Genomic DNA, 113,875 nt, shown 5'->3' with positions numbered 1-113,875 from the left:
AACAGCACTATATACTGTACAGTACATTACAGAGCAGCACTACATACTGTACAGGACATTACAGAGCAGCACTATATACTGTACAGTACATTACAGAACAGCACTATATACTGTACAGTACATTACAGAGCAGCACTATACTGTACAGTACATTACAAAACAGCACTATATACTGTACAGTACATTACAGAACAGCACTATATACTGTACAGGACATTACAGAACAGCACTATATACTGTACAGTACATTACAGAGCAGCACTATATACTGTACAGTACATTACAGAACAGCACTATATACTGTACAGGACATTACAGAGCAGCACTATATACTGTACAGGACATTACAGAGCAGCACTATATACTGTACAGTACATTACAGAACAGCACTATATACTGTACAGGACATTACAGAACAGCACTATATACTGTACAGGACATTACAGAGCAGCACTATACTGTACAGTACATTACAGAGCAGCACTATATACTGTACAGTACATTACAGAGCAGCACTATATACTGTACAGTACATTACAGGGCAGCACTATATACATACCTCCCAACTTTTGCTGAGAGGAAAGAGGGACAGTCGCGGCAATGCAAAACGCCCCTAAAGCCACGCCCTCCTCATAGCCACGCCCTCCCCATAACCACGCCCCCATAGCCACATCACCTATTACCATTATGTAAAAAACAAATATCACCACATCTTCACTTATACACCCCATACCATTACTACACAACATCCACTATACACAGATCAGTATCTCCACTACACTGAGAGCAGGGGAAGGAGGAGGGGGGGACAAGCACAGGGGGCACTGAGAGCAGGGGAAGGAGGAGGGGGGGACAAGCACAGGGGGCACTGAGAGCAGGGGAAGGAGGAGGGGGGGATAAGCACAGGGGGCACTGAGAGCAGGGGAAGGAGGGGGGACAAGCACAGGGGGCACTGAGAGCAGGGGAAGGAGGGGGGACAAGCACAGGGGGCACTGAGAGCAGGGGAAGGAGGGGGGGACAAGCACAGGGGGCACTGAGAGCAGGGGAAGGAGGAGGGACAAGCACAGGGGGCACTGAGAGCAGGGGAAGGAGGAGGGGGGGACAAGCACAGGGGGCACTGAGAGCAGGGGAAGGAGGAGGGGGGGACAAGCACAGGGGGCACTGAGAGCAGGGGAAGGAGGGGGGACAAGAACAGGGGGCACTGAGAGCAGGGGAAGGAGGGGGGGACAAGCACAGGGGGCACTGAGAGCAGGGGAAGGAGGGGGGGACAAGCACAGGGGGCACTGAGAGCAGGGGAAGGAGGGGGGGGGACAAGAACAGGGGGCACTGAGAGCAGGGGAAGGAGGGGGGACAAGAACAGGGGGCACTGAGAGCAGGGGAAGGAGGAGGGGGGGGACAAGCACAGGGGGCACTGAGAGCAGGGGAAGGAGGGGGGGGGACAAGAACAGGGGTCACTGAGAGCAGGGGAAGGAGGAGGGGGGGATAAGCACCATGTACAGCTGAGGGACACCTGACAGAACCCCCAGACACCCCTTCCCCGGAGCACTCACCACTGCTCTTCTCTCCCTGGTGATGCAGGTCATGTGTTCTGCCCCCTTCCTGGACCCCGGCAGCCTCCTCCTCCGGCACCAGCTCTCACTGCCAGGTATTGATACTGTATAGGGGGCGCACCACAGAGCTGTGATAATCCGGCCCTGGCAGGAGCTATGGGGGAGAGAGCGGCCTCTTGTGGCCGGAGGCAGAATGACGCCTTCGGCCACAAGAGTCTTTGCAGAGCAGGAAGCTTATATCTCCTGCTCTGCCAGTGTAAGTGAGGTGCGGGGGGGCGGCGGGACACATGGGGGCTGTACCGGGACGGAGGGACATGACCCCAAAATCGGGACTGTCCCTCCGAATCCGGGACAGTTGGGAGGTATGCTATATACTGTACAGGACATTATAGAGCAGCACTATATACTGTACAGGACATTACAGAACAGCACTATATACTGTACAGGCAGTAGTGGAGTATAATAGGGGCGTTTCGGGCGGCAGCCCGGGGCCCTGAGCTCCGGGGGGGCCCATGACCACCCAAAAAGACTTATACTTTCTGTGGTGTACTGTCTCCTGGCTACACTTCCGCCATGATTTGCAAAAATCAGTTTTTTTATGGCAATTTTGCACAAATCAGGACATCATGACATTATATGTCCTGTACTATGAACGTCAGGCTAGTGTTGCCATAGTTACAGTGGGGTTGGGGGGCCAAGGCTTGGTGAACAGCCCGGGGCCTATGGTAAAGTTAATCCGCCCCTGCTTACCAGTATACCAAAGTGTCCCACTCCAGTTCAAGCTACTGAGATATCTTCCTCTAATTTCTGCACTTCAGAAAACTTCAGTCATTAGGTCCACCCTGCTACAGAGACCTTCTGCAAAGGCACGAGTGTATGTGAGACCCTCAGCTCTGCCTAACCTATTCCTCAGTAAGCTGCTCATAAAGATAGAAGGACTGAGAGGATCAGAGTTATTAGCTGCCTCAGAACCCCATTTCATCACTAAACTGAAAGCTCCCACAGATCTCACCATTAACTCCTGGTGTTGGATCATCCTGACTGCATATTGCCACCTTATGCCACTGTATGAACTGTACCAAAGTTTTACCTCAAGTAAAGTGCCTTATTGCTTCCATCCTACAAGTGTGTGGACATTGCTTACTTCAAGGTACATATTATTTTGCATCTCCTGTGAGTGTGCTGAGAAGCCGGGCCACCATAACACCCTCGGACCCCACCGTGACAAGTAGGTTCCAGTTAGGCCCCAGTTGCACCATAACACCCAGCAACCCCTCACAGTTACACCGGGATACCGCATACTTATCTTTGTCCTACTGTGAAGCTACAGCTATTTCTTTCACCGTCAGTAGATGCAATAAAACAATATACTTTACTGCAGAGTATAAGGTTTGCTAACTCTCTATAAATTCCTGGACAGTCCATAGAAGTTTTCTCTTGATTTTATTTAAAAGAGAATCTGCAGAAGGTTCTTCCTATAAAATATTTTCTTTCAGTGTTCTCCATGTAAAATATGCCATGCATGCAATGAAATGTTCACTAGATGCATAATATCTGAGATGGCTAAAAATACATTTTATTGGAAACACCTTCCCTCAGTCTGGTGAAATGGTATTCTTTATTTATATAGCACGAACATATTACAAACAGATAATGTCAGCATTCCCACCAGTCTGTGGTAACGTATCAGACCCAAAGACAAGACAAACAAACCCTATGTAGAGGAACCCAGTGCTGCAAGTTGACAATTTTACCATTGGGCTTTGTTGGACAGTAAGTTGCATTAGGTCACAGACATTCATACGGATTATCCTTAGAATAAATATTTATATAATTTATATAAAGATACCGTAATGTTGCCAGGTGTACAGGCAGTTAAAGCGTAACTGTCATTTCAGGGTCATTTTTCTGAAAACATTAAATATCAATAGTACAAGCGATTTTAAGAAACTCTGTAATAGGTTTTATGTACTAAAAGAGTTTCCTTCTGGACTGAAAAAGCAATCTCCCAGCCTCCCCCCTCACTGCAGAAGAAGCAGGATTTCTGTCTCCATTATGTGGCTATGGAGAGGGGAGGGGCTGTTAGGAGTGACTGAGCACGGAGCAGTCTTGCACAGCACAACACCCTGCAATCTTCTCTCAGTAAGTTCATAGATAAGCACTGACCTCTCTGACACCTGAATTTAGCGTTTTAGCTACCCAGAGAGTCTACAAACAGCTGACCTTCATGTCACCTCTTCCTGCTCCCTCATCTCCCTCAGCCCCTCCCCCCTTCATAGGCTTACAATGGAGAGAGCAGAGCCCGTCTTTACTGGCTTCTCTGTAATGAAGACGGATTTGCCTGATAATGCACAGATAAGAAGTCAGGGGGGAGATTGCTTCTTGAGTACAGAAGGAGGCTTTTTTGGCTGATAAAACCTATTACAGAGTTTCTTAAAATCGCTTATACTACTGATTTCTGCAATAAAAAAAAAACATGACAGTTACACTTTAACCTCTTAAGGACATAGGACGTACCGGTACGTCCTATGTCCTCACTTGCACTTCAAAGCGGGGCCGCGCGGCGGCCCCGCTTTGAAGTGCCGCGATCCCGGGTGCCGCGTGTAGCCCGGGACCGCCGCTATTAGCGGGCACGGTCTGATCGCCGTGCCCGCTAATTAGCTAATCGGAGGCAGCTGTCAAAGTTGACAGCTGCCTCCGATTACCGGAGGCAACGTTTCCCTGGTGTCTAGTGGGGGAGATCGCTCCTCCGGGACCTTGTCCCGGAGGAGCGATCTCCGTTACTGATGCCGGCCGGGGACGCGTCCAAGATGGCGCCGTCCTCGGCTCGGCACTCGTTTACTTCCGGCTGCAGCAGCCGAAAGCAAACGAGTGCCGATCTCATGGATCTCTGCAGCATATCTATGCTGCAGAGATCTCTATGAGAGATCCAAGTGTATATACTAGAAGTCCCCTAGGGGGGCTTCTAGTATATGTGTAAAAAAAAAAAAAAAGTGTTGTTAATAGTAAAAAGCCCCCTCCCCTAATAAAAGTCTGAATCACCCCCCTTTTCCCAGGTTTTAAATAAAAGTAAACAAATAAATAAATAAATAAACATGTTTGGTATCGCCGCGTGCGTAATCGCCCGAACTATTAATTAATCACATTCTTGATCTCGTACGGTAAACGGCGTCAGCGCAAAAAAATCCCAAAGTGCAAAATTGCGCATTTTTGGTCGCATCAAATCCAGAAAAAATGTAATAAAAAGCGATCAAAAAGTCGTATATGGGCAATCAAGGTACCGATAGAAAGATCACATCATGGCGCAAAAAATTACACCTCGCACAGCCCCATAGACCAAAGGATAAAAGCGCTATAAGCCTGGGAATGGAGCGATTTTAAGGAACGTATATTGGTTAACAACGGTTTGAATTTTTTACAGGCCATCAGATACAATATAAGTTATACATGTTATATATCGTTTTAATCGTAACGACTTGAGGAACATGCATAACAAGTCAGTTTTACCCCAGGGTGAATGGCGTAAAAACACATTTCCCCCAAATAAAAGAAATGCGTTTTTTTTTTCAATTTCACCACACTTCGAATTTTTTTCTGGTTTCGCAGTGTACTTTATGCAAAAATTCAGCCTGTAATTGCAAAGTACAATTAGTGACGCAAAAAATAAGGGGTCATGGGGGTTTCTAGGTGGAAAAATGCAAGTGCTATGACCTTTTAAACACAAGGAGGAAAAACCGAAAACGTAAAAACGAAAATGGGCCATGTCCTTAAAGGGTTAAGTATAGTACAAGCCAAATAGGTTCAGATAACTGACCATAGAAGCAAGAAAGATGCCTTCCCTGATCCCCCAATTAACTAAAGTTGCCCCTACTACTTATATTAAAGTCAGCTAAAGCTGGCGCCAATATGCATGCTGTCTAAGCGTATTTTAGAGTATCATGTGACCTAACTGTGAGCATCTCAGGGGGAGGCAGAGCCAATAGCCAATCAGCTGTACGCTCACTTATCACAAGAGTACGGCACACAAGCCCTATGTCTGAAGAGGAGAGTGGCACATCCAGATACGCCCACTGCAGCTGACGTGACGGCACAAAATGGTGGTGCTGGAACGCAGCCGGGTCGTAATAGAAACATTCTTACAAGAAGTACAAGACTTCCGGCGGGAGAACTGCAAAGAAAGTAAGCTTTGGCTGGAGTACCCCTTTAACTTAACCTGAATAGATACCGGTATTTTAGGGTAAGTATATAGGCCTGGCTAGAAGGAAAGCTGTGAGGCCATTTGACTCTGTAGTAATCTAATCTAAGCAATCTTACTATAAACAAACGTTCAGACAAGTACTTTTCAGACAGACAATCAGTTTTACCTGATGTCATAGGAAAGGTGCAATATCCACATAACAAGGGCTGCCCCATAAAAAGGGCTGCCACATCAGGGCAACACCTTATCGTCTACCCTGTTATAGTATAAAGATGTCATAGACAGTGATACTCTTCCTAGGACCCCTCTCCCCCAACTGGAAACATTCTAACATACATACTTCCTGTCTGGTAAACTTGTTTTTTATTCACTTAAATAGCTTTATATAACACTGCAGGGGAAATTATCATAGTGTGTACATGCAGTACTGCACTAAACTATAGTGAGGCACTACTATGCAACCAATCAGTGCATGAACTTCAGTAATACAGGGATTTTACCAATTATTCAATAAAATAATTCTGGCAAAAATTTTTATTAAAGTATTTTATTGCCCCCCAAACGTTATACAAATCACCAATGTAAAGTGCTTTTTTCCCTGCACTTACTACTGCATCAAGGCTTCACTTCCTGGATAAAATGGTGATGTCACGACCCGACTCCCAGAGCTGTGCGGGCTGTGGCTGCTGGAGAGGATGATGGAAGGGGGACACTGAGGGACACAGGGCACTGGAGGAACTCTGAGCATCCCTCTGCCATTATCCTCTCCAGCAGCCACAGCCCTCACAGCTCTGGGAATCGGGTTGTGACATCACCATGTTATCCAGGAAGTGACATCACCATGTTATCCAGGAAGTGAAGGCTGTGGCTGCTGGAGAGGATGATGGCAGAGGGACACAGGGCTCTGGAGGGACACTTAGCCTCCCTCTGCCATCATCCTCTCCAGCAGCCACAGCCCGCACAGCTCTGGGAGTCGGGTCGTGACATCACCATTTTATCCAGAAAGTGAAGCCTTGATGCAGTAGTAAGTGCAGGGAAATTAGCACTTTGTGCATTTCCTGTAATAAGTGTATATTGGTTATTTATATAACTTTTGGGAGGCAATACAACAGTACAATACTTTAATAAAAAAAAATTCTGTACTTCTCCTTTAAATCTTTCAGACATTAAAAGGGGTAGTGTGACACTGACTCTTTTTTGAATCTAGTACCACATGACAAGGTTTCATAAATTTGACTTGTAGTGCTATTACCTTTCTTGCCAGCATCCAATGTGTCCGGGTTGTCCCATCCCTCACCGGAAGTCCACTAGTCTTTTTTTTTTTAACGCATCCGCACATTAGTCCGGTGGCCATCTTGTGTTAAAGCGTCACACTGTGACGATTTGGGGGCTGGTCGAATGTCCGTCCCCTGTCAAGCTAGTCTCCAGCTCTGCCCCTGTTTGCAAAGTGGGTGCCACCAGTCACTTCATTTGCAACATGCTCAGCTTCTATTGGAGCATGCTTCAGATCATGTGACCACAGGACTTTCGGCAGGGGGTTGGATGACCCGGACACCGTGGATGTCAGCAAGAAAGGTAATAGCACCACATGACAAAGTTATATAACTTTGTCATGTAGTACTAGATTTTTTTTTAAAAGTCAGCGCTGACTACCCCTTTAGCAAAAGCCACAAATCTTGTGTCTGCCATTTTATAGATCTGTTTTTGTAACCTGAGGCCATTGTAACTTGACAGACTGGCGAAGAGCCTATTATATTGCTCAATTATCGTGCAGCCCTTGCTTTAAATGGTAAATAATAAAGTTATAGCTCCTTGGCTATCGTTGTCTTTATTACATGGGGTGATGTCTGCCTAAATCGGTCTCATTTGGCAATAGGGTTCTCATAGGGTAATAGGGTTCTCCTTAGTGTAAGTGTTTTTATATGGCATTTTCCCCTGCTTTTTTTTTTACTTAAAAATTGGAAAAAATGCTAAAGCTAGAGCATACTGCGATTTTAAAAACTCGAGTTAAAAAAAAACACCATAGTGTGAAAAAACACCACCATCAAAAACATCATGTGGGTTTGGAATCTCATATTGTCCTATTGATTCCCAGCTAACTTCGGGCCACTGTATTTTTGACAAATTAAAAAAAAAACACATTGCAATGAATATGGCAGATTTTTATTTATTTATTTATTTTTTTAACTTATTTTCCATTCAAGTGAATGGGACAAAGCTGCAGTACCTTGCACGGCCACTCTTGAATGTGTGGTGATGGAAAGGACAAGCAGAAGTAAACATTGAAGAAGCTGTGGCACCTCTTTTTAAGTCAACAAACAAAAAAGAAAATCAGGCAATCGGCACTTACTTTGCTTTGCACCAGTAAAATGTCCAGAGATAGTCAGCTGTGTGAGCAATCAGCAGTGGGTGGTGCACATGTGGCGGCTAAGCAAAGCAAAACAATCTGAACAGGTACTGAAGAGAAAATGAAGCTGCGGCAACTCACCAGTCTGCAGAAAAACTTTTCTTCTTTATTGTAGGTACATAATAGTACAAGAAGACATCACAGAGGGGGGGGGGGGGGGATGGTGGGAGGACGGTCACACAGGCATGTGTAAGGTAGCGACGATCGTTTCGTGTGAGCTAGTCACACTTCATCTGGCTAACACAGCCAGCTCTGCACTGACCCTCCATACTAGTAGGCGTGTTGGTCAGGTGGCTGGCTGGTCACATGGTACAAAAACTGTTCACATCCTAATAAGGTAAAAGAAAGTATTCCTTTTAGTCAACTTTTACGCTTAAAAAGAAATAATAGTGATCTTACTACTTACAACTTACAAGCAGATGAATTATTGCAAAGATTAAGAGAACGAGGGTACCCGGATTCTATACTTTCTGCTGCCAAAGAAAAAGCTAGTCTTATTCCTAGAGTCAACCTCCTCAAAAATAGCAAAAATAAAGAGAAAAAACAAAATAACTACAATAAAAGATTTTATTTTTCATTTAATAACACCCCATGTAATCAAATTTAAAAAAAAGCTATTCATAAATTTTGGTATATATAAAAGAGGCTGCTATTAATAAACCTGTCATTACGTTCAGAAGAAATAGAACAGTAGGTGATCAATTAAAATCTACGAGAAATTATAGTACTAATAAATACAATAATTCATGGTTAACTTGTTCCCCTGGCAATAAACGTTGTTTGCATTGTTCCTTCTGCCCACAAAATGCCATGCTGGATACCGTTAAACTAGGAGGTAAAATATGGTCAGTACGCCAATTAATTACTTGTAAATCTTCTTACTTAGTGTATATAATTTTTTGCCCATGTGGGTTTTACTATATTGGTAAAACAATACGCCCCCTATACGTACGGTTTCGAGAACATTGCAACTCTATACGCACCGGCCGTGGAGCCCCTAGGCTGATAAGCCACATAAGAGAGATACATAATAGCAATCCAAATGTGTTAAAATTTGCTGGATTGCAAATAGTTAATCCTTTGAAAGATGGGGGCGACCGGCATACATTATTATTACAAATCTGCTTTAATTTCTTATTTCTCTGCCACAGGTCCTCTTGGTCTCAATGACTGCAATGAATTTCACACTTTTCTCTAAATTTTGCATGAATTGTTTTTGTTTTTAACAAGGTTTTAATTCACCTGTGTGTTTTTGTACCATGTGACCAGCCAGCCACCTGACCAACACGCCTACTAGTATGGAGGGTCAGTGCAGAGCTGGCTGTGTTAGCCAGATGAAGTGTGACTAGCTCACACGAAACGACCGTCGCTACCTTACACATGCCTGTGTGACCGTCCTCCCACCATCCCCCCCCCCCTCTGTGATGTCTTCTTGTACTATTATGTACCTACAATAAAGAAGAAAAGTTTTTCTGCAGACTGGTGAGTTGCCGCGGCTTCATTTTCTCTTCAGTACCTCTTTTTAAGTCAGACCTTCACTGATCTAATTTAGATATATATCTCGAGGATAGGACATCAATTTTTAAAGCCCAGATTAGAACTTTAAGGGGCTATAAATTGTGCAATACATAAAACCCTATAATATTACAGATAGCAACATAGTATGACAAGATTGTACTGGCGTCCAGACACTCTTAGGGCCCTATTCCACCGGACGATTAACGTTCGCATAGTCGTTAACGATCTCAAACGACCGCTATTGTGAAAGACCTGAAAACATTCACTCATTTCCATGGAACGATAATCGTTAATTATGATCGTATTTGCGATTGTTTTTTCTTCGCTATTGCGTTCGTATCTACTGCGAACGACCGAAAGACGTCTTATTCAATGCGAACGATTTGTGGACGTTTTGCGAACGAGCAACGATAAAAATAGGTCCAGGTCTTATAAAGCGATCACTGATTTCTCGTTCGGTCGTTAATCGTTAACTGCATTTCAACCAAACGATTATCATTTAGATTCGACCTATTTAACGATAATCTGAACGATAATCGTCCGGTGGAATAGGGCCCTTAAACATATATCTTTTTTCCAGAGCTCATGTGGTTCCTTCCTCGGTAATGTCAACTGAAGTTTTGTTTTTGTGTTTAATTCTTTTTTAGCAAAAGTGTTATTTATCTTTTGATCGTATTCTGCTAATTCTCAGTGATTTCTTATAATTTTATATAAATTATATTAGTCCACTAAATACACTGGAACTTTAAACCTAATGTGCAATTAAACATTTTTTCCATGATCTAAGGGGCTTATGTTTTGTATATGAGATCTGAAGAGCTTTAAGTGAAGTTCTAATAAACAAGATGATCCAGACCAAAAGGCTTCATAGGACATTTCACCCTGACATTACTCAGAGGCATCTCTTTAGGAGGATCCAGATAAGCAGGCACAAATTTCCTGTCGTCCCATCTAAACTTTCTATGAAAATCTATGTACACTCGTGGGTTATTGGTCGTCTTCACTGGGCAGAACAGACTAATATTTTCATATTAGTCTGGTGACAACTATCACACAAGTAGTTATAACCTGTTGTCCATTGGCTAATGTTTACCAGCTTTTAGTATACTGTATATGACCTCACTTACAATCACAGATAAGAGCTTCTGGTATTCTCCGCTTACTCACTGTGGGCCATAAAGATTGAGAAATATACAGATTAAAACCAGTAGACACAATAAAACAGTATATTATATTGCTGACTGTTTGCCATGACCAGGAGAACACAGGGTGCCGTGCAGTTATAATTTACATCTGTGATTTCTGAGGATGTAATAGTTAAGAAACAGTAAGGTACTTACTAAGCTGGAGAAAGCCTATGCTGGGAAGTGTTTACTACAAGTGGTCAGAGACAGAGGAAGATTGCTCATTGTTTTCCTGAACTAAAATGACTCAGAACAAGCTGATCACAGCCACCTAAAGCCTCCTGCACGCCACTGTATTACAAGTTGTACAAAGCCTTAATACATCATTTATAGAAGTATATAAGGGGCTCTACTGAATACCTGCAGTTTACATATGGAGGCATGGCAAGCTTTCTTTTTTTCAAGTTTAAGAGACAAAGTATTACAAATATACTGTATACAAGAAGCATTGGTTTCCAGAAGAATAGGGTACACTCACATGTACTTAAGCCCCTGCAGATTATTATGATGGTGTGAATGAATTCAATATAAATCAATAGCTGAAATCTGCAATGTGAAATCTGTAAAGTGCTGTACTTACAATTAATCTGTCAGCTGGAAATTAATGTTCCAAATTGCTGACACTGTTAGGCTGGGTTCACACTACGTTTTTGCAATCTGTGTTTTTGCAAAAAAATGGATATAAAAAACTGATGCAATTGCATCTATTTTTTTCATCAGTTTTTCATCCGTTTTTTGCAACAAAAAAAAAAACAAAACATTGCAAAAACGTAGTGTGAACCCAGCCTTAGATAGCTGTTAAGACAAGGAGACACTTGGTACCTTTCATATATCCATCTGCTTTTATTCTCTGGGGCAAAGTGTAAAAGAGGCTTCCCCTATCTCCTGATGTGCTTGGGGCTGGAATGCCTTCTAACTCCCCTCCAATCCCCATCCAACTCCCCTCAACCCCCATGCTTCATTGGCAGTCAGCTAGATGCCGACTGCTTCCAAAGCTTCTTCCTGTGCTGTCCATTCAAGCAGTGTGCAGGTGCGAGACATGGAAGTAGGGTTGAGCTTCTAGCTGACTGTCAATCAAGCAGGGAGAGAGAGGAGGCTTTACAGCTCCCAGCACTTCAGGGGCTTGGAAAAGCCTCTTTTAAATACACATGTAATCATCAAGTCAAACATGAGGAGTGAGGGCCCTGCTCGCAATATATAAAAAAAAGTGTACCCCTTAATAAAAGTTTGAATCACCCCCCATTTTCTTATTATATAAAAAAATAAACAAAAACAAAAATATATTTGGTATCACCATATGCCAAATCACACAAACTATTAAATGATCACATTCCTGATCTTGCACAGTAAACGGCGTAATTGCAAAAATCTGAAAATTGCAAATTTCTTTTGTTAAATCACATCCAGAATTTTTTTTTTTTAATAAAAAGTGATCCGACAGTCACATATACGCAAGTGAGGAATCGATAAAAACTACAGATTATGGTTCAAAAAATAGCTCCATAGACCAGATCTAGCGCATCAGCACTCGCTTACTATGTTAATCGGACCATGTATATGGCACGTAAGGCCCTATTACACCAAGTGATTATCGGCCGTGTTATGGTGCAGCAGATATGAAAATCAATGACAAGCAAGGACTATGAGCAGTGCATGCATTCTATCTGTCAGTTGAGCTACTTCCAATAAGGGTAGACAGTCAAGAACACTGTTTCTTTTGCTCATAAGCATAGATAAAAGATCTTTTTTTTTTGTTCCCTTACATAACATGACCAACGCTAAACTGGATGAATTAACAATGGCCAAAGCTAATCTGGCTTCAGCATTATGATTTCTACCGTTTAGTGGTGAAAATGTAAAATATAACATCTTACTAAACTACAGAAACATTAAATTGTGTTATTACAAAAATTAATATACATAATCCCCAACAATCTTCCAATGGGCAGTGGAATGCAACAGTGGGCAAGAGGTTGATTTTATTAGAATATTCTGACCAGGCGTACAGAATGGAATACATTGTGCCTATTTAACTCCGAATAGCAGATATAATACCGTCTCAGAAATTCTTGATGAATGCTTTAGGACTGTAAACAGAGAAGCATTTTAATCCACACATGGCCGCCTTGTTCTAAGTTCAAGTATTATGGAAACAAGTGGAAAATATGATGACTGTATTATTCTAGTGGCTAATTGCCATGATTGATGCCACACAGGGAAACGTTCTACTTGTCTAGGCCGCCCATCTCTGACCCTTTACATATGACGCCCACTGTCTGTGTGCCTCTACTTATGTCATGCAATACATAGGAATCTGTTATGTTTCTTATACTTTATCAGGGTATGGAGCTTTGTTAGTTTGTTATACAGCTGGATAACCTGTTCTTCTATTTGCAGACTAGAAGCATACAAGGCTAGGGCCGTATTAACAGCTACTGCTGCCCTAGGCGCTGAACCTGAAGACACCCCATCTTAGGGAGCATGGGGGAAAGTTATTTTGGCCACATGCATTTGTCTACATTGTCTGAATCGCGTTTTTCATGGTTTTTAACAGCTTAAAACACAAACAAATTTCCACATTGTTTACTGATTAGAGCAGTCTGCATATTGTCTAGGATTGGTAGATTTGCAGGTAAAAAATAAATAAAATAATAATAATAAATTTATTTGCATAGCACCAACAGATTCTGCAGCGGAATCTGTTGGCGTAATAGCTCCAGGCTTCACAGCGATACCAGACCTAAACAATAGATTTACTAGAAAGTCTGAAAGGGAGGTGGGAGACTGAAAAAAAAAAAAAAGTTATTTCTTTACCCCTGCTCCCTGGTGCCTAGTGGTAAATACGGCCCTCTACAGGGCATGATGCCTTAACAAAATTGAGGCAGTTGATTTATGATGACACTATCCGAGTTAACCTCTTTAACACTGGAAAAGGTTTTTTTTTTTTGGGGGGGGGTTCTCCTTTTTTTCTCTGTAGCTCTTATATTTGTGGGGCCAATTGTACTTTATATTGACAGCTTTCATTTTACCATAAAATATACTGCAAAACAGAAAAAAATATTTCTGGGGTAACATAAAAACAACAACAAAATGCTATTTTGTTTTTATACATGCAGTGCACTTTGCAGTAAAACGAATGTTATCTTTCTTCTTTGGGTCAGTAGGATTACAGAGATGCCCAGTTTACCTAGTTTTTGTTTATTTTACTAGTAATAAATATGCCTAAAATCACTTCATCCAGGCTTCTATCACTTTTTATTATTTCACCTACAGAGCCGTGTGAGGGTTAATTATTTGCACCACGATCTGTAATTTTTACTAGTACCAATTTGGGGTAGATACGAGATATGATGTGACCAGATATGTTACAGCCAGCTGGGGTCACCGCCTTGGCCCACTCTTCCCCTGGCACCCCTCCCTCTTCCTGGCACTTTAATGTATGCAGAGAAGTTAGGAAATGGTTAATAATGGCAAGCCTGCCCAGTGGCGCACACATTTGGGGGTGTCATATGGGTCTGGACCCCAAAAAACTTTTTCATTTTCTTCTAGCTTAGAGCTGCATTAGATAGTAAGTCTATCCTAATGACACGCTCCTGGCTTTTAGTGATTGGCGAATAAAGGCTACCGGAGGTGTCGAAGGAAAGATGCCATGAGAAGGTGAGTATGTTACATTGGGCTAAACTACCTACTGGGGATTCTATTTATAAGAAGCTAAATTACCTACAGGGAGAGTTTTACTTACAGGTGGTTCCTACCTATTGGTATACTCCTAATCCCTCAGGCTAAACGGGTAAAATATTTATCAACTGGTAGAAAACAAAAAGTACTTTTTGTTTTCTACCAGTTGATACAGTTTTTGGCTGGGTTCACACTACGTATATTTCAGTCAGTATTGTGGTCCTCATATAGCAACCAAAACCAGGAGTGGATTAAAAACACAGAAAGGATCTGTTCACACAATGTTGAAATTGAGTGGATGGCCGCCATTTAATGGCAAATATTTGCTGTTATTTTAAAACAACGGCTGTTGTATTGAAATAATGTCAGTTATTTACTGTTATATGGCGGCCATACACTCAATTTCAACATTGTGTGAACAGATCCTTTCTGTGTTTTTCATCCACTCCTGGTTTTGGTTGCAATATGAGGACCACAATACTGACTGAAATATACGTAATGTGAACCCAGCCTTTACCTGTATATAAGATTAAAAGTTATATTTTAGTTGGGTCCCTTTAAAGTAGGCGTTTGTCCCCAGGCGTTTAGCCTGAGGGATTGGAAGTATATTGTATTTGTAACCCCCGGCCACAACTGGAGGGTTGAATATTTTTTGTTGATTTTTTTCCTACCTATTGAGGGAAAATTACTTCCATAGGGGCATGCTACCTACAGGGGGCAAACAATCTACAGGGGTCCTAATCACTAGGGGGTAAAACTACCAACTAGGGAGCAAACTATATACTGGGGGAAACTATTTACCTGTGGCAGGGCAAACTATCCAATAGGGGCATCCTACCTGATAGGAGCAATGTAACTACTTGATGCAAATTACCGACTGGGGCAAACAACAGGGGGTTATACCTATAGTTGGCTACCTACCAAGGGAGGGGCAGAACTGTCTTCTTAAAGGGGCCAAATCACCTACAAACCACAAATTAATTTTAAGAGATACTACATAATGGTGAAAAACACATACAGTGGTACCTTGGTTTAAAAGTAACTGGGATTGAGAGCATTTTGCAATAATAGCTCACAGTTTTTCAAAATTGTAACTTTGTTTAAGAGCATTGCTTTGGTTTAAGAGCTCCCTGTACTGGGTGGGAGTGGGAGTGGGGGAGGGGCATGGTCTGCATAGCATAGCATGGTCTACAGCACTGTACTCTGACAGTGCTGACTGGGGGCAAACTACTTACTGGTAGAAAAATACAGGAGGTAAATGTAATTATTTTATTTTGTACATTATTACAATCTGGGGACAGACTTTTTCCCTGAGCTGTTTGAACAGCATTTTTAAATATGCCTTACAGAAAGCACAATAGACTGCTTGTATTAGCATGAATTGGAAAGTGTACCGGGCATGCTCTGTGACCTGTGCAAAAGTCATTCTACAGGGAAGGGAGGCTGATCACTAGTGGTTATAACTTCAAGATTTCAGGATTATTTAAAAGACAAAACAAAAACCGAAACAAAAACTGAATCATTTTTCTACTTTGGCTGGTTTCAACTTGCGCAAAAGAGCTGTGTTAGTTGCTAGTATAATCCAATACTACGGCTAGAACCCCTATATTATGCATATAATAATTAACTTTAACAGCAGCCCCATCTCTAACTTGTAATGTTCAACCACTTAACCAACTATTGTCAGGGTTGCGCCTACTTGCAGTGCTTTATGGGTCATTAGCTGCGGTAAGATTTAAAGTTCTGGCACTAGAAGGTCATTTCTTGGTTAATAGTTGACACCGAGTTTGCGTTAAAAATAAATATATATATATACACTACCGTTCAAAAGTTTGGGGTCACCCAAAAATTTTTTGTTTTCCATGAAAAGTCACACTTATTCACCACCATACGTTGTGAAATGACTAGAAAATAGAGTAGAGACATTGACAAGGTTAGAAATAATGATTTGTATTTAAAATAACATTGTTTTTACATCACACTTTGCTTTCGTCAAAGAATCCACCTTTTGCAGCAATTCCAGCATTGCACACCTTTGGCATTCTAGCTATTAATCTGTTGAGGTAAGCTGGAGAAATTGCACCCCACGCTTCTAGAAGCAGCTCCTACAAGTTGGATTGGTTGGATGGGCACTTCTGACTGCGCTGGTCACTCCATTACCTATGATAGAATACCAGCTGCCTGCTTCTGCTGTAAATAGTTCTTGCACAATTTGGAGGTGTGTTTAGGGTCATTGTCCTGTTGTAGGATGAAATTGGCTCCAACCAAGCGCTGTCCACTGGGTATGGCATGGCGTTGCAAAATTGAGGAATAGCCTTCCTTATTCAGAATCCCTTTTACCCTGCACAAATCTCCCACCTTACCAGCACCAAAGCAACCCCAGACCATCACATTACCTCCACCATGCTTAACAGATGGCGTCAGGCATTCTTCCAACATCTTTTCATTTGTTCTGCTAACAAACGTTCTTCTTTGTGATCCAAACACCTAAAACTTGGATTCATCCGTCCACAACACTTTTTTCCAGGCTTCCTCTGTCCAATGTCTGTTCTTTTGCCCATCTTAATCTTTTTCTTTTATTGGCCAGTCTCAGATATGGCTTTTTCTTTGCCACTCTGCCCTGAAGCCCAAAATCCTGCAGCCGCCTCTTCACTATAGATGTTGACACTGGTGTTTTACGGGTACTATTTAATGAAGATGCCAGTTGGGGACCTGTGAGGCGTCTGTTTCTCAAACTAGAGACTCTAATGTGCTTATCTTCTTTTTCTACTCTGGTTAGAGCCTGTTTGTGCTGTCCTCTGAAGGGAGTAGTACACACCGTTGTAGGAAATCTTAAATTTCTTAGCAATTTCTTGCATGGAATAGCCTTCATTTCTAAGAACAAGAATAGACTGTTGAGTTTCAGATGAAAGTTCTCTTTTTCTGGCCATTTTGGCGTTTAATTGACCCCACAAATGTGATGCTCCAGAAACACAATCTGCTCAAAGGAAGGTCAGTTTTGTAGCTTCTGTAACGAGCTAGACTGTTTTCAGATGTGTGAACATGATTGCACAAGGGTTTTCTAATCATCAATTAGCCTTCTGAGCCAATGAGCAAACACATTGTACCATTAGAACACTGGAGTGATAGTTGCTGGAAATAGGCCTCTATACACCTATGTAGATATTGCACCAAAAAAACAGACATTTGCAGCTAGAATAGTCATTTACCACATTAGCAATGTATAGAGTGTATTTGTTTAAAACTAGGACTAGTTTAAAGTTACCTTCATTGAAAAGTACAGTGCTTTCCCTTCACAAATAAGGACATTTCAATGTGACACTTACACAAATATTGAAACCAATAACTTTTTTTTTAGCAGGGATTTATATTTTCAAAAAAGTGTGATTTGTGATGGCATGATCATTTAGAGAAATCCTTTGGTAAGGGATATCAGTAGAGGGTACACAAGGTAATCCTCTGACCTATTAAAAACAATGCATTTACTTTCTCAGTATGCACATTTTTAGCAATTTAAAAATTTGCTCACCTCTTTCTGTAACATTCATAGACTTCAATGGGGAGAAGCTACCTGCCCATCTAACCAGGCAGAACAGTAACCCCCTTATTCCTAATAGGTTGAATTTCCAGAGGTGGAAATGCCATAAATGTTGTTGCTACTTTAAGAAAAAAACTTTTATGATGCTTAAATGAGGCAAAATAAAAATTGGGATATGCTCCCTATTTACAATGGTACAGTGGTACCTTGGTTCTTCAACTGCTTGGAACTCAAACTGTATTTTCAAGGAAACTTTGCTTTGGTTCTCAAACACTTTTCAGGCACCCAGTCTTGAGGTACAGTAATACCAGTAATGTTCGAACAAAAATTTACCTGGAAGTAATGTTCAGAATTCAAACTCTGTATATGAATGTTTTTGTGAGCGTGGATGGAGGGTTGTTCCTGGTGAGTTTAGCACTGGTGAGGCATCATATACAGTACAGTACCGTATAAGACTGCTTGAGTGCATATATAGTACAGACTGTAGAAGTACAGTCAGTGCACCACCATCTCCCATCTAGAGATGAGCAAACTAGTTAGGGCTGGTAACTGATCCAGTTAGGATTTTTCAAAAAATCTGAGTCCGATCGGATTCGGATTTTTGGAAATCCACTCCGATTTTTTTTTTTTCTTGCTTTCTAAAATGGCAGCCGCCATTCTAGAAAGCAGGAAGTGTTCTGGGTGGGAAAAGAGCTTTCCCATGATGCCCGGAACACATCCAATCTGCAGGGATCTTGCACTAGCCCACCCCCTGTGTGACGTCGGTATTGCTTTAAGAGGAGTGGTCACATGACCACACCACGCAGTCTGCACAGAGAGAGGAAGGAGGTTGTTACTGGCTGCAGTGCACACAGCTCGTGACTATCAAAACGCTGCTGGTGTTGCTGCTGCTGTGGTATACTACAGACTACTGAGAAGATATTGTAGGAAAGGAAAGATTAGGAAAGAGGAGAGGAGAAACATCTAGTGACTGAGAGAGAAATATAGAGAGGGTGAAAGATAGATAGATTAGGCATACAGTGCTGTACAGATATACGAGTCCTATACTTCTGATACTGTGTATATCACATCCGTCTTATCCTGAGAGACAAAAATACCTGGTGCAGGTGTATAGCATAAAAGTCTTAAAAAAAAGTGCTATATATATATATATATATATATATATATATATATATATGTATATATATATAGACAATTTCTATACTTGGACCCTTCTGATAGTGTGTATATCACATCCGTCTTATCCTGAGAGACAAAAATACCTGGTGCAGGTATATAGCATAAAAGTCTTTAAAAAAGTGCTTTATATATATAGACAATTTCTATACTTGTCCTATATATTACAAGTCATATATATATATATATATATATATATATATATATATATATATACATACATACACGAGTCCTATATATTACAGAAAATACTGTTCTCATCTACCAAGTGTAGAAATCATAATTCAAATATTAAGTCATGGCACAGCGGCAGCAGGAAACCTCACAAAGCGTTTCAGGCAGAGGGCAGGGCAGAGAGTCTGGCTCAAGGGGCATAAGAGGAGGAAGGCGCAGGAAGAGGGTCCTGAGCTTCCTTTGTCACACCAGGGTCGTGTCCACACGTCTAATTCCACAGTCCTCGAGTGGCTGGCTCACACTTCGACGTCCACAAGGATGAGTAGTGAGACAGCCAGCCAGGTATCTGTGGGTACCTCAGACACGACCTTGCCTTGGCACAGGCACCCAGCAATTCCCCCACCTGACATCCTCAGCAACATCCCGCTAACTTTTGACCCGCCGCCTGCAAGGGAACTGTTGGCGCCAGCAAGGGAACTGTTCCAGAATGATGCTATCATCCTCATCAGGCTCCTGCCCAGCCCTCTCTTGTCTACTGCCTACTGCTCTCCTGCCAGGCCTAACATGGGCCTGCTCTGATATCGCCTCCAACACAGCTATGCCCTGCACTTGATTGTCCCCTGTCTCTTCTCCCACGTGCTCATCATCATCATCACCAGGGTCACACCAGCAGTGCTGCCTCCTCCACATCCTCCTCTAGCAGCTTGGGTGGCATGAGCAGCAGCACCAGTCTGAGCCTGATGTCCATGATCAGGGCCGGCCTTAGGGTAAATGGCGCCCTGTGCTAACCTTTTTTTTCGGCGCCACCCCCCCCTCCCAAACACACACACACACACCTTTGAGGTAAGATAAAGCTCCTTCAGCTTCCAAGCCCTCCAGACAACACCCATGACCCGGCCATACATGTGACAGCGTGTATACAGGGCTCCTCATCACACACTATGGCAGCCTCCAGTGTATACAGGGCTCCTCATCACACACTATGGCAGCCTCCTCAGTGTATACAGGGCTCCTCATCACACACTATAGCAGCCTCCAGTGTATACAGGGCTCCTCATCACACACTATGGCAGCCTCCTCAGTGTATACAGGGCTCCTCATCACACACTCTGGCAGCCTCCTCAGTGTATACAGGGCTCCTCATCACACACTATGGCAGCCTCCTCAGTGTATACAGGGCTCCTCCTCATCACACACTCTGGCAGCCTCCTCAGTGTATACAGGGCTCCTCATCACACACTATGGCAGCCTCCAGTGTATACAGGGCTCCTCATCACACACTATGGCAGCCTCCTCAGTGTATACAGGGCTCCTCATCACACACTCTGGCAGCCTCCTCAGTGTATACAGGGCTCCTCATCACACACTATGGCAGCCTCCTCAGTGTATACAGGGCTCCTCATCACACACTATGGCATCCTCCTCAGTGTATACAGGGCTCCTCATCACACACACTATGGCAGCCTCCAGTGTATACAGGGCTCCTCCTCATCACACACTATGGCAGCCTCCAGTGTATACAGGGCTCCTCCTCATCACACACTATGGCAGCCTCCAGTGTATACAGGGCTCCTCATCACACACTATGGCAGCCTCCAGTGTATACAGGGCTCCTCCTCATCACACACTATGGCAGCCTCCAGTGTATACAGGGCTCCTCATCACACACTATGGCAGCCTCCTCAGTGTATACAGGGCTCCTCATCACACACTATGGCAGCCTCCAGTGTATACAGAGCTCCTCATCACACACTATGGCAGCCTCCAGTGTATACAGGGCTCCTCCTCATCACACACTATGGCAGGCTCCTCAGTGTACACAGGGCTCCTCATCACACACTATGGCAGCCTCCTCAGTGTATACAGGTCTCCTCATCACACACTATGGCAGCCTCCTCCGTGTATACAGGGCTCCTCATCACACACTATGGCAGCCTCCTTCGTGTATACAGGGCTCCTCATCACACACTATGGCAGCCTCCTCAGTGTATACTGGGCTCCTCATCACACACTATGGCAGCCTCCAGTGTATACAGGGCTCCTCATCACACACTATGGCAGCCTCCTTCGTGTATACAGGGCTCCTCATCACACACTATGGCAGCCTCCTCAGTGTATACTGGGCTCCTTATCACACACTATGGCAGCCTCCAGTGTATACAGTTCTCCTCATCACACACTATGGCAGCCTCCAGTGTATACAGGGCGCCTCATCACACACTATGGCAGCCTCCAGTGTATACAGGGCTCCTCATCACACACTATGGCAGCCTCCAGTGTATACAGGGCTCCTCATCACACACTATGGCAGCCTCCAGTGTATACAGGGCTCCTCATCACACACTATGGCAGCCTCCTCAGTGTATATAGGGCTCCTCATCACACACTATGGCAGCCTCCAGTGTATACAGTTCTCCTCATCACACACTATGGCAGCCTCCAGTGTATACAGGGCTCCTCCTCATCACACACTATGGCAGCCTCCAGTGTATACAGTTCTCCTCATCACACACTATGGCAGCCTCCAGTGTATACAGGGCTCCTCCTCATCACACACTATGGCAGCCTCCAGTGTATACAGGGCTCCTCCTCATCACACACTATGGCAGCCTCCAGTGTATACAGGGCTCCTCCTCATCACACACTATGGCAGCCTCCAGTGTATACAGGGCTCCTCCTCATCACACACTATGGCAGCCTCCAGTGTATACAGGGCTCCTCCTCATCACACACTATGGCAGCCTCCAGTGTATACAGGGCTCCTCCTCATCACACACTATGGCAGCCTCCAGTGTATACAGGGCTCCTCATCACACACTATGGCAGCCTCCTCAGTGTATACAGGGCTCCTCATCACACACACTATGGCAGCCTCCAGTGTATACAGGGCTCCTCATCACACACTATGGCAGCCTCCAGTGTATACAGGGCTCCTCATCACACACTATGGCAGCCTCCAGTGTATACAGGGCTCCTCATCACACACTATGGCAGCCTCCAGTGTATACAGGGCTCCTCATCACACACTATGGCAGCCTCCTCAGTGTATACAGGGCTCCTCATCACACACTATGGCAGCCTCCTCAGTGTATACAGGGCTCCTCCTCATCACACACTATGGCAGCCTCCAGTGTATACAGGGCTCCTTATCACACACTATGGCAGCCCCCTCAGTGTATACAGGGCTCCTCATCACACACTATGGCAGCCTCCTCAGTGTATACAGGGCTCCTCATCACACACTATGGCAGCCTCCAGTGTATACAGGCCTCCTCACAGGGGCGGATTAACTTTACCATAGGCCCCTGTAACCCTGTATAATAGGCCCACTGTAACTATGGAAGCACTAGCCTGGCGTTCATAGTACAGTATAGATAATGTCATGATGTCCTGATTTGTGCAAAATTGCCATAAAAAAAAACTGTTATTTTTTGAAAATCATGGCGGAAGTGTAGCCAGGAGACAGTACACCACTGAAAGTATAAGCCTTTTTGGGTGGTCATGGGCCCCCCCGGAGCTCAGGGCCCCGGGCTGCCGCCCGAAACGCTCCTATTATAATCCACTACTGCTGGTAAGTTCAGAGAAGTCCTCTGGCATTTGGGGATTCTATCCAGTAGATCACTTACTCTTACACTTGTCCCAAACAGATGATCCAGGCTCCTCTACCAAAGGAATCTAGTAGTTCTGGGAGTAAAGATGCTGCTTTGCTTCTCTTCTAATTCCCAGACCTGAAGGTGGACTGAGAACAGTGGTCACTTCACCTGGCAAAGCCAGACACACTACACACTACACTGGTCCTAACCAGGGAATCTCACTCCTTCCAGGAGAAGGGTGGAGTTGGGGCAAAAAATATCTCTTGGCCCAATCAGAGGGGTTCTGTCTTGGTACCAAGGATACAAGGCTTACCTCACAGATCTCTTGTTAACTCTTGGTATACAGACAGGAAATACACGAGCACATGCTGAGATAGCTAATAAACAAAATGGAGGGCTCTACAGAGGCTTCTGCAGTTAAATACACCACACCACAGAGTCAAACCTAGGGACATCTCATTCTACCTTACTTTGGGCAGAAATTAGTTGCTCTGGGTTACCACAAGTAGGAGACAGCATTCAAAACTACACCAATGCATTGTCTGCACACAGGGTATATAACCACCTCATCAGCCAAGCAGCTATGCATATTACATCATACAGGGGTGACATCACACACATGACATGTGCACAAATGCAAAATGCGAAAGGAATTTTTTAGTGAACAATAATATCACAAAAAGGTGCTGAGTGTGCAAATCCAATAACCCCTTTATTGTAATAGATATCTCTTTATTTTATTTTAGAAATGGACTGCAAAACTTAGTATATGCACACATAAACCTACTTGATGTATCTCTGGTGATTACACTGGTGATATAAATAAACCACAGTACATGCCATGCAAACATTATATACGATTACCATGTGTTGCATTAGGATCCGGGAGTCTTCCACATGTCACTGTGCATGCCCAGGGCTCTGGACAGTACATTCAGTGCAATCGGATCCTGAGTGTATGTATAAAGAAGAAAAAAAAAAGCCCCATCTATTAGAAGTGCTGTGACCCCATAATAGCAGATAGCACGTCACCATCCAGTAGTTAAAATATATATGCTTGTATATAAAAACTGCCATGCAGTATAAATGATCACTCTATAAGTACACAGTGAGAGATTGCCATCTAAGCAAGTAAATCAGCTGCTACTGTGTTTCTCCAAAAATAAGACAGGGTCTTATATAATTCTCCATATCTGTGACGTCTTGTGACATAACCTAGCACTGGGTACGCTGACTGTAACTAGAGCTTATTTTTGGAGTAGTACTGCATAAAGCGTGCAAAATCAAGCTTTGCCTTATTTTAGTTGTAGGTCTTCTATTTGGAGACACCGAGTATATAGACAGATAAGCGCAAATTGGTGAAAACAACCACCAAACATATATGTATGGTATATCAGGAGAGTAACAGCTACCCGGGGAACAAAGCTTTTAAAGAATCAGCTTATACTATAGTAAATATACATAATAATACATTATTCTACAAAATTCCCCAGTATCATACATAATGTACAAAATGCAAACTACACGTTGGTCAGATTTCCCCCACTACTGCTGCTCCACATCTTCCATGCACATGGTTAGGGAAACAGCAAAGTACCCACCAGGGTGTCCCAGACTTCTCCAGGTATTCTCTGTACAGTGGTGGGACTACATGTCATAGACTACCTGTTATAGACATAGGGGGAGATTTATCAAAGAATGTAAAATATACACTGGTTAACCCCTTAATGGCGTTGTTAAGGGTGTTCAGAGGTGTTCAAAGTTGACAGCTGCATTTAAAATGCTGCCTTTCCTAGTCCCTGGTGGTCCAGTGGGGGGATGGCCCCACACACACACACACATCGCAGAGGAGCAAACCCCGCATCTGAGCCGGGCAGGGTTCTGTGCCGCAATGGCGCTGATCCTGGCTCGGCATTCTATGGTTTTCGGCAATAGAATGCCTCTCTCATTGATCTATGCAGTATAACTATACTGCATAGATCTCAATGAGAGATCAGTGTAGTTAGACTAGAAGTCCCCCCAGGGGGGCTTCTAGTATGTATGTAAAAAATGCAACTGCTATGGCCTTTTAAGCATAAGGAGGAAAAAATGAAAACGCCAAAATGGAAATTGGTCCGGTCTTTAAGGGGTTAAAATGAAAGAGGAGCTGTTATTAGTTGCTGTATCCACAGTCTACACCAGTGGTTATTTTACCCCTTTTGATAAATCTGGACCATAATGTATATTCACACACTCTTCCCCTGCCCCCCCCCTAACTTTTGTGGATACATTGTCTACAAGGTGGGAATTTTATTGATGCCTGAGTAAGGCTTATTGGGGCTGAATTAATAGATAGTAATAAAAGGGACACTGCATTCGGCGCACAAGCTCCTCTTCTTTGTTCTACTACATAACTATGGACTTTGGATCAGGTCTGTTGAAGCGTGCACCATCTAGAATGCCTTGGTTTGCATTATATTGTACCTGTGTTGCTGATTTTTTCACACTGTAGTCTGGATATTCTCAGTATCTATAGTCTCCAGGACAATGAGTTTAGAGGAGAGCCCCTATTATCTGTGCTGGTCAGCCACTACAGCCTCTCTCCTTCTCTGCTCATTGCTGTCACCTCACCCCTCCTCCTATTCTCCTCAGCAGATAGATAAGGGGGCTGTTTATTTTGGCACAGCATGGTAACACAGGAGAGAAAGGCTGAGCCTCCCCCTCCTCCCCTGTCCCTCCCCTGCCTGAGCATCTCACAGCTGCCTGGGTGTATAGGAGAAGCAGTCAGTTCTTCACTCTCAGAAGTTAGTCAGGCTCAGCAGTGTGCAGGAACAGTAGAGAGCAGCACAGCACCAGGGGACGATAAGGCAAGAGTAACTGCACGCCTGTCGCACCGGTAACTATCAGTATATAAGGGCAGTTTTGTATTTGTGGTCAGGCGTGCAGGAGTAGTAGTGTGTACAGCAGCAGTAGTACAGGAGTAGCAGTGCAGGTACTACACTATATCCTAGCAGGTAAGAGCAGGTTTTTTCCACCGTCCAGCAGCAGAATCTCAGCTCTTGATTTGATCCAGTGACAGATGACTTCCCAAAGGTGACCTCTGCCTGCAGCCTGTATATAGCAGCATCACCTCGTGCACCCAGCTCTTCACACCACGGAAGTGACTGCTGCAGGACAAGTGTCACTGATCACTGCAGAACATGAGTGTGTGAATTGCACTGGGCTGCTGACATAAAGAAGTAAACGCACTTTTCTTCCTGGGTACTATGGATCACCAAGGTGTCGAGGTGTCGGTGTGGCCAGCGGGGAGCTGCAGGAGTATACCGGATGATGACAAGGTGTGTTCGCTGCACGGGACAGTTCATGGGCTGCAGGCGGAGATGGAGGAGTTCAGACGCGGCGTGGAGAGGCAGCTGGAAGATGTGCTTAGACTGGCCGGACCGCTCTCCCGTACCGTCACCGACCTGCAGTGTGAGAACCGGCGCCTACGGGAGCAGGTGGACAAACTCAACCGACAGGTGGAAGCACTGAGCCGGGCAGCAGGCATGAGTGGGGAAGGGCAGACCAGGTACTCCAGCCATGCTCTGCTGTCAGTGTCAACCAAAGCACAGGTCAGTCCCTACTTTAACTTCATTTATACTATAGCATCAGCCACTACAAGGGGAATTCCACTTTAAGGGGTGTTCCACTTTTATCACTGCAACTATACGGACAGAAAAAATGGTGCTTCCATTGTGCCGGGAGTGTGCACATATTTTCTATAGGTAGTATAACAAGTTTTCATTCACAAAGAAGAGAAGCTGCTCAGAAGTCCAGATGATATGCTTGAACAGTATGCACTGATTATTTGCAGCTAGAAAACCTGTAAATGTAGGCAAAGGGGTAATATTACTAAAGCCTTTATTTTTGTTCTTAAAAAACTGCTGCTGGCTTCAATTCTTATGTTAATATCCCATTAAAGTGTTGCTGCCATTTAAAAAAAAATAAAAGAAAAAAGAAAGACAGAAAATGAGAGAAATGTGATTTCATAAAGACGTGAAAAGTTTTCATTGGTCATAGTCTGGATAAGTGAGGAGAAGAGCTCAACTGAGCCCTTGTCTCCCCGCTATCACTGTGCTGCAGAAGACGGATTGTATAAAAGAGTCTATGGGGCCCATCCTTTCCAGCGAGTGGAGAGATGGGGAGAGAAGCAGTAAATGCTTCTTCTGACTCATTCTAGTGATTGCTGGGGGTTTTGGCATCCAGACTCTGACCGAACAAACTTTTGACATGTTTCTATGACAGTTCTTTATTAAATTACAGTAACCCTTTAAGGATGGCAGCATTACTCTGAATTAGTGTTGAGCAGATTGGTCAAAATGGTCAAACCTGAACACTCTGCGTTTGATTCCCAGTTGGTTGCCGCTCTAGTGCTGGCAGGAAAACATGAATACAGCATGGAAATGCCGAGTGTTTGTTTTCAGATAACGTTGGCGAACACTAACATTTTGACAGATCCATTCTTCAACCATCCTAAGGCTGTATTCCCACGTTGCGTGTTCCTCATGGAACACGGACGAGGAATGCCTGTAACAGACTCTCTCCCGCCCAGGCAGCATCTGTGATAAGATGCTGGGAGTGGGGGAACTGTACAGATATGTGGCGCGCTGTAATGAAGCAGCCACACGGTGCTGTCATTACAGCGCGGCTCATGCTGGGTTCACACTATGTATATTTCAGGCAGTATTTGGTCCTCATGTCAGGTCCTCATAGCAACCAAAACCAGGAGTGGATTGAAAACACAGAAAGGATCTGTTCACACAATGTTGAAATTGAATGGATGGCCGCCATATAACAGTAAATAACGGCCATTATTTCAATACCACAGCCGTTGTTTTAAAATAACAGCAAATATTTGCCATTAAATGACAGCCATCCACTCAATTACAACATTATGTGAACAGAGCCTTTCTGTGTTTTCAATCCACTCCTGGTTTTGGTTGCTATACAGCCTCACAAATACAGCCTCAAATATACATAGTGTGAACCCAGCCTTTAAATCTGTACAGTTCCCCCGCTCCCAGCATCTAATTACAGATGCTGCCCGGGCGGGAGAGAGTCTGTTACAGGCATTCCTCGTCCGTGTTCCATGAGGAACACAGAATGTGGGAATACATCCTAATATCAGTTATTATTATTGAATAAATGAAATAATATGGGAATAAAGCTGAGCTGTGTATTGAAAAGGTCTGCAGCATCTAGTATACGGCTATGTTTACACAACATTTTAGGCAAAGTAAGGGCCATTGCTTGATAATAATGGCCATAAATAATGATCATGAACATTTTTGACAGCCATCATTTTTAGAAACAATGGTCATTATTTTGCATAAAATCTACATCTACATCTAGAATACACTGAGTGTTAGCAGATGAAATCATTCTTTTACAAACTAAGGCTATGTTCACACTACGTAAAACTACGGCCGTTGTTGCCGAAGCCATAGTCTTTGCGGGGTAGAACAATGCCTCAGTTTCAATGGGATCCCGGCCGGAGCGTAAACACATCGCATACGCTCCGGCCAGGATCCCGTGCTGCCCTGCAAATAACTGACATGTCAATTTCTGCTGCCGCAATTCAATGAATTGCGGACGTAGGAAGCCCTGTCTGTTCACACTATGAAGCGAGCGGCTCCGGCCGCTCGCTCCATAGTGTGCAGGGGGAAGCTCTGATGCGGCCGCACGCTGATGCGGCCGCATCAGAGCTCTGCGGCCGGACAGATCATCCGGCCGGTACTTAAGTACCGGCCACGATGATCCGGGCAGAGACTGTGTGTATTGCGTAGTGTGCACTTCCCTTACAGGATATTCACATACAACAGATTTGCCTGCAAGTCTGTTGTTGTGGGGTTGTTTTAGCAGCCAGCACATTGATTTCTGTAAACCCTATTAAAATGAATGGGGCAGTTGCAGAAATGTTTGCAACAAGTCTGCCATGTGTGATTATGCCTTTATAAACTGAAATACCCCAGGAACACAACTTTCTACTTCCCTGATAGTTTGATGCAATGTAAGTAAAATGTATCAGTTGGAGTTCAGGATTTATTAGTTTATTGAGTACTGTCTAGAGAACTGGTGTCAAACTCCAGGCCATCCAGCTGCTGCAAAACTACAATTCCCATCATGCAGTCAGTGGAGAAAACCCTACAATAAATCCGCAGCATAACCCTTCAGATCTGCACTACAGGTCAATTTCTGGGTAGATTTTTTTCTGCATCATGTGAATGAGACTTTATAAAATCTCATTCAAATTGTTTTTACTTAAAGTGAATGTACCATCAGGTGACATCGTTTTAAGTTTTTTACATCAATAGGCTGCCGCCAGCACAGGGATGCTGGTGCCACTGTCCTTTTTTTTAGAACGGTGGCCCAGTTCCTGTGCACGGTGCAAGACTTATCCAGTGTTTAAGGCAAGGCCAGTGCCCAGGAATAGACCGGTGCCGTGCACAGGAACCGGACAGGGGTTCAAAAAGAAGACTGCGGCACAGGCATCCATGTGACAGCGCCAGTCTATTGATCTTAAAGGACAACTCCCGCGTTTTTTTTTCTTACTTTTGGGTGTTCATTAACACTGTGGCTGCAGAGATAATCATTAACACATTATAATCACGTTATATGGACTGATCTCTAAGCGAAGCAAGTCTACTCCTCATTTACATAATGGCCATGTATGAATAGCTGCCACATGTAAATCAATGGCTGGAAGCAGCTCTCCATCAGGGGCTTGTTAATGCAGAGCTCAGAGGCCGGCATTCAATAACTAAAGACAATCCATGTTGTTAGTGCCCCACTGTGAAATAAACTTGGGCCAAGTGAATACAGACATTGTGAGAGAGATTTCAAGATGCCAATTTACATGTGCTCGGTCTAACTTTCAGGGGAGGCCTTACTTTCGAGGAGATCTTTCTTTCGGGGTAGGCCTTTCTTTTGAGGATGTCTTACTTTCGGGGGAGGCCTTATTTCGGGAAGGTCTTACTTTCGGGAGAGACCTCATATTTAGGAATTCTGCAAACCCTTTACTAGGCCTTATTTTTGAGGAATGTTGCCCATTCCTCCTCTTTCTTCCCCAGTCTCCATGAACGTCTACAAGCAACATGTAACTGATCCCTCGGTAACTTGTCACATGGACATGTCAAAAGTTTTGATTGGTTAGGGCCTTGCTTTTACACAAACACAAGAAAATCGCAACATATTTTTCTGGTGTATTTGAAATGCCCACTCCATAAAATTACATATTCCTATTAACAACAATAGGGAAGTTAGTGAATGTGTTTTTTGGTGCATATTTTTCCATGTGATAGTGCTGCTCTGGTAAATGCTTTCCTTTTAAATATAGTATCCTCTTACATATCTAACCAAGTATTTTCTTAATCATGAGAGAGGCCATATGTTGTGGTTTTGGGTGGAAAAAACCTACAAAACCACACCATTTTTGCAGTATAGTGCATCAATCCAGAAAAACTTTTCCTCTCAGATTTTTTTCTCTTACTGATAAGTGTTTAAGTTTCCGTCTGACAAATCCAAAGAACAAATAATAATTAGTGGTGAGGGGATTGTTCACTTTGAAGTCTGTTCTGCGGCTGTTTCCTCCGGCAGTCATCACTGGTAATCAGCTGCAAACACCAGGGGAATGAAGTATCAGGCCGGGGTTACACTCAGACTTTATGAAGCGCTACTGAACGATTTTAACTATTGAGCTACAGCTGCAGTCCAGAGTAATACACTGCCCTAGAATTAGGCCACATTCACACGTTCCGTGTTCTGCATGGAACACGGACGTGAAATGCCTGTAACGGTCCCCCCCCCCCCCCCTTGCCCGGGCAGCATCTCTGATAAGATGCTGGAAGCATGGGGGACTGTATGCATATGTGCCGCGCTGTGATGAAGCAGCTGTGTGGCGTTATCATTACAGTGTGGCGCATATGCATACAGTTTACTTGTTCCCAGTATCCTGTCCGTTACAGGCATTTCACGTCCGTGTTCCATGCAGAACACGGAATGTGTGAATGCGGCCTTAAGCTGAGGCTACATGGCAAAGTGGTCTGTCAGCTCAGACACGCCGCACCGAACCTGCTGCGCGCGGCACCGGGAGGAAGAAGGAGCACAGGAGAAGACCTGCAACATGCTTAGGTAAAGTATGGTGTTTAAACAAGGGCTGCAAGGATATCGGCAACGATGTCCCTGCAGCCCTCGCTATACGATTATCGGGCCGTGTAATAGGCTCAGTAAACGAGTGCCAATCTAGCAGATCGGCTCTCGTTTACATTATTGATTGGGCCCCCATCGGCCCATGGAATAGGACACTTACAGTCATCCAAACTTGTCATACATAGTCCCTGGGAAAGGGACAAACAATGTTTCCATAAGTATCGTGAAATTTATTTACAGTAGACTTCATGTCGGACAATGTCAGTCTGCGATCGGTCCCCTAATCTTGTTATATCTTGTTATATGTGACACTATGAATGAGCTTTTTAGTTGCAGTCTTCCACATTCATTACCTTTTAGGCTATGTTCACACATAGTATTCCTGTCAGTCTTTTTTCAACCAAAACCAGGAGTAGGTTGATAACACAGAAACTGGGCAAATCTTTTGATTATTATTGTGCCCTGTTACTTTCACTACTGATTTTGACTGACTGACAGAAATACTATGTGTGAACATAACCTCAAAGAGAAACTTACAGCAGGATAGGAGACTCTAACCTGCTGTTATGACGTCCTTGAGGCCCACAGCATGACTTACATCTTGTAGATCTGTAGCAGAATTATACTGTGGATTTCACTTTTTAGCATTTGTGACTTAATCTGTGTTCGGAGATATCTTCTCTATCTCGACATAGCTGCAGTGATTTACTGGCAGGCCTACGTGGGGATTACACTTTAGAACTCTATCAACCTCTATCCCTGTAGAGAATGGTAAACCATAGGAATGACTCATGAACACTAAGACTGCTACAGGCACCATTTCTGCTAATAATACTCTATACCACAAATGAAAAGCTGCCAGTCCATGATATAGTATGTGTTGTTATAACTGAATTGTAGATGTTCCTTTATGTGAGTACAATCTATATAATCCTGTTCATTGTCCTTAAAGGGATTTTCCAGGATTAGAAAAACATGTCTGATTTCTTTCAAAAACAGTGCCACACCTTGTCCCAAGGTTATGTGCTGTATTACATCTCAGCTCCATGCATTTCAATGAGGTTACGATCACACACAGTAAAATAAAAATAAAATATAGCCATCATTTTGAGGTACAAATACAGCTGTATTTTCGATGCAATAGCTCCATTGAAGTCAACAGGGAATTAGTTAACAGTGCAGACACCATATAGAATAACATCCATAATTAGTTACAACTGTCTAAATAGGAAACATACTTGTTATTTATGATCAAGATGGCACTTTTTCTGGAAGAAAGCAGCCGTGTTTAATTGCAAGCTAGAAACACCTAGTAACTTTTTTTATTCCGTACAACCTGGTCAAGGATTTGTTCCAAAACAGATAAGACTATATAGGGGGAGATTTATCAAACATAGTGTAAAGTAAAACTGTCTCAGTTGCCCCTAGCAACCAATCAGATTCCACTTTTCATCCCTCACAGACTCTTTGGAGAATGAAAGGTGGAATCTGATTGGTTGCTAGGGGCAACTGAGCCAATTTCACTTTACACCATGTTTGATAAATCTCCCCCATAGGCCGGTATTATTTGTGAATGTTAAACCAAACACATAGGAGGACATGTATCATTTGGCGTATCTTTGTTTTTCGGCGAAAAGTGGCGTTTTGCTAATATTTTATTTGCAAAACGGCCATTTTGCGAATAAAATATTCGCAAAACGGCACTTTCCGCTGGGTACGCCGGGGGGGGGGTGCGGGGAGGGGGTGTGGAGGGGGTGGAACGGGGGCGCTGACTCATAGTCCGCGCGATTCATTATCTTTTTCTGTTAAAGTTACGCCAAAAACCTACTCCAGTCCTCAACTGGCGTAGGTTTTTGGCTGTGCGCACCGGCGCGCACGGGATTTATGTACAGGAAGTCCGTCTCTACATAAATTTCCATAGCGCCGGAGCTGCGGGGACATTTTTAAGTCCGGCGCAGAAAACACCGGACTTAATAAATGTCCCACATAATGTGCATAAAGGGTATTTCCAGCTCAACTAACATAGTTATATTTGTTGGGCTCATCAAGTTAAATACTTTTGCAAATACATTCATTCAGCAAACTTGCCAACTTCTTGAGAGCTTGTTTTCTCAGATTACTGAAGACTGCTCTACTGTAATAGCAGTGGTTGGACAAATATATATATAAACATACACCAGCCAGACCACTGCTTTTAGAGCAGAGTGGTGGTCTGGAACCTACACCACAAGCTGTCAACAATGGAAGGAAAAGAGCTGCATGTCAGGAGACGGAAGAAAGCTTGATAATAAATGTATTTGAAAAAGTATACTGATAATCCCTACTAGTTTTATGTTAGTGGAGATGGGAATACCCTGAAATAAAATAAAATACATTTTATAGCACCTTAAAAATGCATCATGAAAACCTCAGGTATTTTCATCTAGAATAAAACAAAGTTTATGAAAACACAGGACGGTGGATACAATGTTTCCTAAATGTTTGTCTTCAAAGAACACATTATTTACAGGGTATTTTAAAGTAATCAAGTGGCTATATCTAGAACTCGTCTTCTTGTGTCTTTCACTGCTGGACATTTGGTGTGGAATTCCTTCCTTCCTCCCCCCTTTCATGCCATTGTTAAAAATAGCTGACCACTTTAAGTAGCCCAATGCCCAGTCATTGTGTCAGACTGTCCCGCAGAGAGTCTACACAGGAGCTTTATCCTCATCATGTCCTGTGCGTTTCAGGTAATCCCAATGTCCCTGCTCAGCAGTTCTGGGGTTTGTTGTGTCTATTCTTTTATGGATTATTCTTTTTTTAGGAGAGTAAATTAGTTTATTTTATTTTTTTTTCATATTTTTGGGCTAATGTAGAGACATTTGTGAACACTGTGTAGAATTAACATTTGTTAAATTAATAAATGTTTACCGCAAAATTCTAACAAACTTTGAGGCTTTACATTATTTTATGGGTTTTATTTCTAGCTAATATATTTGCTGTGCATGTTGTATATAGCTGTGTTCACACATCATGGTTTTACTGGCAATCCTACTTTTTTAAAATACTTGTCTGAAATTTTTTTTTTTTATAACTTTGTTACTTTACATCTTGCTTTGCCGGGATTCGTTTTTCGCTCATTTGTTTCAATATGTATAAATAGAATACGCAATCTATTTGTTCAACCCAGTCAGTTACAATCTTAGGCTATGTTCAGACGTTGTGAGAAACGGCCGTTGTTTAACGCTATTGGCAGCAAATAATGAAAATGTTAATTTATTGCGGACGTAGATCATGTTAAAAACTGTGTGTGAACATAGCCGTAGCTTGTAAACTGTGGTGGCATTTTAAATTGTTTTGTTATTATGATGGGGTTATTGAGTTTATTGGAAATATATGTATTAGTGCAATGTGATTACAAAGTACATATATATGAATGGACAGTAAAGAAATCTTTCTTTTGATATTTCCATGACTAGACGTGACAAGGGGCATTGTCTATGTCTAGAGGAAAGTTTCACCATAACAACAGATGGAGATTCTTTACTGTAAGAGCAGTAAGACTATAAAACTCTTCCATACAATGTTGTTTATTGAACACGTTCAAGAAAAGCTTCAATGCCTTTCTTAAAAATATAATATTACAAGCAACCTTGAACCCGACTTCTTGGCATTTGAATACTGATGGCTGAAGAAGTTGGATGCAGCTTTAAAGTGTCACTGTCGTTTAATTTTTTAATTTTTTTTTTTTGCAGAAATCAATAGTACAGGTGATTTTAAGAAACTTTGCAATTGGGTTTATGAGCTGAAAATGCATTTTTATCATGAAAAAGCAGTTTGAAGCTCTCCCCCCGTCTTCATTTTTTTCTATGGAGAGGGGAGGGGTGGAGGGAGATGAGGCACCAAAACAGGGCAACAATAAGTTAATTTACAGCTACATCACCAGGCTATCTCCTCTTAGGTCAGCACTGACCTCTTTGACCTCTGAATAGCAGCTTTCACATAGTTCCCGCTGTGTAATTCTTTGTTCTCCTGCTCTCTGCTGGTAATCTCCCTCCTCCCCTCTCCATAGAACAGACAGGGCCCGACTGATGTAAAAGAGTAGAGATTTCCTCATAATGAGCAGTGGATGAGAGAGAGGGGGTAAAGGGGGGGGGGGGGCGGGAAGAGTCTTTTTGAATGCAGATAATGGCATATTTGGCTAATAAACCCGCTCATCTCTTATGGTTACTTAATTTCTGGAGTTAGGATGTTGATCAGGAATTTGTTCTTGTTGCCATATTTATAGTCTGGAAGGAATTTTTCCCCTAATATGAAGCAGTTGAAATCAGCCTTATCAGGGATTGTGCCTTCCCCTGGTTCAGTGCAGTAGGGTTATAGGTAACATGTATGAATTATTTTTCCTGTGAAATTTTTCCCATATTAGCATAACATCCCAGTGTATAAATGAGTTTTCTGGAAGTCTGACTAGTTAGAAGCCATAACCTATGTATGTCATACCTGTAGGACTCTCCCAGAGAGTATCAGCGTATATGATAGTGATTTACACACAGTTCCTATTGTGACAATCATTGTTTGTTACTATCCTGACATTGCCATATATAATGTTGTTTTGCAATTTCCTGAAAGTCACCTGCTGTGCCCTGTGTAGTGCAGCTGAAATAACTCAATGACACTGTGGTTTATGGGTAATGTTTCCATCCCCCCTCCCTTTCAGCACTGCAGGTTGTCTGAAAACAGGTGGATAGGTCGGTGGATGTGTCACTATGACCGTTCTCTCAGTAATGATAAAGCCACCTGCTGTGTAATGTATGGGGGATCATAAGAACGTACTACGGAGAGTTCATCAGAGTCGGAGATCATGTACTAAATATAAATGATGTCCTATCAAAAGTAAGCTGATAGCTGCGTATCCACCAATGTGATATATTACTCCTTGGACATAATGTTCTACTTCTATTCTTGCCCAGTTATTTCCACTTAAAATTGCAGTACAGTAAACCAAATGAGTGAAAGTAAAAACAACCAGAAGAAACTTTTCTTGGCAATTGGCAATATACTTAATATAGCTGTAAAATATTATGAGCAAAACCATGTTTTCCATAGAAATTTTATTTTACACTTCATCTTCAGTCTCATTTGTAACTGTCAGGGTCGGGTATTCATTTTAAAATTTCCTGAATAGATGAATTTTAATATTTAAAAAAAACCAATGTATTTAGAAGTGTACATCAATGTTAGCTTTGAGGTGAAATGATTGTAAACAGGGCAGCTTTTTGTCGCCCATTCGCATTACTTTCCATCTGGATACTTTTTTTAAATGGACCAATTCAGTGTAAGCTGCTGTGGTTTATGTCTTAAAAAAAAAATTGTCCCAAAGTATTTTTTTTTTTTTTTTTTTTTAACATTAGACCGGTGTAATGCCCAGAATACATTCAAGTAGGAGGATTATATTATTAAAACTAACCATTGCATCCTATTTTATTTGTATCTATGTCCTAAGGACAGTGTTGGAGCAGGGAGCCTGCGGATCTCTGCCACGCATACACTCTTATAGGCCAAAGGAACTTTAGGTTTGCAGCATAAAAGGTGCCAGAAACTCAACACAGACCAACACGACGCAGTGATGTCATCTCACCCTCCTGTGCTGTATCACTGACACTGCTGTCAAAAGGCTGGGAGAGGCCCTCAGCCTGGTCTGCTGTGTACAGTGGGGAAATGGGGTTTGTTTAATATTGAATACAGTGTAGGAGCACTTTAATTGGGTCACAAAGTGGGTGGTATCACTGTGAAGAGGCAGAAAGGGAACATTGTTACTGTGGAAATGACACCAGGGGACACTATTACTGAGTAGGGATTATGTAAGGCATTATTAGGCCATGTTCACACTATGTAATACAGAGGCTGTTGTTTGACAAGGCGGTTGTTTTAAATGTCAGACAGCGGCCGCTGTATTTCGTGTTCCTTCAGCCGATAACACATTATCAGCCGTAGGAACATTATTTTCCACCCATAGAGGTCTGCTGGCTGTATCACAGAAAAAAAGACAAATTTGGTCAGCTCTCCTAAAACACCATTCACACTAGGCAGGAGCACGTTGCTATGGCTGAAATGGCAAACACAGAAAAATGTAACAACTCACCGCATCTGCAAGATACAGACCCACTACTATTTGCAAACAGTGTAAAATACCCCACCACGATAAGGTGGCCTTATACTCGGGGCAGACCCTACACTGTACTATAGCCTCTCTTTGGCATACAATACGCCTATGCTCTGGGCATGGAAGATTCACCTTAGGCTACCTTATCATGGGTGGTTGTTTACACTGTTTGCAAATTGTAACCAAGAGCCTCATTATTTTTGTGTGAATTTTTTTAGCAGTTGGGGGGGAGGGCTGCTTTTAACTATTTTTATGCTGTATGGTTGTAAATAAAAATCAATTAACCATTGACTTTTATGGTATTATTGTGGAGAGGTATTATTTGGTAATAGAATGATGGTATTATTCGGATATTATGTCAAGAAAATATGTGGTCACGATGTGGTGATATTCAATATCCTTGTAAAGCGGCATTACATGGTGACTATGACTGTATAATACAATACAGCAAACTCTACTGAGCAGAGCATAGGGCTTCTCTTCTCAGATGAATAAAAAAAACATTGGCGGACTGTAGCAAATGTGTGACAGCAGTCATAGCACTGTATTTTTTCAGCTACAGAGTAACATGCCTGTGATTTCTCAGCTAAATATTACTCATCCTCCAATGGATTTGCTGTATTAGGTTGGAGTTATAATTACATTTGCCAAGTTTATAAAACTACAGTTTTTTATTGTTAGTCATGAGAAGCAGAACTTGTTGTATTATAGCTAGGCATGATACAAACAGATGGCTTAACCTCACAGCACACTCCTATTATGTACAGATGGAGATGTCTATGTAGCCAGCCCGCTATAGAAGTGATGGTTCATAAACCGAATACATGTCACTATTAATAACACCTTGGTCGATATATTTTACCTTCGCTGATACACTGTATACTGGCCAATTTTATGATAGCCTTTTAATATTATAAGACTGGGGGTCTGACCTCTATAACCCCCACCCATCAGTACAATGAACAGGTCAGTTCATTGTTTACAAATGCACAGCGGCTTGTCTGTAAATGCAGCTGTGCCTGATATGTTGGCTCATCCCCTTGACTTCAATAAGACTGAAGAAACGAATGCCCTCACTGACTTTGTGCTCATAAATTGCATACTGGGATGTGTCGCCATGATACTAGGAACCTTAAGGTGTTGTCAATATATTTCTAAATAAGCTTTCATGCTTTTCTTTTTCTTCTGAAGCAATCTTTTTGCTTTGTTGCCCCACTGATGTACATCCTATATCAGACTTCCTGTTCCTGTGTACACTTTAGCCAGGAATTCAGCCAACTATATCTGCCTCCCTTCATGTGTAAGGGGTTATAAGTGGTAAGAGGGAGATAGAGTAGGCTAAATTCCCGACTAGAGTGTACACAGGAACAGGAAGTCCATTACAGGATGCACACAAGACTGGAAGTTGGGCTAATGAGGACAATAGAGCAGTCAGTTTTCCATTAAAAAAAACACATAGAAGTAGTAAAATAACTTTATTTACCAATACATGTTAATTAGACAGTTGAAAATCGGGTTCATCTTCAGACAGCCCCTTTAGGCGTTCACACCTACAGGATCCGCAGCAGATCTGCAGCAGATCCGCAGCAGATTTGATGGTGCAGATTTGATGCTGTGTTCAGTTATTTAAATGAAATCTGCTGCGGATCTGCTGCGGATTCCGGTAAGTGTGAACGTACCTTTAGGCTATGTTCACAGTGCGTATGAATGCGTCCGTAGTGCGAACCGCGAATATACGCACGTAGTTTTGAGGTTGATGCGTTCGCTTGAAAGTATACGATATACGCCTGCACAATGCACACTACGTATGAGCTTACGGCCGGATCGTATACGGCGCCGTGAAAAATGAACACGACCATTGTTTGAGGACGGAAATGTTGAAACTCACGGCCGTGGATTTCCATGCGGTCCCGTACAGAGTACTTATTTCAGCCAAATTGAACTTGATTTTTCGATCCAAAAGGTTCTGGGAGTTTTATTGGGCTGGGCGAAGATTTCCAAGTAAATGACCTGTTTCAGATCGCTTCGAAACAAGCCAGGGAAGCATAACTGTACTACGGGCGTATGTTCGCGGTGTGTACGCATCCGGCCACATGTCGACTTTTTGCCCGCCCGTAGTTTCAGCCGCACATGTACGGCAGCGTAAGACCTGCGTACGGATTCGTACGCAGTGTGAACATAGCCTTAAAGTGTATATCTGCCACAGTGTAGCCTTTGAAACATCAGTGCAGATGTATCTGCCGATAGAAGTTCAGGTGTTGGTGAGTTCCGTGCATGAGCCCTATTCATATGAATTGGCAATTCCTAGGACGCATCAGGTTTCCAAGGCAACTGGTGACTAAGATGAACTTGGGCCTAGTGGTCTAGTTAAAGGACCGATCACTTTTCTGTCTTTTCTCCCTTAGCTAACAATTCTGATCCCTGAGTGACTATGATCTTGTCCTGACATTGTTTCTGAATACTGTACTTGTCCTGCCCTTGGGATTGTTCGCCCTCTACCTGGCTGTGAACCTTGTAGAGTCTAATAAATTCTAATATACATAGAACAATTTTAATTCCATGCCAAAAGTAAAATAGACAGTTTTCTGGCCTTCACGTTCTGTGTTTCCTACTGTTATGGCTTACATTAATAATGTAACTCCTTTCCACGTTCTCTTATATAAGATTTTACTACTCATGCTTTCTATTCTGTCTTTTATTAATAAGTTAATTTGATCCCTATCTGTATGTTTTATGTCATAAAGCTTCTGGGGCACAAGCTGAAATCTATAACTGACCTTAAGTGATCATTCCTCATGTTTAGTACTAGTCTCCTCCTGTGGGGCAGAAAGTTTTGGGCCCTTAAGGGTAGCTTCACACGTACCGTATCGCAGCTCATTTTCTGCCAGATTTGACTAAGTGAATGAACACAGCATTAAATCCGCAGTGTAAAATTCGCTGCGGATCCGCGGAGGATTTTACAGTGCGGATTTAATGCTGTGTTCATTTATTTAGTCCAAAATGCTGTGGAACTGCTGTGGATCCGCAGCAGAAAATCAGCTGCGATGCGGTACGTGTGAAGCTACCCTAAGGGTGCGTTCACACCTACAGGATTCGCAGCAGATTTTATGGTTCAGATTTAATGCTGTGTTTAGTTATTTGAATGAAATCTGCTGCGGATCCGCAGCGGATCCGCAGCAGAAAATCAGCTGCGGATCCGGTAAGTGTGAACGTACCCAAAGGGTACAAACCCACTTGCTGGATCCGCAGCGAGTTTCTCACTGCGAATTCGCGGCGAGGTTCACTTCGGATCCCTTCCCTGTTTACTCAGTGGCAGACAAACTCGCAGCAGGGATGTACATCCCGCTGCGAGTTTGTCCGCAGCCCGCCCCGTTAACCCCCCGCCGGCTGGAGCGAATACGTCACCTGGTTCCTGCTCCAGCTTGCTTAGGAACTCCCGGTGTCTTCACGCCCGCTCAGCCAACCAGTGCGCTGTGGAGGGGCAGTGCACTGATTGGCTTGAGCAGGACTTGCAAGCGGGAGCGGGACCAGGTGATGTATTCGCCTGTACATCCCTGCTGCGAGTTTGTCTGCCATTGAATAAACAGGGCAGGGATCTGCAGCGAGTCTCGCTTCGAATTCGCAGTGAGAAACTCGCTGCGGATCCGGCAAGTGGGTTTGTACCCTAAGGGTGCGTTCACACCTACAGGATCTGCAGCAGATCTGCAGCAGATTTGATGCTGTGTTCAGTTATTTAAATGAAATCTGCTGCAGAAAATCAGCTGCAGATCCTGTAGGTGTGAACGCACCATAAAGGGGTTTTCTAGGCAAAATGGACTAATAAGGGCCCTATTCCACGGGACGATTATCGTTCAGATTATCGTTAAATCGTTCGAATCTGAACGATAATCGTTCGGTTGAAATGCAGTTAACGATTAACGACCGAACGAGAAATCTTTGATCGTTTAATAAGACCTGGACCTATTTTTATCGTTGCTCGTTCGCAAATCGTTCGCATTGAATAAGACATCGTTTGGTCGTTCTCAATAGATACGAACGCAATAGCGAACAAATAGCGAAGAGAAACGATCGCAATTACGATCATAAGTAACGATTATCGTTCCATGGAAATGAGTGAACGTTTTCAGGTCTTTCGCAATAGCGGTCGTTTGAGATCGTTAATCGTTAACGATTATCCAAACGATAATCGTCCCGTGGAATAGGGCCCTAAGTTATTCACTGATCAGAGGAGAGCTGACACCCAAGCCGATTAGCTGTTTGGTGCCTGCACTACTAGTGAATGGAATTTAACTCATTTAAGTGAATAGGAGTTGAACTGCAGTTACACGTTGCTAAATATACACAGTGAACAAACTCTGTTTACTGTGTATTGCGGTCACCCAACAGCTCATTGGCATGTGTGCCGGGGGTCTTCGCTCCACTACTCAGTGACTGACTAGCTGTCCTGTGGATAGCTCATCAGCCCAGTATGCCCAGAAAACCCGGCTTAATGCCATAGAGACAACCACAAGCCCTGCACCTCTATAGTTATATAACTTATATACTGACTATATAGTGTATTCTTGAGTTAGTAATGTTATATAAATTAATAATGGAAACAGCCAAAGACGAGTGACAATAGGCCGCCATACTTTTAAACTTCTGTTCATTTTGAGACGTATTTCTACCCTGCATCTGGTGTCTGTCAAGCCTGGTTTAGATTAGATTTTGATTAGTTGCACTTTGAGGCTCGGTTCACACTACGTATATTTCAGGCAGTATTTGGTCCTCAAGTCAGGTCCTCATAGCAACCAAAACCAGGAGTGGATTGAAAACAGAAAGGATCTGTTCACACAATGTTGAAATTGAGTGGATGGCCGTCATATAACGGTAAATAACTGCCATTATTTCAATATAACAGCCGTTGTTTTAAAATAACAGCAAATATTTGCCATTAAATGACGGCCATCCACTCAATTACAACATTATGTGAACAGAGCCTTTCTGTGTTTTCAATCCACTCCTTGTTTTGGTTGCTATACAGCCTCACAAATACAGCCTCAAATATACATAGTGTGAACCCAGCCTAATTGAGAAAAGGCAATGTCATGAATAAAGTCTGTTCAACAACAGGTAAAAACCTGTTTTAACATCCAGAACAAGGTCTATTTCTGGAGCTCCGGGAACTTGATGTGTATCTATATATAGTGCCAATTTGCATTCAGTGCTTTAATTGTACTCCTCTTTATGCATGCCTTTTTCCTGCCCTTTAGGCCTAAGAAGTCCATCGTCTTTGCCAACCACACAAGAAACATGAGCATGCTGTTAATATAAACTAGCAGCAAAGCCTGAAGTGAGCAGTTCAAATCAGTGCTGTGGAATATGTGGGTGCAATAAAAGTAATGGGAATGAAATAAATAAAGGAACTCATGACCCCACAATATCTTATTGTACCTAACGTACCTCAACAGAAAAAAACACTGAGCAGACTTTGTACCTATGAAGTTATTTTCTCCCAATAGCATTGTTTCTAGAAGTCTGCAAGGCAGTATACAAAGGTACAACTCCATACTAAGAATATAGTGGCCCAGATTTACAATCTGTCTAAACTGGTTTTACCCATAACAACCAATCACAGCTCGGCTTTCATATCTTAACAAGCTCATGTAAAATGAAAGATGAGCTGATTGGTTGCTGTGGACAAATCCAGACCGTGCATTCAGGCAAATTGATTGATAAATCTGGTCCACTATGAACATTGCCATAGATGCTCCATGCATAGTGTTCTGTGCACGTTAACAGAATGGAACCTTGGTTTATGCAGGCCTGCAGTAAATTGTATAGTCTATGTTGGCCATGCATGTCTGACTTTAAGAAAATTAAATCCCTGTCATTGTGCCACTAGAATGATCTCAGTTTTGCTATGTTCACACAACGTCAAAAATAGAGAAAAAGCATCCGATTTCAAAACGTCCTTTTTTGCCGCGATTTAACTGACAGCAATGGCAATGCATTGAAGTCACTGGGAAGACAGACGTCCAATGCACACAATTTATTGAATAATGAACGTTGTTGTGTGAACATAGCCTTATAGTAAAATTTCACCCATTGAACAATTGCTTTGGTCTTTAATTGTTATCATCTTTAGGCTATGTTCACACTACGTAAAATAACGGCCGTTGTCCGCGCCGCAAAACTATGGCCATTGTTTTGAGGTTCCCTATAATGACTGCAATGCAATGTAACTATGACCGTTAAATTAACACTACGTATCAGATAACGGCCGTTGTTTATACGGCCCTGTGAAAAATGAACATGTCAATTATTTCCGGCCGGTAATACTGCAACAACGGCCGTGGATTTCAATGCGGCAGCAAACTTAAAACTTATATCTGCCGAATTAAACTTGATTTTGATGTAAAAAATTTTCTGAGTGGTTTCTCGGGCTGGGCGCAGTATTAAAAGTAAATGACCTGTTTCATTCCGTATATAATCATGCTAGGAATCAAAATTAAACAACAGCCGTAGTTTCACGACTAGCCCGTACGATCGTAATTCTACGGCCGTAGTTTTGGTCGCAAAAGTCCGGCCGGTGAAAACAACGGCCGTTATTTTACGTAGTGTGAACATAGCCTTAATGTGATGCGCACAGGTTCCTTTAGACACCTTTATGGCCCGTTTGAATATTTAGCTTGTGTTTTATTCTTGATATAGAATGCAGTTAATACTTCAACAGTATACACAGTATGCAAATTGATTTAGTCAGGAAAACTGAATTTTTCAGTAATGTTGTCAGTAGTTTATTTAGTCTTAATGGTTTTGGAACCAGTCAACAGATCCATCGACAGACATTTACTTAAGAATCAACTGAGTTCCTGTAATTCTTTTTTCTTTAACGCCCCTGCTATTTCGCCCCATTCTTCAGATGAGTCATGCTTTTAAAGGGAGTATTACCAATCATATTACTTAATGGAACATTAGAAAAATACCTACACCTGATGGTTGACTTTTTATAGTATTTTCCTTCCTCATTTGAGAATATTTTGGAGGGTTGTCAGTGTTTTTCATTTTGCTTACTAGGAACCAGCTGTAAAATGTAACCTGGGCCTAAAAGGAGTGCTAAGCTAGCCGGCATTCCATTCACACATATAACATTTACAGCGGTGGGCTATTATATTACAGTCAGATTTTCCATCCTATTATTGTAGTGGTGACAAGTGAATTTACATTTCGTAGTATATTGGTTTCTGTGATGAGGGCACCGAAAATTTATGATATTCCTTCTGATGATAGCTGTTAAAGATATTACTATAGTAACTTTGCTCATATGTAAAAATATTGTTTTTGTTTTTTTAATTAGATGTCTATGAGTACTTTCGCTAGGTCTAAAAGTAGCCAGTCTTTCCTTATCTACTAGTCTCTCCAACTCAGGACTGACACAAGTAAAGGTCCCCATACACCCTAAAGTGTACCTGTTGTTAAAACTTTCAATATCTAAATCAACAGTAGATGTTATATAAAGCAACTTTACACCATACATTCATTATTATTATTATTATTATTATTATTATTATTATTATTATTATTATTATTATGCTTTAAAACAAAGCTATACTTACAAGAAATCAGAAATCCAGGTCCAGTATCATAAAGGCTGCTTTTTAGTCTTGTACAGGTTATAAAAAAAGAGACTAAACACTAAATTCTGGCCAGTAATGAGAGCCACGACTCAATCTGTCCGTCAATCACGTGACTGCCTTCTCTGTGAGCGCTCAGCTGGCCTGGGAAACACAGGACTTCCTGTGTTTAATCTCTTCGGGGGGGAAAAAAGAGTCAGAACACAGAAAGTGTTGTGTTTCCCATGATAACAAAAAAAAATAATGAATGTAAATTGCTAACTTGCTTTCTATGACATTTACTGTTGATTTAGGATTTAAAAGTTATATTGACAGGTAAACTTTAAGCCCCTATTACACAGCCCAATGCCTAGCCGGATATACTGGATAACCGGATATACCGGCTTACACAGCTTGACTGTAGTGCAGCAAGGTCTGCACTGACATTGTTAGCAATGTTTGTGCAGCCTATGCCTTTAAGTGTAAGATAATAAAAGTCATACATACCTGACCACGCTCCCGGTGTTCTCCAAGCTTCTGCCTGCAGTCTCTGCTGGAACTTTAGCGCTGGTCTTTGAAGTGTCAGGCTACTCGGTCTTTACTGGTCGCAGCTCTGCAGCTGGTGATTAGCTAAGTGGCCTCACCTCAAAAGTTGCAGTGGCGGCTGCGGGCAGAATCTTGGAGAACACCAGGGAGCATGGTCAGGGATGTATAACGCTTATTATTTGTTTTGTACACAATCGTCAGCCGTCAGCCCTGCATTGCTATTACGTGCAGTGATTCACTGTTAAAACAAATGTTTTTTTTTCGGCTGATCGTTGTCTTTATTACATGAAACAATAATCTGCCGAATGAGCCTGATTGGGCAGATTATTGCTCTGTGTAATAGGGCGACGTTCATACCCGTCGCTCGCAGCGGGTCCTGTGTATGGGGATCACCCTACCATCCACTAACAGATGATGTCGGTGGAGATGGGGGTGGGTGAGGTGGATAATCACCACCCAACCCCTTTGTTGCAGGAAAGATAACTGACAGCCAAACGATCGTTCACACGTCGATTATGGAAGGTTTATGGCTAGCTTAAAGTCTCCCCATGAGCCCAGTAATGGCTCCCTAAATCTGTGTACCAGCTCACCCTTCAGGAATTTTGTCAAGTACACTTTGCATCAGAAGTGCTGCGGAATTAGTTGGCGCTATAAAAATAATAATTATTATTATTGATTATTATTATTCCCTAATAGAGCATGAGATGATTGATGCAGTTGTGTAACTTATATCAGAGTCCTTATTTACAACCAATAGAATACGACCAGGGCAAGTTATGCTGCTCAAATCACTTGAAAGTCCCTTCATATATCTGCATCATGTGACTGTACTTATAGTCTATTCCAGGCCTTTTGCAAAACTAGAACAGTCAACTAGTAAATGTTTCCATTCTATAAAGTACAAAAATAGATTAAAGCAGATGTTTCTAATTTTTTTGTGTCCCAGCTGTCTGTCTTACTATACACTAAGGAGCTTCTTCGTGTGAAGTCACATGACTATAAATATTCCCCTCGGTGGAAGATGACATAGGACTTTCTATAAACGCTGAGGCGGTCAGAAGAGGTTATTTTTCTTTTGTATATCACAGAGAAGTGGTGAACTGTTTGTTAACTATTCTCTCTAATGTTTTCTTGTCTTTCAGTATTTCTCACCAATGGGATCTGGGTTAGTAAATAAGATCTCTTCTTTATTGGACATGTTCATAGTCATGGTCTTGTAAGATACTTCATTGACCTAACCTGGTCATACCTGGATTATGAAGCGACAATGCAGATTTAACAAAACTCTTTATTTCCTGTTTCAGCATGTTTTACTAATTTCCCACAAAATTGCTGGTTCTTCACTGTTAAATTGTGTGTATTATACACCTACTAATGGGTGAATAAAAACCACTTTTTCTTCACTTATACCGGAGTGTAACCTAAGGTATAAAGACATGTTGCTGTGTATATCAATGAGTATATAAAGTGATGCCATTTGTCGTTCCTTACCCACACAAATGGCAGCTATATGCTTTAAATGGTGGAATTGGGTCTTTTGCAGACAGAAGGGGGAGTGGGGTACTGAGGGAGAAATGATGAAAGGTGGAAAAAAAATATAAAAGGAATTTGGGTGAGTGTGGAGCCTTTGGTTAGTCTGGCTGTGGAACATTTGTTTAGTTCTGTCACTGTAGCTCTCTCTGTTTACACAACCACTTCACATACTAATCACTCTCGCAGAAAGTGCAGAATTGCTATTCAGTCCTGTCTGCCAAATGGAGTTGGCAGTGTGAAGAAAGTACAACCGTATGTTGCGGAGGTTTTTCTTTTATTGTTTATTTTTGGAAAGTGTCGACAAACATTTAGGATTTCTGTATAGGCACGCATCAAAAGATTTATGTGCTCTAGTGTTTCAGTGTTGCTCACGACATGGATCATTTTACTATCACAGGGTCTTGGATTGTTTGTGGGAGAGACAGTGGTCAGTATTATATGCAGAGGGGGGATTAAGGGAAGTCTCCAGAGAAAATTAGGGAACCGTTTATTATTAGTCAGACTAGTTTCTTTCTCATAGCTTCATCCAACAATCAGATATATATTAGATTTTATGAATGGATACCTGAGATATTGTAGATTAGAAAAACACGACATTAAAGGGGTAGTGCGGTGCTACACATTTATTCACTAAATAACACACATTACAAAGTTGTACAACTTTGTAATGTGTGTTATTTAAGTGAATGGCCTCCTTCCCTGTGTTCCCTCCACCCCCGGAAGTGTGGTGCATTATACTCACCGAATTACTGTCGACCCCAGCCGCTATCTTGGGACAATGACGTAATCTTTAGGAGGCGGGCCGGACTGCTCCAGCCGTCCCTCATGCCGGCCCCCCTCCAGCGCGTTGTATAACTTTGTAATGTGTGTTATTTAGTGAATAAATGTGTAGCACCGCACTAACCCTTTAAAAAACAAACAAAAGAAACAAGTCTTCTTAAAGTAATATCCAATCCATGTAAATTAACACTAAGGTTAAACTCAGATGCTTCTGACCATATACAGTTAGGGCCAGAAATATTTGGACAGTGACACAATTTTCGCGAGTTGGGCTCTGCATGCCACCGCATTGGATTTGAAATGAAACCTCTCCAACAGAATTCAAGTGCAGATTGTAACGTTTAATTTGAAGGGTTGAACAAAAATATCTGATAGAAAATGTAGGAATTGTGCACATTTCTTTACAAACACTTCACATTTTAGGAGCTCAAAAGTAATTGGACAAATAAACATAACCCAAACAAAATATTTTTTTTTTTTCAATATTTTGTTGCGAATCCTTTGGAGGCAATCACTGCCTTAAGTCTGGAACCCATGGACATCACCAAACGCTGGGTTTCCTCCTTCTTAATGCTTTGCCCGGCCTTTACAGCCGCAGCCTTCAAGTCTTGCTTGTTGGGTCTTTCCGTCTTAAGTCTGGATTTGAGCAAGTGAAATGCATGCTCAATTGAGTTAAGATCTGGTGATTGACTTGGCCATTGCAGAATGTTCCACTTTTTTGCACTCATGAACTCCTGGGTAGCTTTGGCTGTATGCTTGGAGTCATTGTCCATCTGTACTATGAAGCGCCGTCCGATCAACTTTGCAGCCTTTGGCTGAATCTGGGCTGAAAGTATATCCCGGTACACTTCAGAATTCATCCGGCTTCTCTTGTCTGCTGTTATGTCATCAATAAACACAAGTGACCCAGTGCCATTGAAAGCCATGCATGCCCATGCCATCACATTGCCTCCACCATGTTTTACAGAGGATGTGGTGTGCCTTGGATCATGTGCCGTTCCCTTTCTTCTCCAAACTTTTTTCTTCCCATCATTCTGGTACAGGTTGATCTTTGTCTCATCTGTCCATAGAATACTTTTCCAGAACTGAGCTGGCTTCTTGAGGTGTTTTTCGGCAAATGTAACTCTGGCCTGTCTATTTTTGGAATTGATGAATGGTTTGCTTCTAGATGTGAACCCTTTGTATTTGCTTTCATGGAGTCTTCTCTTTAATGTTGACTTAGAGACAGATACACCTACTTCCCTGAGAGTGTTCTGGACTTCAGTTGATGTTGTGAACGGGTTCTTCTTCACCAAAGAAAGTATGCGGCGATCATCCACCACTGTTGTCTTCCGTGGAGGCCCAGGTCTTTTTGAGTTCCCAAGCTCACCAGTCAATTACTTTTTTCTCAGAATGTACCCGACTGTTGATTTTGCTACTCCAAGCATGTCTGCTATCTCTCTGATGGCTTTTTTCTTATTTTTCAGCCTCAGGATGTTCTGCTTCACCTCAATTGAGAGTTCCTTTGACCGCATGTTGTCTGGTCACAGCAACAGCTTCCAAATGCAAAACCACACACCTGGAATCAACCCCAGACCTTTTAACTACTTCATTGATTACAGGTTAACGAGGGAGACGCATTCAGAGTTAATTGCAGCCCTTAGAGTCCATTGTCCAATTACTTTTGGTCCCTTGAAAAAGAGGAGGCTATGCATTACAGAGCTATGATTCCTAAACCCTTTCTCCGATTTGGATGTGGAAACTCTCATATTGCAGCTGGGAGTGTGCACTTTCAGCCCATATTGTATATATATATATAATTGTATTTCTTCACATGTTTTTGTAAACAGCTAAAATAACAAAACTTGTGTCACTGTTCAAATATTTCTGGCCCTAACTGTACATTACAGTATAGTACTAGTAAATAGGATCATATCCCAACCCTACCCAAGTACAAAACTGTACCCAAGTTGTAACTAGCCATGAGCGATTCTCGAGCATGCTCAGGTTCTTCCAAACCCAAGTGTGCTGCATTTGAGTACCGGTGGCTGCAGAAGTTGAATGCAGCTCTAAGGGCGCTATTACACACAGCAATAATCTGCCAAATCATTATCACTCTGTGTTATAAAGACCACCATCAGCTGATGAAACGATCATTGGCCAATCATTGTCATTTATTCCAGATTTAAAAAATTGAAAGTCATCGGCCACAAATTGTTACATGTAATAGTGATGTGCAGTCGATGACTGATGACTATGTAGAAAATAATAAGCATTATATATACCTGTCCACACTCCTGGTGTTCTTCTCACTTCTCACGCTGCTGGAGCTCTGAAGTTACAGTGGCGGCTGCAGGCAGTAGGCAGAAGCGAGGAGAACACCAGGAGTGTAGACAGGTATGTATAAACTTTATTACTTTCAGGCCATGTTCACACAACGTAAGTTCTTAACGGCTGTGATTAATAGGAAACTTATGTTGTGCTGCCCTCTATGGAATCCCAGCCGGAGTGTATACATATAGTATACACTCCAGCCGGGATTGCTAGCGGCTAGTGGCTATGGTAAATTAAGCACCAGGATGGTCTTCACTAACATCGGCCTTTCTGTGACCCAGTGTCACTGTTCACACAATGTTGAAATTGAGTGGATGGCCGCCATATAACGGTAAATAACTGCCATTATTTCAATACAACAGCATTTTTGTTTTAAAATAACAGCAAATATTTACCATTAAATGACGGCCATCCACTCAATTTCAACATTGTGTGAACATAGCCTTTCTGTGTTTTCAATCCACTCCTGGTTTTGGTTGTATTATGAGGACCAAAATACTGACTGAAATATACTGTGTGTGAACAGTATCAGCAAGTCATACACACTCTCCTTGAAGATCAGGAGGAGAAGTTATAATAAAAGGGTTAAATATTGTGGGTGCATTTGCCAAAAAATTGTGAATCTGGAACTTTTTTTTTTTCTTAATCACTTGTGATATACAAAGTCTGGTTCTAGGAAAAATGGGTTTAAATGTAAACTCCATCCTGCAATAAGTCTGCTGGTCCAGACAGCTGTTGGCTGAGGTGTTCTCATTGGTTCCTGGTGACATCACTTCACCACAGCTGGCCATGTGCATTTCCCCCGAGGCAGCGCTTACAGCTGGAACTGCTTCCAGCATGGGAGGTGATATCTGCTTTGGATCTGCTTGTGTGATTAATGGCTTATGCTTTCTTAATAGACAGTGGGAGCACTTAATCCCCCCCCTTGTTGAGTCCTGGCTGATTGACCTTTATTGTGCAGTAGGGGGCACAGCAAAAACTTTACGACAGTCAAATGAAGGTTTTAACAACCAAAATGTGCGCTGCAGTTTGGAGATGTTGACATATTTCAGTTATTTACCACAATGTCCTTTTATCATATTCTACTTTTTTTTTCATACACGGCAAAAAAAAGGAAAGTTTAGCTAAAATGTCTTTATGGGACAACACCTGTAATGCAGTGTAAGGCCATGTTCACACAACATAAGTTCCGCCGGCCGGCCGGGATCTCTAGCGGCGCTGTAGAAAACAGACATGAAAATCCTGTCAGTTCAAACTATGGAGCGTGCGGCTCTGGCTGAACGCTCCATTATGTGCAGTGGGGAATTCAGTGCCGCTAAAGATCATCTTATCTGATGATCTTATCTGACACCGGCCGTTCTGAGACTCAGCCAGGTCACGGAACGGCCGCTGTCATACAGCATCTGAACATGGCCTAAAAGTGCCCATACACTTTTCTCATCCTCCCCATACACATGAACGTTTGGCATAACATTCTTGTGTTCTCTATAGGGGTAAGCTGCAGTCAAACTGCTATAGTGGTGGCTTATGTCTTTGAGAACAAAGGGCTGTGAAAATCCATCACCGACAGATAATGGCAGTGAAATCTTGGGAACGCCTCATACAGTTTATACTGATGGCCAAACTGTCTGCGAGTGGCAGTTTCGGTCAACATAAGTATAAAGTGTATAGGGACCTTAAGGCTGGGTTCATATATAGTATTTTGGTCAGTATTGTTATCCAAATCCAGGAGTGAAACCGGCACATATAAAAACTATATTGGAAAGATTTGCATTTTCTCTGTGCTTAGGAACCACTTCTGGTTTTGGCTATAATACTATGAGTGAACACAGCCGCATACTGTCCGACAGGAGAGTTGTGTTATTTACTTTATAGGAAATCTGGACATTTGTTGAAGAGACGTCCACAAAGCTACAGATTATTTACTACTATAAGCAGTACGCCCCTTTTCTTATTCTCTCATTTTCATGACCAGTGCTCAGTATCATAAAGGGTCAGAATATTACAAAAATATATAAAAACAAGACCTGTTTTTATGACCTCGGTAACTTTAATCAAGTCAAGATGTTGGGGATCATTGCACTTGGCAATAGACCTTATTCAAGCAAATGTAGTTATTGTCAGTAATATATTGTTACATACTATGGTTAAAAAAAAAAGACTCACGTCCATCAACTTCCATCAAGGAAGAGGAGAAGATGTGAATGAATGGGCTATGGGTAACTTGAGGCACGAATTCTATACTTTTACACATGCATTAAGATTACTTGGTTTTAACAATATATCTTAGCCTGTTTTGAAGCCCTCCACTGACTGTTCCACAGATTCCTAGTTCTAATGCTAAAGATGGCTTGTCAGCAATGAAGCTGAGCCCTTTTTTTTTTCCTAACACATGGAGTGCCCCTTGTCTGTTGAGGGGGTTTTACTTGGAACAGCTTTTAACCAAATTTTTGATAGTTGATCATATCGCCCCTTAAAGAAGAAGTCCAGCCATATGAATTGTGTTTTTTTACTGCAAGGGCAGAAGGAGCATAAAAAACTATACTAACTCACCTCTCCCCATGCCTCTCCAACATCGAATCATTGCTGTGCGACCCGAGATCTCCACCAGAGCAGACATCATGACCCGGCTGATGGACTGTGACTGTGGTGGGACGCTGTTTCAGTCACTGATTGGCTGAGCGGGCTGTCCATCAGCCGGGACGGGTATTCTTCCCGAAGTCATGATGTCATCACAGCTCGGGGGAAATGGAGTCCCGGGGGTTGGTCAATCAGCATTTAGCAAATTGACCACTGACATTACTACCATACTGTTACTGACTAAATGCTAATATTCCTAATAATCCTAATAATACCAATAGTACCAATTTACACATCATGACCAGATATCACCACCACATTAAGACTAATGCCACCACATTTCTACTGAATAAATGTACTGTACAAAGACCAATATTCTCCCCATACAGTGTCTATATAAAGGTAGATCCCAGCTCTACAAAGGACCATATAAATGATTACAGTGCAGTTACATTCAGTGATTCACAGCATGACTCTTTTCCAACATGTTCGGGTCATCGTAAAAGACTTCTGAATCTCCACAGAAACTGCTAGACAAACATTTTAGGCTCCTTACTCGACCATTATCCTCACATCTATCTTAGTTTTGACTTAAAAAAATACTGATGCAAAATACTGACCCAAATAATGCCATGTAAAAGCGGTCTTAGTCTCCCCTACTGGGGCAATATTTTACCCAAAATGCTTTTAAAAAGAGACTAACTATAAATTAGACTGTCTTGGGGTTTCACACTTGCAGTGACAAGGTCAAATACCACAGCTATATGTTACCCTGTCTGCTTTGTTAAGTCTCGTGTGTAGTCTGCCCTCTCCATAACCTTCAGTAGTTAGCAGAAGGATAATGTTTTCACCACATTTTTTTTATGGCTCATGAATTATGGTAATTTGAGTGCGTTCTAATTTCTGGTGATGTACAGCAGTTATAACTTCTAAAATACTTAAGTATGGAGGCTAGGGACTTGCTGGTAAGTGATGGGTTAATCCTGTTATTATGGGAAAGGTTACATTTACTTTGCAGCAGAAATCCTTTTCAATAACCTAGTGTTTTCAGAGGACCTTCTGTGTTATGTTTTGGGCTCTCTGAATTTGCACCTGTCATTGCCTGGGGCTTTGTTTCAGAGTGGCTTGTAAAATTTCAGTGAAGAAGGAATCTTATTAAAACGCACAGGAAAGAAGTAGGATACTTGCTCCAGAAAAGACAGAACAGCGGGTTCATTTGTGTATAGCTGCCACCGACAAGCATATGCTGCATGCCAGAAGTATCAAGGTTTAATCATTTTTGTCTAGCCTGTGTTCATTCATCTGGCTTCAATCACTCACCTTTATTGAAAGTACAAAATAGAAAAGTGGAGACTTTACACAGGACGATTATTGTTCGAAAAATCATTATATCGTTTGAATTCAAACAATAATCGTTCTGTGTAATTGCAGGCAACGATTGAGAAATCGTTTGTGTGTTGTTGATCGTTGATTTAGATCTGAACCTAAAATCATCGTTAATATAATTCATACAAGAATTGTGTCGGAAAATTATACGAAAAATATAAAATGGAATTTTTTTTTGTGTTATAACATAGCTAATTTATTTTAAGATTTTTTTTCCCCATCAAAATCATAGCTTTTAATAATATTTCAATTCTGTGGCTAGTCCCACAGGCAAAAATAAGGTAACTGACGAGTTTCCCAAAGGTAGAAGGTACTGTACTGTATGTCCTGAAAGGTTCAGGTTGCAGCTACTACGCTCAGGTTCAGCTCTGATTCTATCTGTGTTATCTCTGGTTTCATATATTAAATATTAACTTTCTTAGCCATTCCAGAAATAATAATAATAAATAGGGCTCTGGTAGACATCTTATCTAATCTGTAATGCAGGGTACTAATATTCATACATCCATTACAATGAAGAATTAGTGAGTCTGAATTTCTAAATAGAAATGAGGTCAGACAGTTTTATTTTCCACCAATTTTTTCTGCCCATTATTGTTATTAACCATACTATATTACTAGGTATTTAGGCAAAGCTTTACACCTAACACATCTGCAGTCATTTGCCAAATAGCTTTATGATTTTACAGTATCCAGTACCAACCCAAACAAATCAGGGTTGATTGACATTACAGTTTGGCTATACACCATGTGGTGGGTGCAGAAATTTACACCTGCTTGAGAGCAGCTATAGGTTTCTGCCTGATTTTTGGTGTAACCATGATAAATTAGGTGCAGGAGGAGGCTATCCCTCCTCCCCACCTTGCCATGCCCCCCTCTTCCGTCCACCCATCAGGCAAGCATGGCTTACGCCTGGCGTACACCGCGGAAAAGGCAACATTTTGCGCCTTATCTAGGATCACATTGATAGATGTGCCCCAATGGGTTTAAATAGGGATGACATCAAATGTATTCCAATATATACCACGATGTGCCCATAGAGCCCAATAGACCAGACATTGTATGGCATTTGGCCTGTTTTAGATCAGCATACATTTTACTTGCAGGGTGCAAAAGTGTGGAACACTACAATTTTGTATCCTGCAAATCAGGTGGCCAAGAGGAGGTGTTGCAAGCCTGTGGGGTAGCGGAGCACAGTGATGCCACAGCCAGTCACCACTGAGGTCAGGTAGACACAAGGGCTTACACTGGATTCTTCCCTGCTCCATGGTGAGATGCAGTGATACGTGCACAATAGGTGTAGAGGGTGTAATGACCCCTTGGGCACACCTGTGCAGGGTCCAGCTGCGGAAAAGGTGGGATGCCCTTGATTGTAAAAAAATAGAAATTCAGCCTTCAGTTCTTCATTCAGAATGCTTATGCAGTGAGTGGGATGCCCTTTGAGAAAAGTGAGGTGATAAATGTGGGCCCCTGTCTCCATTACTCCCTAATCCTTCTTAAAGGTTAATGTACTTGTCCTGGGTGCATACTGGTTGGCTCCCAGCAGTTAGGGTGGTATTACACTAGACGATTTTTTTTTTAGATCTCAACTGCTATGACGAACGATCTTAAATCGTTCACCCTATTACACAGTATGATAATCGTTTCTTATTGTCGTTCTTTTTGTTCGTCCTTTCCTGGCTGATAAGACCAGGGAACGACCGAACAACATCGAAAGATGTTCGAACGATCAATGATGAAAATAGGTCCAGATTCTATCAAATGATCAACGATTTCTCGTTGGTCGTTTAATCGCTGCCTATTAAACGAAACAATTATCATTTTTCAAACGATAATTGTGAGTCATGGCAGCCACCACATCTCTAGTCCTGGCTTGAGGCCACGTTTTCCCCAGAGTCTTCTACCTATGCATCTGAATCTCCAGTTTTCTTATAGTCCCTCAGGTTGTTCTAGGTGTGAAGCTCTGGGATATATAGTTGGTTATCCACAGAAGTAACTGTACCCAACACAGTCACGGTACTGAGGCCTAACTAATGGAAGGTGGGAGAATAAATGCCCCCAGAGAAGTTTCCTGGTCATCTGTGAAATACTGCCAATGACCATACAGAAGATCACATGTGATTCTCTATCTCTTGGAGCGGCACAAGCCGTAGCTTGCTGTTTGGCTCATGAGTTAGTAATAAGTCAGCATGTGGTAGATTTGTCCTCAGATTATTTAGACGTGAACCTCTAAGGAGCTTTACATGATAGCATTAATAAACTGTTGCTTTCCTTGCCAGGCAAGCTCATAGTATGAACACAGTACTTGTGAATGTTATGACATGCACGCCAACGCTGGAGCCGGCCTGTGAATTACTGAGGCCTGTATATAAATAGTATGAAGTGTGATGCGGTCCCTGCATGCAGGAGGATGGTACGGTTAATCATTGATGAGAAATTACACATAAAGGGGAATGGCGTATGTTGCCTTTTAAACTTTTGTGACTTTTCAAACAGAGACGGAGTCTGAATCCATAAGCACAGCACATGTCACGGTTTGTCTATTTGTGCAATAGGAGCGGTAATCTATTTGTCATTGTAAAACAATGATCAGAGCAGCTGTAGTTGATTAATGCAATGCAAGTCTAATGAAACCTGCCATGACTATTTATCAGTGTGGTCAAAGCATGACGACATGTTCCTCGCATCACTTTGCACTAGTAAATGTTTACCTATTGCTTATGTCAACATCCCCAGTGTGTGGCTTCATTGATGATCAATACCAGGAGTCTGCAGAAAGGTGAGCTGGTGCTGCTGCATCACAACACTCATCATGTACGACTTGGCAGGTGTGCAAAATGCCTCTAGACAGCTTGTCCAAAGGAAATCAGAGAGACGTTTCCCACTCTTGATTCTTTCTAAGGGTGCCTTCAGACGTACCGTATCGCTGTGTATTTATCGCTGCGAGTTTCTCGCACATAAATCCACAGTGATACTGATTGCTATCAAGCCAATGTATGTGTATTCTCACTGTGTGTTTGGTGCGATTTTTACATGCGAGTTTTGATTTTCACAGGCGAGTTCAACACCACAAAAAACGCAGCTACTTTCATGCGAGTTTGATGCGAGTTTTGTGCGAGAAATAAGCAGCGATATGGTACTTGTGAAAGCACCCTAATAGAGAGGAAAAGACCCTGGAAAAGGCAGCTCTTGCACAGCAGTGTATTTATTTGAATGGATATTGTGCTATAAATGCAATTTCCCCAGGCGATTGCAGCTGGAGCTTGCATGGGTTTCTGTATGTGTATTACCGGAATATAGAATAGATAGCAGCCATTGGAAGTTACAGTTTTCCCAAGATTGTTCTCCCTTATGTCCTAAATCATCCCGTCCCAGGGCCTATAATTTGTGTTTATAAGGCCCAATCGAAGTGATGTTTTCTACAAACATTGTTGGTATGCCAATGTATACCGGGTTGTATTTCTGGTGGGCCCATTCTGTTTAATAGTCCAAACATTGTCTAATAGTGACTATGATTGTTTCATATACTAAACTTTTAAATATTTTTTTTTTTAATGTAGAACTTAAAAGCCATTATAGCCACTATTGTGTGCTATGTTTTGAAAGTGAAAAAGTCTATTGGCACCAATTTACAGTATACATCAGCATACCTTCTAAATTGGTTGCTGATGTATACTAGCGGAGTGTGCAGAAAACATCATTTCATCTTGACAGTTCAACTCCCTAAGTAGCTTCAGGCCCAGTCCACACTGAGCAAAAACGACGGAATTCTGTGGCAGACCTGTCCGCCGTTGAATCCCGCCATGCTCAGTGTCCTGCAGTATCTCTATGTGAGGGCGTGCGCGCCTCTGCTGCTGCCGCTCTCCGCTCAAAGAACTGACATGTAAATTCTTCGAGCAGAGAGGGGAGGAATCGGAGGAGTGAGCACCCTCTTATAGAGATATTACAGGACCCTGAGCATGGCAGGATTCTGCGGCGGAGAGGTCCGCCACAGAATTCCATTGTTTTTGCTCAGTGTGAACTGGGCCTAAAGCTTAAGGCTATGTTCCCACTACAGAAACCTGTGGGGAAAGGCAGTCGCCTATTTATAATGACGGCCGCAAATAATGATCAATGATCAGTAGACAGCCGCCTCACCCCGCTAAATTACAGCACGTTCCTCTAGTCGAACATAGCCCTAAATTTTCAATAGTTTTTTTTAAATCAGACCTGAAGTCATTCATGTCCCAAAAAGAGAAGACACTGGGGATCATGTTAAAAAGGTATATAAATAACAAATACATACTATAAAATACTATGAAGCAATAAATGCAATCTCACTATAGTTCTGATAAACCATTGCAGATATGTTGGTTCTTGTGTATGCAAGTATGGCAGCAACATTATAATGCATGTGTCACACGACTAGTACTTTTTCCTTTTGTATTACACATAACATTCCAATTGTTATCTTTTCTGTTTTTACATACATAGGCCGAGATTGCACATTATGTACAGGATTTAGTTCTCTGGACTATGTGGGGTTGGCCAATGTGATGACAGGGATGCTGGAGCTATCATTATAGACATGGGTGTCTGGCTACAGATGCTAGGCAATCTCCCAACAGAAGTGTCCGTGTAAGTGGGAGGATGGGCCTCTGCGGTATGTGTTGTCCTGATAACACCCACAATGATAAATTTATTTGCTGGACACGAGACACATTGTGATGGAGTCTGAAACCTAATCGGGGAAGTATTTTTATATTAAGTAGCAAAGGTTAAGGGTCTGCTCACTGACTGAAATACTTATCCGCCATCCATTTCATCCTTTCCACAGATTCAAAAAGTCAAAGATGAATGAAGCCAAAATGCTGATACTGGTTATACTGGTTTTGCACACAATACCAGGCATACATAGTTTTAATTAACATTAACATAAGTGGAGGAGAGATAATGGAATTAGATATTCTAGAAACTATTAATTTCAATAGAGGGTTTGAAACCCCTGTTAAGAATTCTAGAACCTGAGCTGATAGGATATAAAAGTACACACGGACTCAGATGACAGTAAAATTGATCTTTGTACACCTGCACAAAGTCTCTTCTATGACCATGTGAGTAGGGAAGGGGCTAAAACACCAAGCGGATCAGGAAGGATTGAACTGATGTTGCTTACTGCCAAAGGGTGGGTTCAGACTACGGAATTCTCATTAAATTACGCTGAATTCCGTCGCTAGAACGCGCTCACGGCCGCGCGCCTTTCCGACGGCTTTATAGACACTTTTCTATGGGCCGGCTGATTCCGCTATCCACCGAAAGAATTGACGTGTCAATTCTTTCGGCGGAATGTGGAATCCGCCCCGGGCATAGAATGGTGTCTATGGCACGGACGGAGAGGCGCGCAGCCGTGAGCGCGTACAGGCAACAGAATTCGGCAGAATTTATCCGGGAGAATTTCGTAGTCTGAACCCACCCTTTGGTAGCAGCCCTGTTCCTCTGTGCCCATTATTGGTAATATAGGACCATTTTAGTATTGAATCTGGTCCGTCCAGATGGATGGATGTGTTGTCTGTCTAATATTAAGAAGGTAAAGTTTTATACTGATATCAGAAAAAATTAGTGAGAGTATATACATGTAACGAAGGTACCTGAGTGTCATAGGATAGTAATCCTCTTGTTGAGCGGGATACCCGTGTAGAAAAGAATCCAAACACTGGTGCTGCAATCCAATTTGCTGCTTTATTTTTTGGCAATATACTCGGTACACTTCAGCTCACCGGCTGATCCACACACCCAAGCGTCCACCTGGTGTCCTGCGGACGTTTCGGAGGATAAAGCTCCTCCTTCCTCATGCGCAAGGACGTAGGGGGTGGAGGGTCTAATATATGCACGTCAGTAACAGAAATTTATCCATAACTCTTATTAATATTTATAGTTGTATATACACAATGACTATTCATATATTATACGCATGATCATATAAGGAAGGAAAACAAATACATCTCTAATCCTACAAAAAGACTCTAAAGCTACATGTTTCATTGAGACCCTTTGGGCTCAGTGTTTCAAGCTCGGTTATCCAAAATACTTCACGGCGAAGGAGATGTCTGCGGTTCTCCTCGCTATCATTACATATCTCAAGCTGTTCTATTACTTGCCACTGTAAATCGCAAATATTATGTCGGTGTTCAGAAAAATGTCGCGCCACTGTTGTTTCCCCGAAGTCATTATTACGATCTTCATAATTCTTTTCTTTTTCTTTCTTTGCTGTAAATCTCCTAATTGCAGATTTATGTTCATTAAGTCTCAGTTTAATCTGTCTGCTAGTTTGTCCCACATATCCCATACCGCAAGGACATTTAAGCAAATATATCACGTTGGCATCGTTGCAGGTATGAAAGTCTTTGATGGGATATTTTTTACCTGTCATCGGGTGGCATAATTCGCCACCTCTGATAATGCTATTACACTGTTGGCATTTCATACAAGCAAAGGTGCCCTTACGTGCTGCTGCTAAAAATGTCTGTCTGTCTTTTTTCTTTTTCTTTATGTCACTTCTAACCAGTCTGTTCCCTAGTGATTTATTTTTCCTGTAACAGAAAATAAGTTTTTCTTTAAATTCTGAACCGTATTTAGGATCGCTACTCAGCAGGTTCCAGCGTTTCATAACTGCATGTTTAACTAAGTTGGAATGTCGATCATATGTCATACTGTATAGTAATTTATTCTCCTTTTTCTTCATGTTATTCTTCTTACGTCTCCTCACTTCTTCTCTGTTCAGTCTATCTATTTCTCTACTAATTCTCTCTAGGTCACGTTTTTTATACCCCCTTTCTAGGAACTTTTTTGTTAGTTTTTTTGCATTTTTTCTATATTCACCTCGAGAACTAGAGATCCTTTTAGCTCTAATATATTGAGATTTAGGGAGACTTTTGAAAACGTGGGGGACATGCTGACTAGTTTTATGTAATATGTTGTTCCTGTCAGTGGGTTTAGAATACAGTGTAGTTTCAAATCTATCTTCACTCCTTTTTACCTTCACATCTAGGAAATGGATGACATCTTTATCGTGTTCTAAGGTAAATTTGATAGATGGGTGACATGAATTAATTTTTTCCACAAACTCTAAAAGAGCTTGTTCACTCTCTGTCCATATTAAGCAAACATCGTCCACATAGCGAACCCATCTGGACGATGTTGGCAAATCACTCATTACATATTGTTCTTCAAAATTATGCATGAAGATATTTGCGAGACTAGGAGCCACGGAGGACCCCATCGAGACTCCATGTCTCTGCAGAAAATATTCCTCATCAAATCTGAAATAATTCTTTGATAAGACCAAATCCAATAGTCCCATTAGAAAACCGATCATGCTATTACTTAATCGGGCATTTTTACATAACTGCTCTCTGACACAGGATAATCCCTCATCTTGGGGGATATTAGTATATAGACTTTGCACATCTAGGGTGCACAAGAATGTTACCTCTTCACAAAGGACGGTCTCCATTACATCCAAGAATTGTCCCGTGTCAGAGAGACAGCGATCCAAATTTCTCACAATTTCCTGCAAAAAAGAATCCACATATACTGACAAGGACTGCAGCAATGACCCGGACCCAGACACAATGGGTCAGCCGGGTGGATTGCTGCAGTCCTTGTGGATCTTTGGCAATAGGTAAAGTACAGGTACCCGTGGAGAATCCACACACAGAGCTTTCATTGTTCTTACGGTAATTACACCTGCTGTAGCTGCCTCCTCTACATATGTGTCAACAATCTTTTTAAATTCTCTCGTAGGGTCACATTTCAACTTAACATAAACCTTGGTATCAGATAATTTTTTTCCCCATATTAAAGTTTTATACTGTACACCACTTATTGTGAATACACATTAATCTAATATCTTGGCTATAGAATTTTTATCCTTATTTTTTCTCTGGGATGATGGAACCACTTCAGAATAATAGGTATCAGATTGTTCTGTGCAGAATAATCCTATTTACAACCTAATCCATGTCCAGGTGCAGAGTGGGAGGTTGATGATATGAAGTGAAGCAGCTGTGGGCTTCATTCCTTCATGATCTCATCCGGCCACCTTCATTTTCAATGGAAGATATTATGCCCTGAAAAATACAAAAAGACGTGTACTATAATGGCAACACCGGCACACCAAATGTTAGATATATAAAGGTACTTTATTTAATCAGGTACAAAGATACAAATAAAAGGATCCCAATTAAAACCATTTAAAAATCCTCCAAAACTCCAGGGAAAGCATAAGGTCTAATGCTATCCAGGACAGGCAAGCCCATATACAACATATACAATAGATCCCTTCATGATCTCATCCGGCCACCTTCATTTTCAATGGAAGATATTATGCCCTGATACCTTAGTAATCTATCTAAATGGTTAACCTTTTGTTTTTTTTGGCCACACATGCTGGAGGACTGTTCATGCATGTATGTTTAATGTTAGTAGGGCACCATGAACCACATATACATATATCTCTCAAAATTCTTATAGCAGCATGGACAAAATATTATAAATTTTACAACCCAGCTAAGGCCCTGTTCACATGACATTTTGTGCTATGCACTGTTATACACCAGGAAATGGCTATGTTCGCACAACATTTTTTCAGCTCTGTTTAAAATTACGTCCGTCACATCTATATCATAAAAAAGGAAGGTCTGTCTGTCTATCTGTCCTTCTGTCTGTCTGTCTGTCCCATATAGACTTCCAAACGCCTGAACCTTTTGACCCCAAATTTGGCCCACAGATACATTGGGTGCCCGGGAAGGTTTTAGCGAAGGTCCCGTCCCCGCCAGATGTACAGGAGGGGTGGGGAAGGGGAAGAGCGGCGCCCCATACAGATGAATGGGAAAATCTCCTCACTGCACACACAGGTGATATAATTAGATGCATGTCTCCAGCTGCAAACGGCAGTTGGAGCCTTAGCAACCAATAGGATTACTGCTTTCATTTTCACAGGGAGCAATGGTTGCTAGGGAAGCTGCCTCACAACATCCCCAGTAATAACTGGTAGACCCCCTACTCCATCTATACAGTACATGTATACAGGACCCCCTACTCCATCTATACAGTACATGTATATACAGGACCTCCTACTCCATCTATACAGTACATGTATACAGGGCCCCCTACTCCATCTATACAGTACATGTATACAGGACCCCCTACTCCATCTATACAGTACATGTATACAGGACCCCCTACTCCATCTATACAGTACATGTATATACAGGGCACTACAGGTATACCAAACTGTGACTGGGTAACACTGCCACACCAGACCTGACCAATACCACCATACCGTGACTGGATAACACTGCCATACCAGACCTGACCAATACAGCCATACTGTGCTGGATAACACTGTCATACCAGACCTGACCAATACCGCCAAACTGTGACTAGGTAACACCGCCATAACAGACTTGACCAATACCGCCATACTGTGACTGAATAACACCACTATACCAGACCTGACCAGTACCGCTATACTGTAACTGGATAACACTGCCATACCAGACCTGACCAATACCGCCATACTGTGACTGGATAACACCGCTATACCAGACCTGACCAATACCACCATACCGTGACTGGATAACACCGCCACACCAGACCTGACCAATACTACCATACTGTGACTGGGTAACACTGTCATAACACATCTGACCAATGCCACCATACTGTGACTGGATAACACCGCTATACCAGACCTGACCAATACCACCATACCCCTCTCGAAAAGACACCAGATTTTCTGGCAAGTCTGAACAGGAGGGTACTGCCCCTCTGCAAGGTGCTACCCTACGCACCGGACCATGGGTGCCTAATGGTAAATACGACCCTGCAGGTATACAGGACACTACAGGTATACAGGACCCCAAAACTATACACTACAGGTGCACGGGACCTCCACCAACTATATACTACAGGTATACAGGACCCCAAACTTTACACTACAGGTATACAGGACCCCAAAACTACACAATACAGGTATACAGGACCTCCACCAACTATATACTTCAGGTATACAGGACCTCCACCAACTATATACTACAGGTATACAGGACCTCAAACTATACACTACAGGTATACAGGACCCCAAAACTATACACTACAGGTATACAGGACCTACACCAACTCTATACTACAGGTATACAGCACCTTCACCAACTCTTTACTACAGGTATACAGGACCCCAAAGCTATATACTTCAGGTATACAGGACCTCCACCAACTATATACTACAGGTATACAGGACCCCAAACTATACACTACAGGTATACAGGACCCCAAAACTATACCCTACAGGTATACAGGACCTCCACCAACTCTATACTACAGTTATACAGGACCCTCAAACTATGCACTACAGGTATACAGGACCCCCGAACTATATACTACAGGTATACAAGACCTCCACCAATTATACACTACAGGTATCCAGGACCCTCAAAATATAAACTACAGGTATACAAGACCTCCACCAACTATACATTACAGGTATACAGCACCAACTATATACTACAGGTATACAGGACCCCCGAGCTATACAGTACAGGTATACAGGACCTTCACCAACTGTACTCTGCAGGTATATACAGGACCTCCCTCAACTATACACTACAGGTATACAGCCCCCCCCCAACAACACACTACAGGTATACAGGACCCCCCAACTATACACTATAGGTATACAGCCCCCAAAAATGCACTACAGATATGCGAGACCCCTAAAAACTATACATTGTGGGTGTACAGAACTTCTCCAACTATGCACTACAGGTATACACTAATTCCACTGATTAACTCAGATGAAACAATACCTTTAGCTTGGCCTCCTGGGCACCTTAGAACAAATCTAATTTACACACTGACACTTTATACCCAGGCAGCGCCGGGTACATTTTCTAGTTGAGTCTAAAATGACAGACATCATTTAGCTGTCTGTCTGCTATCAGTGCAATGACGGCTGTTGGTACATTATTCTAGTTTGGATTTGCTAACTAGCCTTTGGTGTATAATTGAAAAGTCCATTGAATTTAATAGTAAAAACAGTGAAAAGACGGTGAAAAAAGAAACGGTGTGTGAGCAACAAAAAAATAATGTCCGGTGTTTGCAATGGACGTCTGAAAAAAAATGACATGATCGTTATTTTGACGTCTGCACAGACAACATCCGTTATTTTATACACTGTGTGCATTGGATATCCATCATTCCATTGACTTCAGTGCATTGAAGTCAATTAAATCACAGCAACAACGGACACCTTTTCTCTTTTTTTGACGTTGTGTGAACATAGCCTATCACAGAACCATGTTGTAATAAAAGTTCACATTTGTCCCCATATCTTTAAATAGTGGGATTGATCCACTATGGTTTTTAATGTAGCTGAACAAGCTTTAGTATCAACCATGGGTGCAATGTGCCAATGTGCAGGGGGCGGCAAGATCTTCCCCGCTGTCATTTTACATTTTAGTTAAGTTTAACTTAGCTAAAATGACAGCAGCAGTCACTACACATCTTGCCGCCCGCGCACCCCAGCATCCCCACCTACCGCCAGGTTCCCTGACCGAGGTTACGTGGCAGCCTTGTTCCTGGTTGGCTGCGTGCGTGCGGTACGCACCTCTGGTCACCGTGCATTGTGGTAAGTTCCCGGGGTTGTTTGCGTAGTGGTTCATGGGGGGGGTATGGTTGCGGTGCAGTGCGGTTCCGGGGGGGGCAGATGCGGTGCGGCGCCGGGAGGTGGAGATGGTTGCGGTGCAGCGGTGGCACGGGGGGGGGGGTTTGGTGTACGCGGGCGGCTGTAGCCCAGGTTTGCCTCAGGTGGCAAAAAGCCTGGGAACGGCCCTGACATTCAGTATGCTGTTATTAGAAACAGATGTGTTTGAAACGCATCAGTAGCGTGCAGTAGTGACATGTTGGCTCTCTTAAAGTGTTGGGTGTTTTGATTTTTTTTATTATAGGAATCTAAATAAAGTCTGAACATTGCATTTAGTGATTGTGCCAGAATATTTTCTCTATCTGCTCAGAATAGACTTAGATTAATCTGTTTAGTACTGATGTCTCTAGTGCGGTCTCGAACCTGTTGCTCCTCAGCTGTCGCGGGACCACAATTTCCAGTAACCATGGACAGAACCACATGTTGGAGGCCATTACTCCAGTAAAAAAAATTTTATAAGAAGCATTTAAGCCTCTTTTGTCATTTTATGGCAATAAATCTTGAACAGAATAATTTTAGGATAAGTGGACACCGTGGAAGTCATAATAGCTATAGACAGTGACTGTACAGAATGTTCCTGGCTCGGTGTCTTCAGATGGAGATGAGTTGCACAAGAGCCTTGTTTATTGTTGAGATACCAGATCAGCTCTTTCAGTGTTTTATATACTTCGGTCTTACATATTCAGATTTTAGCTATAGTAATTGTGCTCTAAATCCCATGCTTTGTGCATTGTTCAGTCATAAGTCACATGAGTTTCATGTATGTATACATCCTGAGCTAAGGTGTTCTTTATACTATATTAATTATTCCTACAGTTCTAAACGTCATGGCGATTTCATTTAGGCTTCTTGTTGTAGTACTTTTCTTTGCCATTATGGACTTAAAGCAGACCTGTCCACAGAATTTTGCAGACTAAAGGCAGTATACAATAGAAATGCTTGCTGTGAATCAGGAGATATAACTCTTATTTTAATCCATTGCTCCAGCGCTGAGAAATAGGCTTCAGAATATCTATGCAAATTGAGAGATAACACTCATTGGGTGTTCCCCTGGGATTTGGAAACCCAGCAACATTCGTCTTCTTCTCTCTTAACACCCTTATTACTATTTTTAGTGTCAAACATATCAATTTTATTAAGATGCGAAAGATGCAGTATATGTATATATATGCACATGGGCCTATTTTCAGCCCCCAAGAAAAATGTCAACAGTGAGAAAACAAAAGGAATGAAACAAAACATAGCGCCTAAATGAAGTCTGGTACACAAATTGCATAGAATATAATAGTACCCTAAGAAAATACTAAACATGTCAGACAACATTATATTGTTGATTCACTCAATCACGTTGTCCAGGTATAGTGAGGGTTGTTTACAACACTTCTTTGATACGGAGAAGTCTAGAAGGCTTTATCCTGAAAAGGCACACTTTAGGCATTTTGGGGTAAGACCAACCAATCACGCCCATAACCAACTGAACAACTGCAGTCCAAAAAGAGTGGATTATTGGGCAAGACCACCAAATGTGATGCATAGTGCCTACGGCAGAGCAGCCCCTGAAGCATAAAGGAGAGACGTCTGGTTAAGTTGGGTGCAGTCTGGCAGGTACATAATATGCCCGGTAAAGTGCTTTAAGGGATGTTTCCGCTAAGGCTGTCTGCTAGCTTCCCAGCAGTTCGCTACTTGCCCTCCATTGTAGAGGAGATAATGTGTTGTGTAGATCAGACTCCCATTGAGTCATATAAAGGAGTTTTTGGTCACCTGAGAAGGAGTTTAACATTGAGTACAAGAACAAGAACATTCCTGTTAACACCCTTATACCATTTTTTAAGCTATAGCTTTTGCTTTAGCATAACAAATGGCTAATAGAGTCAAGGAACAGCCACATTTTAAAAAAAAAAAGGTCCAAAAAAAGAAATAAAAAAGGCGACCTAAATTATTAAGGCTATGTTCCCAGACAGTATTTTTGCTCAGTATTTTGGTCAGCACTGCAACCAAAACCAGGAGTGGATTGAAAACACAGAAAGGAGTGGGTAGCCGTCATTTAATGGCAAATAATTGCTGTTATTTTAAACAACAGCCATTATTTTGAAATAATGGTTATTTGCCATTAAATGGCGGCCATCCACTCAATTCCAACATTGTGTGAACAGATCCTTTCTGTGTTTTCAATCCACTCCTGGTTTTGGTTGCAAAATACTGAGCAAAAATATTGTTTGGGAACGTAGCCTAAAAATGTTTTTGTCTTTGAGCCTTAAAAACAGCCAGAGGATCCTCAGATCTGCTCTCCTGCCTTGTGAGTCTCTTGTAACACATACTAGCCTCAATGTAACCTCCAGGTTAGAATATCAGGATATCTTTTTACTTTAGCTGTATATTTCGACACAATCTGCACCTTGTTCACATAAGTAGAATATCTGATCAGGTTTGACATAGATTTAAAATTGTTTGACATATGCTGATCAGCCATAACATTTAAACCACCTGCCTAATATTGTGAAATTCTCCTCATCATCAAAACATCTCCAGCCTGTTGAGGCATGGTCTCCATAGGGCATTGAAAAGTGTCATGTGGTATCTGGCACCAAGATGTTAGTAATAGATCCTGTAAATCCTGTAAATTGTGAGGTGCGGCCTCCTTGGATCATACTTGTTTTTTGTAGCACACCCCACAGATGCTCAGTTCGATTAAGATCTGGGGAATTTGGAGGCCAAGTCAACACCTTGAACTCTTTGTCATGTTCCCCAAACCATTTCTGAACCCCTTTGATGAGAGTTAACACCTTATCTGCAAAAAGGTTTAGGTAGGTGGTATGAATTAGAGTAATATCCACATGAATGCCAGAATCCAAGGTTTCCCTGCAGTAGTACGTAGCCCAGGGCATCACAGCGTATCCTGGTGCCATCACTTCCCCACATAACACATACACTTGGCCATTCAAATCCTGTGAATAAAAACATGATTCATTAGACCCGGACACACATCTATTCATTTATTGTATGAGATTTATTGTTTTGGAGATATCCTGACCCAATCATCTAGTCATTATAGTTTGGCCCTTGTCAAGGTCACTCTTATGTTTATCCATTTCTCCTGCTTCTGACACATCAAGAACTGACTGTTCACTTGCTACCGAATATATCCCACTCTTTATAATATCCCACCAGTGACACAGATAATCAATGTTAGTCATGCAATCCCTTAGTGGTTTTCATGTTATGGTTGACAAGTTATCCTGAAACTTTAACCACGAAATAATATACAGTATCAATCTGCCTAGCTCTGTCTATTGTATAACATCAAGCCCGCAGATTGAACTGCATATCCATCATCACTGGTTCCCTTTAAAGGGGTTTTATGGGCAAAATGTATTGATGGCATATCCTTAGGATAAGTCACAGATATCAGATCACTTTGCCACAACACTGCCATACACAATAAAACCGGGTTAGAAACAAAGGCCTTTGTACAATGTGTAGTTGCTGTTTTGGTCAGTCAGGACCCTACTGATCTGATATTGATAATCTATCTTGACTATAGACTATATATCATAGACTATCAATATGTTCTGCCTGGGAAACCCCTTTGAGGTTTGTAGGTAGCTAACACCATACAGTGTTTAGTCTAGAGTCCCAGAGACCCCACCCCCAACAAACACCTGTCCGTGTACTTTTGGGCTATGTTCACACTACGTAAAAGTAGTACGTAAAATTGCCGATGGCAACAACGGCCGTACTTTTGGCGCGGAGGAACAATGCCTTACTTTCAATGGGATCCCGGCCGGAGCATATACACATCGTATACGCTCCGGCCGGGATCCCATACGGGGCCGCAAATAACTGACATGTCAGTTTTCTGCGTCCGGAATTCAGTGAATTCAGTTCACACAGTGAAGCGAGCGTCTCCGGTGACCACCCGTTCCGTAACCCGGCCGGGGTCACGGAACGGCCGGTCTCTTATGTAGTGTGAACATAGCCTTGTACTGTGTCTATGAGGTTTGGATAGCCTCATAGGCTTGCATTGGGAGTCCATCTAAGTCATGTGACACAGAGCCAGTGGAGAATGCACTAAACTTGTACTTCTCCTGGCTTCTTCTCCCATATCGGGGTGTGAACATAGATAAAAACTTTTGTTATGTCTCTATGACATATCAAAAGTGGTTTCAAATGACAGACACCCCAGTCAGCAATTTCTCCCCCATGAGAAGAAGGGATTGGAAATGTTGCAATCCATAAATCCATACACCCAATCCTCCTTTTGCTCAATATCTGCTGTTACCTTAGTTTAGTCTTATTTATAAACAACTTTTAGAACAAGCTCCTAGGTAGCTGAATCTTTAAGAAATATTGTTATATTATTATTTTTTTTTTCAGGAACTGACATATGCAGCATATAAACTATATTTGCACTGAGCGTATCCTACATATGTATTATACCGGATTTGCTGGGTCCAAGTAGTTGCACTTGTGAACAGGTGTATGGTGTAACACCAACAATACAAAGGCCAATCCCAGATATATCAGTATGAAATATTTAGTTTCAATTAATGCACAAACAATAAAACTGGCAATTTACTGACATGTTATAGAATCTTTGGGTTACTTTTCATCTTCACAAAAGAGAACATAGACTGTTCTTTTACCTAAGGATCTCTGAGTTGTATTCTTATCCCAGGACCTGGTTACACCCATTCCAGCTAAAGAAAGTGTCAAAGCCACAAAAGGCTGAAAGAGAAATTGATATTTAGTTGAGCTCTTCAGATTTGCCCTCTTTCCTCTGAACCTTGCAGCTTCTTTATCTAACAATATGCATAGACATCTAGATCCACTTGTACAGTGTTATTGCAGTGGAGTGGGGTTAAACCACAGTAATGTCCTACTCAAGAAAGTGAATGTTTCTCAGGATCCTGTTTCACTGACAGAAGAAAACTGATGTGGGATGAGTCTTATACTGATGCTATCTATCTACTGATGTCACCAGCCGCTGCAATGCTGTATAAATCACTTTACAGCAGCTTCTTCTTATCCCCACAGACAGAACAGGATGTCTCAGCTTAGTTTTAGACCTAGTGGTGAGAATAACAAATGCAGGATTTCAGGATTATTTTATAACAATGCTAATATAATGTAAAATTTGTTTTCTGTTGGCACATGCCCTTTAAGTCAATGGGGGGAATCCACAACAAATCTGAAATATGTGCAGATTAATTACATATTGTGTAGGTGAGATTTGGTACAATTTTCTGCACATTTTCCACCCGCAAATCCACAGCAAATTAGCTCTGTGTACACATATCCTGGGTGTTCATTTTGACAGCAGTTGATAACACACAGACACCAAAATATATGTATCATCTATATACATCACTGTAAACACTCACATTCTTTGGAACATGTTGTCCATTTTGTTTCTATGATAAGATCATCTCTCATTGGCCGGAGCACTGCAGTGCGGTATGATGGTACTAGTAGGTGCTTGTTACCAGCACTTTGTATACAATCCTTCATCACCTTCTTTACGGGAAGCAGATGTATTAAAAGGCTCCCATCTGCTGCTTGAAATGTATATACATTACATTATCTTGCCTAGTTTCAAAACAGTACTTGTTTTCACAATGTAATGGTTTGTATTGTTAAAAGTGGTAATAGGTAGGGGAAAGTTGTTGAGTTAAGAGTAATACAGATAATAGAGAAATGCATTGTTTGTCTTCTTTCAGTATGGCATGAGCATGTCCTGCTTATCTGTAATCTAAGGCAACTGGATATAAACTGTATACAGTAACAAAGAGATATACAACAGGGTGCATTGTACTAAACACACACTATAGAGATAAACTCAATTATATTTTCAAAGTATTACATGATGATTTTTATGCTATATATATTTTAGCTTATTTGTTTTTATGATAGTATTTTGTAACATTGCAAGAAGTCTATGAAACTGTATTATGTAAAAAAAAATGACTTTTTGTTTAAATCATGTTTTTATGTTTAACCTTTTTTTTCCATTTTACTGTCTATATTATAAAAAGGCTGGGTTCACACTGCGTTTTTGCATTCCATTTAACGTATAAATTCTATGGAATGAAAAAAAAAACGAAAGCAAAACCGGACGCATTTGTGTGCATCGGTCTGGATGCGTTTTTTTTCCATTGACTTCCATTATTTAAAAAAAAAAAACCTGATTGAAACGGACTACAAAAACTCAGTGTGAACTCAGCCTAAAGGCCCTATTCCACGGAACGATTATCTTCCGTATTCGGCCGATATCGGCCGCTACGGACGATAATCGTCCTGTGGAATAGAGTGCAACGATCAGCCGACATTGTTCATGTTGACTGATCGTTGCAGTCGCTTGTTTTTCAACATGTTGAAAAACAAGCGACTGATATAGCAGCGATCTGCTGCCATTGCTCCGTTGAATAGGAGCATCGGCAGCAGACGCTGCTGTATCCTATGGGCTGCCCGGACGATCAGCGATCACTTGGGCAGCCCCCCGCAGCTCCCCGCCGCCCCTCCCGCACTCAGCTGCTCGCTGCAGCCGCGTTGAATAGTGGCGGCAGCGAGCGGGGAACGAGGAGCAAACGAGCGCTGAGAGCGCTTGTTTGCTCCTCTTAAAGACCAGTGTAATAGGCCCTTAAGCCTAATAATATGTTGGCACTTCCAGTTCTGTACAGGTCACTTTTCATCAGTTTCCTCCTTATCTTCACAGACAGAATTGCTGTGAAAAATGACACTCATATGTAGATAAGATAGGATAAGACAGCCTCTACCCCACTACCCCCAACACACACACAGTGATCTTTTTACAGGTTACAGAGCATGCTAGATAATTACTCCTATACAAGTGAATGGGGCTTACCTGTGATACAGTTCCTTTAAGAACCACATTGTAGATTCATGCTCTTCTTTCTAGGGTTCTTTCCATTAGTTCATTAAGAAAGAAAAATGTCCTTATCATTTAACATAGAGACAGTTCTAGGAAAAGAGCCATGGGACCCCAAAGACTTTCATAATCTGTGGAATTTATATCAGCTAACTATAGGAACACTCCAGGCAATATGTATATAAGTGTGCTATACCTAGTGCAAGGTCGTACATGTCAAGAATTTGAAGAACAACAAAGAGAGTACCCTTGTGTCGGGCTCTACACTAGGCAGTACACCAAGGATGCCAAACCTCTAGTCCTCCAGCTGTTGCAAAGCTACAACTCCCATCATTCCTAGGACAGCCAAAGCTAAAGGTTCCCCATCCCTGCATTAAACAGTGTTAGTAGTAGAAGTCCTTTAAATTGTCACCTGACTTTTTGTACTCTGTACTAGTATAAAATATGCATTATCATTATTATCTAGTAATAATATACACGTGCAATATCAGTCTGAATGTTCTTATTACCTGACATTGATACAATAGTAAGCTTTCATTGACTGAGCATAGCATTAATGTAATCCCTGAACTCTCAAGCATAACCCCAGTAAAATCTCTTAAAGCCCTGGCTAGCCATCCAGTGTGAAAGTGTATTTGGTTCTAAGCCTTCTATAATCCTGCTATTATTCAAGTTGACATAATCTCTACCCTTGTGCTTTAAATGTAATCGCTATTCGGCTATGAGCTGGCATATTCATTTTATATTTGGTTCATTTCCTTGGCAGAGCGTCATGCCAGAGCCATACAATGATGTTGATGCTGTAAAACCTACTAGTAATTCAGTTGTGGAAAATGGACATCAACCTTACACTGGTATGTATGCAGAAAAAGTGGCATTGTATTGCTCCGATTTATTTTAATAATTTCCTTATAGTCCTGTAAATTTTTTCTTAGGTTTCCTTTACATCATTTGTGCTATATAGATAATGAGTAGTGGTTGGTCCAGAATAGCTGCCATTGTAAGAAGGGGGAATTTATAATAATAATAATATTTATTTTTATAGCACCAAAAGATTCCGCAGAGCTTTTTTTAATATATCTGTACAAATTTGGTCAGCTCTCTTAGAACACCATTCACACTAGGCAGGAGCATGTTGCTATGGCTGAAATTGCAAACACACAAAAAAACTGAAAAATGCAACAGCTCACCCCAATGGCAAGATACAGACACATTACAAACATGAAAACAGTTAAAAGCTGTGTTTTTGTATTTTTATATTACATTATACAATGAATAAATTTAAATAAAAACAATACAGAGTTCGCTCGTGAGAGCTTACAGACAAGGATGACTGGGCGTGACACGAGAGGCAACAAGTGCTTTATTTGCCGATATTCTAGTTATTGTACAGTCACAAAATGCCCATAGGTGATTGGGCGAGCCAGTCACATGTCATTGTCTGCGTAGGAAAGTACATGGCATTGAAGAGGTTATAGAGAAGATGGAGAAGGGATAGCAGAGAGGAAGACGAGATTAGGGAATGTTATAAGCGCGCCTGAAGAGATGAGTCTTCAGGGCACACTTGAAACTGTGGGTGTTGGAAATAAGTCTTTTGGTAAAGTATTCTAGAGAACTGGTGCAGCATGAGAGAAGTCTTGTAGGCGGGAGTGGGAGGTTCTGATTACAGAAGATGTTAGTGTAAGATCTTTAGCAGAATGCAGAGCATGGGAAGGATGGTAGGTGGAGATATGGGAGGAGATGTAAGGAGGGGCAGGGTTATCATTAGCACTGTATTTTGTGCATTTTTCTACTAGTATGCCGTGGCCATCATTTACTAGGACTGTCTGGTTTTCAAGACTCTACACCTCAGACTTTTAGTTTCACAAACCAACAGATTTGTTAATGTTTGCTATTGCCCTTAGTAAATTTGGCAGATTTTTCATATACAAAATCAAAACCTGAAAACTGTCAATTTGATGATGGAAATGTATTAGTAAATGAGGGCCAATGTGCACAGTTTTTACTTTGCTAGACATTTATCAAAAAGCCCATATCTGATTTGCACAAAAACATCCCCATGCAGAAAGACTGACCAGTTTATGCTTACAGAAACACTCGAACTCAATGATAAATTCCCCTTTCTTAATGCAGACTTATATTGCCATTTACCGATAGGAAATGATATACATGTATTGAAGCTAGGTCATATGCAGAAGGAAAGTTGTTGTTGTTTTTTTTCATACTTATGTTGCAAATGTCCTTGCCTAATACTTTGTTTCAAACATATTCAACAGAGAAAGCAAAGATCCCACTGGATTCTGTTTCCGAGGCGCCCACACCTCCCACACAGGAACACTCACCAGCCATGGCAGTCAGAATGGCACACATGCCAGTCACAGCAGTGAAAAAAGTATGTGGAGATTCCCACTCTACCACTTCAAATGGCAGCCACCGTATACAGGCTTCAGAACCAAAAAGTCCCATAGAAATGCCATTGAAACAAAGCAGTACACAAGGTAAGGATACAGCAAGATCTTAAGCCATATATATTGTTATAAACATAATGGGACGAATTCTGAGGATTGGTCTTAATTAATCTGCTGCCAGTGCACCTTCACTAAATCCACGCCAGCTCCAAGCTGACACACGAGTGAGGAGCAGTCCCCACAAAAAGATGAACATCTTGCTTTTTTTGCAGGTCTTTGTTTGGTGCAGGCTTACTAAATCTGAGCCAGATGTTTTGTATTGTCAATATTATCAATATAGTCCACTCTGGAAGCCTCTGTAGCTAAGCTTTGCCTCTCAGTCTGATCTTATCTGTTATAGTGCAGAAGGAACTCAGATGATTGATATTTAGTTTTGTGGGAAATGATTTAGTAAAACATGTGACTCAGTTACATCTGTGCTCATTATGGGCTTAGGAGTCCAGTGGGTGGTCCTATTCTTCCCTGCATGGATCGGTATTGAGATTGCTGTCATTGATTAGGACCACCCACTGGACTTCTAAGGGCTCATTAACGCAATCCGAGCCCCGATCCGGAGGAGGATCGCGGCACAGATCCCCTAGCCGAAGCCCCCACTACCGCCCGGCATGGATCCCCCCCCCTGGCAGCAGAGATGACTGCAGAACATGATGTGCTCTCCTGTCATTGCATAAACTACTAACCTACTCCCCCGTGCTGACCGGCTACACGCACTCACGGGAAGTGGCATGGACTATGCTGCCGGGAAGAAGTCAGCATAGTCCAGGCCACTTCTGGTGAACATGTACGGTGGTCAGCAAGGAGGAATAGGTGAGTAGTAGATGCAATGACAGGAGAGCACATCATGCGCTCCTGTCTTCTCTGCTGCCGGGCGGTAAGGGGGTGATCCGTGCCATGATCTGCACTAGGACATGTCCTATTTTTTGGCGGTGCAGATTGCGGTGCCCACCGCGGCACAGATCATGTGAATGGCTACATTCACTTCAATAGGCCCTAAAATTCAAGGGATGTGTGAATAAGGCCTAAGGCCAGAATGAGCCGAAATTTCCTATTTTCTCACAAAACACTTTGCTCAGCATCTGCTGCTCTATGACATGAGGCATTGGGTGTACATTCACAGCATTTTCATGGTCAAAGGTTCCCTTTATGCTTTTTAAATGAAAAACACACTGCAATGGTTAATTCTGTAGAAAGTTTTCCATTTACAGATTGTTTTTGCAGCTATTATTATTATCTATGTACAAAATTATAAGAAGAAGAAGGCTACCATAAGACACCACTACCTTCACAGAATATTTGTCTCTTAGGCATCAGGCACCATAACCTTCTCTTTTGGTACACTGTAGGTGACATTCGTAAAATAAATCCCAAGGAGGCTGTAACTATATTGAACACATTGTCCCAGATTTACTAACTTCTCTCCCCCAGAATTTTGGCAAAAAAGTGGCACACAGGACTTTTCTCTACATTTATTATGCTTTATGGAAACTTATCCAAATGATACGACAAGGGGGCATGGCTTATGCAAAAATGGGCGTGGTCTACTTTGCCCCTAGAAATGCACCTTAATCTGGCTGAAAATCCTGGAAGACAATTCTGTGAAAAAAGTGAAAGGGGCTGAAGACTTGCACTGTATATAGCCTAAGTATTGGCTCACTGATGATGACCGAACCTCTGTATCTGACATGTGGTTTATTATATAAAATGTCAGACTTGTCAAATTCAGCAAAAGCTCCTAAAATAGCTTATGGGAACTAACATTTTTGTGTGACATTTTCTATGTGTGTAAGAAAAGCTAGTTTAATCTGCTTTATAATTTATTTTTTTTCAACACTGTAAGACTTCTTACAGCTGGTAAACCAACTGGTGACACAAAGGGTACATGATACAAATGAGGCAAGCAGAAGGAACTGGTATATATACATGTAGGCTAGAGCATGCTCGAGTCTGATCATTCAGCATTTGAATACCAGTGTAGTACAATAGAGATAGAAAAAGTTGTTGCACTCACCAATTAAAAGTTCTTTGTCTTTATTTCATCTTTTTAAAAGCATATCGATGCAGGACATGGTGCAGGCAAAGTGAATGCAGACGCTGTAGGGGTGTTGGTGACAGGCTGTTTCACACCCTCTACGGCGCTTCTATGGACCACCCTCTTAGCACGTCATCACGTTATTTAAATATACAAGTGGTGATGACGTTCAGGAAACATGTGAGACATAATTAGTGATTAGATTTTACAAAACAAATTAATGTACATAATTAAAAACAATGAACCGCTGCATAAAACTAGATCCAAATTACGAGTTTCAATAGGAGGCTGCGATCTACTCTCTCATTACAGCCTCCAGGTCCTTCCGCTTCGGTGCGCATTATCCACAGTAACTCTGTTCTCAAGAGAGCCCGAAGTCTATCCTGCCCTGGTCTTCCATAGACCCTTTCTATCCCAGCAAACTTTAGTACTGAAGAATCTCCATTAAGACTTTCATTTACATGATTGATTAGTCTAGTAGCTCCTATTCCAGTCTTTAAAGAATATATATGCTCTCTAAATCAAGTGCAAAGGGCCCTTTTTGTTTGACCTATATAAAATCGGCCACAAGGGCAAGTAACACAATAGACTAAGTGGGTAGTTTTACAACAGATAAAGTCTTTTACTACTATATCTATCCCATTTAGGCGCAAACTAGTGTCTTTCAATATTGCCGGACACCATTTACAGGAACCACATCTGTAATTACCTTTTAGATAATTTTTTAATCACATATTCATATTTTCTTTTTTAGAGACAAACTTACTATGAATTAAATTATCCTTTAAGTTTATACTTCGTTTAAATGTTATAAAGGGTTTGTTTTCTACCCATTCCCCTAAAGATGAATCACCCTCCAGTATATTCCAGTATTTATTGATAACACTGCGGATTTGTGGGGCCATGGGGGATAACTTAAAAGAAAATCTATCGTTATTCTTTTTTCGTTGTGACGCTGTTCTAAGGAGAATTTCCCTATCTTTCATTTTTGCTTTATTGCATGCTTCGTCCAGAAGGAATTTTGGGTAACCTCTCTGCAAAAGGTATTGGGTTAAATCGTCCGCCTGACGCAGAAAGGATTCCATACTGCTATTAATCCTCCTTATATGTAAAAATTGCCCATATGGCACTGCCCTTTTTGTGGCTTCTGTGTGATAGCTATTATAGTGGAGTAACGTATTAGATGAGGTGGGCTTTCTGTACCCCTCTGTTTCCAAGCCCCCATCTTTTTTGCAAACTAATACATCCAAAAATTCAAAACTTTTCTCTTCTATTTTGTGAGTGAAGAGCATGTTCATATTATTTGATGTATTTAGTAATTCCACAAACTTTGCAAATTCTTCTGACGTTCCTGTCCAAACTATGAACATGTCATCCACAAATCGTACATATCTGTGGATGAATCTGAAAAAATGATTGGATGGTGTAAATACAGAATTCATTTAAAAAACAGCCAAAAATAAATTAGCTACACTGCAGGCCACGGGAGTGCCCATGGCCACTCCGGAGACCTGCAGGAACCACATACCGTCAAATTTAAACACATTATTGGATAGGACCAAATCCAGACCTTCGCAGACAAACTGTATATAGACCTTATTTTTATTCGTTCTCTCCAATATTGTCCTAGCCAGCATTAGGGCTGTAAGGACTATATACAGTATATTTTGAGTTGGCACCTCCATTACTTTGTGTGCAGAGTCCGGTTGCTAAAAATAGCCCGAGTGCTGGATGTGACTTGTAGTGCCGCCACGATCCCTATGTTTTTGCACCGGTGGCTGAAGACATTGGATGCAGCCCTATGGAGTCCGAAAAATCATAGATTCAGCCTATGGCCTTTGACTTATATCCATGTTTTCCTAGACTCCCTAGGGCTGCATCGGACTCGAGCATGCTCAATTGCGCTCATCTCTAATATAGGCTATTGGGATCAAGCATTACTGTCATTAAAAAAAATTTTTGGCATGTCACCACACAGGTCCACCTATTGCTAGACAGCCTTTTTTTTTGTCTGTCATTATTAATACACAACCACCTTTTCCCGATAAATTGCAGCCCGTTCCCATAGTGGGAACATAGCCTAATACTCCAATAAGCCAGATTGAGCATACTATGTACTTGTAGATTTAGACAACATATTATAATATATTATTCATACAAGTTTGATGCTTTATTGATATTTTTCTCAGCTGATAAAAAATTATTAAGTTCCGACACCTGTTTGAGAACAGATCTGTCATACAGTAGCTCAATTAACATTGTTCAGTCTGACTTCTGAACCCCCCTGGAGATACCCATTTGGGCTCCCGGCTTCTGTGTCATGAATTTAGCCGCGGGTACGGCATGTGACCCGCGGCTTTATTCATTCCTATGGAGCCGCCGGAAAGAGCAGAGTAAGCCGGAAGAGCGATGTACTCAGATAGGGGACAAGTTAATATTTCTTGGAATACCCCTTGGATGCATGGATGACCTCATTCTGAATGTGTAATGATGACCGGGTTAATGTGAAGATGAAGTATTGGTATCTGAACACTGTATTGTATCTTTGTTTGACTGCTAGGTGCTGTCAGGACATGGAATGCCAGCGTAGTCAGGACAATGGGTGTAACGGCAAACTCTGGTGAGAATCATCTTATGTTACTTCTCTAAGTCCTAATTCCCTCAGGGCCGTAAGGCAGAGGATTACCCGATGACATGTGAAATATAGCCATTATATATAAACTGTTAGGATCACAGTGGATACCTGCTTTTAATGCGCTGCAGGCATCACAGTTCTAACACATAATCCCTGCAAGGTGGAATTTGTCTACATGTGCTTGTCATTTAGAAGCCGTCTCCTCTTTCAGTAAACCTGGTATAAGTTATGATGTAATAGGGTGCTTTGTGTCAGTGCTAATTCATGCCTGAAAAGAAGGTTGACAGCATGCTAATATATACTGTGGATATACATATATACCTTTGTCCAACCACTTTAGGAGGATCATTCTGCTAGATAGACAGCTTTAAATTAGAGTATAGATTGGCTTCCTTAATACCAATTAAACAATTCATACAACCATGTAATAAAATTGCATACATCCCAGCCCCATTGGAGAGCTTTTAGTTATTCTGCTTATGTCAATTTCCATATAGTCTGAATGTAATTGTTACTAATGATTATTGTTTTTTTTTTCATTATATAGTTTTTTTTTAACATTTTTAACACATTTTTTGTTCCCAGAAAAACACGTATCTGCCACAAAGTCCTCACAAAGTTACAGTGTCTCAAACTCATCCGTAATCTCTGAAAGGTACGTGATATTTCTCATCCGTTTTACAGCGCTAAACAGAGGTTATCGTATCAGAAAAATAACAACTTTTTACTTTTTGGTTTAAAATGTTTAAAAAATTAAAGTTAATATAAAAAAGAGAGCAGATAATATTCCCCAATAGACACTGCAATTCCAGTCTGTAGTACAGAATATTTTGCTCGCTACCTGTATGTGGTCCATTCTGTCTTGAGACGTTGGCACGGTCTTATCATATATTTTTTGCCCTTGGGGTTTATACAGATGAAACCTGTTAAAACCATTTGTTCTAGCTGTAGAAGCCATCATGATTGGCCGCACAGCACAATAATGATGCAATTCAACAAGTGCCAAGTGAAGTGATGGTTCACAAAGTTTGGGATGCAGTAAAGGACTGTGACTCCTTTATTCTAGGTTCCAGGCGGTTCTAGGTAGTGCTATCTTCTTACATGACTCAGTAACATGTCATCATGGCCTAAATTCCTATAAGGTTGGTTTCACACACTGCATTTTGGAAAGTCAAAAATTTGGTTGTTTAGGCAGTTTTGTAAGGCAAAGCTACGAGCGGTTTTTAAGAAGAATGGGAAATCCTTATTGCTCAATCCACAGAAACTTTACAAAAAAGTATCGCACAATCACACATTGAGTTTTTGTGACAGCCTCAGATGAGTTGAAATCTTGAGGATCAAAGTCTATCATGTGAACATAAGCAACACTACTGAGCCTATTAGGTTATTTTAACCTGTAACTAACCCTTTAACCTGAGGGGTATAGAGGATCAAAGTTATGAAAAAAGATTAAAAGAGATTTATATAGTCATGAGAACAGACTCAGAAGGAGCTCAATTCATTTGTGTAAGTATATAAATGGCACATATGAAATGATGGGAAAAAGTTGTCCTTTGAAAAATTCCTTTAAAATACAAGTAGGTATTCTCTCCATCTAGAAAAAAAAATTGCTTACCCGAAGTGACAAGGCTTTTTATCATAAGAGCTGTAAAAGTATGGACCGGTCACTTCTGCAACTGGTTCTAGCAGGTGATCACTTGCACAAAAGAAAGAAAAAAAAATTTATAACATTTTTAAATATATAAAATCCCTTTTTGAATATTGATACAGTCTTGTGACCATTTGGAACTAGGATATTTTTTTTTTCCTTGTAGGAGACATTTTCTTATATGGTCTTATTGTCGTATGCAGTTTATTTCCTTCCCTTTGGTCAGTTCCTGTGACTGCTGTCACCTGGACCTTGGGTCAATGTGACTGCTGTTTTTTTAGCCAAACTATGTAACATATCACTGCTACGCTTTTAGTTTTATTACAAAATAGATTTGCAGAACAGGTGAGATATGAAGTTAAGGAACAATCCTGACAAATTATAATAGGTGACAATGTTATTTACCATATAATCAGTAGTACTATAGTATGTGCAAGTGCCAGTTAAAATTTGCCTTGTTACAGTTGATAGTTAGTCAACTACAATGTATTAACTCACATAGTCCTCCTGTAAGGCAGTGATTTTCAACCTTTTTTGGCACACTTTTTATACTTAAAAAATCCCGGGGCACACCACCAACCAAAATGGCACAAAATGACACTAAAACAGTACATATTATACATATAGTTAATAATATAGATTCTAAATGTATTTATACTCACTCAGTGTGAAACCTGGGCCTGTTTTCTTCTCCCCCCTGTGCTTCTCTCCTGTGCTTCTCTCCACCATACTTCTCTCGCCCTGCTTCTCTCCACCATACTTTTCCCCCTGCTTCTCTCCCCCATACTTCTTTCCCCCCTGCTTCTCTCCACCATACTTCTCCCCCCTACTTCTCTCCTGTGCTTCTCTCCACCATACTTCTCTCGCCCTGCTTCTCTCCACCATACTTTTCCCCCCTGCTTCTCTCCCCCATACTTCTTTCCCCCCTGCTTCTCTCCACCATACTTCTCCCCCCTACTTCTCTCCTGTGCTTCTCTCCACCATACTTCTCCCCCCTGCTTCTCTCCTGTGCTTCTCTCCACCATACTTCTCCCCCCTACTTCTCTCCTGTGCTTCTCTCCACCATACTTCTCCCCCCTACTTCTCTCCTGTGCTTCTCTCCACCATACTTCTCCCGCCTACTTCTCTCCTGTGCTTCTCTCCACCATACTTCTCCCCCCTGCTTCTCTCCTGTACTTCTCCCCCCTGCTTCTCTCCTGTGCTTCTCTCCCCCATGCTTCTTTCCTGTGCTTCTCTCCCCCCTACTTCTCTCCTGTGCTTCTCTCCACCATACATCTCCCCCCTACTTCTCTCCTGTGTTCTCTCCACCATACTTCTCCCCCCTGCTTCTCTCCTGTACTTCTTCCCCCTGCTTCTCTCCTGTGCTTCTCTCCCCCATGCTTCTCTCCCCCCTACTTCTCTCCTGTGCTTCTCTCCACCATACATCTCCCCCCTACTTCTCTTCTGTGTTTTCTCCACCATACTTCTCCCCCTGCTTCTCTCCTGTGCTTCTCTCCCCCATGCTTCTCTCCTGTGCTTCTCTCCACCATACTTCTCCTCCCTACTTCTCTCCTGTGCTTCTCTCCACCATACTTCTCCCAACTATGCTTCTCTCCCCCATGCTTCTCTCCTGTGCTTCTCTCCACCATACTTCTCTCCCCCCTGCTTCTCTCCACCAAACTTCTCTCCGCTGTTTCTCTCCCCTATACCCATGTTTCTCTCCCCCCTGTTTCTCCCCCATCCCCATGTTTCTCTCCCCCATCCCCATGTTTCTCTCCCCCCTGCTTCTCTCCCCTGTTTCTCCCCCATCCCCATGTTTCTCTCCCTCCCTTCCTCCTCACCTCCTCCGAGATGGTCGCCGCTGCTTTCCGCCTCACCTACTGGCTGCCCGTAGGGCCCGGACGTGCTCCTCCAATCAGCGGAGACCGAGAGCGTGGTGCGCTGCGGCGGGCCGTAGTGCACACGTTGATTGGATGCATGCATCACGGCCCGCAGCAGCGCACCATGCTCCCGGTCTCCGCTGATTGGATAGGAGGAGCATGTCCGGGCACTACAGGCGGCCAGTAGGTGAGGCGGACAGGAGCAGCGGGGCGATCTGCAGGGGCACCCTAGTTTGGGGAACTTTCCCCGCGGCACACCCGACCATGTGTGTGCCGCGGCACACTGGTTGAAGATCACTGCTGTAAGCGCCTGTTCAAACTATGGAATTGGCATGGAGGCTCCGCTCGGAAACCCCGCCTGCGGACATGTCAATCCTTTGAGCGGAGAGTTGTGGAGAGCAGAGGTGCGCGAGGTCTCCCATTGAAAGAGATAGCAGGTGGGATTCGGCGTTGAGTCCACGGGCAGGGGTTCTGGGCGGAATCTCCTCGCTGATTCCTTAATGTGAACGAGCCCTAAGGGTGCATTCACACGTACAGGACCTGCAGCAGATTTGATGGCGCAGATATCAGTGTAACTAAATAACTGAACACCGCATCAAATGTGCTGTGGATCCTGTACGTGTGAACGGGCCCTTAGAAGAACCAGTAGAAACCCTAAAATTATTAAATATATCACCAGTCACCTAGAGCAAACAAAGCAAAGGAAAACTGGACACATACTATCATTTTGCACCACGATAACTATATGCATTATGTTATGTTTATACAATCTAGTCCTGGTATAAGTAGGTTATGTTATTGTTATATGATCATAGCTAAATGTTGGACTCTGCATTTGTGCTAACCCCTATCCTACAAACCAAAATGTATAAAACCTGTGAATAGATAAAAAAAAAAAAGCACAAATCCTTAGACCTGTTATCACAAATGGTGACAACTTCTCTGCACACAGTCTGTCTGGATTCCTGTCACAAAGGAAACAAACCTTCTGTCTCCTTTCAGCTGTGAAGATGGTAGTCACAAAAATCATAAAGCAAAAATTTCCTCAAACCTTTAAAAAAATAATGTAAAACAAAAGACAACTCCCACCTAAAAACGGGTTATTCTGGATATTCAAGATCTCTCAGCCTGTGCTAAGGAATGATTGATGGCTCTGCCAAAAGATAAGGATGTTTCTTCTCGAAGAGAAATAAAGACTTTTGTTTCGTGGAATTATTTCAGCATGTCATAAATTTTACTCAGTGTTGATGACAGTAATTAAAGGGAAGAACAGAAGGCCCATATATACTACACTGACAATTTAATTTTTTTATTGTGAGGTGACATACATACAGAAGCACATGTGGAATGTGTCTGTGTATATATATATATATATATATATATATATATATATATATATATAATTGATGTATGGCCGATGGCTGATGATTGTAGTATAAAATAATAAGGTATTAACTCACCTTACCACGTTTCTTGGAGCAGAAAGAGGTGCAGTGTGCTGTTTTATCTCTGTTATGGTTATGGTGCGTTTACACAGAGAGATTTATCTGACAGATTATTGAAGCCAAAGCCAGGAACAGACTATGAAGCCGCACCATTACACAGACTCTTCTTCAAAAAATCAAGTATTCTATTGTGTGAGTGTATGTATTAAAACAAATACAAACATTTTTCTTTGTCCTCTGGTGGCCTAATCAAAGTCTAAAGTCCAATACAATCTACTATATAGGTTAATTTATGTGTCCAGGAATTATGGTAACATAGTCCTAAATGGCCTACATTTACTAAAAAGACTACTAAATTTCCTTGTAAAATTACAGTGAGGTTTGTGGTACGTGTGTCCGCATTTCCTCCTCTGCTGGAATGCCTGCATTTATTCACATGGAACACACTGAAGGACATTGTTACAGGACGCTGAAGTCAAGCAGCAACTTCTAAGACATTGCATCTATTTTCCATTAGATGGTTTACACTGTGTTTAATTTACTTCTCAGGCATTTGGAAAAAAAAAGAAAAGAAAAGCCATCAGTCTGTCACTTTTACCTGCACACAATTGTAATTATCACACTGCCATTTCCTAAGCTAAACACACTGGTCAATGAGAATTAAACACTTTTTGAGAACTAAAATAAACTCAACAAATTCCCCATGAACCAAATACCAAGTATTGAGAAAAGAAACTGTTGTTAATTAAAACTGAAGTGTAAACTTAAAGGGGATGTCTAGGTTGGATAGTCTCTATGCCTATTTATGGTTCTTAAAGAGTCACTGTCATTATAACTTTCAAAATCTAAATCAACAGTAGATGTGATATAAAGCAAGTTTGTAATATACATTAATAATTTTTTTTTGTTATCATGCTATAAAAGAAAGCTGAACTTACCAGAAATCCAGGTCACTTTAAGTAATGCATCTGTTATGTCTAGAGCAGTGCCTCTCAAACTTTTTCTACTGGAGCCTCACCCAACAGACCAAGGCAATGCCTGGGCCTCACCAGACTGACCAAGAGGGTGCCTGGGCCTCAACATATGTGGTGAAAGTCCATTTAAAAGCTGAAAATAATGCTAGGGCTACCTTTCACCCATCTCCCAAGCTCTATATGCTAATAAATAAAGTACAACATAAATTAATAATGTTGCTAAAATGGAGATTTTTGCAAACAGCAAAAGGACTGTGCAGTTTTGTGAAAATTGGCTCCTCAGCTGGGCTTCACAAAGTTCTAGGGGGCACCTCACTGGTGAGGCCCGCCTCACAGTTTGAGAAGCACTGGTCTAGAGGTCTTGAAATTCTTCCTGTCCCATTGATTCCATTGGATTTCTCTTGCACAATCCGCCCAAAGAATTGACATCAATGAGATAGGCAGAATTTCAAGCGGAGTCTGTGACAGGGATTTCGCTTGAAATTCTTCACCTATTCCGTAGTGTGCATGTATACAAAGGAAAGAAACTGCAGCAGCAAAGCAAGGAAGTTGCTAAGTTACACTAATGACTTTGCCGCTACTGAAATGAGAGAAAGATTAATTTACCTTTGAGTCACTGCTTGAATCCTCTGGAGAGTAAAGACAGTCTCAGGGTGTCTATCTCTTGCATAGCACTAGCTAAGCCTTGCCCCCACTTCCTGAGTTTCATCTTCATCTCTCTGTTACTAGAGACAAAATTTCCCTAACAACAGCCAATGAATAACAGACTGAAGGAAAGAAAGACACCTAGTGGTCAAAATTTTACAACTTTTCATCTAGGCTAAGGAGTCATTTTTGGTAAATGATGTTATTTACAAATATGTTAGAAATCACATAGGCCAATATATTAAGGGGAATAGATTGAAAGAATAATTATTTTAAGGTTTGGCACTATATAAGCAATGGCCAACCATGCTTCTAATTGAAGATCTGTAACATTAAAGTTTGTATAGGTCTTAAAGGGAATCTGTCAGCTACAATTCATTTTCCAAACTGTTGAAACTGTTCGATGTTAGCTGTAAGTTTAAGGAGGCACATGACACCTTTCTTATATACAGCAGAATGTAAAAGCATATTTCTTCATTATGAAAGCACAAAGTGTCAAAGAGCACCTCCTCTCTCTCCTTCCTATCCCTATCTCTGCTTGATTGACAGCTTCCAGCACTGAGTCCTGCTTCCAAGTCTCATTACTTCATTGAAGGGTTGAATGTCCGGATTAGAGATGAGCGAAGGGTTAGTTTCACACAAACTTGAACAGCAGAGAATTGCTTAGAAAACATGGAGCACAGTATCCATGTTTTCCAGGCAGTCCTCAAACTGCATCCACCTTCTCCAGGCAGCGGGTGTCAAATGACGATTGTTCAGATGACCTCAAACTTTTGGCATCTTTACTCAGGCTCCATTCTTTGCAGTGCTGAAGCTTCTTAAATAAGCATCTTGGGTTGCTACTTTGCAATGGCACAGTCAATAGTTTCCGTATTGCCAAGACACTCCACTTATTTCTAGCATTTCTAGCAAGTTAAAAAAAGCTGTCCAACTATGGTAAGGGAATTCATTGTACTTTTTATAGGTTATGTGTTTCCCCTCTTATATAGATGCATAAATGTGTTAGACTTATTTTGGACAGTTCAGACAATAGCGCGGTTACATTCTTTGGAAAATGTTACGTATTGTGATGAATTTAAGTGTTTCTCCAGCAAATTCAATCTGCATAGTCAATGGTATGTGTATTATTCATTCAACCAGAGAATGGAGACCTCTGGTGTAAACGTATGTGGTAGAAGTGTTTCCAGTCATCATGTGGGATTTATTGTTCCTATTACTGTTACCTTTATTGGTAATTTGATGTTCAATTATCCCAGTATTTAATGTCTTCTTCTTTTTTTGCTCTATAGCACAGACAGGTATTTTGATGTTACTCCAAAGTCCCACTCTCCACCTCCAGCACTGAGTCGTCAACCTGAGAGGAAACGGGAGTTAATGAGGTCACAGACATTGCCAAGATCCTCAGGAACCCAGGTTCGCAAAGCCTTTTTTGAGAAGTTTGAACAAGACAGTGGCAAGTAAGTGAACCATTCCTTACATTCACACCTTCATGCAACTTGTAAAACTATGTTGTACGTAGTTAAAGGGGTTGTCAGGGGAGCAGAAAAGGTCTTATCTATTCTGTTGCCTGGTGCCCCACTTCCTCCCTCTGACTAGGAAGTTTACCCTCCGAGATGAGCGGAATACAAGTGCAAGCAGAGTGTCTGGATGAAACAATGCCTAGATGCAATGTCCAATAGCTGCAGGATGGCGTCTCAGCATCCTGCAAATATTAGCCCTTGCAATGCTCCCAACACTGTATATATGTACAGTGGCGTAGCTACAATAGAGGCAGGCCAGGCAGCTGATATAGCGCCCTTGCAGGAGGGAGGCCCAGGGATGCACAAGGAAGATAAGAGACATCATGTGTCCTTCTGCTTAACCCCTTTATGTACTGCTATGTGTAAGTGACCCAAAGTTCATTTACATGCTGCAACACAAAAAAGGGTTAAAAACAGAAGACAAGGAGATCTCTGTTTTACTTCTCTGATAGCCACTCACCTCTGTTCTCTGGAGCTCTTGCAGAGGTCAGGGGTTATCAGTGCACAAGCAGTGAAGCAGAGAGCTCCTTGTCCTCTGTTTTGAACCCTTTTTTGTGCTGCAGCATGTAAGTGAGGTTTGTGTCACTTACACACGCAGTACATAAGGGGTTAAGCAGAAGGTAGTCTGCTCCTGTGCCAATGTATTTAACCATAAGGACTCCTAATGGGTCCTTTATAGTTAAATACAGTGGACTGACAGAGCAAGCAGCCATTGACTCTCTCCTCTGCCAGTCACTTTTGTGGCTGCAGGCAGGATTCTGACTCTAGCCACAAGAGATTTTACTTTTTGGCCACATCACCAAACCGATTTCAATACGATTATACCATTAAGCTGCTATCAGTCATGGCATTTATATGTCTATTTATGTATAGAATTAGCATATTTAAAGGAAGGATTCCCAACCAAACAAAAAAAAATTCCCTATCCATAGATTAAGTAAATAACAAGCTGATTTGTGGGGTTTGGTCTGGTGGAACCCCTAACAATCCTGAGAAGGGGGGGGGGCACACTGAACTAAGTTATGTTTTGAAGACCCATAGGGAAGGATTGGAGGGCTAGCCATGTCTGAGCGTTGCGTTCTGTTCATTCCCTGGATATTTCACCTCTGTTCTACAAACCAGTGGGAATCCCAGCAGAAGGACCCCCACCCATCAGCTTGTTGTCCCCTACTCTTTCCTATACCTTCTTAGACAAATTTCACATAATAATTTTGGTCGCTATTTATAATCCAATACTACATGTGGGTCCGAAACACAGAAGAGATACATACAAATCTTTCCATTATACTTTTTCTCTGTATGTTTCACCAATGGTTTTGGTAAACAAATACCTATATCAAATATTGACCAAAGACTTCTGTAAGAATGTGGCCTTAGGGTGGTTTGCTTTAAATTATAGTGTTCACACGGTTATAATAGTCTTACAAGGAATATGTAAAAAAAAAAAAAAAAAAAATGTACCTCCTGGCAATGGAATTAAAGCTCGGTATGGTTTGTGATGTCTGCATTTTTTCAGAGACAGGTACAGGAGTAGTCAGGGATGATTATCTCTTGGGTAAATATGCACTGGTTATTAATCTTGTGAGCACATGCTTCGGATATTTCGGCTGACTGCTTTTTATTTAGCATTTTTTACACAAGAGTGAATATTATGTTCTTAAAAATCTTTCTGTTATGATTTAAAACAGCAACCCCCTGGCTTATAATTGTTCTGTCATGTGCAAAGCCTATGGACAGCTGCAGTACGTCATTCAATAAAGTGAAGGGGTGGAAGTGTGCAAGCCTAAGGGCCCGTTCACACTAATTTTTGCGGAATTTCATGCGGAGCCCTCACTGTGAACATGGCAGTTGTTTGGAAAGCTGCTGCAGTTTTTTGTGCCAAAACCAGAAGTGGATTCAAATGGGCTGGAAAATATAAGGAGAGGACTTGTACTTCTCTTTCCTGTTGGATCCGCATCTGGTTTTGGCACAAAAACTTCATCAGTGGCAGTTTTAAAAAAAAAAACTGCTGTGTGTGTTTCCAGATAAACGCTTCATTGTGTAATGCAGCAGTGGCCGAAATACAGCAGCCAATAAGCATAAGGGTCAGTCCTCAAGGGTTGACCTTAGCATTTTGGCCAGATCGAGAGACACAGGTTACAGCCCACAGATTTAGTGATTTAGCTATACGGCAGTGGTTCTGGTTTTATAGTTGGATTGTGGGTCTATTATTTATAGATTCACTAGGCTGAAACAGATGATAACCCCCTTGTTTTTAGGATGTTGGTTAAAGCGCTGGCATGTAAATACTTTTTTCCATCCTTTATGTTTATACATTTTTGGTGCAATAATGAACATTCTCCACTATGCTCCATTCAAATGGGGTGACCCATGACCCCTGTTTTCGTAGGGGTCCCCAAAAATCTACCATTTTTTTAGGTAGAATTCGGATTATCATACAACACATATTTTACCTTACAGCACCTTACCAGATCTTTCCCCAGGTTTACTTCCTTGTACAGGGCGGCCTGTAGGCAGGGCAGTGTAAGGCTATGCCTGTAATGCTGACACACTCATTCATATCAGGTTCTCCAGTGACTTTATTTTATACAGTGCCTGATCCTCTATCCTCTTCTAAGTTATATAAACCATCTGTACTTTTAGCCCCATGGGTGGCCTCTTCTGACTTTCTTACTCATGGATATTATAAACTATACATGTTCTCATATATGTTTGTATTAAACGTTAAGCCCTTGTAGTATGTTTTGAGACATTTACAGCAAGTTAAATGTAAACTTGGGAGTGTTCAATCCTGTGAAAAGTGAAGTGGTTAGTTGTAATCCCTATGTACAATGGGGTGATTGTTTATTATGAGGCATAAAAGGTTTGTTTTCATTGTAATGTGTCACCAGTATAACTTCAGTTGGATTTCACAAAAAGGGGTTCTCCACTTAAAGAAGAAGTTCAGCCACATGATTTTTTTTCCAAATGGCAGGGCATGGGGGAAACATAATAAACAAAACTCACCTCTCCCTGTGCCTCTCCAGTGCCAGATCAATGCTTCGGACCCCCACTGGGCTATGGAATATCCAGCAGAGCTGGCGTCACAACCCAGCTGATGAACTGGCCGCTTAGCTGTTATGTCATCACAACTCGGGGGAAAATGCCTGCCGGTGGAAGTCCCTGGAGTCAGTCAGGTGGTGGATTGCTGGCATGGGGATTTTCTCCCCTGCCGCCTGTCAAAAGTTTGTTACAGCCGGACTTTAAAACAACTCCCATTTATTACTTTGACAATAAGGAGATTGTGACGTGTCCTCCTGCTGGAGCCTGTAATCTTTGGGGGAACCAGTAGTTATTTTATCTCCCTGCAGCAACAGTAGAGGGAAATGAAGCATAACAGAGTGCTCATTACTCCAGTGGGTTGTCTGTGTAAAGGCCGACAATCTGATTGGATCTTATGTGCAGCCAATTCAGTGCATCTTCATTATATGAAGCGCTATGTGAAATTGACAATGATAAATTGCATGGACCACACAAAGGATCCAGCAATCGTTTGTTTAGCCCGGCTGCATGATTGATCATGTCTTGTAGAAGGACATTAAACAAGCGCAGACCACAGAGATCAGTGCTCACTTTCTGTTGCCTGTTGGTCTGTCTAAAAGTGGTTATTGCAGGACTAGACCTTTAGAGTGAGAGATACTCCCCATAGCCATTCTGGCCAAGAATTTATACCATTGATTAGTTATTGGGATCTCACTGAAATTGTTACTATGAAAAAGGTTTAATATACGCCTTTATTAAACAGTATGCAGAGAGCCACCAAACAGACATATAGCATTCATGTACTGTGGGGTTGATATAGAGTTATCGGCACAGTAGCCAATATGGTTGTGGCACTGCAAATATATACAGTAATACCTCGGTTTTCGAACGCTTTGGAACTCTAACTGCTTGGTATTCGAACGAAAATTTACCCAGAAGTAGTGTTTGGAATTCAAACTTTGCTCGGTTTTTGAGCGTTTTTCGAATGTTTTTGCGAGCGTGGATGGTGGGTTGTACCTGGCGAGTTAAGCAGTGGTGAGGCTTCACATACAGTACAGTGCTGTATAAGACTGCTGGAGTGCATATACAGTGCAGTAGTAGTACAGGCAGTGCACCACCATCTCCCATACATTACAGTGCTTGGATGGGGGGGACGGTATACAGTAAAGGATGGGTGAGGAGTTGGTGACTACTGTACTATAATTGCTGGTTCTGATGAACATTTCTTATTTTTAATGTCCTGTACAGTATAGTGCTGTACTGTAGTGATTATACTGAGCACTTATCAATGTAATAAATGAGATCGTAGGTAATTATTGGTAGCTGCTGGAACCAATTAATCACATTTACATTATTTCCTATGGTAAGACACTGCTCGGTTTTCAAACTGCCTTCCGGAACCAATTAAGTTCGAGAACCGAGGTACCACTGTATTATATATATATTTTTTTTTTAAAAGAAGTCTATTTTACATGTGTTTTTTGCTGGTTAAAGAAGACCTGTAGCCAACACACATAAAGTGAGATGTTACTACTATTATAAAAAAAAAAAGTAAAAAAAAAAACAACAACAACCATGTGTAATCAGGGTGCCCTAAGCCATTTATTGATAGTAGCATTTACATTTTTTTTTAAATCAGTTACACATCCTCCTTAATAGGCACCTATCCTTTGGATTGTGTGGCACAATACCCTTTAAAGCGAATCTATACCCACAATCTGACCCCCAAAAACCATTTGTACCTTTGGATAGCTGCTTTTAATCTGTCCTGTGGTCCGTTCGGCAGGTGATGCAGTTATTGTCCTAAAAAAACAACTTTAACAACTTGCAGCCCTGTGTCAAATTGGCGTGGCCTAGAGTGTGTGTGCAATAGGATTGCAACACCCCTCCATCCCTCCTCCCCACCCTTCTTATCATTAGGAATGCCCCTAGAACATTTTCTCCTATTCCTCACCTGTTTGAATACTGCACAGGTGCCTTAACGATCCAGTCCATGTGCTGTGTTCACACAGGTGATGAATAGGAGAAAATGTTCCAGGGGCATTCCTAATGATGAGAAGGGCGGGGAGGAGGGACGCAGGGGTGTCTCAATCCTAGGGAACAGATACTCTAGCATGCTGGGAATTGTAGTTTTGTAACAGCTAGAGGGCCGCAGGTTCCCCATCCCTGCTTAAAAGAGACAGAACTGCCAAAATCACCTCCAGCAGATGATTGTGTGAACAGCCCCTAATGTAGATGTTTACACCTTTATAACTCACATATACAGTATAAGGCTGCGTTCACACTACGTAAATTTCAGTCAGTATATGTATATTTCAGTCAGTATATTTCAGTCAGTATTGCAACCAAAACCAGGAGTGGATTAAAAACACAGAAAGGATCTGTTCACACAATGGTGAAATTGAGAGGATGGCCGTCATTTAATGGCAAATATTTGCTGTTATTTTAAAACAACGGCTGTTATATTGAAATAATGGCCGTTATTTACTGTTATATGACGGCCATCCACTCAATTTCACCATTGTGTGAACAGATCCTTTCTGTGTTTTCAATCCACTCCTGGTTTTGGTTGCAATACTGATTGAAATATACTGACTGAAATATACGTAGTGTGAACCCAGCCTAAACCTTTATAAGATGCATCTGAGTTGCAGAAACCAGGATGTCCCAATTTAATGTTACATGATTGCATAATATGAACTTAATGACAGGCTACAGGATATTTTTCCAGCCTGACTGCTAATATGGATTGACACAGGAGATGCGTCATTGTTTTGGCTAAAGAGATTGATAATCTGCACTTGAGGTTCACCACACAAGTTGTGTCTTTTTTTTTTTGCTGACTCGAATTACAAGTGCATCCAAACTAGCTGATCAGTCTGGTTTCTTTTAGACCTCACGTGACCTCAAGCAATGAAAATATTGTTTGTCTTTTATTTCTGTCAATTTTATGCCAGAGTTTGTGTTCGAGTTAAAAATTAGCATTTACACTAGTAAATGGATTAATGTGAAAAATTCAGATCTCTTAAAGTGAATGTACCATCAGGTACATCATGTTAAGTTCTTTACATGAACGGATCAGCGCCGGCCAGGGGATGCTGGTGCAGCTCCCCTTTTTTTACCCACCGCCTGGTTCCCATGCATGGCACCAGTCTATTTCCGGGCACCAGCCTGGCATGAAGCCCTGGAAGCAGTGTGACAAAGCCCCCTCCCCTCTGAGACGCAAATCCATTAAAATCAATGGAGCAGAGTCACAGAGGGGAGGGGGGTTTCATCACACTGGGGGGCAGCGTGCCTGCCTCCAGTGCTTCATGCCAGGCTGGTGCCCGGAAATAGACTGGTGCCGTGCATGAGAACCAGGTGGCTGTTCAAAAAAAGGGCCGCAGCACCAGCATTCCCTGGCCGGCTCTGATCCATCCATGAAAAAAACTTAAAGTGAATGTACCATGAGGTACATTGCGTTAAGAGGTTTTCTGTTAGGCTTACAAAGTATCTGTTAGCTCCTTTGACATGTCCATTAACTAAATCTAGATTTTCCATAAAAAAAAAAATTTGTGGAACATCCATTCTCAGAAAGCTTGTGTTGTGAACAGAGGAATAAACTGACTATTGGACATGTCCCTTTTTCTCAGGTCTTTTATATATCCTGTGTGTATACACAAGGAAAATCATACCGCTTGTGTGCTGTGTAAGCAGGACCTCCCATTATTAATCTCCTTTTGTTGCTATTTATAGAGGAAAGGGGGAATCCAAGGTGAAGCTGAAAAGGTCTCAGAGTTTTGGAGTCGCCAGCGCCAGCAGCATTAAACAGATCCTCCTGGAATGGTGCCGCTCCAAGACAATTGGCTACAAGGTAAGATGTCGACTCCTCTGCAAGAGATTTATATATGCCAGTTACTTGCCTGTGCTCAAATACAGCTGTGAAAGGGGAGCTAAGCTTGACAAGAAAAACATTACTTCTGGTTTATTTGCAGCGCACAATTACATTTGCCTCAAAAAAAAAAGAAAGAAAGAATGTAATGCGGACAGACTTTTTTTTCTTCATATAATGAAGCTCATGAAATACCTTAAATATATTTCATCTGTAATATTGCCATATAGAGCACTCCTTATACTACCATATAGTGCCCAAATAATATACAGTAACTAAGTGATAAAAGAGTTCACATAATACTGCCGTAATACTGTAGTTGTCACTTAAGTAATATCACTAAACTATACTACTATTACTATCTGGAGATAAGCTTAAGCTTGGGCCCTCTCCAAAGCATAAATGTCAGTATGACAGTAGGTTTATTATGGGAGTTTTGTTGACAGACACTAATGCAAAGTTGTGTGTGATTTTGCCCACCCTTAAGGCCCTAGTCCACTGACAGGAGAAAACGAGCGCTATTAGTGCTTGTTTGCTCCTCGTTTCCCGCTTGCTCCCACCGCTATTACACGCGGCGCCAGCAGTCCTATTCCACGGAGCGACAGCAGCAGATCGTTGTTGTACGAGTCGTTTGTCTTTCAACATGTTTGAAAGACAAACAACGCAACCATCAGCCGAAGATTCTTCTTCTAAGCTGGGATAACCCCTTTAATTTTCATGTAAAAAGCTAATAAACAATTTTAAAAAAATCTCTACAATCTCTACTTTAGTCTTCAAAGTATTATTCTCATTAAAAAAATTGACATGTCATTGAAACATTGTGTCTGGGTGCCGAGACACAATCACTAGAACGAGCAGGGCAAAGCACTGGGCTAAGTCTTCCCCCTGTCTCTTTGCTTACGTCAGGAGACAGGCTCTGTAGACTTTCTATAGAATGCATATAGAATCTATCTCCTGTAGCGACTTAGGTGAAAACTTCTACTGTCTTACATTATCGGTGGGAGTCTCAACACCCAGACCATTGTGTTTAGTTATTTCTTTAAAAACTGATATTTAATTTACTTTAAGTAATTATTATAGGCTGTAAAATATCATCTCTATTATTGATCTTTTAGAACATTGATATACAGAACTTCTCATCCAGCTGGAGTGATGGAATGGCTTTTTGCGCTCTCGTCCACTCTTTCTTCCCTGAAGCTTTTGACTATGATGCTATGTTGCCTTCAAATCCCAAACAGAACTTTGAACAAGCGTTCTCTACAGCTGAGTGAGTATGGATTCTATGTCTTCATATTGTGTTGGTCCTGTGAGAGGCTTGCCAAACTCCAACCTCCACCATAGGACTGTGGGAAATAGCAAAGCACCCTACACGGATATCTCTATCATTAAATTTAAAACTATTTAGCTACTTCAGTCAAGGAGCATATTGGCCTATCCAACCATCTTACAGTTTATTTTATAATTGTTCATTTACAGATGGAATTTTCCAATAGGATTTATCAGAGCCATTTCTAACGGTTCTGGGCTGGGATTTGTTTTTCACCTCTTGTGCTGCCCCCATTTTATCAGCAGGTGGCGCCACCTGAGGCAGCTACTTCAACTGGCCTCATGGCAGAAGCACCCCTGGAAGTTACAGTATCATAGTCTAGTCTGCAGCCCCCCAGCTGTTCCTAACAAGCCTGGACATTCATTGGCTATCCAAGCATGATGGACATTGTAGTTTCGCAACAGCTGGAGGGCCGCAGGTTGTGCATTCCTGGTCTAGTCTATTATTTCTCTAACAACACTATGACTGAATAACAGGCTCCATATGGGAAACCCAGTCTGGTGCAGGAAAACACATTTCCCAGATATGTAATACTAACAATTATTAAAACCATTTCCGAAGACTGATGCAGTAGAAATGTTTTAATATTTAGCTGCCTTGTGCTAAACCAAATTTTCAGTTTTACTCTGTACTTAGAGCTGCCCCCACCCGCATCACGGTTAATGCTTCCTGGTCTAGTAATGTTAATTTAATTGCTTCAAGGCAAAGAATCTTATTTGTAAGGAAGAAGTATGATTACCCTCATGTAGTTATACATTTACTTTTGAATGCAGACATTTGTATTAAGCTGGACAACCTCTAGACTTCTAGAATTCATAGGCTTTTTGGTAAGAAGAGATGGGCCCCCAGCACCTAATGACAGGAAACTGCTGAATGAGTAGAACTAAAGATATGGATAAAAGCACCATATCTATCAGGCACACTGGAAAGCTGTGTGGGCCCCATATGGGCCCCATTGCAGCAATAGTGACTTTAGATATAGTTACATTCACCCTTAATAATACTCATAACAAGAAAATAATGCACCCAGATAGCAATGTCAAATCACTGCAAAACTTGACATGCAAATATTTACATATTAAAAGGCTCTTAGAGGCTACCTTTGGGTAGTGTACAGTGTTTGACTGGCCCACAAGAGGACCGGAGAATCCTCCGCTGGGCCCCCAGCTTTAGAACCTGCACTAACACTGACTTGACGTTGTTTCTCACTGGTTCTTCATTGGTGGACCCCCAGGATCATTTCCTCTGGTGGTCCCCAGATACCCCAGTCCGACACTGGTAGTGTACCTCTTGGTAAAATCTCTCTGACGCACTTGAAGACACAATTACATATATCATCATTACATTTACCCATATAAAGTTTCATTTGATTCTAACAACTACTTGTTGTGTTATTTTTTTTTCATGTCAGTGAGACAGCAGGTCTGGTCTCACTAATGGCCCTATTTCATGGGTCGTCTAGAGGAGCAAACGAGCGCTCTCAGCACTCGTTTGTTCCTCGTTCCCTGCTCGCTGCTGCCACCGCTGCTATTTAACGCGGCTGCAGCAAGCAGGTGAGTGCGGGAGGGGCGGCGGGGACCTGCGGGGGGGGCTGCCTTTACTTTCAACTTACAATATTTTTTAAAAAAAGGATCAAAACGGTGTGCCACTTTTTCTGTGTGTTAAAATTAAAAGTACAAAACGGATACAGTTAAAGGGATGCAAAAACCTGGTGTGAACCTTTTTGTTCTTCTGAATACCCTGAATCTACTGTATAGACAGAGAATCATATGACAACATATCTAAAATATATACATTACGCTCCTGTACTTCCCCTAGTGGCAGATAGGGACAGACAGAATTTTTCAGAGAATGAAGAGCATTGTATGGGAAAAACATATGGGTAAGCAGGATTGGACCTTTCTATATCAATATTAAATAATTGTGAAGCAAATTTAGTTACAAGTTGCTTATTAATTCCTTAGTGTAGTCATTCTACACCCTTCTGCTATGGTCCCTACCATCACAATAGCTGCATCTATAGAAAGAGATCTAGTTTCCTTAGTAAAACCAGGAATACTTGTTTTCTGTCCCTGTTCTTTCCTGCAGTGAATGAGCAGCTTTGCTCTATGCAGATTAGACAGTGAGGGTTTACCTTCACAGGGTGATACTGTAGAGTAAATATTAAAAATAACTATTTTTACTCGACAGATTTAACAATGCAAGGTAAAAATAAAATTCAATATTTACATTTTGTATGGTATTATATATTCAGTTTATCATGCAAACAAATATAACGCCTTGTCATCACTTTACAGGATACAGTTTGGGTTAAAAAAAAATCTTGATGCAATCAGTCTGGTTGTTTTACCGAGACAGGCAATAGAAAACACATGCTGACTGCATGTAAAACAATTCCCATGAACAAGGACTGTATAAAATAGTTTTTAACCTAATCTGCATGACCACCGTGCACATGGTTTTGTCATGTATCGAAATACCTCGGGTATCCATTTTCCACATAGCCCCTCATGGATATCTATTGTTCTGCTTTTGAAGATGCCTTCACTTTATTACAATATTACTCACTTATTACAATAAAATCTGCTGTAACCTCAAAAATCTTACTTTCTCTCATGAAGTAGAGCTGAACAGTGATTGAGAACTATTTGGTAGATGAACTATGAATAGGATGAATTCTAGAAGTCCGAACTATTACAGGAAAGATAATACCTGGTTTACTGTTGTCTTTAAAATTATATTACAGATGACCTCGGGTTTTTTTCATTCATCAAGTGTGTAGGATATATAAGTGCTCAGAGCACTGATCCGCCCCCAACCCCACTCCTAGTTCTCCCTGACTGCATCAGCATCGGAATCAGGAGACTGATCCGGGGAGTTTTATAAAGGGTCCACCTTCTGGACACTTGCTATGAAGGTGCCCAGGACACTTGTGGCCTCTGGCTTATCTCTCAGAGAACAAATCTCCCCCAACATCATTTGTTGGTGGACGGTTGAGAGAGCCCCATACACCTTAGACTGATGGCCGAACCCACTGTGAGCGGGAAACAAAAATATAAAGTGTATAGGAAACTTTAGTGTTCGTCTGTTGCTTTAGGGGCTATTCACATCACAATCTGACTATATGTTCCAGGTATACATTGGCATCCTGTCAATAGAGATGCTGACATTCTACATACTGCAGTGAACTGTCAGTGGGTCCATTTAATAGATTGAATGTACTACAGTACTAAAATCAACTAGTGACAAAGTTCAGGCTGTTCCCACATGTATATGTTTGTTTAGTGGGGCTCAAAAACAACATGGGGGGAGATTTATCAGACAAGGTGTAAAGTGAAACTGGCTCAGTTGCCCCTAGCAACCAATCAGATTCCACCTTTCATTTTCCAAAGTCTGTGAGGAATGAAAAATGGAATCTGATTGGTTGCTAGGGGCAACTGAGCCAGTTTTACTTTACACCATGTTTGATAAATCTCCCATGGTCCCTAGATCATATACTGTAGAATTGTATTCACAGGGAACATACACTTAACTCATGGAAACATATATGAACTTTGTTTCCTTTCTTTCCTATTTGCATTTTGGCAGGGGCGTAGCTAGGATTCATGGAGCCCCATAGCAAAAAACTGGATGGGGCCCCCCTCCCCTACACCCAACACAAAGTACTATATATATAGGCTCAGTGGTGTGGCCAAAAACTAAAATCTCTTGTGGCCAGAGGCAGAAACTGCTACAAAAGTGACTGGCAGAGCAGAGAGCCAATGGCCGCTTGCTTTGTCAGTCCACTGCATTTAACTATAAAGGCTCATTAGGAGCCCTTATGGGTAAATACATAGGTGCAGAAGCAGACTACCTTCTACTTAACCCCTTATTTATTGCTATGTGTAAGTGACCCAATGTTCACTTACATGCTGCAACACAAAAAAAAAAGAGTTAAAAAGGAAGACAGGAGATCTCTGCTTCACTGCTCCTGCACTGATAACCCCTGACCTCTGCCAGATTTTCCTACTTGATTGCAGCAGCCAGAGGCCAGGGGTTATCAGAGCAGTGAATCAGAGATCTCCTCATCCTCTGCATATTAACCATTTTTATGTTGCAGCATGTAAGTGAACACTGGGTGACTTACATACTACAGTACATAAGGGGTTAAGTAGAAGGACACAGGAGACTCTTATCTTCCCTGTGCATCCCTGGGCCCCCCTTCCTGCATGGGCCCCATAGCAACTGCCTACCCTGCCTCTATTGTAGCTACGCCACTGCATTTCAGTTAAATATAGAACACATGAAATACTGATGTTATTGCCTAAGACTTCTTGTGAAGTAATTTGAGGGGTCTGCACAGACTTTCCACTTATGGGGGCGCAAACGACAGCCTGTTATCAGTGTGAACCCTGGCTGGCACATGTAATCAGGTTTGCTCTTTGCACACATGCCCCCAGGCTCACTTATTGTGTTTGTATTTCAGAAATGTTTATATAATGACTTCATCCTATCTTAGCCCCCCTCCTCTTCCCCCCCCCAAGGAGGCGCTGATCATGAGTGTGCTATGTATGCCTCTCTCTGTGGCCATTCTTAACCCCTTCTTCTCACCAAGTACGTCTATATTACAGCATAACAAAAACTTCTTGATGTGGTGTAACTGAATCCATGGACCAGTTATACAAAGTAGGTCTTCATTCAGACTACAACAGGCATAGAAACCCAACACAGTGGACGTTACACCGATTATTATTCATTTGGCTTCAGCTTTTATGTGGCAAAGGGTAGAATATATTTGTGAGCATCTTATGACTCAGTCAAGTGCAAATGTAGTGCCGTCATGTTGTTTATTCAGACCTACAGCCTTGTTGTATACTAGGAGTAACAATGAGTTATCCATTAACCCGTGCTGTAAAATATACAAACGTCAAGTTTTTACACCGTTACCCTTTCGTACAATGAGAGTGAGTAAGATAGATTATTAACTAGACATGGCTAAGTGAAATAATCTTATTAAAATCCTGGGTTTGTTATTCTCCATAACACTTATATAGCCACAGACCCAAATAGCAATGTAACAAATGCCACAAAAAAGCGTAAATAGTGTATTTAGTATTTCCCTATTAACTTACAGATGAAATCTGGCTGCAGTGTTTTTCATTTAAAAAATGGTAAAAATTAACCAACAAAGTCACAAAATATCTAGCATTCTTCCAGGAAGTACTATGTGTAATGTAAGAATTTTAATTTCTTAAAAGGGTGCTCCAGCAAAAAAAATCTTTTTCTTTCAACTCAACTGGTTTCGGAAAATTGTATAGATTTGTAATTCACTTCTATTTAAAAATCTCAAGTCTTCCAATACATATCAGCTGCTGTATGTCCTGCAGGAGGTAATGTTGTCTTTTCAGTTTGACACAGTGCAGCATTCTACAGAGCTCACCATTATTTACATTGGTCCCTGACCCAATGGGACTCACAATCAAAATGTTTTTAGTATCTGGGAGGAAACCAAGAGTATCCAGGGGAAAGCCATGTAAACACAGGGAGAACATGCCGATGTTGTCCTTGGTGGGATTTGAACCCACAACCCCAGCTCTCCAAGGCAACTGTGCTTATCTTTTTTATATTTTGATCCGAAGCAGTTTCATTGTGCAGAAAGCAGTAATTGTCTTTCAAACCAGTGACATACAGATATAACCAGTGACATACAGATATATACTAGGGCCCCATATCATAATATGGTGCTATAATAGATTATGCTGAGATGACATATGCATAAGTGCATGAGCCTAAAGACTTGCACCCAGTTGAACAAATCCTCCTCTATAGTACACTGTTGGGACTATGATTATTTAAGGTGTCTGCATATATATTTAAATATAGATTGAAACCAAACTGCACAGTGTGAGCCTGGCCTAAGCCTGCCCTCTAGACTTCTAGACTTGGCAGGACACAAAGGACAATGATCCTGTTTTATACATTTAGTGATTCACGGCCGCTCCCTGTGGGGCATGAACACAAAAAGGGGCTGAGTGTTTTTCATAAAAACCTTCTGGGTGCAGGGTCCACCATTGAGAAGATCTCCACCCAGATGTTAACAAGCATAGTTTGGTGTCTTCTGTGTGTTAACAGGAATTCTATAGTATAAGTCATCTCTTATGTGTCACTCAGCACCAGCGATCCAGCTTTACTCCACTCTCTAGTGCTTCTTACTAAAGGTACAGGTTTTACATAATAAATAGCAAGACTGACATGGTAATGCTTGGTATTGTTGACGAGAAGGCTGCTTTGTGATAAAGTGGAGGTGCCATAATGCCTCGAGCATATAACAATTCAGTCTGTGTTACTGGATTAACAACATTTTTCCTTCTAAAGCTCTGATTCAGAAACCCTGATTTTCCAATACCTTGTTCCACCCGTACAAGCCACCCGATATCCACCCGTACAATCCACTAAAAATTACAGATTGGGAATCTGTAGTGCATCCATATTTCTGTAAATTCTTCTTTTTTTTTCAACATGTCAATTATAACTCATCTGTATTTTTAACGGAAATACAGATACCAAACAGGTTACAATCCGTAAAAAATAGCGGATCCCATTGATTTCTATGAGAGGATCTGTAAAAAAAAATCTAGGTCCACACTAGGACATGTCCTTTTTTTCAGCATTGGTTTGTGTCTTTCTAATCTGCTGATTTTGTGAATAGCTCAATAGACAACAATGTGCACTCGAATACGGAAATACGGATCTTTAGATTACAGAACATGTGAATAAGACCTAAGCAGAGGGAAGGTCTTAATATTGAGTGGCCATTACCAGGGGCGTAACTAGAAATAGCTGGGCCCCATAGCAAACTTTTGATTTGGGCCCCCCCCCCACTTAATCGACCACTATGCCATCAGCCCACTCAGCTCTACACAGGTTCTGTACACCATATAAATTATAGTACAGTTATATTAAGTGACTCACAGGGGACGTCTTCTCTGATTGGAGTTGTTTCCTTTTCATTTTCTTCTCCATCCGTCCTGGGTCATTATAAGAACTTCTCCGAGCTACGAATCCACAGAATCTGCCAGACAGACATATTAGTCTCCTCACTCTGGCACCATCCTCATCTCTCTACAAACTGCACATCTGTATTGGCCCCTTTACACCCTCATTTAGTGGATAGCCCTGACACTATGTGACTCCCTTATAGTATATGCCCCTATGTGTATTCCCCCTTACTGATACCACCTGTGTTTGCCCCTTATAAATTACCCCCGTGTGGTGTCCATCCCCCTTGGTCCATGGCCCCCCTGTATATCCCCAATAAATGCTCCCTCTGTATATCCCCCATAGATGGCCCCTTCTATATCCCCCATAGATGCCCCCCGTATATCTCCCATAGATTCCCCCTTGTATTATCCCCCATAGATGGCCCCCTGTATATCCCCATAGATGCTCCCCCCCTGTATTATCCCCATAGATGCTCCCCCCCTGTATTATCCCCCATAGATGCTCCCCCCTGTATTATCCCCCATAGATGCCCCCTGTATTATCCCCAAAAGATGTCCCCCTTGTATATCCTCCATAGATGGTTCCTCTGTATTATCCCCCATAGATTCCCCCCCCTGTATATCCCCCATAGATGGCCCCCCTGTATATATCTCATAGATTCCCCCTGTATTATCCCCCATAGATGCCCCCCTGTATTATCCCCCATAGATGCCCCCCTGTATTATCCCCAATAGATGCTCCCCCCTGTATATCCCCCATAGATGCCCCCTGTATATCTCCCATAGATTGCCTCCTGTATATCCCCCATAGATTGCCCCATGTATATCCCCCATAGATGCCCCCCTGAATATCCCCCATAGATGACCCCCTGAATATCCCCCATAGATGACCCCCTGTATATCCCCCATAGATGACCCCCTGAATATCCCCCTTTACAAAGCAGATAAAAAAAAAAACAACACAACTCACCTAACTCCACCGTCGGCTGTCTTCTCCCAGGTACAGGTGACGTGATCAGCGTGGCTCAGTGTCCGCCAAGGCAAGTACTTCCGGGGCAGGGAGCATCTCTAACAAGCGCTCCTGTGCCGTGCCGGAAGTACAGGCTGGGGGCGGACGCTGAGCTCACTGATAACTGTGCTGCCGGGACGGCAATCTCACACAGTTACCAGTGAGCTCAGCGTCCGCTCCCAGCCTGTACTTCCGGCACGGCACAGGAGCGCTTATTAGAGATGCTCCCTGCCCCGGAAGTACTTGCCCTGGCGGAGCCCGTCACTTGTGCTGCCCGGGACACCTCAAACAGCTGCAGCACCCGGGAGGCCTGCTCGGCCGCCCGGTGCTGCAGGCTATGTGAGCTCCGGGGGCCTCCGCATGCGGTAGTTCCGCCCCTGGCCATTACTTGTGTTTTCTGATCTGAAATGTCAGAAATATAAAAAAAAGTTATTGCAGGTTTGAGCCCTGTCAGCAATGGCTAAATCCGAGCACATGAAGAGCAGGTGGGCGCAGGCGGCATTGTTACCAACGCTTCATCAAACCTCAGCATAATCCTTTACATGTAATCAGAGATTTGGGAGCACCCGGTGTCAGGAATCCTGCCGTTATGAAGACTAATCTGCAGCTTAGGCCAGAAGTGAACTTGTGTCACTGTGCTTTAAATGAAGTATGAGCGGTGTGGCACAGGACCAACAACCTGCACAAGCGCCCGGGCACCACAGTGCCAAGTCATCTGCTAATGGGCCACATTTCAAAGCATCCATTACGATTATTCCTCTTCCAGAGAAAGAGATAAATCCTAAGGTCTCATTAACTACATTAGGAGGTCCAGTGGCCCTAAATGCTATCGCTAAGCTGCTATTAAAGGGATAGCTGAAATATTGGATTGATGGAACTGAAAGCAATGAATAGGCTGAGCTGTAAATCAGTTACTTATATTCATCTGTATTGATTTGTAGCTGTTTAAAGTAAACCTATTAACAGCTCCTTCAGGGCCTTGGCAAGCAGCAGAAGTGTGGTGTGCCACCCAAACCTCAATGGCAAGGAGCAGGAGTGTGATGTGCCATCCAAGCCTCAATGACAGGGAGCAGAAGTGTGGTGTGCCACCCAAGCCTCAGTGACAAGGAGCAGGGGTGTGGTGTGCCATCCAAGCCTCAATGACAGGGAGCAGAAGTGTGGTGTGCCATCCAAGCCTCAGTAACAAGGAGCAGGAGTGTGGTGTGCCATCCAAGCCTCAATGACAGGGAGCAGAAGTGTGGTGTGCCACCCAAGCCTCAGTAACAAGGAGCAGGAGTGTGGTGTGCCATCCAAGCCTCAATGACAGGGAGCAGAAGTGTGGTGTGCCATCCAAACCTCAATGGCAAGGAGCAGGAGTGTGGTGTGCCACCCAATCCTCAATGACAAGGGGCAGGAGTGTGGTGTGCCTTCCAAGCCTCAGTAACAAGGAGCAGAAGTGTGGTGTGCCATCCAAGCCTCGGTAACAAGGAGCAGGAGTGTGGTGTGCCATCCAAGCCTCAATGATAGGGAGCAGAAGTGTGGTGTGCCACCCAAGCCTCAGTAACAAGGAGCAGGAGTGTGGTGTGCCATCCAAGCCTCAGTAACAAGGAGCAGGAGTGTGGTGTGCCACCGAAGCCTCAGTAACAAGGAGCAGGAGTGTGGTGTGCCACCGAAGCCTCAGTAACAAGGAGCAGGAGGGTGGTGTGCCATCCAAGCCTCAATGACAAGAAGCAGGAGTGTTATGTGCCACCCAAGCCTCAGTAACAAGGTGCAGGGGTGTGGTGTGCCATCCAAGTCTTAGTAACAAGGAGCAGGAGTGTGGTGTGCCATCCAAGCCTCAATGACAAGGAGCAGGAGGGTGGTGTGCCACCGAAGCCTCAGTAACAAGGAGCAGGGGTGTGGTGTGCCATCCAAGCCTCAATGACAAGGAGCAGGAGTGTGGTGTGCCATCCAAGCCTCAGTAACAAGGTGCAGGGGTGTGGTGTGCCATCCAAGCCTCAGTAACAAGGAGCAGGGGTGTGGTGTGCCATCCAAGCCTCAGTAACAAGGAGCAGGAGTGTGGTGTGCCATCCAAGCCTCAGTAACAAGGTGCAGGGGTGTGGTGTGCCATCCAAGCCTCAGTAACAAGGAGCAGGAGTGTGGTGTGCCATCCAAGCCTCAATGACAAGGAGCAGGAGTGTGGTGTGCCATCCAAGCCTCAATGACAAGGAGCAGGAGGGTGGTGTGCCATCCAAACCTCAATGGCAAGGAGCAGGAGTGTGGTGTGCCACTGAATGACTCTGCAAGTGGCAGTGAGAAGAGAGGATTGTGGTGTGCTCCTGAAGCCTCAGTGACAAGGAGATGTTGAATTAACTTTGTCGTGCTCTTTACTTACAAATGTAACAATTCAAATAATGGGTCAAAAAAAAGTTGTATTTTCTGTGTCTGTGGTTTTGGCTAAAATACTAGTCCAGATCTATGGTACCTGCACACACAGAGAAGGAGAGCCAGTGTCAGCATGGAAGCCATGATAAATCTGTAGTGATCAGTCTAAACTGTAAGCGGAGCCAGTGTCGGACTGGGCTATCTTGGGCTCATCAGGGAATTTGATTCTAGGGGCCCACCCAACATACACCGGATATAACCAGCACCAAACCTTTCACGTTATTATAGCGACTTTGTACAGAGCTGTGTATGTGACCAGCGATGCTAGCTCACTGCTAGTAACTTGTCAGCAGGTTTACATATAAGAGGGGGAGTTACAAATAAGTGCACATAACTCACAGGCCTGTGCAGTAATGCTGGAGGATTATATGTTATCCTGGAGCTGATAAACAGGGAGGCCCACCTCTTGGACAGGGGCCCACTATGGGGTAGGGCCCACCGGGGGATTCCCCTGCTCCCCTGTGAGCCAGTCCGAGCCTGAGCGGAGCGGCCTCTGTGTGTGCCACATTTAACATTTTTCTGGTAGCTCTGAGCTGCATGCGCACGCGGAGGACCTGTGGTCTGCACAGGATTTATGTAGAGGCATTGCACCTCTACATAACTCTGGCAAGTATCGGCACTGCAGAGATATTTTTAAACACGGAACTAAAAATGCCGGACTTAATAAATGTCCCCCTAGGTCTATAGTTATATGCAGTGCTTTATCAAATTCACATAGTGATGTTGAAGCATTCTTGGGCAACCGTTTGTCAGTCAATTGGTATTAGCTGGATCCTACTGCTATGTGTGCTGTGTAATGGATGTAATGTCTAAACTATTGACTATTAGGGGGCGTTCGCACCTCCCATGGAACACGGAACCTACGTCTTACAGTGGTGTGAAAAATCTTTCCCTGGACCAAGCATCATATTGAAACATGATGGTGGGAGGTGATACATTCCTCTACACCCCTTACCCGTCCATAGGTTCCGGAACCTGTGAATGCCCCCTTAGGCTGGGTTCACGTGTAGTATTTTGGTCAGTATTGTTAGCCAAAACCAGGACTAGGTCCAAAGTACCAAAAAAGATGCCAATTTTTTCCATTATAATTTATTTTCTATGCTTAGCTTTGGTTAAAAAAAAACACTGTCGCAAAAATTAGTCAGACATTTTATTGGATTATAGATATTTTTATTTTATCACTTTATTTTATCAATATTCTCTTTGTAAGGAGTTGATTACAATAATCTTGCATATTATGAGGATGATGATTATTATTATTATTATTATTATTATTATTATTGGCATTTGCCTGTTTGTTGCCAGATTTACTACATTGGATAAGTGGATGTTACAGGGGTTTTGCTTGCTCTTTCCACCCATCATTGACTTAATAATAATTGCCTGTTATTTTGTTTTTTTATTTTAGAAAAATGGCTCATTGTGACCGACTGATTGAAGTTGAAGACATGCTGATGATGGGCAGGAAACCGGACCCGATGTGTGTTTTCACCTATGTGCAGTCCTTGTATAATCACCTGCGACGTTTTGAGTGATCTCCCTGCCAACAATGCTTGTTCTGGCCAAGGGTTTCCATCAGCAGCAACACGGTGCCTGCTGGCATCTTTTTCTCCTCCATTCAGCCTCCTCTTATCACAGCTGCCACCTGACAGATGTCTTCCCATCCATCTCTCCTGCAGTTGACACCTGGCCTGCCTTCAGAGAGACAGATAACATAGGAATGTCCTCAAGGTGCTCAGGACACTCTCTATTTTTACAGAACCAGTCACCGTTCATGCCTGACAGAAAAGGAGGGTGGGTGTGTAGTTTTTGTCACCTCTGGACTTTTTTTGGTAGAGACCGCAGCCTATGTGAGTGACACCCTGGTGGCTCATTGTCTAGCCATCTGAGAACCAACAGAGCCTGTGCTGCAAGGACAGGAAAAGAATAGAGCAAGTGACTCAGATTCACAGAAGTGAGCCAATGCTGTGATCATCAGTCTGGTGCTAATGGACTGAACCCACTTAATATTTGTGAAAGTGAATGCACTGCAGCCTTTTTTTTTTTAGATTTTTAGTTATTCACAAGCATAGTAAGAGATCTGTATTATCACACCTTCACGTCATAGAGCATAGACTATGCATCGTCCAAGCCAGTCAACTGTTCTTTAATATGTCTATAACTTATCTTTAGTGCAATATGAGATAATGTCGTGGACTAAGATGTGATCTCAAGCACGAGCCAAAGAATAGAACGGGACAATTGTATTATTTCACTGGTTACTGGCGAGCACACCGGCAGGGTTCTCCTGTGCCCTAACTACTGCCAATCATAATTCAGATTACCAGACCTGATGTAGACGTCTTTTTATACAGAATCCAGTTGTTTTTGATTCCCATTATATCGGGTAGATTTTAATGGATTCAGCAAATGTTATGCCACTTGACTTTCGTATGGAAGCTTGAACTAAATGAAGTAACGTTTTATTCTGTCACCACAAATATAAACTCTTAGAAAGCATTATAGCTGACGTTATGTAATTTACAATGGATATGTGTATGCCTACTATTTTATATTTTATAGAGGATCTGTCGGCTATGCTGACATGTCTGAGTAAATGGGGTGTATTTTCTTATAACACTGCATTCTGCTGTCCCTTTATTATTCCTCCTAGAAAAGTATAAATACATTGATAATAGGGTGTAACCAATACCTTTGTCAATAGGGTGTGTTCAAAAGCCCCTATTACACAGGGCGATTAGAAGGAGCAAGCAAGCCCAAACCTGTCAGGTCAGCACTTGCTATGTCCTTATTCCCCATTCACTGCCGGAACATTACACATGCCGACAGCAAGCGGGTAAGTGCGGGGGTGGGGCTGCCCGGGTGATCACTAGTTTGTCCGGGCAGCCCATTGAAAATAGCAACAGGCTGCTGGCACCGCTCCTATTTCACAGAACGACAGCAGCATATTGCTACTATCCTGGTCATTAGCGTTTCAGCATGTTTAAAGACAGCAATCAGCCGACATCGTGCATGTTGGCTGATCTTCTTCCGCTATTACACCAAACGATTATCGGCCGTAACGGTCGGTATCGGCCGAATACGGCTGATAATCGCTTTGTGTAATAGGGCCTTAACATAGGTTCATATGGCCATATTTTTACAGTGTTATTATTGCCACAAGGCTGGCCCTGACTGTGGGTATGATGACCCGTACTGACAATTGTCCCTTTGGGTCATTAGACCTGTTTGTGGTCAGCAGCAGTATGGGCTATTCAGCTAGTGTGAACCTGGCCTGACACTGTCACCCTTAGATGACGTGTGTAAGGAGACAAAGAGAAGGTAAAGCCCTGTTAATTTATCATTTTCAGGAGGAAAAAGCAGAAAAACAACATAAAGCAGCGTAATAAGAAAATCTGTTACAGCATTGTTATCTTACAAGCTATGAGTGATCCTTCTTTACTGGTAAGGAAAATACTGAACAGCGACCTTCTTACTGTGGTTGCACTGGTGGTCTGCATCCTTAGGCTATGTTCACACAGAGTAAAACAGAAGCAGAAACTCTTCTGAAAAAAGTGTGTGTTTGGCACATCAGAAACTTTTTTGACACGTTTTTTTTTTTAGTATGCAGCCCAATTCAATACATAAAGAATTCATGTAAAAAAGGAGTCTTTTTAAAATTATTGGAACTGTTCCAAGCCTTCAGATTAAAGTCAGTGTAATTCAATGAGGAATGCATTACAGATGTAAAATATGAACATTTTATGCTTCAAAATACTGTGTGAACACAGCCCCGTAAGGGGTACTCCAATGAAAAAAGTTTTCTTTGAAATCAACTGGTGTCAGAAAGTTAAACAGATTTGTAAAAAAAACCTTCTATTTAAAAATCTAAACCGTTCCAGTACTTATCAGCTGCTGTATGTCTTGTAGAAAGTGGTGTATTCTTTTCAGTCTGACACAGTGCTCTCTGCTGCCACCTCTGTCTCTGATAGGAACTGTCCAGAGCAGGAGATGTTTTCTTTGAGGATTTGTTACTGCTCTGAACAGTTCCTGACATGGACAGTGGTGGCAGCAGAGAGCTCCATCTCAGGCTGGAAATAATACACCACTTCCTGCAGGACACACAGCAGCTGATAAGTATTTTTACATGTAAGTAACTTACAAATCCATATAACTTTCTGACACCAGCTAATTTGGAAGTAATTATTTCTGGAGTGCGATTTAAGAGCAAACACCATAAGCTGACCAGATCCTCTTTTTTAATTATGCACAATAACAAGTCAGTAGAAAAAATAAAAAAGTCACATTCACGCCACCATGTTTTAGGCATTTCTCATAGATGCATCATATTGGTAGTGCTCTTGTGTATGCACTGATTTTTTTAATATAGATTTTATTGTTTTGCCAAATAAACACTAGTGGAAATGTGTGCTATGACGGGCTAAGGAAGAAGACTGGAGACTGCTTGTTCCTTACTGGCTGATATTAAAGAACACTGATTCCTTTCTTCTTTGTCAGATTTACTGATTGCTTCTATCCAATTGTCGTCATCATCAATATAATCTTGGCTTTGGAGACAGTAATATGAGGTCACAACAATGTATTAATTGTGTGTGTATATACAATCTTTGCTATAGGTCAAAAATAGGATGATATCCCAAAGCTTTTCTTTAACCTGATAGGATCCCACATGTGGCCTACAGCTCACAGTTATTAGACGGATTGTTTATACACGTTTCTGAATGAATCCTTAAAATATTTGGGCAACCAAGTGAAGCAATGGAAAGTGTCGGGATGTTGTAATATAGGGATATTCCAGACACTAAAAAGGTAGGGCCTCATTACAGTGATAAGAGAAAAACATGGATGCTTTCCTCCAGAAACAGCACTAGACCTCAGTCTGTGTCTGGTATTGCAGCTCAGTTCCACTGAAGTTAATGGAGCTGAGTTGTAATACCACACATAACGTAAGGAAAGGCGTGGCGCTGTGTTTTGGGAAAATGCATCTATATACATACATATAAATATATATATACACACACTAATATATATATATATATATATATATATATATAGATAGATACACACTATATATATATATATATACACACACGTGTTGTTATTGTGTGTACATTTGGAGGATTCAGTAACGAATCTTGTTAGGTTATCACCATAAGGAGTGTTTCTGTCACCTTCTCTATGCAAATAACATTACCACATTGCACTTTGTGTGGATGTGGCCTGGGCTGCAGCTAATAAATAAAGACATCCTCTGTGTGTAATGGGTTGAGTGCACCCTGCAGCTTTTAACCACAGAAGTCCTGGCTACAAGCATAGTACTTGGGAAATCTGGGATATTAATAGGGAAGTCTGGGATATTAATAGAGTGACTTAGATATGCATCTGTCAGTAGCTGTGACTGCAGAGAGTCAAGTGACTGGATGCTGCCTCCTGTTTGTTTCCTTGATGTCTTGTTGCTCTGCTCAGATTTCTCGTCATTTCATATAGAAAGAACTGTGCTTTCCATGATTGCCAAAATATGAACAATCAACCAACAAAACACAGTAATAACTGAACTCAAGGAGAACAGCGAAAAAAATTCCAATGAAGTACTCAATCAAGAGTCTCCACTGATGCCCCCAAAAATTTAAATATGCAAAACAAGAGTCCGTGGAGCCTCAGTTACGAGTCTCAAAACACGGGATAGCCAGATATCTCTAGCCTGTTGCCAACGGGGTGCCTCCATGATGGGGAGAGCACCACACCACCCTGATAGATAACCCCTTAAGTCCCACTCGGTTGCGAGTATTGGAACATAGACAGGGAAACAACAGGGTGGCCCCTTTTGTCAATGTCTAACTCAAGGTGCGAGTATTGCGATCATGACAAGGGCTTGCAAAGAAAAAACAAAGGGCGACAGCGCTCCATGGCGAGGATCAGAAGGACAAGGTGCAAAGGGGTTAGGGGTGCACGGCAACCCTCACCTGATGTGGTTGTGCAAAGGGAGGCACAACACTCTGCAGCGTATATATCAAGGACCGCAGCCACTCCCGATATCCAACAGGAAACAATGATGCAAACTACCTCCAACTCCAGACTACACGGATTATGGGGCGCAGGTCCAACTTGAGATCGAGGCACAGTGAGTAATAAAAATATATTTTATTGTGGAGACTCAACGCGTTTCGGAACCGCACCGGTTCCTTTCTCAAGAGTCATGATACTGATAAAACAGAACAGCACTATATATCACAAACCAAGATGACATCAAAAGGGGAGGAGGACTCAGAACCTCCCACTTCAATCAACACAGACACCTGTAACACCAATAAAGAAAGGCATATAGCTATATACTACATTGCATTGAAATACAATAATATATAAGAGTATATAAAACGAATATGTATATAAATAAAAATAATGTTTATAAAATGTATAAAAAAAAAAAAAAAAAAACCTCCAAAAAAACTTTAAAAAAAAAAAAAAAAAAACTTTAAAAAAAAAAAAAAAAAAAAAAAACATTAAAATTTTTTTTTTTTTTTTTTTTTTTTTTTTTTTTCTTTTTTCTTTTTTTATATATATATATATATATTTAAAAATAAGTATATAAAGTTAAAAAATTATACCTTCGTATTTTCTAGTGTCTCATTTAAGCCATCTGGTGACAAAGAGCAAAGTTTAAAAATCCAGTACGATTCCCTATTAATGAGCTGCTTGTATCTATTGGGAACATTCTCTCCTATACGTTCCAAAATAGTGAGTCTCAAACTACTAGGGTCAGAATTATGCTTAAGAAAAAAGTGTCGAGAGACACTATGCAATAAAAATGAATTTTTAATATTAGCTCGATGCTTGTTCATGCGGCACCGCACCGTCTGAATGGTGCGTCCCACATACTGCAGGTGACATGGGCATTCTAGGAGATAAATAACATACTGTGATGAACAAGAATACATTTCACGGACAAAAAATATCTCATTGGTGACTATAGAGGTAAATGTTGGTGCTGGGGTATCTGTTATCCAATTGCAGCATAAGCACCTCGCTACATTGCAGCGTACGGTGCCCACAGATCTAGTTTTTGTATTATTATTTTTGTTTGTATTATTACTATTTTCCATATCTGAAGTAATTTTACGGAGTTTGCTAGGTGCTAGATGGCTACGTAATGTTTTAGTTCTACGGAAAATAACATTAGGTTGTTTGGGAAGAATTGATTTTAGAATAGGATCACTGAGAATAATACCCCAATGTTTCGTTAAGACCCTTTTAATTTCCTGTGTACCACAATTATATTCTGTAACCATAGAAATGCCATATTTATTGAGATCTTCAGAAGTAGTTTCATGTTTGTGGTTATTAGTCATCTTATCTAA

General features: G+C 41.9%; 1 protein-coding gene across 1 annotated transcript; it reads left to right on the top strand.

The window, feature by feature from the left end:
* The first annotated feature begins 25,774 nt into the window (after window positions 1–25,774).
* On the top strand, window positions 25,775–109,368 carry SMTNL2 (smoothelin like 2). Its single transcript, XM_069945510.1, has 9 exons — window positions 25,775–26,606; window positions 73,453–73,540; window positions 74,963–75,184; window positions 79,744–79,803; window positions 80,404–80,473; window positions 87,679–87,846; window positions 94,666–94,783; window positions 95,917–96,068; window positions 107,929–109,368. The coding sequence occupies exons 1-9, from the start codon at window positions 26,262–26,264 to the stop codon at window positions 108,053–108,055; spliced, it is 1,350 nt and encodes a 449-aa protein (XP_069801611.1). The 5' UTR covers window positions 25,775–26,261; the 3' UTR covers window positions 108,056–109,368.
* Window positions 109,369–113,875: the final 4,507 nt, after the last annotated feature.

The sequence above is a fragment of the Dendropsophus ebraccatus genome, chromosome 11, assembly GCF_027789765.1.
Source record: "Dendropsophus ebraccatus isolate aDenEbr1 chromosome 11, aDenEbr1.pat, whole genome shotgun sequence".
NCBI lineage: Eukaryota > Metazoa > Chordata > Amphibia > Anura > Hylidae > Dendropsophus > Dendropsophus ebraccatus.
The sequence above is the reverse complement of the archived record's forward strand: the minus strand, read 5'-3'. Positions and strand labels throughout refer to the sequence as shown.

Excerpts from the sequence above, each read along its gene's own strand:
- SMTNL2 (XM_069945510.1), top strand. The coding sequence starts at position 26,262 with ATGGATCACCAAGGTGTCGAGGTGTCGGTGTGGCCAGCGGGGAGCTGC. Across the intron at positions 75,185-79,743 it reads GAAACAAAGCAGTACACAAG|GTGCTGTCAGGACATGGAAT; the intron begins GTAAGGATACAG and ends TTTGACTGCTAG. Across the intron at positions 80,474-87,678 it reads TCATCCGTAATCTCTGAAAG|CACAGACAGGTATTTTGATG; the intron begins GTACGTGATATT and ends TTTGCTCTATAG.